We start from the raw sequence: 144,179 nt of genomic DNA, 5'->3' as shown, positions 1-144,179 counted from the left end.
CTGAAATTCGTGAGCATAACGCTTGCTTTGCCTCCCCGCAGCTCTGCAATTCCTCTTGCGACGCAAATATTTCGGGTGACCAACAGACGCTGACTGCCTTCAACGAGGCCTTCCAAGTCAGGTGATTTAGGAGCGCCGACTGAAATAATGACGCTTGAGCGAGGCGGAATGGTGACTCTCGCTCTGCAGATTCCTGCAGGCGTTACGAGATGACCTCCGGCTGTGCGGATTTCAGGGCCTTTCCAAGCTGTCCTAACTTTCTTCAACTTCGCGGGGAACGACCCACTGATGACAGAATAGTCGGCTCCAGTATCGACGAGAGCGGTCACACTGTGGCCGTCGATAAGAACGTCGAGGTCGCTAGTTCGCCGTCTCGCATTACAGTTAGGGCGTGGCGTCGGGTCACGGCTGCGTCGGCTTGTTCCGCTGCTTCCATGTTGCGTCGTCAGGCCACCTTCGGTAAGTGAGCTTTCGCCGTCAGGGCTTTGCCTGGTTGGCGTTGTGTTCGGAAAGCTCCGTCGCGGCGTCGTCGTCGTCGGAAGATCTTCGGTAGTTCGTCGCACAGCAACCGCACCTCCATCGGTTGCTGCCCTTAGTTTCCCGGATACGGGCTAAGAGACCGGCCCCGCGTTGGGCCAGAGTACTGCCGGTGGTGCGGTGACGTGGGGCGGCTGGGCGACGGTGAACGCGAAGGGCTTCGTGGTGTCCACTGAGTTCCTGTCAGGTAGTCGGCGATGTCACGTGGTCGTTCTCCTGGCTGTGGACGTGGTGCATTGACGGCGAAGCCACGCAGTCCCATCTGTCGGTACTGGCAACGGCGGTATGTGTGTCCGGCCTCGCCGCAGGGGTAGCAGAGCGGGCGTTGGTCAGGGGTGCGCCAGACGTCAGTCTTCCTCGGTGCACTGCGCTGGGCCGCTGGCGAACGGTATGACGTCGGTGGGGGTGGTGGCGGCGGCGTCTGTCGACGGAAGTGCGATGGGGCGGCGTTTTGGTGTGCCCGGGGAGGAGCGTTGCGGCGCAGTGCAGCGGCGTAGCTCATAGCTTTCGGCTCGGGCAGCGGTGCTTGGAGAATTCGAAGCCATTGTCGAACTTCTCGCACAATGTCGGCGATCGAATCCACTTGAGGCTGCGCCGAAGGCAACAGCTTGCGCAGCTCTTCCCGCACGATCGCTCGGATCGTTTCACGCAGGTCTCCGAAGTTACTGGCTTGAGCAGCAGCACAGTCTGCAGTCAGGCGACGATTATACTGTCTGGTGCGCATGTCCCGAATTTTTTCAATAGTGGTCGCTTCGGCTACAAATTCTTGGACGGTGTTTGGTGGGATTCTCATCAGTCCCGCGAAGAGCTCCTGTTTGACCCCTCGCATGAGTAAATGAACTTTTTTTTCCTCAGGCATGTCTGGGTCAGCGTGACGGAATAGTCGGGTTATTTCTTCTGTGAAAATGGCGACATTTTCATTTGGTAGCTGAACCCGGGTCTCTAATAAAGCAGCGGCCTTCTCTTTGCGAGCGACGCTCGCGAACGTTTGCAGGAATGCGCCGCAGAAAACATCCCTCGTTCGGAGCGTGGACTCCCGATTTTCGAGCCAGGTCCTTGCGGTGTCTTCCAAATCGAAGAACACACGACGCAGCTTTTCGTCATGGTCCCAGTGGTTGAGGGCGGCCACACGGTCGTATGTTTCTAGCCAGGATTCCGGGTCTTCAAATGATGACCCATAGAAAATTGGTGGTTCCCTGGGTTGATGCATGACCATCGTGGGCTGGGACGCTGCGGTTGTCATTGTCGCTGCAGTCGCGGTCATGGCCTTGGTCTTCCGCGCCTTGTCTTGTAGAAGCCCGTACTCCGGTGGTAGCCCTTGCTGTCGGTGGCTTGTTCGCTGCTCCTGGTTGGCGCCGGTGTCTTTTCCGCGACGTGGGCTGGGTTCACGGCTTGACGGGGGCGTCCGGTACATGAACGAAGCAGCACCTGCACCAGATGTCACGGGGTCGTGACGTGGCCGAAGACAGGAGACTTCGTGTTGGGATTTAACTGTTTATTTGAGCGAACCTGTGCCCGGTAAAGGGAAAGTCCAATTACAGCAGCAGTCTTGCACAGAGAGCAGTCTCGGACTGACAGCGGCGAACGCAGCGTCGGCCTTCGATCAACAACTGACAAGCAGCGAAGCGCGTCGGCATTTATACTCTTGGCGTCGAATGTTCTAGCGTTATCGCTGGCGGTGGCGTAGGTTCCAGAACAATCTGTACCGTTCGCGCAATGGGCGTGATCTTATAGAAATGATCTACTACAGTCCGGAACCTTCTCGAAAACTGCAGGCGCGGTTTGCGCTGAGAATCGTGTGGAGTTTTGGGACGATAACAAAAACTTGGGAAATGGAACGTGGCAATATGCTGGCCCACCACTATATTGTCCTACCCAAACAGTCAGGCAAGTTTGACACGTGTACTGGCAGCCGGTTTTTTGAACCTCGCCCAGCTGCAAGAAGAATCTTGAAAGCCAATATCATCGGACGTGCGCGAAACTTGGTGACGTGTAAAAAAACGTCGGTGCAGTGCGTTTGTGACCATATTTGGGCATCGTGTAGACTGTGCCCTCTCTGCATGCATTGTGTGGTGTCTTTCCTCTCCTTCGTGGGTGGAGCACATAGACCATGGAGCACCCTATTGGCGGAAGCCGCGGACAATGCGCCCAGGGGTGGCAACGAGGCGCTATATAAGCCGAAGACTTTCGCGTATTTCAAGTTACACAGTTCAACAGCTCTCCTGTACAGTTCTGATCACTTGATCACCTCTTTTTGGATTCTGAGTTACTAGCCATGTAAATAAATTGTTGTCGTTTTTGCAAGCGCCTCATCTGACTTGTTCGGCGATGGGTCCTAGGACGGGGGCCCGCTACCAAACTGAGACCCGCAGGACCCGGAGTCGCAACAGCGGCGAAGATCAAGCGTCCTCAAAGTTGTGTAATTGTTGTGTTTCTGACTTTTGTGTAATTCTTGTCATACAATATACGTGATTCTCCACAGCGCAACCTCTTCCATATAATAATTTTAATATAATAAGAATAAAAATTATTATTATTGTAGAGAAGCCGCCGAACACTGAAATGGTTCGAACTCTCAAGTGCTTTCTAGTGGGGCTACCCAAAAAGGACACCGCTCGCGCTGAGAGTCCGTGCTTGGCCGTTAATGTCGCCATTGTGTATGCTCGCTGTGTGCCGGCGAATAAACGCTCTAACAAATTGGTGGAGAGTGCTACGACCCCTTTCGATGCCATTGGAACTAAGATCACGTACCCTGCCATCTACCATGTCCCACGACGCTTCTCAGCAAACGCCTCCTCCCATGCCACCCATTCTCCCGGCGTCCCCAGGATCCGCGATCCACCCATCTTCACGGGCGCTGATGGCACTGATGTGGAAGACTGGCTCGCCACTTACGAGCGCGTGAGCGTACCCAACAAATGGAACGAGGACGGCAAGTTGACAAACTTGGTGTTCTTCCTTGCGGGCGTTGTAAGTTTGTGGTACAACAACCACGCGTCTGATTTCGCAACCTGGTCCAATTTTAAGACCGCTATCACCAACGTCTTTTGCCGCCCTGAAGTTCATAAGCTTCAAGCTGAGCAGCGCTTACGCGAACGCGCTCAGCAAGCCGGTGAATCATTCACCAGTTGCATCGAAGATGTCCTGGACTTGTGCAAGAAATCCAACAACAGCATGTCCGAATCTGACAAGATTCGGAATGTCATGAAAGGCATTGACGATGATGCCTTCACGATGCTGCTTGCCAAAAACCCAGTCACAGTGGCTGAGGTCATCACGCTGCGCCAGAGCTATGAGGAGCTCCGCCGGCAGCGTTCGATGACCCGTCATTCCGCACCACGAGATGCAGGGCTTGCTGGCTTGGAGGCGAGATGTGATCAGGTGGCGCTGCTGGCAGACCTCAAGTCCTTCATACGTGAGGAAATCGCGCGCCAGTTCTATCTCCTTCCCTTTGCCCACCTACCAGCTGCTCAACAATCGGCCACTACCATTCTTCCACCCATCCGCCGAGCAATTGAGCAGGAAATAGCGGAGGTCATGCCTGCGTACCACCCACAACAACTTCCGGCCCCTTCGCGCCCAAGTTACGCCCAAGTGGTCGCCAAGCCGCCTCCAGTCGTTCAAGCGCCCGCCCCACTGACTTACGCCGAAGCTGCCACGCGACCTCAGTCCTTTGCAGCGGGTATGCCGGCTGCGTATGTTGACACGACCCCTCAAACTCAGCTCCAGCCCACCCTGCAGCCTTTCCAGCCGCCGTTCTGTTCGTCGGCTCTTGCGACATGGACAAGACCTACCCTGGCGAACCGATGGTGCACACCCGACAACCGGCCCATCTGCTTTGCCTGTGGTTACGCCGGCCACGTAGCACGTTATTGCTCTCGCGTACAGCCGACTTTCATGTCTACGCATGTTGCTGGCCAGCTCAGCCGTCTCTATCACGACCAACCATTGTCTATGCCACCGCCGTCTCGCCCAGGTCCATCTCCTCGAAGGTCGCCGTCTCCACGACGTCGTTAATTGTCCCCCATGCGGCCAAGTTTGGCTGCTCATTAGCGGGAAAACTAGTCGTCGCAGTCCCCGAGGCAAGGGCTGCGACGCTATCGCATTGTGAAAGCCCTCAGAGCCGCCCATCTAATGTCATTGACGTGCTTGTGGACGGAGTTTGTGCATCTGCTCCTATTGACACTGGAGCTGCCGTATCAGTTATGGACGAAAACCTTGGCCGCTTGCTTCGAAAAGTGACGACGTAAATTTCTGGGTTGTACCTTCGTACCGCTAGTTCACATCGTATTCATCCTGCAGCAGGGTGCACAGCTCGCGTTGTCGTCCAGGACGTTCTGTATGTCACCCAATTTATCATTCTTCCTGCATGTTCTTATGACGTTATCCTGGGATGAGATTTTCTCTTTCGCAACGACGCCGCCATTCATTGTGCCGCCGCCGAAATTGAACTCTCACCCTTCTCGCATTCGACGCCAGAAGACAGTCCCTCAACACTTAGCAAGATTCTCGAGAAAGACGATACCATAGTGCCTCCAAGCTCGACGATGGGTGTATCGGTCTACTGCACCGGTCTCTCCGACACAATTGCACTCGTTTCGCCATCCGAACGTGCTTCCAGAAGGAAAGTGTTGCTAGTACCTTTCGCGACTGTGCAAATTACCCAGGGCAACGCCGCTATTTTTGTCACCAACCCATCCCCGTACACTGTTACTTTGGTTCGAGGGGAATGTCTCGGCAAAGTGGAACCAGTCGACGACACACAAGTCCTGGACGTACCCGATGACTCGCGTTGTCCCAATTCGCGTACCATCAGTGCTGTTTCTACTTCTGATCCATGATCTCATGATGTATTTGGCCCCTGCATTGATGACAAACTTACGTCGGTACAGCGTTTCCAGCTTCTGGACCTGTTGCAAGAATACCGTTCTTCTTTCGATATCGGGAGGGGCGAAGTTCTCCTTGTCGCGCGTCCACTGTTACGCATCGTATCGACACTGGTGTCCATCCACCATTACGGCAACATCCATACCGCGTGTCGCCTGCTGAACGTCGGGAAATTAACGAGCAGGTTGACGATATGCTCCGACGCGACGTTATTCGGCCGTCGGACAGTCCATGGGCGTCTCCTGTTGTTCTTGTTGCGAAGAAAGGTGGTTCCGTGCGGTTTTGTGTGGCCTACAGACGGTTCAATAAGAACATTCGCAAGGATGTTTACCCCCTGACGCGCATCGATGACGCAGTTGACAGCCTTCACGGAGCCGAATTTTTTTCTTCTCTAGATCTGCAGTCGGGGTACTGGCAAGTACCCATGGCTGATGACGCTCGACCGAAGACTGCCTTCACCACACCCGACGGCTTGTACGAATTCAACGTCATGCCCTTAGGTCTGTGTAATGCACCAGCGACCTTTGAGTGAATGATGGACACCGTTCTGCGCAACTTGAAATGGCACACGTGCTTGTGTTACCTCAATGACGTTGTTGTCTTCGCTTCAGCTTTCTCCACGCATCTCCAACGTCTAAAAGAAGTTTTCGCACGTGTGAGCAATGCCGGCTTGCAACTAAATCTGAAGAAGTGCCGCTTTGCCACACGGCAACTCACCATCCTAGGTACGTCGTGTCCAAGGATGGCATTCTCCCTGACCCAGCCAAGCTTCGATCCCTGGTCGAATTCCCCAAACCAGTTAACGTGGAGCGCCTGAAGGCTTACTATGACCCGCTCATAGTGACAAGCTGTTAGGTCGCCAGGCGGCTCCCTCTTCGACCCCGGGGTAATTGTAGAGACGCCGCCGAACACTGAAATGGGTAGAACTCTCAAGTGCTTTCTAGTGGGCCTACACAAAAAGGACACCACTCGCGCTGAGAGTCCGTGCTTGGCCGTTACTGTTGCCATTGTGTATGCTCGCTGTGGGCCGGCGAATAAACGCCCTAACATTATTATTATTATTATTATTATTATTATTATTATTATTATTAGTATTATTATTATTATTTGCAATATATTATGAATTCTCCCATGTAACGTGCAAAACTGGACCGCAAATTTACTCACGATCGTTCGTCTGCTAGCCCGTCACCGCTGGACGAAAGAGTTCGGAGGCTACATACATGAGGTTCTCAAGCTGCTTATAGAATCTTTTATGTTGGCCCACGTCAATGTGTAACCGTGTTTACGCGCAAAACTGTTTATTGAATAAACAAATAAACGAACGAACAAGTTGTGCGCGGTCGCCACAGTTGGAGCCTGGCGTACCTCAATGTAGATAAATCTCCTCGCTACGCCTCATACATAATAAACGCGTTTTCGTACAAGAAACTACGCGGTGCAGTCCTATCTCGACACAAGAGAGCCATCAATCTCGCTTGCCTTTCCTTCCATTATCGCGGGGCGCATGGTACCAGCAAGTCGTAAATTGCATGCATGCTTGAAAAATACATTTTGGGAAGGAAAGTGGTGAGTGCGGAGTTATCACGAAAGGAAATTCCATCTGGCCTTCATGAGGAGCAAATAGGACTCCACGAGGTTCACTGTTTTATATGCTGACGATACTGCGATATGCTGATACACTCTTTTGCTGATAGTTATCTTACTAGTGTCACTAATAAATTGAATGCTACACTTTGTAATGTGTCCATGTGGTGTAAAGAAAATAATCTAGTTATTGATTCAAATAAATCTAAATTTGTGGTTTTTAGATCACCTTAACGCAAGTTAACTTCATCACCAGGGATCACCATTGACTCTCCTTTTATTAACATCAATGATAGCATATTGTGTCTTGGTGTTCTATTAGATGCTAACCTTAAGTTCGACCTCCATATTGCTCACACTAGAAAAATGACAGCATTCGGCATTCGTGCATTACTTAAAGCTTGTTGATATTTTTTTCAAAAAGCACTCCTTTCTCTTAACTTCGCTTTCGTACATTCTCATATCACTTACGGTATTGCTTCATAAGGTAATACTTATCAGTGTCACCTTTCATCTGTACAGCCTTTACAAAATAGAGCCCTTCGCGTTATTTTTAGCTGTGCTCGCGACAGTAACAAAACTCACCTCCTGCATTGTGACAACATCTTGACTGTTAGCAACTTATTTAGATTTGATTTAAGTATGTTTCTGCATAAATAAATAACACATTAACTTTCTACCAATTTCATGGAATGTGAACTTTTAGTTAATACTAACACTACCAGGTTTGCGGCTAACAACAACTTCCTTCTTCCTAAGGTTCATACTAACCATGGTAAATCATCTTCACACTTCTGTGTCATCTCATTATGGTACTCCCTATCCTCGTCACTAAAATGTAAAATTTCTGATTTCGTTTAAAAAGTCATTAAAGCCTTATTTGTTAATTTTATGAAGTTCTTCTATTTAGGAGTACCAGATTACTGCGAATGATGTGTGTTTTAGTAACATGTCACTTTGCTTTTTTTTCTAGTTTAGACATCCCTTGTTTGTTCAGTTGTTCTAGTGTTGTGGTGCTTCTAAGTTTACTCACTATATATGCTGTGTTTTTGTTTTTCGTTAAAACTTAGTTTATTCTATTTAACGTTGGTGTTGGATGCATTCCTCCTTGGCTGGATGTACAGTGTACTAGAATGGGGCGGTGTGTTCACTGAAGGGCGGAGAGTGACGCACTTCGTGTTGTCACCGACAGGCGGTGCAGCTCACAGCGTCACCTTAGGGTTCCTAAAGTCCCTTGATCTTGAGAAAGTGCCGCAATCCACTGTACTCGCCGCCACGCGCTCGATATCCTCTCTCCCTCCACGCCCCCCTTCGAATCCTCCCGGCCTCCGACACTGTTTCTGCACGATGATTGGTCTCGTTCACGGTTGCTCTTAGCGACGCGTGCATCTTGCACTTTGCTAATATTTTTTTTTCGCTCGCGCCATTTTTCACCGACGCTCTGCGTAACAACCGTAGCGCGCGCTTTGTTATCTGTGCTTTGGGCAGGCGCTATGCCGTGCTGTTGCACCTATGACTGCAACAACCACAGTGAAAAAGGTTACGCACTTTTGATGGCCATGTGGGTTGATTTGATGGCCATGTGGTGTTGACTAAATAAATGAATAAAGGTACATAAAAATATTCAGCTCATACTTCATCACCTTGCTCACACCTGGGCAATCGTCAAAAATACACAACTGCAGTCTGCTTTCGCAGCGAACAATTATGTGGAATGACACAGCTTCTCACTCGCGCTTTTTGTGACTGTTAGGATTTGTTTACGAGAAAGTTTGTTGGAGAAAACAAATGAATGGATCAATAGAGATAACTCTAATCGGTGCTCGTTTCTATAACAGCTTTTATTTTGTTTTGTTTTAGGTGGTCAACACACAAAAACCATCAAATAGATGCGGTTCATTAAAAAAAGGAAAGAAATACAGATGTACAACGGAAAAAAAGCTATAGCAAAGTGATACAGAAAGTTAGCCATTTTCTAGGAGACCGTGGCAGCAATTGCTTTGGTCGCACCTGCATTAGCATGTCTTGCCTTCAACAAAAAGAAACTATATTATATTTTATACCAGTGTCGCGTGGGTACTTTTCACCGTGATCAGTCAGTTCGGATAGGATTGTTTGGTCGCTATCGCCGCGCAGTTATGATGACCTTGATCCCAATCAGGTGTGATCGCTATTATAAGCAACCACGTAGCAGCACCTCATCCGAATCGAGCGTGATCCGGAATGGTTCTTATCGCGACAAGAGGTGTGATGCCGATGTTAATTACAGCCTTGTCTGCTACATGACGATTTAGCTTAATGATCACTTTTTTTCCGCTCAGTGATTGTGTTTTCCTGTTTGGCTTGCACAGATTCGTGTTTATGACACGACTAATATGCGTAGTTTTGCCAATAAACCTAATGAGAAATTCAGCACCTAAATGACGTGTCGTACACGCCACAAACGAACATGCCACAAGCGGAACTACATCAGATGCAAACGTACAGTATGTTGCCATGCGGCAGAAAAACATCCTCATCGTAGAACTCCCCAAAAAAGCTTTTATTTAATTAGCATGCCCCACTTATACGACCTTTGGAAGAAGCTAATCCTTCAATAAACGGTTGCTTCAGTGTTACTAATTTTATTATTACCAATAAAAAAATTCAGCAGTACTGTGGCACGGAAGCTGCTGGAAATAACCTGCTCCCATTGAATTCTGCGGCGCACTAGCGGGAGCGTCGGCAAAAAATGGCGCCGCGGCTACCACGAGCGGGAAAGGAGAATAGAAGAGGAAACGTGCGCGTAGAGGAGAGTGTTACAACTTACCCTTACAACAAGGATTTGTAAGGGTTCCTAGATGTGCGCGCCCCCTTGGTACAAGGTGGGTCCGTTCTATTCGCCTGCACCACGTGAACCAGTTCACGAGGTGCTGCACCTTGCCATTCGTTTCAGCAGTGTAGCAATGACGGCCTCTGAACCCTGCCATTCGTTTCGAAAGGTGCAGAAGAGGTGTAGCACTGGTTCACGATTTTTTTGCACCTTCTACGCTGACGGTGCCGGCTTGGTGCAGCCGCGCGTGCAGCTGAGCAGACGACGCAGCACTTAGGCGTAGGCGCCATACCCGCCTCTACTAACGCGGTGTGCTTTGCCAACATGTGTGTGCCGCATAAACTGTCCACATGTGCGGTTTACCATCGTTCAGTGTTAGCTGAACGATGTAAATTAAGCGAAAAGAAATAATGCCTGCACCTTGTCGGCACATCGTCATTCGTTTCGGGTGTCGCGCTGTGCCTGCACCGCTGAACTCACGCTGCACAATTTCTGAACTTCACGCGCACAGCCATGAACCGGTTCTGGCTGGTGCAGGTGAATCGAACGGACCTTGTATTAGAAGGTGGCAGTGGAGTGAACTAAGGTCCCTAGATGAAACAAGTTTCCAAGATAGCGACACCCTCCCTTTTCCTCCTCGCTTATTTGCCTGAAGCGCCCCCTAGAAGGTTTAAAACTTTCATCCAAAAGCGAATGTTTGGGTTCTGTTGCTACGGTGAATAGATGTAAATGAAACAAAATGGAACGAAATAAGACGTAGAATAAACAGTTACCTTTATGAACATAAACGGCACAACACAAGAGCAAGCGGGATGTGCGTTACTCAACCGGCAACGTTGTGCAGTTCTATACTTTACACCACTAGCCATGGCGTCTCGCGTAGTACATTTTAGTTCCACGGCCGCGGTATTTCGTCCAGTTCTAACTAGTCCACTTCTCCGATTGTGTTTTGTTCGTGCTGTGACACAGTGAACGTGCTTCTTGCTGGATCCTGTAAGTGGCCACAGGGCGTGACGTTGTGACGATTGATTACAACTGGCTTGTGCACACGCAAGAAAAAAAACTACGACCAGACTGGTACGAACACTCGTCTAGCAGCACTGCGATGACGTTTTTTTTTTAATGTGCCCATTTGGACAATCGTGATGCCAAGTGATTCTGATGCGGTGCTTGGAACTTCCTGAAAAGTGAGAGTTCTACTGGGGAGGTGTTTCGAAGCAGCGCGTTTCGGCTCAAGCGGGAACTGGTCAAGAGTGAAGTGTTTCTGAAGGTGCGTTGATTACAACCTACAGCTGCTCTGTATACGTGCATACCCACATGTATTTGTACCAACTGACATGCACTAGACACGCATTAGACGCACGCCTGGCGTTTCAATAAAAACCGACAAGTGAACTCGCTTCGCAGATCCGCGTCGACATACGTTGACGGAGTTGCACGAAAGCATTCGCGTGAAATGGTTCATAGTTGCACTTCATGGTGCGCTTCATCTCGGAAAGCACGAGGTAAGTTGAAGAGAGTGAAACCATTTTCTGTTGTTTACGGCAACGCAGCATTGCTGAAAAACGCAGATGTTGCATTGAACGAACATGGCGAAACAATCTTGGTCGACTTAGCGCACACCGAAACGCTCCTCCTCTTCAGTTTATGTTCTGGCTACGATTTTGTCTTTGGTCACGGCGAGAATCCGGCTGGAGCCATATGCGCATGCGTACTCGTTTTGAACCTTTTGCATAATAATAAATAACACCACCAGCCATTTGCAAGATCACGTGCAAGTAATGCACCAATTACAGACGCGGATGGCAGAGAAAAAGAGGAGTAATCGAGAGAGTGAGGAGGATGGCTCGAGAACAATGAGTGACGCTACCTTGTTTCATCTAGGGACCTTAGAGTGAACAAGGCACTGCGCCGTGTCGCCTGTAGGCAGACAGAAATTAGGTGCCTTCTTCCTTTTCCACATGAACCACTACCACCATTACCTTAGAGTGAACGAGGCGGCCGCGCCGCATCTCGGCTGATTCTCTGGCGGGTGACAATAGCAGCGGCGCTGCAGACACATGGTACTGAAGATCTCAGAAGCGTCTGCATTGGGAGCGCGCGCGAGTAGCCCGCGAAAGCGTGTATTTGTTTGTTTTTAGCGTGTTTAATGCGTTTCAGAGCCTTAAATTTATCAGTGTATTCACACCTGCTGAGTGCAATAGTGCACGAGTAAATATGCAGACACGCAGAAATTGCGTCGGGAACTTCACTGTTTCAAAAGCCTGCCGACAAAAAAAGAAAACTTGTAGTACAATCAGAATTTGCACGAATCCGCCTAGCTTCAGATTTGGGTGCACGTTAAAGAACCCCAGGTGGTCAAAATTTCCGGAGCCCTTTACTACGGCGTCTCTCATAATCAAATAGTGGTTTTGGGACGTTAAACCCCACAAATCAATCAATCAATCCACCTAGCTTCTCACTCAAGCAGCGCTTTGAGCGGTGCTACATCATAAGTGGCTACTGGGGAGCTACGAAGAGGGAACTATCAAAACCGCGAATAAATCATACGCTCGTTTTGTCGGCAGTTTCTATATCCAAAGCACTCTTCCTCATATAAGTCCACACGCGCTTGATTGTTTCATGAGAAACCCGATTATAAGTTATGTTGTCGCCACATTTTTATCGGTGACGACTTAGTTTTATCATCCCAGTTTTGCGGAAGTTAATAATATTGCTTTCTGAAAGGCTTTCTTGTTTTACTCGCGTGCTTTCGCGTTCACTTTGCTTCTTTTATGCAAGCTCCAGGAGGCCGAGCCAGGGAGCCGAGCTGAAAGAACGCCTGCAGCTCCTTGTCAAAAACTCTATGCGAAAGGGGTTATCTTAAACATATTAAAGAGTGCCAGTTGTATAGTATAGATAGCCCATCTGTTACTCTGCGTAAATTCACTGTAACCCGTTCTCATTTTGTATTGACAGCTTAAATTGTACTGCTTTCCTAATATTATATTGGCGTAACGCCGTTGCAAGCCAGCAAATTTATAACCATGTTTAGTAATATAGGTGCAGTTCTTATTAAGTGTCAAAAGTGTAGGCAGGCGTTAGTGCATTTTGTTTTGAGAAATATATCTTGTATATGTACACAGTAAACACACACACACACACACACACACACACACACACACATATATATATATATATATATGGCTGTGTGACCAGTTGATTTTTTTTTCGCTGGTCAGCTTTGACTACTTATCGCTTGCTTATCTGACGTAAGTATTGTGGGTGCCAAATCTGCCGACACAAAGCTGATTCACTAATACCAACGCCATGGCACAGAGCACATTCATGAATTATCGCGCAGATAGCAGCATGACAGTTTCTATAAGTAGTATCTATTACTCAGCCACTCTTTTCCCCTTTGACACAATCAACAAACACAGAAGCACGAGTTCAATTGCTCAACGGCCAACTAAAGCTTATCCAGTTTCGGCTTACACGCACAAGTATACGCATTCAAGTCACACGTCACCGCCCCCTTAACAATATTCATGCAATGCCCCTTAGAACAGCCGCTATTTTTACGCCGTGCATTTTTTTGTCCAACTACGTTAGACTGGAACTAGTTTTGAGACCTCATACTGTCGAAAAAGTGAAATTTACAGTGCGCATTAGTACAGAGGCAAGCTATATTCAGCTTCGCCAACTGTTAACGTTCGGCGCAGAGCTACCCCGGATTTTTTTTTTTTTTTTTTGGCGGGGGGGGGGGGGGTGCAGCAGGACGCCTAACTTTGGCAAGTGGTGGTGGCTGTGAATACGTGTAAATATTTTAGTATACCCTGAAAAGTTAAATTACGAAAACATTTCGTGGTGTATAGGGGGTTCAGATTCCCTTCCTCGCCCCTCTACTTACGGCCTCCTGGTTCTGCGTGCGTTTCACACACTATTTTTTTTTTTCATCTCACAGCTTTCTGAGCGCAGCTAACTTCCAATAAATTGACTCAGTTATTTTTATTATTGTAGACACCTGCTCAACCACGGAGGAAGGAAAGGTAAGGAGAGGCCCTGACGTCACTCGTTGTGAAGCCGCGATGAAGCCGGAAGTCGGCCATATTGACTAGGCAAATTCTCCTCTCTTGTTTACATATGAATGCGAAGCAGAAGGCGCGACTCCCTCTCCGGCTCGGAAAGCACGTGGGCTGCGCAGCGCGTGTGTCGTGACGATCCGAAACTAATGGAACTGGGCTCATCACTCTGAGCCAGCTGGACACCAACGAAGCAACTACGAGAGAATGCGCGCTAGATGCACTGACAACGGCAAGTGCTTTCACGTAATTAATTCGGCAACTGTACAGACAACACGATCGGTCGTGCGCCTTCTACGGTTGCATTCCGCCACGTGGCCGACGCAGCGTCCTGCCACTGTGTCCGTGTTCCGCGTGAAAATCACCGGCGTCAGCATTCTGCGACCGTGGTGACTGAGCACGGTGCTAGTGACTGTTGAACGTGGTTGCTGTTACGTTGAGACATGCAATGCTGGTGGAGAGTGTACCAAGCGGAACAGAAAAGGTGTTTTAATACGCACATGCAAGTTGTTACTGTACACACACAACACGAAACTACGTATGTGCACATGGTCCTCACGGCGTCTTGCTGGGCTCAACAGCGCCGTCCGTTGTCACAAGCAGGAGCACTGCTCAACCGTCACTGACCTGCAAGGCGTTCGTCGTCATTCAGCTTCGTCATGGTGCCCAACGCAATTTCGCTGAACACTAACTGCTTCATCCGCGTCATCCGCCGCACGACACATGGATACGCACTTGTTCTACGCACTGTTGAAACCCCGTGATGGACAAATAGATTTGTAAACGTTGCTAAGAGTAATGTAACAGCGAGGAAAACACTGCGTAACCAATAACGCGGCGCAGAGCACAGATATTATCCGCCACGGCTCAGCACGAGACCTGGGGAGGCACACATTTTGCCGCCAGCCGCGGCCGCTCACTGCTAGATCCACTGCGCAACACGTAACCATAGCAACGCCGCCATTGTGCCTAGTGAATATGGCCGTCATGATGTCATATCCGCCACACTTTTTACGCCCTGCGCCTGCTGGGCATGCCCTCTCCTTACCTTTTTCCTTCCTCCGTGTGTTCAACGAAGAAAGAATTGAGAAGCTAAATCAGAATAAGACACGCCTTTTCTAAATGATTTTCGATCTCTCACAAGGACCTTTATCGAACTCAAATTCAGTAGATTGGCGTGTTATAGCTCAAGGGTTATGACATCATGTGCTAGACATGAATGATGAGCAGGTACGAAAAAATCTGCATTAAAGAAGCGCACCGGAGAAGCCGGAGCGCATAGCAGTTTCTGCGCGCGGCACTGCGGCGCCGCCGCTACGGGCACCGCGGAAGGCATCAGCCGGCGAGGCGCGGTCACGCCACTCAACACTTCTAGTACACTCTACCCTAGGAAGGTGGAACTAATGTTTCAAGGGGCGAGTGCCAACTTCCGATCAGCGGCCGCCATGCGGCTTCCCCCGTCTCGTCGTGGCTGGCTGAGTGAGACACGTGCGCGGCGTTTTCTCGGCCAAAATGCCTGGGTGTTGCGTGGCACAGTGCACAAACCATTCGCGAAATGGCTGCAAAATTTTCAGATTCCCGAAAGATCCGAAAAGGTGACTCTTGTGGCTGGTAAAGATCAAGCGCGAGAAGTGGCAGCCCACGGACCATTCGTGTTTGTGCAGCGTAATTTATGCCAGTTCAGCATTTCGAGAGTTATAACTTAAAGCGCTGTCACACGGGCACTTTTAATCGCGATAAAGCTTGATGTCAGATTGACTCTTCTACCCCAGCTGCAGAAGGGTGGCAATCACACTTGAGAAATAGATTCCGACCGGGCTTAATTGCGATCACTAGTGCACCGGGTGCAATACACGTTCATTTGCATGCTGTGTACATGCGTTTTTAACTCGTTCATTTTGGATCGCACAAAATGCGTTGTTCCCAGTCGCTTCTTGTACACAAGCTGCAATTGCACGAATATGTGCGCCTATATTGTTCACTTGTTGCTGCCGGCGCCTTCAACTATTTCTTTCAGGGGCAAAGCCCTTTACGCCGTGGGTCGCGTGCAGTCGTAGTCATAGTAGCCAGTTGCACTGCGTGTCAATTAAAACGGTGTCCCAGCATATCCACGGAGTGAATGATGAGTGGGGCGAAGCGTCCGTCCATGCTTTTGTCCGTTCGCGCGACAATCCGAGCGTCCATCCATATATCCGTGCGTCCGTTTGTGAGTCCGTCAATTCGTCTGTTCGTGCGTCCACGCGTCCGTCCATCTGTTCGTCCACCCGTGTGTCCATCTAGTGAACACTTCAAGTACCACGATCTCGCATCTCCTGTGGCACATAACACTCCGCGCGTCCATCCGTCCGTCTGCTAGTCTGTCTCCGTGCATCTATCTAGTGAATACTCCAAGTACCGCCATCTCACATCCCCAGTGGCACATACCCGCTCTAGAGCGGGTATGTGCCACCTGGTGCACACACATGACAACGGAGGAAGTACACACCCACACCCTAAGGAGCTTCGCCCACAAAACAATCTATAAAAATATGGTACACAATCACAGTTCTAGGGGTGAAGCTTCTAAAGCCGTGGGTTTGTCCATGCATGTATGTGACGGTTCGTAACCACCTAGCTGTATAACTCACTCAGCATGTGGCGCTAGTGTGAGTGACAGACAGCCGGACCGATGGAAGCAAGGACACGCTTCGCTCCACACATCATCATTCATGATGAATGGGTCAAAGAATATGTTCATCCGTGCTATGCTGTGCTCCGTGGATATGCTGGACAGACGGACGTATGAATGGATGGACGGACGGACGCATGAACGAACGCACGGACAGAAGGATAAACGCTTCACCCCACACATAATCATTCACTCCGTGGACATGCTGCGATTTTTTTTCTCTTCTCTCCACAGCACGTTTTTTTTTTTCTTTTTTCTCAGCCAGCTGGCAAATGGCTAACTGTTTTTACACTTTTGTGGAATGCACAGAACACACAGACACATTGAAAGGTAATGTGACTTAGGTGCAGGTGTTTCAATTTTTAACCTGTATAAATAGTTAGCGACTCACCCAAAAAGACGCTAATGGAAGGTGTTAACGCAGCTTGCGTCGATATTTTTCTGCTGCGAGCAACTCCAGCTGCTAATGTCACTTTAAAAATGAAGACTGAGACTAGATATCCAAGACCTTCACACTCCCGGTGAAAAAGCTTCGCATTTCTCTCATGTATACAGCCGCACAACACTCGTAGCAGACGATGCGGTTGTCTCCACCCTCCTAAGCAGCAGAGGGGGCGCACGCATCGAGGAACCCTAAAGCTTTCCGACTGGTTGCTGTTTTGTGCAATACGACGTTTGTGCAGCTTTTTTGTGTGTTGCGAAACAAATTACTGCTATTGCGACTGATTTGACTGATTTACAGAGGGTGGGTTATGCTTTGAGTGGCTATTGTATGGATGAATGCTCCTCCACACAGCAACTGCAGTAACAGGGCGTGCAATTGAAAGCATTCAAGTTTTTTTTTAATATTTACCTGTTAATCGATACAGTATATAATCAATACAGGTATATTTACCTGTTAATTGATGCTAAATGCTATTTTACCTCTGTAGCGATAACAGCGACTTCACACTCACCATTTGAGCACCACTGTGCAAATACAAACAACTCCTCATTTTGCAATTTTTTTTTCGAATATGAGCGGGTACAATTGTAACTAATCTACTTGATGCTTTTTTTTGCGTATCATTGATGGGTGGAATTACTTGGATTTTTTATAAATTTATCTGCATCATAACTCTAACAAACTTTTAATTACAGACGTATATCAAGTAAGGTTATCAAGGCCGGTTGGCTCGAAGGCGAATGTGGTATTAAGGAATCTAATGAAAAAAATATATATGCTTGGTTATTTAAATGATATGTAAGGTTTAATGTCTCAAAACCATTATATGATTATGAGAGACATCGCAGTGGAGGGCTTTGGAAATTTTGATCACTTGGGGTTATTTGACGAGCACCCAAATCTAAGCACGCGGTCCTACAGCATTTTCATATATGACATGTACATGAATGAGTACATAACAAGTAACATCACATGTGTACACATATTTTTACTGCACCGTAGAATTAAATTTGACCAGTTCTTCAGCAGCATGAATAACACAGGACACGGAGAAACACTCGATAGCATCACGTGCTGACAAATTTATTTTATTTGCACAACACCGTGCCTATGTATGTGGGACTATGCGAAAATGATTGCTATATCACAATATAGATTAAAAATGCAGAAACTTTCAGTCTTGGTCACAGAATAAACAGATGGAACAAACGTGAATAAATATCTGCTAGTCGACAAAAAAAAGAAAAAAAAGGAGATATGCAAGAAATATTGAATGTAATTCAAAAGCCTATCAGTAGGCACCGTAAGGCCGAGGACAGAAACGTCGTTACTTTGAAACTCCAATGAAAAATCTATCAATATATGCTCTCAATACAATAATCTACACATATATGGATAAACGCTAGCATCAAATGTGAAAAAAATAAAGAAAACAAAAATAGGGTAATACAATGAAACACACCACACAAAACCACCCAGAAATGCAAATTTTTTGTCATGACTGCCTGGCACAGTTGTCCTCAACCAGAAGTTGAAAAATACAAAGACCGATCTCGTAATGTTCCACTGATCGATTTCTCTGGCTTCATCAAAGCTTTGCTGTTTTAAATTTTTCATCACACTTGACGTTGCGGTCACTCCTAGATGGCCCCAGCTCTTTTTGTCGTCAAACACGGCCAAAAATTTCTCTTTGCGCGTGCGGTATGCTTTGCATGTGTAACCGCCGGAGGCTTGAAAAAGCGTGTCCTTCCCGTCTATATGCAGCGGCAGGTCGTTTTTGAAACAGCTGCAATTTGCCGCTAGACACAGATGCCGAACCTTCAAAAAAACCAGCATTCACAATTGGCACACACGAATAGAAACAGCAGCTTCAACTACTTGGGCCAGTTTAATAATAAAAACAAATAAAGTCCAAGACCTCTGGCCCTTTCTATATGTGTATACATATATTTATCTGTTACGTCAATGTGAAGGCCTTCTCCCTGCATCCAACCCCATGTTTAATACCCCCTGAACTGCAGTGTAACCAGCGAAATGCCGGGGACGCATGTACACGCTTCACACACAGCAAGAGAAAGTTTTCAGGATGGATGTATCCGGCTGTGCCCTTTAGATCGGGTTGTGGCTCACGCCACCTAACCATAAAGTTAAGTACTATCACTGTGTGTTTAAGGGTTGAATTCCACTTGCGCCTCGATTGTAGCCACCAATCAGTTAGCCTCCTCCTGCTTATTTCTAACAGTTTAAAGTCTACTTTGCCTGCACTGTTCCTAAACCTCAATGCTTTGAAAAATTCGGCGCCATTATCTTCCGACTATAGGGCGGAGCCCTTTACAGAACATTATCAAATGTTCAGCCCTTTCCTCCTCCTCTCCACACGCACTACATACAGTGTCCCTACCTTCGTATTTTGCTCGGTACATCTTGGTCCGCCATACTTCCGTTCTGGCCTCGAAGAGCAGAGAACTACACCGAGAATTATCGTAGATCTTCTCCCTTGCAATTTCCTGCTTAAAAGTTTGGTAGGTCTCCAGTGATGATTTCGTAAGCATTCCCATCTTCCACATTTCTCTCCCCATTTCCCTCACCATCGTTTTAACCGATGTTTCGTTTTGGCTTGGTATTCTGCTGTTGTCTTAATACTTGCTTGACAATTTTCGAGTTCGCTTTCTCCATTTAGTAGCAACAGTGTTATTTGCGGCCAAAGCATGTCAGTAAGCAAGTACCATCAAGGCCAACAATCAGTATTGTTGCAATATATTTGATGTACAAGTAGCTGAAAACTGATGATGATGATATATGGTATTTCTTGGCGCAAGGGCCATTCGATGGCCAAAGAGCGCCAGTTCATGGGACAAGGAATGTGGACAATGATTGTGATTAGCGGCTGTATAAGGGCCATAAAATTCCTCGCGGTAAGGCGGGTAAGAACATACAAGTAATAAAATCATGACCATGCCGTGAAAGGTGTGTGTGGTGTGAATAGATGACAAAAGTTGGTGATAATAAAAGACGATGGTGGATATGTATGGCATTAGCACAAGTGCCTCACTCGTTCATACCCTTGCGTCCAAGGGCCGTGAGGCACGTGCTTTCTTGTGCAGCCACCGCAGCGAAAACCTCTCTGTAGAGGTCGTGCTACGGAATGCCCGGGTATATGATATGAAAACTATGAATTTCGTTTAAAAACGCTAACATTGATTTATGACTAAAAAGCGGTTCCATACCGACGAACATTGCAGGGTGTAAAGGTATATGTTGTCGGTAGGGTAATGGAAAGCGTTGTTTTTTTATAGTGTCCAATTGTTTGCACTGAATTAAAATGTGAAGAACTGTTAGTGCTTCACCACATCTGTCACAATATGGTTGATCGCCACCGGACAAAAGATATGAGTGTGTCCTATCCAGAGTCTCGTTAATGTTACTTGTGTATGACGCGATTTTGATACTGGTGGCCAAGGCCAAGGTGTGGCTTGATAACGTGTAGTTTGTTTTGTATGTGTCTATCCCACTTGCTCTGCCAGTAGTCCCTGAGCTTTCGTTTGAGAGACGGCTTAAGATCAAAGGCCGGGATTGATATGGGTGTAGTGGCGGTGCTTTTGTGGACGGATGCAGCGAGCTGATCCGCCCTCACGTTGCCTTGAATCTCACGGTGCCCTGGCACCCAGCACACTACAACATGTTGTTTGAGTGTGTAGAGTGTGCACAAAATGGAGTAAAGTGAGACGAGGACTGGGTTTTTGTGTTTTTAAAGAGTGTGCAGAGCCGTTACCACACTGAGGGAGTCCGTATAAATTTCAGATTTTTGTATTTGTAATTGCTTAATGTGTTTAGCCGCCACAAGTATCGCGTAAGCTTCCGCTGTGAAGATACTTGTGCCTGGATGTAGAGGGCCAGCATCCGAAAAGGATGGGCCGACAGCAGCGAAGGACACAGAGGAGTTAGATTTGGAGGCATCTGTAAAGAACTCAGGACGTGTGTATTTGTGTTGAATTTCCAGGAAGTATGTTCGGATATGGGCAATAGGCGCATGTTTTGTAACTTCTAGAAAAGGCACATCGCAGTCTATAGTCTGCCATTGCCACGGTGGCGGGTATGCTACAGGAGCCATTAAACTGTGTTCAAGTGAGACTCCAGTTTCCTCAGCTAGACTCTTCAGGCGAACTGAGAAGGGCTGCCTCATCGAAGGCCTGTTTTGAAACAGAATTGAGCTCGATAAATCATTAATAGTAAAGTATGAGGGGTGCATCTTGTCTGCTTTCACCTTAAGGAAATAAACAAAGGACATGTAAGTTCTCTGCAGATGAAGTGACCACTCATTTGACTCAACATAAAGGCTTTCTACGGGGCTGGTGCGAAAAGCACCCGTAGAGAGGCGGATGCCCAAATGGTGCACGGGGTCCAGCATCTTCAAAGCACTTTGAGTCGCAGACTGATAAACAACGGCGCCATAATCTAAGCGGGTGCGAATGAGGCTTCTATATATGTTCATGAGACATTGCCTGTCACTACCCCACCTAGTACGTGACAACACTTTTAAAACATTCATGGCTTTTAAACATTTTGTTTTTAGATACTTGATGAAACTGAAACAAAGGTCAACTTGTTGTCCAAGATTAATCCTAAGAATTTATGCTCCGTATTAACAGACAGACGTTGACCGTTTAGTTCAATGTCGGGTTCTGAGTGCATGCCTCTCTTTCGGGAGAACAAGACACACGTGCTTTTTTGTGGGTTCCGTCGGAATCCATTTTCCTCTGCCCATTTGGAGACCTTGTTTAAACCTAACTGAACCTGCCGCTCACACATTGCCAGATTGCAAGATCTAAAGCTAAGCTGGACGTCATCGACATATGTACAATAAAACATATTACAAGGAATGGACAAGCGCAAGGAATTAATTTTGATGAGAAAAAGTGTGCAGCTAAGTACACCACCTTTTGGCACGCCTGTTTCCTGGACAAATAATTGGGAAAGAACCGTGTCCACTCGGACACGGAATGTCCGGTTTGACAGGTAATTTTCGATTATGTGAAACATTCTTCCGCGCACGCCAAGGTGGGTCAGGTCTCTTAGAATTCCAAAACGCCATGTTGTATCATAAGCCTTTTCGATATCGAGGAATACAGAGAGAAAATATTGTTTATGGACGAAGGCGTTCCTGATCTGTGCCTCGATACAAACAAGGTGGTCTGTGGTAGATCTACTTTCTCGAAACCCGCACTGAAGTGGGTCGAGCAAATTGTTTGTTTCAAGGATATGTACAAGTCGACAGTTTATCATTTTTTCGAAGACTTTGCACAAGCAGCTTGTAAGTGCAATAGGCCTATAACTCGAAGGTAAAGAAGGGTCCTTGCCCTCTTTCAAAATGGGAATAATAATAGCCTCTTCCCAGGAGGTAGGGATATTGCCAGAAAACCAGATAGCATTGTACAAACAAAGTAAGGTTTTTCGTGTTTCGATTGGTAGGTTTTTTAACATTTCAGACACCACACGGTCAGAACCTGGGGCAGAAGTACTGCAGGAGTTTAGAGACGTTCGCAGCTCAGCCAGACTGAAAGCTTGGTTATATGCCTCGTATTTAGTGCATTTGTGTTCGAGTTTCTGCTTTTCTATTCTTGTTCTGTATTTTTGGAAAGTGTCAGTATAGTGGGATGAGCTGGACATCTGTTCGAAGTGTGCACCGAGGAAGTTTGCCTGATCTTCCAAGGTATCACCCTGAGTGTTTACGAGTGGAAGTGTATGTACTTGTTTTCCTGCTATCCTACCGACGATGTTCCAGACTTTAGCCTCCTGTGTGTATGAATTGATCCCTGACAAAAACTTCTGCCAGCTTTCTCTTCTGGCCTGCCGACGCGTTCTCCTGCCTTGAGACTTTGTTTTCTTGAAGGTGTCAAGATTTTCGGCTGTCGGTGAGTTCCGAAGCAGCCTCCAAGCTCTGTTTTGCTGTTTGCGCGCGTTTCGGCATTCAGAGTTCCACCGTGGCACACGCCGTTTTCCAGGGTGTCCATTTGTTTGTGGGATGCATTTTGTTGCAGCATCAATAAAAAACGCTGTGAAGTAGTTGACAGCAACATCAATGTTGAAAGTACATATGTCATTCCAACCTAGACGAGCGATGGTATAAAACTGTTCCCAGTCAGCTCTATTTATGAGCCACTTGGGAACACGTGGTGGGCACTCAGTTACTGTAGTTGTGCTCAAAACTACGGGGAAGTGGTCACTTCCGTACAGATTACTGACGACTTTCCACTGGAGTAGAGGCACAAGAGATGGGGATACTATGCTTAGGTCTATGGAGGAGTAGGTGTTATTAGCGAGATTATAATAGGTTGGATCTTTTCGATTTAGGAGACACACGCTCGACGAGAGAAGGAACTGTTCAATCAGTCGACCTCGCGCGTCATACCGAGAGTCACCCCATAGCCTGCTATGCGCATTAAAGTCTCCAAGGATAACATAAGGCTCCGGAAGTTCATTAATTAGAGAGTGTAAATCATGTTTTTGCAGCTGATAGCTAGGAGGAATGTAAATAGTGCAGATTGTGATCAGTTTATCAAAAAGAACTGCTCGAACAGCCACTGCCTCAAGGGATGTATGGAGTTGTAAGTGTGTGCATGCAATTCCTTGATTCACTATGATGGCAACACCTCCGGATGATGTCATGGCATCAACACGGTCCTTTCGGAAAATAACGTATTTACGAAGAAAATTTGTGTGTTTTGAATTAAGGTGTGTTTCTTGTACACACAGCACTTTTGGTGAGTGTTCGTGTAAGAGTTCTTGGATGTCGTCAAGGTTTCTGAGAAGGCCCTTGACGTTACATTGTATAATTTCAGTGTTCATGATGAATGTAAAATAGTGCGGTGTGTACGAAAAGCGAGTGACTGTTTAGACAGGGAGTTTGAGTTCACTTAACAGGGCCGTCACCAGGCCCTGTTATCTGCTTTTTTGTTTTCTTGGCGCGCTCCAAGGAGCCACGCCGCTCTTTCGGCACCAAGGGTACCGACGTATCCATTGCCTCCTCGGAGGCACTGGATGCCCGCACGTGCGGACTGTTAGTTCGAATTTCGGGCCTCGCCTGGTGAGGTGAGGCCTTGAGACCGGAGGACTCTGGAGTCTCCGGTCTCTGTTTGAGAGTAGGCGGTGTAGCCTGGGCTACAGCCGCCTTGGGGGCAGGTGCCACATCCACCAGCTCGGTATGCGCGGGACGAAGGAGTGGCAAGGGCTGGTGCGGCGGTGCCCCCTGACGCGCCGCATCAGCGTATGTAGGTCCATAGAATGGAGCGACTCTTCGCCGTGCTTCCTTAAATGTAATGTTCTCCTTCACCTTCAACGTAATTATTTCTTTGTCTTTTTTCCAGTATGTGCAGGAGCGTGAATATGCGGCATGCTTTCCTTCGCAGTTTACACAGTGTGGCGGTTGTTTGCAGTTCTCAGACACGTGGCCTAGGACTCCACATTGTGCACAAATCTGGCGACCATGACAGGTTTTAGTGCCATGGCCATACCTCTGGCATTGGAAGCAACGACGAGGGTTTGGTATGTACGGCCTGATAGATGTCTTCGTGTACCCTGTTTGAATAGATTCCGGTAGTTTACTGGATGCAAACGTGAGTATTAAGTGTTTTGTCGGTGTTTCCTTATTATCTCTTCTGATAATGATTCTCTATACATTAGTGACATTTTGGCTCTTCCACCCCTCCAAAAGTTCAGTCTCAGTCAAGTCAAGTAAGTCCATGTCAGATACCACTCCGCGAGTTGTGTTCAATGATCTATGTGGTGTTATGGTTATTGGTATGCCACCGAAATCTGAAAGACGGTCTAGCTTTTTAAATTGTTCTTTGTCACGGATTTCGAGGAGAAGGTCTTTACTAGCCATTTTGGTTACCTTGTATCCTGTGCCAAGAGTTTCGGTAAGACATCTAGAAACTAGGAAAGGAAAAACGGTCCTGGCTTGCTTTTCAGTTTTTTCACAGTGGATAACATGAAAGTGAGGATACGTTTCTTTTGGCTGGTTGAAAAAATTTATATCATCGGTGCGTACCCGCTTTAAGCCGGTACGATCAGACAGTAGGGGGAATGCTGTATGCATGCCCGTCTTATTTTTGTTCAGCAGCGGTGGCGTCCAGCCACCACGGAGCCCAACGAGGGGACGCTACAAGTTTGCGAATGCTGAAACCTGCAGACGCCAGCCGTACAACGCCACTATAACCCAATGCGCCTAGACCAAGGTAGGCTATTTGCACAGGGTTAACCCTAGCCACCAGGAAGTTTGGAAGTAAACGGAAGAGAGTAGAAGACAGGACAGATAAATAGTAAGAGATAAAGACGAAGATGTGGGGAGAGAGAGATAGGAAAAGGCGACTGCCGATTTCCCCTGGGTGGGTAAGCCCAGGGGGTGCCGTCTACGTGAAGCCGGGGCCAAAGTGGTGTGTTGCCTCTGCCAGAGGGCCTTAAAGGTCCAATCACTCAGCATTGGCTCAACCCCCCGGATCCCCTTTTCCCCGGACACGGCAAAGCTACGCACGGCTAGGCGTGGGAGGGAGCCGAAACTCCCCCGTTAGCTTGGGTCCGTGGTGTCGCTACACACCAAACGCCTACTTGCGCAGGCGCCCCTGCGGGGAAGTAGCTGAAAACTTTCCTAACCCAACGCTCCTCTCCCATTTTTCTCAATCGCTCCTCAAACTATCTTGCTGCTAGCTTCCCTGCACTCGAGCGATGTCCTTCCCATGTCGCCCTGTAGCCCTTGATTTAGGGTATTCCAGTGTGCTCCCAAAGCAAGTCTACCTATGCCACGGTACAGTCGCCAATAATGCGTCGAGAGCACCAAAACACAAATATGGTAAATGAAATCCGTGTAAAGCCAGATGGACTTGCACACTAACAAGTGCAACAAACCTTCCCATTGCTGTTTCTTCACTTGTTATTAAATTTATTTGCAGAAACAAGCTACAAAACAATTCTTTAATTTGTATATTGAGATACACTGTTTTATTTTCATCGCTTCTCTTTTAACTGCTCGCGCCACACTTTCAGTAGTGTATTAAAAAAAAATGTCTCTTCCTTAAAGGATTCAAAATCGTAAAATAACGCTTATGTAACAGACATTTTGTGTGGCCGTGTGACACAGGTATCTGCGTATGCAGCTATGGTACGCCAGCAACCTATGGTGGAAGCGATCTCTCCACTCAAAATTTTAGAAACTTTCAGAAATAATTCAAACTTTCCTGTTTCAGCATTTCTTTTTGACAGACCTTTGCACAAACCAATGTGCACGTGTGGAGAAAATGCACTTGGCTAGCGAACTAAGCAGAAGTGCGTGCCTCTCGTGGTTATGCTACAGTAATATTGCAGTTCTGTAATCAAAATAACCTTTGAAGTTAAACATCAAACTAATGTGTGAGATTTGCACTTAAGCAGTGTTGAGCAGTAATAATTACCAGAAATTCATCCCAGCTATTCGATAAAGAGCTGTTGCTAAGAGTCTGGGAAAAATGTTTCTACAAAAATATATTTCTGAAGGTCTGTCGCATATACAAAGTGTGGAAGTAGCCGCCTTAGCAAGTTACGAGCAGCTTTGCTTTCACTTGTATCGTTATACCAGACACAGAGCCACATCTAGTGTCACTCGTCGCTCCTACGGCCTCATAATATTATATAGGGTTTGACATCGCAAAACCACCCTATGATTATGAGAGATGCCATAGTGGAGGGCTCCTGAAGCTTCCACCACCTAAGGTTCCTCAACGTGCACCCGAATTTAAGCACACAGGCCTACACCATTTTCGCCTCCATCAAAAATGCAGCTGCCACAGCCAGGATTCGATCCCTCAATCTGCAGGTCAGCAGCCAAGTGCCTTAGCCCCTAGACCACCACAGCGGGGCCTCCTATGGGGTTGTTGTAATATGCATATGGGTGCTCAGCTACGCCCAGCCAAGTGCCTTAGCCCCTAGACCACCACAGCGGGGCCTCCTATGGGGTTGTTGTAATATGCATATGGGTGCTCAGCTACGCTGCAAAAAGCATATGCCGCTCAAAACTGTTCTGCAACCGCACCTGAATTGAATGAGAACGAGCATAGAGCCCGAACACTGCAGCACTTCAGCTTACGTTTTGTGGTGACGATGTTTTGCGTCAGCCTAAGACATCCGCAGCAGTTCAATCATATCCTCTTTACCACAAGAGCAAAACTGCTGACCTTTCCACACAATCTTACAGCTACTCTGGTTACGTGTGAGGTCCACACGTCGTTCAGGCATGGTGTGCTGGCGCCGGCTGCAGATCTTTCTCCTCGCATCAATAAGGCTATCAGAGCTCATCTTGGCCCCACTAAGGAGCATTGCAAAACGTTTTATAATAGCGCGCGATATTGTTTTTTTTTTTAACATGATGTGCAAAAATGCAATGAAGTATGCATGGATGCATATATTGGAATGCCAAGCTATGCACAGTAAACTGGCTCATGAAAAAAAGCGATGCTAGACAAAATAGCCAAGTTCATAGGGCATCCGATGTTAAAGTATTATTCACATCACTGACATCCATCAGAAGTCGTACAGGCTCTTATTGCAAAAAAGCCACATTTTACTAGGAGAAGTGTGAGAGTTCACTTGTGTTGCATGAAAAAAAAAATCAAGCAATGCTTCAACGTATGGCATGAGCGATAAAGCATCACATCGGTTCAGACTTTACATGTCTATGCAAATAGAAATACTTTGTACAACATTTACTATTTTTTATACAGTTCCCAAGTTTTTTTATCTTCAAGAAGTGTATTATGAATTTTGTTTTTTAATATTTTTGCCTATATAGTGAATTTTATTACACTGTTTAGCAGCTTGCAACCGAAAGTTACACACTTATAATATTTTTATTGATTACAAAACATTTTTTGCTCTACAACAAAATTTTTGAAAAGAGCATCATCATCATCATCAGCCTGACTACGTCCTCTGCAGGACAAAGGCCTCTCCCATGTTCCGCCAGTTAACCCGGTCCTGTGCTTGCTGCTGCCAATTTATACCCGCAAACTTTTTAATCTCATCTGCCCACCTAACCTTCTGTCTCCCTCTAACCCGCTTCCCTTCTCTGGGAATCCAGTTAGTTACCCTTAATGACCAGCGGTTATCCTGTCTACGCGCTACATGCCCGGCCCATGTCCATTTCCTCTTCTTTATTTCAACTATGATAGCCTTAACCCCCCCGTTTGTCCCCTAATCCACTCTGCTCTCTTCTTGTCTCTTAAGGTTACACCTACCATTTTTTTTTCCATTGCTCGCTGCGTCGTCCTCAATTTAAGCTGAACCCTCTTTGCAAGTCTCCAGGTTTCTGCTCCGTAGCTAAGTACCGGCAAGATACAGCTGTTATATACCTTCCTCTTGAGGGATAGTGGCAATCTACCTGCCATAATTTGAGAGTGCTTGACAAATGTGCTCCACCCCATTCTTATTCTTCTAGTTACTTCAATCTCGTGGTTCGGCTCTGCGGTTATTACCTGCCCTAAGTAGACAGTCTTTTACAACTTCAAGTGCACTATAACCTATCTCGAAGTGCTGCTCCTTTCCGAGGTTGCTGTACATTACTTTCATTTTCTGCAGATTAATTTTAAGACCCACCTTTCTGCTCTCCTTGTCTAACTCCGTAATCATGAGTTGCAATTTGTCCCCCGAGTTACTCCGCAATGCAATGTCATCGGCGAAGCGCAGGTTACTAAGGTATTCTCCATTAACTCTTATCTCTAACTGTTCCCATTCTAGGCTTCTGAAAACCTCCTGTAAGCACGCGGTAAATAGCATTGGGGAGATTGTGTCCCCCTGCCTTACACCCTTCTTGATTGGTATTCTATTGCTTTCTTTATGAAGCACTATGGTAGCAGCTGATCTCCTGTAGATTTCTTCCAGAATGTTTATATATACTTCATACATGCTCCGATTCCGCAGTGTCTGCATGACGCCTGATATTTCTACTGAATCAAAAGCCTTCTTGAATCTATGAAGGCTATGTATAATGGTTGGTTATACTCTCAGCATTTTTCTATTACCTGATTGAATAGTATGAATGTGGTCAATTGTTGAGTAGCCTGTTCGAAATCCTGCTTGTTCCTTTGGTTGATTGAATTCTAATGTTTTCTTTACTCTGTTAGCAATAACCTTTGTAAATAGCTTGTATACTACAGAGAGCAAGCTGATCGGCCTGTATTCTTCAAGTGCTTGTCATCTCCTTTCTTACGTATTAAGATGATGTAAGCGTTCTTCCAAGACTATGGTACTCTTCCCGTCAGGAGACGCCTCGTAAACAGGGTGGATAGTTTTTCTAACACAATCTGTCCTCCGTCTTTCAGCAGATCTGATGTTACCTGATCCTCACCAGCAGCTTTGCCTCTTTGCATGCTCTCCAAAGCTTTTTTTTACTTCTTCTATCATTACTGGTGGGGTGTCATCTGGGTTACTGCTATTTCTTATAGTATTAAGGTCGTGGTTGCCTCGGCTACTGTACAGATCTCTGTAAAACTCCTCCGCTATTTTAGCTATCCTATCCATATTGGTAGTTATTTTGCCTTCTTTGTCCCTTAGTGCCTACATCCGACTTTTGCCTATCCCAAGTTTCCTCTTCACTGCTTTGACGCTTCCTCCGTTTTACAGAGCGTGTTCAATTCTCTCCATGTTATACCTTCTTACGTCGGATACCTTACGCCTATTAATCAACTTCGAAAGCTCTGCCAGTTCTATTTTGTCTGTTGTACTTGTCACTTTCATGATTTGACGCATCTTATTTGGGTTCGTTTCCTGGGAAAGCTTGCCAGTGTCCTGTCAAACTACCCTGCCTCCAACTTCCACTGCACACTCCGTAATGATACTCGTCAGATTATCATTCATTGTATCTACGCTAAGGTTGGTTTCCTCACTAAGAGCCGAGTACCTGTTCTGCAGCGACACTCGGAATTCCCCTACTTTCCCTCTCAGTGCTAGCTCATTGATTGGCTTCTTGCGTATCAGTTTCTGTCGTTCCTTCTTCAAGTCTAGGCGAATTCGAGACCGTACCATTCTATGGTCACTGCATCGTACCTTGCCAACAACTTCCACATCCTGCACGATTCCTGGGTGTGCACTCATTATAAAGTCTATTTCGTTCTTATTTTCGCCATTAGGGCTCCTGCATGTCCACTTGCGGTTTTCTCGTTTTCGGTAGAAGGTATTCAAAATCCGTAAATTATAGCGTTCTGCGAATTCTACTAGTAGCTCTCCTCTGGCGTTTCTAGTGCCGATGCCATAATCTCCTACTGCTTGGTCTCCAGCCTGCTTCTTCCCTAGTTTTGCATTAAAGTCGCCCATCACTATAGTATACCGTGTTTTTACCTTACTCATTGCCGATTCCACGGCTTCATAGAAGCTTTCAACTGAAGCGTCATGAAAAGAGCATATCATTGTTTAAAATTTGGTATACTACAATGAGTGCTGAGGGTACTTTTCAAACTGACAAAAATAACCATTTTCACGTGGTAACAAAAGAGTTAAAACTGCTTGTTACAGCACTTATTCACGAAATTATTGTGGCAGCATGTTGACACCGTACAAATGTGTAGCAATTTCTCTATCAGAAATTTCTACTACCGCCCTAATTTAAATGTGCCAATTTAGAACTTCGAAAACCTCGTCATTAAACAAGGGAAACCTAACTTCCAGCAACATATTTTACCATCCATGTTAACCGACAACCCAGGAAAGTTTTGGCACGTCATTAATCTTAACCATAACAGCATGTTGCATCTAATCGATAATAATGGCATGCCTATTGTCGAATCTGATTGCGCCGAAATATTAAACGTCTTCTGCAACAACTTCACAAGGTATACTGATGTGACACCTATATCAACCTGGTTACAACAACTCCACCATGAATCCTATTATCATTTCCCCCTCTAGTATCACTAAGCTTATTGATTCACTAAAGACATCATCAAGTCCTGGCTCACTCAGTTACTCCTAAATTTTTAAAAAGCACCAGGGCCATTTCGTCATTGTTTCTTGCACAGATTTTTGAGCAATCCATTGATAGCAGAGCTCTTCCGCAGGACTGGCAGATCGGGAAGGTAGTTTCGATACACAAGTCAGGTAGTAAAAGTTCACCCTTAAACTACCGCCCCAATATCATTAACCAGTATTCAATGTAAAATATTAGAGTACATTATTTACACTAACGTCACCTCATTTTCGGAAACATTCTGTTTGGACACGCAACATGGTTTCCTCAAAAATCGATCTTGCAAAACACAACTGCCATCCTTCATTCACCAACTTCATGTTTCTTTAGATCGTAGGTCACTAACAGATTCCATTTTCTTCGACTTCTTTAAGGCTTTCGACAAAGTGAGTCATAAATTACTGCTCCAAAAGCTAAAGCAACTAAACCTTGATAATAACGTCATCAGATGGATAGAACATTTCCTACTTAACCGCAAGCAGTTTGTAACTGCTAACGGGTGTTATTCTTCATCTCGCGACGTTCACTTTGGAGTACCACAGGGTTCCTCCATCTTAGGACCCCTTATATTTCTAGTTTACATTAATGATTTGCCTTTGTGCGTTTCTTCTAACATAAAACTGTTTCCAGACAACTGTGTTGTTCCGTAAAATTAACAGCATAAATGACATCACTACCCTTCAAAATGAAGTTGACTCCATCTTTAACTGGTGCACGACTTGGCAAATAAAACTAAATACTTCTAAATGCAAGATATTGTGCATTTCCCGAATATCATCTTTTCCTGCTACTTGCTCACTTAACAGCATCCCACTCGAATCGGTCACCTCTTACAGTCATATAGGGACACACATCACCCCTTGTTTAAGCTGGTCACTCCATATCTGCTCCATTATTAATAATAATGCAAACCGCATGCTTCGGTACATTCGTCGCAACTTCTCCTCTGCACCTGCTTCACTTAAACTACTAATGTACAAGATGCCAATTCGTAGAAGATAGAATACGCCGCTGCAGTATGGGATCAGAGTCTAATTAATCTAATCAGTGCTCTTGAATTAATCCAAAACAATTCTGTTCACTTCATTCTTCACAACTACAGTCGTCACGCTAGCATTTCTGCCATAAAAAATTCATTCTAACTGCCGTCTCTTGCCTCTTGTCGTATGCTCTTCCGCCTCTGTCTATTTCATAAAATTTATTATCATATTCCAACTCTTCGCGAGGCACTTATTTTTCAGCCTTCTTACGTATCATGTAGAATTGATCATCTCAATAAAGTTGGTGCTATGTCATGTCTAACCAAAATATGCAGAGATTTATTTATTCCCAGAACATCAGTAGACTGGAACCACCTTCCCAGATCTGTGGCCATCTTGAGTGAGCGTCACTTGTTTCGCTCTGCGCTAACTAGCATTGTATAAACGCCCACACTTACTTGTTCTGTTTGTACACAATGCATATATTTGGTTATTTTTATTATTATTTTTATTAACTAACATTGTATGAGTAAAAAATCGTGTTTCACCCCCCTCTCTAATGCCTTTGGCCCGGAGGGTATTACGAAATAAACAAATGAACTGCTCAAAAAGTTTCGGCGAGGTGCTGTTTGCTTTTTGTTAAATATATTTTCAAGTACATTTCACAAGTTCGAAAAATAATGACTAGGTATTCTTGCCTCCTCCTTAGAATAACTGTATCTGTCTATTCTCGCGCATCTGTAAACAGCTGCGCTCGTGTCATATCCAACGCCCCAAAATCACAATATGATTATGAGGGATGCCGTAATGGAGGGCAAAGAAATTTCGACATTAAATTCTTCAACGTGCACCTAAACTGAAGTACACGGGCCTCAAGCATTTTCACCTCTATCCATCTATCCAAAATGCGGCCTCAGCGGCCAGTATGTGATGCCGCGACATTCGGCTCAGCAGTCGAGTACCACAATCACTAGACCACCGTGACGGGTAAGGAACATCACACAGACTAAGTTTTAAAGATGAACTAGAATTTATTCAGACAGAATTTCAAAAAAACATTAGTCCTAGTAAAAAATTGAGGTATAAGCCAGATGGAAAGAGAAGTAGCCTGCCTTGGCAACCAGAAGATCCCAGTCCGAATTGATTGGAAAGAAGAACAACGCTGAAGAAGAACAAGAGTACATTACAATGCACCAACATGGTGCCCCAAAAAGTGCCTTGTGCCACTGCAAGGACTGCTTTGTTGAGACTTCAAAGCTAGACAAAATGAAAATGAGAAGAAGAAAGAAAACGAGAAAAAGAAAAGCTGCATGGTCACAATGGCCCACTAAATCCGAAAGGTTTGGCTGCATCTCCGGTCCACCAGTCAATACTTCTTTTGAGGCAAAGAAGCCTTATGATGATAAGTAATCTGCAAGTGTGCAGCTGTCTGGGGGAGAGCTGTGTGCTAACAGCTTCTCTGCTGGTAAATCGATTTTCCAGCCAGGAAGCCATGGGCCTACATAAAAAAATCAAAAGCAGTGGCATGCTTGTGCCGATACAAGAAAAAAGCTCGAGAAGAAAAGGTTTGCACTTGGCCCGCTGTTTCTTCGGAGCGGGCATTGTTGTAGATGTCTACTTGCTGCCAGTTACGAGGAACTAAATCTTGGGCAACTTGGCTGCCTTGACCACCGGATTGTTACGCTGCAGAATGTGGCGCCCCTCTGCCTTGTAGTCGTGAGAGCAAGCATGCGCCTCTGCGTAACGGTGAACAGTGCAGAAAGTGTTTCCGCACCTGCACCAGAGCAAAAGCAACAAGATGTCAAGGAAAAACGCTCTGCAAGAGGTACATACCTTGTAAGTGAGCAGCTGCACAAACAGTGCTTCTAGTACCACAATCTCAGCAAGCCTCTTGTAGCATCAAATCTTGCCCTACAATGTGCAAGCTCACCTGCAGACATAGGTTGATGCCAGTCCAGTTTTCCTCTTGCACCAAGAGCACCGCTTGCCCTTCTTCTTGGCCTTTCCTAAGGGGTGCAGTGGATCCATGGGCATATCATCAGTCTTTGACTCTGAAGTACTGTTCGAGTCCTCGTCCACTGGAACTGGCATCAGCTCGGCTCCATTCCCAGTGCTCAGCTCGCCAGAGGACGCAGCGCCCACATCCACGGACAGTGCTACATTGCTACCACTGGCAGACCCAGCCATGCCAGCAGAGTCTGCAGACATTGAGCCTGCTGAAGCACTTGATTCAGCAGGCAGTGTACCCACACTGGAAGCCTGCAAACGGGTGCACAAGCCGGTGCTTGCTACAGTAAAACCTCACTATAATGAAGAGAGATATAACAAACTAATGAATATGATAAAGCAATTGTAATTCCCCTTGAAATTCCCATAGACATTTATGTATTTGAAACCTCGTTTTAACAAAGTGAAAATTTCCTCAATGGGTTTAATGAAGCATTCTTCGTCTACTATGAGCATTTACAGATTATTTTGGTATACGTCAATACGCGTTCTAATAACGTGTTCGATGCTCTACCAACTGAGCTCCCTTGGCGGCTATCCCTCCCACCATCATTCAAAGGTCGCAGGTTCGGTTCCTGCCCACGGCAAGTTATCTTTGCACCCACTTTTCTTTCTTCACATTAACATTACTATTCAGTCGAACAACTTCCCCTATACTTTCTTTGGCATTATTGTGTGTGTATGCGTGTGTCTGTGTGTGTGGCTGTGTGTGTGTGTAAATGGCAGGTGTTCACCACAGAAGACTGTCCTTGCATGTATTTCCTCAATAGATATAACGAAGCATTGTTCATCTACTATGAGACGTGTTTGAATAACTCGTTCGATGCTCTACCAACTGAGCTACCACGGCGGCTATCCCTCCCAGCGTCATTCAAAGGTGTGTGTTACAGGCCTCGCTTCATTGTCACGAACATGACAGCTGCTGTAACATGGAAGAACCTACTGTTCTCCACAAAGCTGGCAGTGACACGTCCAAACATACAAAAGTTTGGTTTTTCCACTGTATACACCATACAGAGAAGCATACCGTGTATGACATTTACAAAGCCAAAATTAGGGCAAAGGCATACTAGAAGCTTTAGCTGGACAACAAGTAGGTGCAGCTTTTCATGAGGACATTATGTTGAATATATCGACACAAAACATCTTAATTTAAAAGTTAAGTGCTTTTGAGATCCATATCACATTTTCTCGCACATAGCCTTCTCTGCACTGCTGTGAAGCCACTTTTCTTGCGTTATGGTGATGCAAGAAACAAGTCGAAAGTTAAACTTCGACGGATTTCTTAAGAGTTCAGACATAATGTGCTTCTCAAGTGAACTGCCTACTTCCTTTCTAGTGACTCGTTATCACGTGACAGCATTCTAACACAATAGCACTGATAAAATCTAGCGATAATACAACTCTCCTTCCCCCTTATTAATACATTACAAAATCTGCCCTTTGAAATCCTAATCTACCCTAAAAAGGAATTTCAAAGAGCACTCACAGTGACAGTTGAGTCAGAAGCATCTGCTGAAGATCCTGAAGACCTCTCAGGGTTCCCACTTGGAGGGCCATTAGATGTCGGCACTGTGTTATCTGCACAAAATCGAGGGTAGTCAAAAGACAGAAAAGGATGTTTTCCAGCAGTATAGCTGCAAGTTAATAAGATCACAGAAGGTTATGGGTTGTCAAACTCATTCGCGAGTCGACTTGCTTAGGCTAACTCGCAAATGGATAATATACCCCTGAATAATAGCTAGGGTGGTCAGCTGAATACAAAGGCCAAGTATTTTATCCGAACAACAAGCCCAAGTTAACCCGAATGAGCGGACTGAATCTGAGAAAGGCGAGTGGTGAAGAAAGAAAATATTAAGTCCCGATAGATGGTAGGGTGGGCTACAAGCCTCGCTTCATTGACTATCAGCAGTACTTGGGTTCCGACGGTCTTGTCTGCGGACTGGATGGCCCGGAGCTGATCATCGGGGGTGGGACTACGCAGTGCGGCCTCCCAGCAAATGCTAGAGAAAGAATTCCCATTATTGTCACTTATCCCTTGGCATTCCCATAATATATGCTCTAGAAGTGCCCTGGATTCACTTGCTTTTGTTGCATTTGTCCATTCAAAATTAAACCGTATACATTAATTGGAAGAGCAGAGGATTTCAATGCATCCTGCTTTATAACCACTGCCATTTGACAGACGAAATTATTTTGTCAATGTTGGATGAGCAGGCAAGAATATGCCCCTGAGCCCTGTGGTTTGTTTTGCAAGCCTTTGAGCCGCGACGTGTACTCCCCAATGGCTCCAGGATGGTGTAAGCGGATGTCCATGTTACTTTTTTTTTGCACACTTGACCTCCTGGGCTTTTCTTCAAACATGCACAGTAACAATATTGCGTTAAAGCATACTGCTGCCGTAACCATGACCCTAGCATTTTTTTGACAAGGTTGCATGCCAAGTTTATGCACGAAACGAACTTAACGGTCAATAGTGCTTTTACACCCCAAATATTGCTACAGGTGTTGGTGGTTAAAATGTGCTCACGAGAACACTGTAGTTACTTTCTGTATTTTAAGGTTTCTACAACAGATGGCACCAATCGTTTCCTTGCAACCTTTTGCTATGCCTGCTTACACTAACGCAACAACCATTCTCCTCGACTTAGCATATCCGTGGCTTGTCAAAACTTCACGTGACCCTCTACCTTGCCTGAACAAAGGAGACTCCATGTCCGTTGTCCTTGCAGACTTTCACGCTTGCCGGCTTGTGTTAGTGGCAAGTAAAATGCACGGTCCTTTCATATGTCACTATGCTACCATTTTGCATTTGGAAGGCACCAGAATATTTCTCAATTCTACGAACCTCCCAGCTTGACAAAATAATTTGACTGCACTCATGAGGTCACTCAACCTTTTTTATAGTTCCTTCTTTCATATCTCTTGGGATGTGTATTTTACACTGCGCCGCACGCGGTAATGTACACCTAGTCTCACTAGAATATGTCTGCCAGCTGTGGTCCCAGGTTGAGCTTCAATGAGCTCGTCTATCATGTTGTGTAGGCGTAATTGCAGCAACTGGTCTGTGCTGGCACTAATTGGTAGCCTTTTTTGCGAGATTGCATATATATTTTTGCACCTATGTTCACCTTTTATTTACACCTCTGTTCAAATCCAAGCCGAAAAACAAAGGCAGTTTAAATGCACCTTTCATCGATCAGCGTCCAGCTGGCCAAATAATGTGGGTGTTGCACAGTGCTTTCAATCATCATCAAGATCCAACCAGTTGGCATGTGCACTATGTGATCTTGGTACAAGTTGGAAGTTGTGCTGTTTGCACCCCAGCAGCAACTACCAGCAGATTAAAGTAAACATTTTTATTGAAGCTATAATGGCACACAGATAGCCATCACTAAGGTACAAGTGCTTGCACATTCTTTACTTGTGCAGTGTTGCAAACCGCTGAAATATTATCATCAAGCATTTAGGGTGCATCCACCTTTACGGAATTATCTCATATATTGAATTTTTTTGCCATCCTGTTAACTTTTTTCATAACAAAGGTTTACTGTCGCTCAAGGTATATATTTCAATAGATTGCTTTATTTATAATATAATACTTTTCAGAACCAGAAAAGGGCCTTGCCATTACACGTACAGCCACTGGCCGGTTTCCTTAATTTGTACAAGACAGAAAAACAGTACAAAAATAAAACAGTAAAAATATATTAGTTTCACTTGGCTCAAGCGGCTTTAACAGATCAATATCCCCTGCCTTATGCTAATGTAGTAGGAGAGTAGGTTTTCTCTCATTTAGGTTACAGCGAAAACTACATATTGCAATGTGCCAGAGCATGGAGATGAAGACAAAGTAGATAGACTGGCGCGAGCTAATTTCTATGGCTGGCGCTGATCGCTTAGACGGCTGTAAATAAATCTGACTACTTCTCCGAGTCCGTCTCCTTCTCGTAACATATTTGGTGGAGTTGTGCGATCCCTGTCCTCGTCACAGAACTCGGAAGCGGACGCTTCCTCACGGCTTTCAACATGACCACGCAAGACTCGGCTATATCCTTTCCGGTCGCTGGCTCTTCTGCCCGGCCTACCAACCCAGCGCCTGCAACAACTTTCGTGACACTTCCTGCCCTCAAAGACCCTGGCGTATTCTCAGGCCGCAAGGGTTCTGACGTCGACCAATGGCTACGCCTCTATGAACGCATCAGCGCCGCTTACAAGTAAGACCCCACACTTATGCTCGTGAACGACGGAACCCCTCGTGTTTGGTTTGACAACCACGAGCACGACATTACAAGCTGGGACAGCTTCAAGGAAAAGATCCGTGAGCTTTTTGGCAAACCCTTTGGTCGCTGTGGAGATGTGAAGAATCAGTTGTCGACTCGCGCACAGTCTTCCACGGAGTCCTACATCAGTTACATTCAGGCTGTCCTCACAGTATGCCGCCAAGCTGACGAAAACATGTCCGAACTTGACAAAGTTGCGCATATTCTAAAGGGTATCGCCGACGATGCGTTCAACTTGTTGGTATTCAACAATGTGTCATCTGTTGATGCCATTATTGAAGAATGCCGCCGGTTCAACAAGCTAAAAGCAGGCGCATCTCTTATCAGTTCCAGCGCCTTCCGAACACCGCTGCGACGTCCTCGTGTCTTGACACATATCATCCACCAGACACCTGTGACAACTTGACGCGAATCGTCAGGCGGAAGCTTGAAGCGACTGCTCCAGCTAAGGTGGGACCAACGTCCCCTGACCCCTCTCCGCCAATTACGTTGCCCCTCATCCAAGCAGTCGCCCGGCAGGAAATCACCATCTTGGGAATTTACTCTATTTCACCGCCTCCCCGCACCGACTTCCAGCCCCAATACACGCCTGCACCTCCCTTCCCAACCGGCTCTCCCTCAACGTTCCGTAATCTGTCCGCATGGCGAACACATGATGACGAGCTGAGCTACTTCTCTTGTCAACGAATCAAGCACATTTCTCGCCATTGCAGAAGTCGCTGGGGTCCTCCTGCACAAGTTTCCTCTCGTACCTTCCATGCACGTCCCGCCTATCGCCATGAGACCAGCCGCGACCATTTTGGCCAGGACCCTGCTATTGAACACCACTACTCCCGCTATCCATCCCCTCAACGTTGCCAGTCTCGTTCTCCACTGCACCGCCAACCACCTTGCCCCGCCTTCCCATGATGTTCCCTTACGGAAAACCAAGTGTTGCAGCCCCTGGAGGCAGCGCTGCATCGCTCGGACTGACAGAAAATCCTCTCTTGACGATACATACAAAACGGAACCTTATAGACGTACAAGCAGACGCCGTACATGTCACTGCTCTTGTCGACACCAGCACTCAACTTTCCGTGATGACGAGTGATTTTCGCCGCAAGCTCAAGAAGGTTCTCACACCTCCGACCACTCAGTTCGTCCGTGTTACGGACGGCGGAATAGCATCTATCGTTGGAATGTGCTCCGCTTGTGTCAGCATTGCAGATCTACACACAGTTGTTCTCTTCACCGTCCTTGATAAATCGAGGTTTTTCCTTGACGTCGAGGTTTTTGACCTCAGCGGCCATCCGTTGGGGAACGCTACTGGTATGACCCACCGCATAAACACTGGTAATGAGCATGCTGTTAATAGGCGTCCATATTGGGTGTCGGCAGCCGAGCGTCATATTATCCAAAGTGAGGTCGACAAAATGCTCGCCAAGGACATCATTGAGCCATCCTGCAGTCTTTGGGCTTCTCCTGTAGTGCTAGTCTGCAAGAAAGACGGTGCATGGCGTTTCTGCATTGATTACCAACACCTAAACAAAATTACCAAAAAAGACGTGTACCCTCTGCCACGAATAGATGATGCCCTTGATTGCCTCTATAGGTCCCACTATTTTTCCCCCATAGACCTTCGTTCCGGCTACTGGTAGATAGAGGTAGATGAAATGGACCGTGAAAAGACGGCATTCATCACCCCCGATGGCCTATATCAGTTCAAGGTCATCCCTTCGGCCTTTGTAACACTCCAGCCACCTTCGAACTAATGATGCACTCCCTGCTCAGAGGATTCAAATGGTCCACCTGTTAGTGCTACTTGGACGACGTCGTCTTTTCACCAACATTTGAAACTCCTATAGAGCGTCTATCAGCCATCTTGTCGCGCTGGCCTGCAGCTCAACTCGTCCAATCAAATCACAGTACTTGATCATTTAGAAGACGCCAATGGTGTACAACCAGGCGGGGCAAAAAATCAGTACCGTCAAAAACTTTCCTGTACCACGATCTGCGAAAGATGTACGCAGCTTTATCAAACCATGTTCCTACTTCCGACGCTTTGTGAAAAACTTTCCACACATAGCGAGGCCCCTAACGCAGCTCCTCAAGAAAGACGTCCCGTTTTCATGCGGCTACAAAAAGGCTTCTGCATTCTCGACTCTCATCGTTCTTCTCACTACTCCTTCGATTCTGGCACACTTCAACCCTGCTGCCCCTACAGAAATCCCTACAGATGCAAGTGGACATGGCATCGATGCAGTGCTGGCTCAGAAACAACGTGGCCATGATTGCGTTATTGCATATGCCAGCCGCCTCCTATCCGCCCCTGAATCTAACTATTCAATCACAGAGCGTGAGTGCTTAGCTCTCGAATGGGAGGTGGCGAAAAATCAACCTTATCTATGCGGACGCCCATTTTCGGTAGTTACTGACCACTATGCGCTATGCTGGCTCAACTCTCTGAAAGATTCATCAGGCCGCCTTGGTCGCTGGGCTTTGCGGCTGCAAGAGTTTTCCTATTCGGTGGTCTACAAAGCTGGCCGCCTACACCATGATGCCGATTGCCTCTCCCGGTACCCTGTCGACGATCCTGAGGACACTGACGAGCCCACGGAGCACTCTATCTTGACAGTGTCCGACTTCCTTAACATTGGAAAGAACAGAAGCGCGATCCAGTGCTGCTTGACATCATCAGCCGTACGGAAACCTCCCCAAATGATGCTTCCATCCGCAACTTTGTCATTCAAAAGGGTGTGCTATACCGCCGCAATTTCCGGCCTGACGGGCCTGATCTTCTCATTGTTGTGCCTAAGCATTTGCGGCACTGTGTTCTCACCGAACTTCACCACGCTCCCACATCTGGACACCTTGGCGTATCCCGCACGTACGAGCGCGTCCGGCGCCGTTTCTTCTGGCCAGGCCTTGTTCGCTCGATACACCGATACACCGCCACGTGTGACCTATGCCAACGTCGCAAAACACCGTCACTGCTACCCACTGGCCATCTTCAACCAATTGACATACCCGCGAAACCATTTTACCGTGTTGGGTTAGACCTGCTTGGTCCTTTTCCCACATCAACATTGGGAAACAAATGGATAGCCATTATTACCGACTACGCTACACGCTACGCTATTACACAAGCTCTACCGACCAGCTGTGCAACCGACGTCGCTGACTTCTTGTTACGGGACGTTATATTGATTCACGGTGCTCCGAGACAGCTTCTCACAGACCGTGGCCATACATTTCTATCTCAAGTCATCGCCGACATTTTGCGTTGTTCTACGCAACACAAACTGACAACCGCTCACCACCCTCAAACTAACAACCTCACGGAACGATTTAACCGTACTCTAACAAATATGCTCGCGATGTACATGTCACCCAACCACCAAAACTGGGACCTTGCCTTACCCTACGCAACTTTCGCATATAATTCATCCCGTCATGACACAGCGGGCTTTTCGCCGTTCTACTTATTGTACGGAAGAGAGCCGACTTTACCACTGGACACAATCATCTCAACTCATACCTCATCCACCAGCGAGTATGCCCGCGGCGCGATTGCACGAGCCAATCATGCCTGTCAGCTCGCCCATGCTCGGCTGATGGCGTCGCAAACCAACCAATGCCGTCGGTACAATGCGGAACATAGAGACGTGCATTTCCCTCCCGGTACCCTCGTTTTACTCTGGTCCCCTCATAGTCAGCTGGGCATATCAGAAAATCTTGTTTCATTACACGGGACCTTACCGTGTACAGTGCAGTCCACTTATAACGATACCACATATAACGATATATCGGTTATAACGATGGGTCGACTTAAAAGTCTCATTTTATGCACTGGATCTATGGGGAAAAAAACATATATAACGATATGTTATCCACCGCATATCGGATACAACGATGAAAAGTTTGCCGTGGACGGCATGTTTCATTCACAATAATCGTAACATTTAGATTGATAAGTTCCTCTGAAACGAACTATGCCGAGACAAGACGAAAAGTTAGCGTAGGCGAGTACGTATCTGCCGCCACTGCAGCACAGCGCCGGCAGCGCGTCCCGGCCGTTCAAAAAGCCGAGGAGAGCATCGCGAGTTGGCGCGACGTGCTACAGATGGTGCGAACTGTGTCACGTTTTGCGCCTCGCCGCGCGTCGACTGCGGAAAGGCTGAGAGAATTAAAAAAAAAAAAAGCGAAAAGCAAAGCGCCGCGCTCCGCGGCTCCCCGCCTTCTACAACGGCAAGCCGGCAAGCTACTCGTAGCTTGCCGAACGAAAGCGGGAAAGAGAGAAAAATAAAAAAAGCGAAAAGCAAAGCGGCGCGGCGGCATCGGGGCGGGGCCTCGTTGGCATTCCGGCTGTGTACCTCTGGCTGTGCTTTCTTCCTCCCACTGCTCCCACCCCGCCGTCGGTCAGTCTCTCTTTCTCAGCGAACCCGTGATGCGTTCTTCGGAGTAAGAAATAAAGTCTAGTTTTTGACATCCTACTATCTACAATATTTATTAATTGGTGAAAATAGCGAAATGATGCCTGGAGCTACAAAATGTACGTCCGGCGACGATTTTTTTGGCGGCAGTCCAGATATAACGATCACCGGTTATAACGATCGTATTTTTAGGTTTTCTCGATATCGTTATAAGTGGACTGCACTGTATTGCATCAAGTAACACCTGTCACCTATGAGATCAGCCCCATCTATCCGCCCCATCTATCCATCATCACCTGCTGTGCGGTACAGTGATATTGTACACGTCCCGCGCATCAAGTCCTACAAGAATGCATCGGATACCGACCTTTAAAGCACCGGGACGGTGCCTCCGCCGCAGGGGGTCATGCTAGGTGCCAGTGCATGGACATAAAGAAGACAAAGCAGATAGACTGGTGCGAGCTAATCTGCTCGCTTAACCGGCTGTAAATACATCTGCGACTACTCCTCCGAGTCGATCTCTTTCTCGTAACAATATACATTCGACCAGAGGCAATCAATGCTGATAGTAGTTGTGGACAGTACAAAAGGCGGCACCACAAAGCGAAGCGCACAAAATTTAAAGCCACACACATAAACGTGCATACCACCAAAGGGCAACACCATAGCGCAGGGCTCCAGATATCTTCGACCACATGGGTTCGTTACAATGAGCATTGAATTGCACAGGACATGGTCCTCTAGCATTTCACTTCCATCAAAATATGACCACAAGGGCTGGGATTACCGTATTTACGCAGTTCTATCGCGCCCTTGATTGTAACGCTCGCCCGATTTCCACGACGAAAAAAAAAAAAACGTAAGACATCGATTGCAAAGCGCACCCATTTTTCTCGCTGGCCCGCACGATCACACCACTCGAAAAACTAACTCTTTTCGGGAGCGTCTTCTACTTAAATAAAAGGTACGAGGGAAGCTTGTGCCCATCTGACGTGTAATAGAGCATTGCTGTCACTGTAGTTTTATCGTGGACCGATGTCAGCAGGCGAACTTGCTTTGCCCCCTTCTTCTCGACGGTTGTGGTGCCAGGCATGTCGAAGTAAAGAGGCGTCTGATCGGCATTCCCGATTTGCCCAAGCAGGTAGCCGTTGTTGTGCCGCAAGTTTAGGACGAGCCGCTGAAAACTGAAGCTTTTCATCGTACTCCTCCGCAAAACTTTTCGCGTATGCCCGTTCAACCTTTGGAGGGAAAAGCCTTTCCTCTTCATAAAGTGAGTTAGCCAGCACCTGCTCGCTTTAAACTGGCTCCGCATTAGCCCTTTTTCTAAGGCTAACTGCATAACCCGCCCTTGGAGCAGTTCTGTCGTCACGGGCCACTGTGCCGTTCGCTGCTCAAGCACATACTCGCCGAGCAGCTCTTCAATTTGCGAAAACCGACCCTGCTGCGGTCCACTGAAGTCTTTGCGTGAAGCTTTGCTGTCGACAATCTTCTGCTTTTTTTCCACCAGTCCTGCACGCACAATTCAGGAACTCCAACGACCGCGATGCGGCCCGATTTCCGTCCGTTTCTGCACACACGAGGACTTTTCTTTTAAAAGCGGCATAGTGGTACACTCGAGTTTTTGGAGTCGGCGCTTCCATGCCGTCGATGCAAATGCACAAAACTCTACAGCACACGTACGAAATGCCGCACATGGGAAACACATAGGCAGAAATGGCCAACGCGCCATGTCGACGTACATAGGGAGCGGCCATTTTGAAAATGCCGATGGCAATAGAATGATCGCATTAATTTTTTTTTTCGTACTCGATTCTAACGCGCATGCGATTTATGAACTCGCTTAACCGTAAAAAAGGTGCGCGTTAGATTCGAGTAATTATGGTACACCACACATTTCGGGTCACCTTCTAAGCACCATAACCATTCAACGATCGTAGTGGTCCAACACAACACACACAATGTCTTGAAGACACACTTGCCATCTCACTACATCCAAAATTATTACAAAAAAAAAACTGAGCGAAACAAGAAAGTTACGTGCTATACTACCCACACTAAGTTGCGATGATGATAAGGCTGACAGAAATAAAGCTGGAAAAGGCAAAACCAAAAAAGCATACAAAAACTAAGAAAAAATCAGCCGTGAAGGTAGTGTTATTTGAACCACACTTTGAATTGTTATTTGAATCGTGCCCTGGTGAATTAGTACCTGAAGGTTAGAATATCAATGCAGCTTTCTTTGTAAAGGTCCTGGGCGACGAATTGATCGAATGTTTTATATCAATTATGTGCAGAGAAAGAGGCATAGGGTTCTGCATCACAGCATTACTCTTGCACGCTTGGGAGCTTTTGGTATGCGACTGCTTTTTTCTCGAATTTCACACTATAGGAGGAATCATTAAAAAGTGATTGCAACTGAAATGGCAACAATACTGCAGATGGTGCTTTTAACAAAAAAAGGCTTCCAACTGTGCCAACAGCCATAGAAAAGGAAGTGGAAATTGCACTGCGTCCCAAAGGAAGTTTTGAGCATGACTACAATTATGCCAAAGGAAGTTTTGAGCATGACTACAATTATGAATCTATGAAGTTTGTGAAATGATGCTGAAATTAAAAAGTCAGCCCAGACTCCCGTGGCATCGACATACCATGTAGTACGTATGCCTTCCAACGTGCACAGAGCACCACCAATCCAGGCTGTGTAATGATGAAAAGCATTAATCGAGCTACTTTCAAACTTAAACAAGCACAACCGTTCTAAAGAAATTTCTCAGTGTATCTGGTTAATGCGTGTAACGAGGAAATTTAGTTGGCCTAGTGCACTCACTCGGTGGAGGAGTCTTGCGGTTGTCCCCATCGTTATCAGCGGCGAGACGTGCAAAGTGCGACTGATCGGTGATCAGCTCCTGTTCTAGATTCCACAGCTCATGCGGATCAACACACTTCAGCACCGGGAGCTCTCGCATTTGCGATGGTGTCAACATAGCAGCATGGCGTGCAGCATTTCCCAGGGCCTGGCAAATGCCTTCAGCAATTCCAGCTGAGAAAGACAAAAGATATGCTGCCAAGTTTACTGCTAGGTGCGTTGATGGCCATGCTCAAAAGAAAACACCTCACGCAGCTTGACATATTACACTTCTGATAATCAAACAAGTAGCATTTAGAAAGGATAGACGCTGCTATGGTGCAAAATCAAATGACAAAAAGACACCTTGCATGGTCACTTATGCGTTTGCCCAAGATGATTCGAAGGCAAAAGCCATCCTGGGTGGCTGGTTTGCTGGCCACTTTGTATCACGCTAACACAATTCATTCTCAGTCACACAAATTACGCAAGACGAAGCAAAGCCACAGCTCACATAGTCTTGTGACATATGCGCTTTATTTATCTCTTTTTTTACTCATGTGAACATTTTTCAGCACCGGGAATGGCCCTTGCTATTACAAGTACAGCTGCTGGCCGGTTTCCTGAATTTGGACAAGACAGAAAAACAGTCCAAAAATAAAACAGCAAAAATATATTAGTTTCACTTGGCTCAAGCAGATTTAACAGATCAATATCACCCTGCCTTAAGCTAATCTAGGAGGAGAGCAGGTTTTCTCTCATTTAGGTTATAGTGACATCTACATGTACTTTCGACCAGAGGCAATCTACTATATTGGCAATCAATGCTGATAGTAGTTGTAGAAAGTACAGAAGACCCAGTTTTTTCTGGCACGACTTAAATCTTACTCGTCGCAGTGTTCGCAGCTGCAGTGATTGATATGTAAGGTTTAACATTAGCTTTTCACAACCAAAGGGGCATTTATCTGATCAGAGTGCGAGGTCTGCTGATCAAATAGCATCTAGCACATTCTGTAGGTAGTGTGGATGTTGTTCGAACTTTTCAGAGAAGACGACTACATCATGGATTGATTGATTTGTGGAGTTTAACGTCCCAAAGCCACGATATGATTATGAGAGACGCCGTAGTGGAGGGCTCTGGAAATTTCGACCACCTGGGGTTCTTTAACGTGCACCCAAATCTGAGCACACGAACCTACACCATTTCCGCCTCCATCGGAAATGCAGCCGCCGCAGCCGGGATTCGATACCGCGACCTGCAGGTCAGCAGCCGAGTACCTTAGCCACTAGACGACCGCGGCGGGGCTCGTCATGAGTCGGAAGTCTTCAGCGAATAATTCACCAGCCTCCAAACTTTCAGGTAAGCTACATCGCAAAAAAAAGCATGGTTCTCAGTTTTACATGTTTGGTTGTTGCAGCTTGGCATGAAAGATTGGTTCTTGGGAAGTTCCAAGATAAAACAAGCTTCGGAAAAGAGCAGACACACAAGAAAAATGCTTTTTCTGTTGTTTCTTTTATCATATTTATTTATTTAATATCTTTAATGTGAGAAGCTCTCCCTGTATGACGTTTTTTATTACCGCATATTGTATGCTATGCTTCCACAAATATTACTTCTACCCTCACATGCGAAGGTGAAAAAGTGAAAGCAAACCTTGACAGCTTTGCGAAACTATCGATGTATGGTCTCTCTCCCAAGGCAATCTGGATAGCTTAGCGAAAACTCATCGTGCAAGCAGACGACTCTTCTCGCGTCTGCTGCTCCGGCTCGGCAGTTCGGCTGTGGTTCAGCAGGTGGCGCTGTCATGACGTTCGCCGCCTCTCCGGGGAGTGACACAATAGCGGCGCGGAAAGGAGCAGAGTTTCTCCTCCTGTCTATTCTTCCTCCGTGTGTCAGGTCAGCTGATCTTGCATATAGCCTCGATCGCAGGCACGTACTGCTTGACCGTGGCTGTTCTCTGGTGTTGCCATTAGCCGTTTTATTGCCAGTCTTTGCGTTCATCAGTCGCATGGGCACCTGTTTGCACCGCTGCTTGAACAACCGATCTCGATTTTAACGCCACTTCTGACCGATGGCACCGACACCGTTATCTCCGCGTGCCTCGTCATCAGCTTCAAAGCAAGGTAAATACAGCCGATTGAGAATGGAGAAGAAGACCGCCATTGTCAGACAAGTGCGAAGTGGCCGTTAACAAGCGGACGTCGCAGAGAAGTTAGAAATCTCTAAGCAGACGATCTCGGACTACCTTGAAGACAAGGTGAGAATCCTAGAAGCTGCCGAGAAGTCGGCTAGAGTGGGACTAAAGAATGTAAGCCAAGGTGCCCACCCAAAACTGGAGGAAGCTCTCCTCATATGGTTGAAAGGCATGATTGCCAGGCAGGTGCCGATGTACGGCGATCTTAAGAGAAAGGCAGAAACTCAAGTGTTTCAAATGAATTTTAAGGGGTGCGAATTCAGCGACGGCTGGGTTCCAAATTAAAAAAAAAAAATGACTTAAGCTTCAAGAAAATATGTGGCGGGAGTGCGACGATCGACCAGTCAGCCATTGAACTGCCAGAGCAGTCTTTTCTCTGGCAGTTCCCGTCCGAAGATACATTTAATTGAGACGAAACCGGGTAGTTTTATAAGTTGCTGCCTGAAAAAACCCTTGCTTTCGCCGGGGACCATTGTCACAGAGGCAAGCATAGCAAGGAGCGCCTGACAGTTCTTGTTGGCAGCAACATGCTGGGTACAGAGAATCTTCCGATGCAGGTTATTGGAAAATCAAAGAATCCCAGATGTTTCAAGGGAGCGTGCATTCCTGTGTTGTACGAAGCCAAGAAGAAGGCTTAGATTACACAGAAGCTTTTCGAAGAGTACATTCACATGCTGGACAAAAATTTTGAGTGGCAGGGACACAAAGCTTTAATGATGGTGGACAATTGCGCTGCACACGGCCATGTGAAGGACCTCAAAGCCATGCAAATGGAATTCTTGCTACGACCAATCCTACAGCCCATGGATCAAGGCATTATCCCCAAGCTCAAATAGCTCTACCGATCATGTGTGCTTAGTCGCATGGCACTATGCATGGACAAACACAAAACCTACTCAGTTGACTTGCTCTCCGATTCTTTCGGATGCATAAAAAGCCATAACTGAAAGCACAATTTGTAATAGTTTCCACGACGCGGGTTTCGAGGGTCGGGGATGAAGTGCCGTTGTTATCTGGTAACAGTAGTGAATCTGATCTACAGTGTTCATCAGCTGATCTCATGGAACATTTGCGCCCCGCAGGCACTGTTTTCATGGAAGCGACGCTGGAGAAGTTTGCTAATGCTGACAACGAAATTGAGCACTCTGTGCCGAGCTGACCGACGATGAAATAGTTCACCAGGTGCCGGAAAACGATGACTCGGGCTCCGACACGAAGGAAAGTGACGACACTATCTACGTGTGAACTGTGAGCGTTCATGGTGCTTTCCGCTGTTTACAGCGAGAACACCACCCTCGCCGATATGCAAATTGACCTGCTGGTACGGCGACGCAACGCCCCTCAGAAACGTATTGAGCATTTTTTCAAGCCGCCCGGTCAATAAAGCGACTTTTTGTTTTTTTGTTTGTGAATTCTTTTGCTCGAACAGCCCGATTTTTCAGACGCTTTTTTGGCCCCTTGAGGGTACGAAAAATAGGTCGGCAACCCTATTGGGGTTCAAGTGCGTACTAACCATAACGCCGCAGAGCTATGTCTAAAGCTGACACTGCCACTGCTATTACACACACCTGATGGAGGAGGAGGAGGCTTGAGTGCATCGACGAGGTCCTTGCGGCAGGCGTCCAAAGCAGCTGGAGGCATCTCGAGAAGTGTGGCTGGCGAGACTGGACGCAATGGCTTCGAGAAGGCTGGCCGTGGACTTGGCGGGCCAGAGGCCAATGGCACGGGCTTGACAGGCACAGAGCTAGGCGGGGCGGATCCTCCAGTTACCTTGAGTACTGCACCTGTCGGAGCCTTGGCATTGCAGGCACGGCCTTTGTCAGGAGTGTATGGTGGGGACACAATGGGACGGGTTGTCTTGCTGCGTTGGACCACAGACACGCGCACGAGACTGCAAAATACCCAAATTTCAGTTTAGCATCACACTTGGTCTATAGCACACATTCAGTCCACGTCACAGTATTTCCAACAAGTGAAAATTAATTTAACAGCAAAGGGTGTCGTAGTGGCTACAGCATACCGTATTTACTCGCGTAATGAATCCACTTGCATACTGAACCCATCCCCCACTTTGGTTCTTGAAAAAAAAAAAAACTTTTTTCAATGTATCTGTTCATTTTATTTTGATATGATAGCCAGTGCCATTGACTTATCAAAACAATATTAAATCAAGCCATAATATCACAACATAACAATGTAATAAAAGTCAAAACATAGTTTAGCAACCATTCTAAACAGTTGTGTGAAGCGCGAGTGCGGACGACGCCAATCGATATTTGAAAGTCGTGTTTTTTGCGGTAAAGTGCCATCTGTCACACAAAAACAAATGGCAAAGTGACATCTGGCACAAAAACAAAGAATGTGGCCTCCAAAATGGTGGGCGCGCGGCATAGAAACACGCCCGCTCCCCCACCACCTTGGAGGTTATGCAAAGTGCGACCGCTATGACGGCGCTTCGTGCACTCGTAACGTCTACCACAACATTTGTGTGCCATCCGATGCTGCGTTTTAGTTCTCGAGCTTGTCCTCGTGAGCTTCTTTGGGAGACCTGCTGCGCAGAATGCGTTTGGCCGGTACACTAGCTAAATGGTAGGTTACGAACAGCATGCGCTGTAGCATGAGAACCGAGCGAAAGGACGGCCCTTCGGCGTCAATTCGTGCGCTTTCGTTACGGGAGGAAACAAAAAGAGCTTCTGGCTACAAAAAAGATCTGTTGCGCATTTCTCGGGCCAAAACAAGCAAAGCTGTCACGCGAAATTTTCGCTGTTATAAGTACCGTGCCTTTTTTTCTTTTGCGTAATGAACCTTTCCCTCAAATCGGCATCAACTTTTCTGAAGAAAAGATGGGTTCATTTAGCGAGTAAATACGGTAGTTTCAATATCGTCTGCAGAACAGCAAACTGCAGGCAAATTTTTGAAAGAAATATACTTTCTTGGTGCACAGGAAACGTTTCATAAAGAAGGCAGAAAGAACAAAGTGCACCTTTTCAGCACTGTCTTATCAGTCTTCTTTCTGAAACGTTTTCTGCTCACTAAGCGAGCATATTTCTTTTATCAATGCAATACCAACCAACCAAGTAGCCACTCTTTTGCTGGCAAAGTTTTCTCAGTTCAGTTACACCACTAAAAAAGCAAAAAAAAAGTTTAATGTGAAAGTGAAGAATGGCCACGAGTATTGCTTGTTTCCATGAACTGCCTGCATAATCGAACGGTGCATCCACATCCCCCCTCACTGGCTGTACAACTGTTGGCAGAAAGTTGAGCGAAGCGATTACTCGGCAATTCTGTTTGGTTTTATGCTTAGTCAAACCTGCTAAGCAGTTGTTTTTTTTTTTCATTTCAAGCATCATAACTATGAATATTACATTTGCAAAACAAAACTGACAAAACCATTCTTGCACAATCCAAGTTTCACACACTGTTTAAAACTGGTCCTAACGAAACACTGATGTGTTGCTTCCCGACAAACCTAGAAGTCATGTACACCAAAATTCCATGGTACTGCATTACTGTACTGACATGTGGAGAGACCTACATGAGAATTCTAACAATGGAAATATCCACCTCAATAAACCAAAAAACTAACCGTGGTGAAGCCCGAGGCTGAAAGTCACTCCAGTCAAGGTCGAGTGGCTCAAAAATTGAAGCCACAGCAGCAGCCAGATCTTGACCAAGCTCTCTTTCACAGTCGGGAGACAAGCGGGGCAGGAAAGCCTGCTCCTGAAGGCCCAAAGGGGGCCGCACCTGCAACCAGCAGTCCACATCCCCATATATCTTTGGCAGACGATAGCCATGAAACAAGGACCATCAGCACAACAGGCAGTAAATATTGTAACCAGATCGCACAAAAAAATTGAATAGGGATGTGGGAAGGGTAGTCTACTTTTACTGATGGCAATGTGGCAACTGAATTTCGACCCAGTGGTCGCAATTCAGTTGTAGTTGGGAAGTTGTGCACAAGTGTAAAACGACCATGGAGCCCTGAGAATTTTTCGAAGCAGTGCCGCAACAGCGGAGTCAGACGTGTTTGAATATCAAAGCGCGGCAATCCCTCCTTTTATCTTTATTCCTTCACTACCCTTCGTTGGTATTCTCTACATTAGCCATTTTGCTCTCTTGCCGATGCCCCTCCCAATCTCGTGCAGCATACGTCATCGCCAACGCACTGCTCAAAACACCGTCTATTTGCAGTCGCCCCGACTCCGTCTCTCCGTCGGCTCAGTCAACTGTTTGCTTGTAGGCGAACCGCTGCTGCCAAACCAGCCCAAGCTTATACGAATCATGCCGGTATGAATCCCGTGTTGCGGAAGTGCGCACACTCATGCGGGCAACACGCTGACGAACAAGCAGCGCGGACAGCTATTTGCAGACAAACCAGAATCACAGCATATTTGTGCTGCACATTAGAGATTCAACTTCTCAACGACATGCTGAGGCCCAAAAGGCCGGTGAGGAGGAGGAATTGCTGCTTGGAATTTCTGGCAGGCCGGCATCTTGTAGCGCTACCACGTGTGAAATCGTTAATCGTGACAGCATTCTGCACATGATGTGCGTTTACATGAAATGTTTGAAAAAATATCAGAGGTGGTTTTTAAAACCCTTTAAGCCCCAAAAAAGTGAGTCAGATGCACAACATGTCTATTATGCTTTATTAGCAACAGGCGGAGGCAGTGTTTTCAAAATCCCTTGCTACCTCGCTTGCCCCAGCAGCCTTTGAATGCTTTAAAGATAAAAGTTAGCATGTGATGAGTCACCCCATCTAATTAATCCTTCTATGGCATCCTCACCTTTACTTAGCTGTCAGCTTTAGCATACATGGTTCTGAGAATGCAAGAGTGAGTCAGGAAGGCTCAACCTCGCATGATTCCCTTTGCACCCACAGCGAACGGCTCACAAGATGCAATAACACGTCATGCTGGAGGTGGATGCAGCATTCCGTTATTGTTCCAAGAGTTTAAAGCAAGTCAAGTTCGGGGTGCAGAGCCGGCATGAAAATAGATTTTTTCTATGCATACACCATGGGGCACATGGTACTCAAACAAGTGCACCAGCTCACATCTGTTTTTCTTTTCCATCATTTTGGGCCTTTTTTCTTTCCTACGGAGACACTGAAGAGTTACATTTAATTGTTAATAACTAACAAAGCAATGAAGGAACATTGTCACTGACGGTTTACTTCACCAGAAAATGCATACAAAAATTTCAAGGTGCAGCAGCTGCTCATTGATACAACAAATGTATTACAGTCCAGCCCCCCTATAACGGCCCCACTTAAAACTTTTTCTTAAGACTAACAAAGCCCATGTGACAGTAGAATTATACATTGTTTCAATGGCACAAAATCACACTTACGACAAACGTCTCAATCGTTTGCAGCAAACTGAGCTGGTGCAACTTCCTGGGAAACCACTTTTGACCACCGATAAGCCATTGGCGAGGCGCCCATAGATTCTTATTACTAAAATGCCGACCTTGCCTCCACAGTCCTCTAGTTGACGCTCTCCCTGGCCATTTTTTCGTTACGCGCTCCCTCCATCCTTTCTCAACCTGCCACTCTGAGCACCCCACATCACTAGATCAGGCCTGTGTTTTCACACTGCCACCGATCTTTCGCAAGACCGGTCGGCTGACTAGTCTCCCCTCAGTTTTTGATCACTAGTTTTGTTACACTATAGTTGGAGTTGCCAACTCGCCGGCCTGGAGTGATCAGACCATTTGCTAACATTGTCGGTCACCGACTGTACCCAATCGTCAGCGTCTGAATTGGTGTCACATTTTTCCTGTGAATGCGTTTGTGCTACCCCACCGAATGTGCTAATTTGAGATTTGTTCCATGTTTAGGATCTGTTCGCTCACTTCGCATTCTGCTGCGCATGCCCTAGGCACGCATGCGGAAGCGTAAAAATGGCTGTAACACGAATGAATAGCAAATTATCTAAGTCAGCGGGCACCACAATGCGATACTTTGACCTCTGTCCGCGTAAGCCACTCTTCCAAGTTTTCCTATGCGCGAGTTGCGAGTTTCGTAGACCTTGCAAGCAAGTTACCTGACAGGCCAGTACCATAGACATGGTTAAGCACCTTGTGGGCAGGGGAAGTGGGCTTAAAAGGGATAGAGAGGTTTTAGTTTCCAAGGTCACCTTCCCTCTCCGCTCTATCCCAAATCCTTCGCTCTGCTCTCCTCTCTTTATTGCAACTGGTTAGCCTGTCTCCACCCCTCAGCTACTGCCTCTTTAAATAAACTCCAAGACCATCCTTAAGGCTTCTGGTCTTTAAAACTTTTTTGGGAAAAAGAAATGGTGTTTTCACCCGCAATTATTTTTTTAAAGCTGCGTTTCATTTACTACGAACTTCAAGATACAGCGAACGGATGCGGCGTCCCGGTCAGGTTCACTATAAGCGGGCTCAACTGTACTTAACCAAGTATCGTAAGTAGATTTTACTGCATATCAAACTCAAAAAGCATTGCCAAAGAGTAATCTTGGCCATGGTTTTCTGGACCAATGAACTGCGATTCGAAATCCCATGCAAGGAAGTAAGTGTGACCAGAGGGACTGTTTCATTTACTACGAACTTCAAGATACAGCGAACGGATGCGGCGTCCCGCTCAGGTTCATTATAAGCGGGCTCAACTGTATTTAACCAAGTATCGTAAGTAGATTTTACTGCATATCAAACTCAAAAAGCATTGCCAAAAAAGTAATCTTGGCTATGGTTTTCTAGACCAATGAACTGCGATTCGAAATGCCATGCAAGGAAGTAAGTGTGACCAGAGGGACACCCATAACATAAAAGGCGCTAGCTAGTGTATTCTGTCTCATGCATCTCGTCTGTTTTGCGCTCTTAAATACCAACATGAATCAGTACGAACTCACCCAAATATCTGTGCTTCTGGATACCTAAATCTAAGTACACTGGTTTCACACATCTATCCCGCAACCTGCGGGTCAGCTAGAGGGATGCCAAAGTGTTGTAGCTAAGCAAAAATTCAGCCAGTTTCACGTCATAAATGCTGTCTGACAAAAGCTGTAAGCGCGGGAGTGTATTTTATTGGCAGGTAAGATCATGTGGTGTTGCAAATCTGCCGCTAGATTGAAAATATACATACTCCTACTCGACTGGTCAAAGTAGGGTCATATGAGCAGTCAGCTCGGGCAATGGTGACAAAATTTCTTTGAAGGTCATGTGGTGCCTCAAATCTACGGCTAGATCTAAAGTGTGCCCAATTATAGTGAAACCTAGATATATTTACATGGACGAATTCCTGAAAAATTCTTTACAAACACGTGTTCATTACATGCAGTTTCAGCGCAAGAACTCTGAAAAAAAATTAATGGGGGACGTAGCATCGGCGTTCCGAAAAATGGCAAAAAAAATTATTTTTTAAAAATCAAGCTTTCAGTTTCTAGAACCCTTTTCCTATACGATTCCAAAATATCTACCCTGAAAACCGCGCAGAAATGCTTCGAAAAATTCGTTTCAGCCTCCTAGCTGGCAAAAGTTTTTCTGGAAATGGCAAGAAAACAACGATTTTCAAAAAATTATAGCTTCGCGAGGGCGCGGCCGGGAGCAGTCTTCTTGGGCTCATCAGAAAGAGCGTTTCTCCATGTTCATATTTCCTGCCTCATCCCGCTCCTTTTAAAAACAACTGCACAAAAAGCAAATATTTGAACGTAGTTTCGAGGCTCCTGATTGGCTGTGGCCGCCATGTTGCCACAGCTCGCCTCGCCATTGGTCCGATGCTTGCTCCAGGAGATCATCGTCTGCTGCTTGTGCGTCGCGAGGACATGGCTATCAAAAATTGCTACTTGATGACGTGTTCACAGCTCGACGATCACTTAGGATATAATTAAGCTTTAGTTAGGAGCTGCAAGCGGATGCACGATCAGAATACTAGGAGCGGGCACGCGGTCTATGAGCGCGATGCGTCATCGCGAACGGGCGCGCAGTCTACGAGTGCGGTGCTTTATCGGAGCCCCGGCGGGCCGGTGCCACTCCGAACCTGGGAGGACTGGGAGACATCGTTACACTTTTGGGACCTGGCGAGGCAGAAGATCGCCACCAACTGGACTGCCAGCGTCATGAACTTATTAAACACGAACGTTTGAGTGTGGTGTGGTCGACGCGGGGACCCAGGAGGCCAGGGAGGTCCTGAATTCCTCTGCAATAAAGTTTTTTCGACTCGACTCTTCTTTAGGCCAAACTTTGCTGACGACGAGACTGCGGACAAGAACAACGTGCTAGCGCACTCCTGGCGATGCGCTTCTTCCCAAGCAACGAAGCTGTAAGCGGATTCACAATCAGATTACTACGAGCGGGCGCGTGGTCTACGAGCGGGCGCGTGCGGCGGGTGATTGGAGTTGTCTTTAGGCCTAACTCTCGCTTACGGCGAGACGAACTTTGCGGACAAGAACGTTGCACTAGAGCACCTGTGGCAACGTGTTTCTTCGTAAGCAACGAAGCACATCAGTCACTAGCTCCTCGGAATAGCGGCTAGTAGTTTTACACATCGGCATTCCAAAATGCAATAACAAGCGCAGTGCGCGCCAGTTTTTTCTCATCGTAGGTACACATTTTACACATCGTCACCGAACAACGCCGGCAACTGTACCACACGCCGGCTGCGCTGTCCACGCGACTGCGCACTTCACAATCATATGAAGGGCTGTCATTAAGCTTTTGTGATGCAATTTAGACATGCTTGGAGACTTGCTTGGTATCACCGCGAGCGTCTATGAATGTTCTGAGACAATGAAAGCCTCGTAGATTAGCGTTTTTGTGGCTGGCCGTATGATGATGCGTTTCACGGCTGGAGTGGCAAAAGAGCATGTATGAAGCAGGGGCCCAAGTTTTTATATGCCCCACTCGCGTCATTAAATAAACTGCTAAAAAATTTCTGTGCCATCAGTTTTCTCTTCATAACTGTTAGTCATTTGGAAAGAAGGCACAGGCTATCATGATGTGAGCCATTTTTATGCAATAAACTTCTCTCTACAAAAAATTTTCAGTGATTATTTGTAATCAACAAGTACCTAATTATGCTAATGACAGCTTGAACACAAAAAAAAATGTCTAATCATTTCAGTATTTAGCCTTATTCAATAACAATCTATTCTGTCATGCCTACTATCACACCACTCCTTCATACAGAGTATACTTGGTTTGAAATCCATACTTGTTCTTTGTAAATAAAAAGAAAGGTTATGAAGAAAAAATATATGCAACAAAGGCACACTGGGCAGAGGCCAGATGCCTGAGGTCAAATATCACAAGAAAAACCTCATGATTACAATTTTTAGGTGTTTTAGAGACGTAAAGAGAAGGTGAAACTTCAAATGCAGTTCTCTCAATACTGGTTTTTTTTTTTTTTTTTTTTTTTGCATTACGCTCAGCTCGTGGAGCAGATATCTCGGCAGGAACTGCACACAATTTGATTCCGTTTGTTTTGTAACTCTCCTTGAACTGTGCTTCAGGGGGCTGTGATCTTAGTTTTACTGCGATAGCAATCATATAGACACTCTTGGCTGGATTTTGTCGTTGGCGTCAACGCCGACGCGGGGCACGTTTGGATCTGCTTGTCATTCTGTGCGTGACTTTACTATTTGTTGCTATTGCGTTCATTGCTTCGCCTTTGCGACAAAGCTGTGCCTTTTTTCATTTTACTCCCTAAAAAACTTTCTAGTAGGGTTCCTTGTTTGTAGTGCAGGTGTGCTCATTGCAGTTTCGCTGGGGAAAAATGTTAACTACAAAATTTCGTGATGCAAAAATATGTTGGAAAACGTAGCCCCCTTCAGCATTCATTTGGCTGTGCGTACAGTAATCACCAACTATTTCTGTCATTTTAAAAACATGCCAGCCCCTCCACAAGGTTCAATAAAGAAATAATTTGTATCTCATTAGGTTTTTGTGTTATCGCCTCGAAATTTTCATGGAAGCACTGTGAGGCCATTTTTAGTGTCTGCCGATTTTCATCAACATCTAACAAAAAACAAGCAAGTTCGTTTTAAAAGGCACATCCCCCCTTAAACAAAAATGAAACTGAAGGCAGAGCTCACTTGAAGGTTCATTTAGAAGCAAAAAACTACATTTTGCTCCATTGCATGTTAATGAAAGATTGCAATATGGAACATTCAAGGGACATCAATACAACTTGGCTCTGTTATTGCCCAGCCGTGGCCTACAGCATCAGCTCTGCCAACGTGACAGCTAATCGCGGAGGCCACTGTCTACTGAAACCACAACGTAGTGCACTATGGCAGAGCGCCTGGCAAGTCGACTTCCAAAGATTAGCTGTCACCATGGTCTGCAATTGTTTCCACCATACCAGTGCCCACGTGCCCGGTGCGCACTGATGAAAGCACCATACGTGGCAAACTTATTCATGACTCTAAAAAAAGTAAGCAGACGGCACTGCATTTACAAACGTCGTATGTGTTTTTGCATTTCTCACCTTGCTTCAGTGAAATAAGCACCGTTCGTCTTTATGTGTTGTGCCCGAAACTTCAAGAAAAGTCTATTAACAATTGCTTGGGGTGAGGTACTCAAACACGAAAAATCACCTGCAACACGGTTTTCCTCGTTTATCACAAGGCCTCATGAGCAAGAGTGGTGGAAGCACTAAATTGCCGCTGTTCACTGGGAAAGGCAAGCAGCTTCGTCAATGTGCGAGCTAATGAGCCACTTATTGTTCTCGTGTTTTTGTCCTGCCATACTGATCATTGAATGAACTCCACCATGTTGACACTGGTAAGCAAAGAAAGTTATCGCAGCTTGTGCATGTCCTCGTTCTGTTCGACCGCGGTGCGAGGACACTTCGCTCATTCTGTGTTTATTCTTTACAAAAACAGCATTTCAGGAATACGGTCAAGTTCAGGAAAAAAAGGAAGTGACCGATGTCGCATTTGTAAAGAAGACAAGTGTATTTTCACCATCGACACCTCATAGCTGGGCCTTGTACCACTGGTCTGCGCGACACACCTTTCATATTCACCGGCTTGACTATTCACTCCATGCAGACAGCAGCGCCGGCAATTCATTCCCATAGCAGTCGGCCATCACGCCCCCTCGATAACCTGCATACCTGTTTACTGAATGACTACTCACTGACTGACCCTCTGTTGCCACACGGTTGGGTTTGGGAAGCTTCTACATGATTTGTTTGTACGCATGCTTCAAAAGCTAGGGAAAGGGCTAGATACTTCTCACAGATTTTTGTGCGGAATCAGATGGTGTCCCTTCGATTTCTCGAATTCTTCCAATCTTGCACGGGCGTTAGGCCGTCTTGGTCGCGTGTTCTGCAGAGAGAGTAAAGGGCGTGCTTCGGTGCCTTTACCGTATTTACTCGATTCCACCGCGCCCTCGATTGTAACGCACACCCGGTTCCGACGACGAAATAAAAAAAAAAAAGAGTAGGACATTGATTGCAACGCGCACCCATTTTTCTCGTTGGCCCGCACGATCACACCCCACTCGAAAAAACGACTCCTTTCTGGACAGACTTCCATTTAATTAAGAGGTATGGGGGAAGCTTGTGCCCATCTGACGTGTAACAGAGCATTGCCGTAACTGTAGTTTTACCGTGGACCGATGTCAGCACGCGAACTTGCTTCGCCCCCGTTTTCTCGACAGTTGTGGTACTAGGCATGTCGAAGTAAAGAGGCGTCTGATCGGCATTCCCGATTTGCCCAAGCAGGTAGCCGTTGTCGTGCCGCAAGTTTAGGACAAACCTCTGAAAACTGTGAAGCTTTTCATCGTACTCTTCCGGAAACTTTTCGCATATGCCCGTTCCCCTTCGAAGGGAAAAGCCTTCATCTTCATAAAGTTAGTTAGCCAGCACCTGCTCGCTTTAAGCTGGCTCCGCATTAGCCCTTTTTTTTAAGGCTAACTGCATAGCCCGCACTTGGAGCAGTTCTGTCGTCACAGACCGCTGTGCCGCTCGCTGCTCAAGCACATACTCGCCGAGCAGCTCTTCGATTTGCGGAAACCGACCCTGCTGTGGTCCACTGAAGCCTTTGCGTGAAGCTTTGCTGTCGACAATCTTCTGCTTTTGTTTCCGCTAGTCCCGCACGCACGTTTCGGGAACTACGAACGACCGCGATGCGGCCCGATTTCCGTCCGTTTCTGCACACGCGATGACTTTTCTTTTAAAAGCGGCATCGTTGTGCACTCGAGTGTTTGGAGTCGGCCCTTCCATGCCGTCGATACTAATGCACAAGATGACGAACTCCTCAGCACACGTACGAAGTGCCGCATATGGGAAACACATAGGCAGAAATGGCAGACGTGTCATGCCGACACACGTAGGGGGCGGCCATTTTGGAAATGCTGATGGCAATAGAATGACCGTATTCATTTTCTTTTTCGTACTCTATTCTAAAGCGCATGCGATTTATGAACTTGCTTAACCGGAAAAAAGGTGCGTGTCAGATTCAAGTAATTACGGTATATGCTTTTTTCGATGGGTGCACTCTGTCGCCACCCTTGATTCGTCTGCAATGGGTTTTCGTGCAGTCATTCGAAACCGCTGACGCATGCTTGGTTAAGCGCTCACTTGTGACAAATACGGGGCACCAGTGCACTTTCAAAGAGCCCCGCATTTTCCCTGTAGCTGCCAGGTTAGAATTAGTTGTCCGGCACCCTTACAACGGGGAAATCGCAGCCGCAAACTTTATCCATCCCTTCACAGCAAAGCATTCTCGTCTGCTTGGCTTCCCAATACATACCGTCACCAGCACCAGCTAAGTGGCTACTGGTGGTATACAGGCAGCGAACTAGAGATATTCTGCATCTCCTCGGTAGTGGCGGCATTTTAGGGCACTTTTTTTGCGATTTCCGCAATAATGTGTGCCACCTCGGCAGGCACAAAACATTTTTTTGAAGCATTTTTACATAGTTTTCACTGACTATATTTTGAATATATTTTGGAATCGGAGAGAAAAAGAGGTATAGAAACTGCAAATATATTTTATATATAAATAAAAATTGATTTTTTTATACTTCGTCATTCTTTCACAGTGTTTGTAGCTTGCAATTAACTTCAGTTGTAACATACCGATTCAGTGTTTACATTAAAGTCTCTGGTAACAGTATCTGAATTTCATATAATCCCCATAGAACAGACCAAAATCATCTTTCTATAAAGGTTTACTGCCTTGTAATGAGGTTATACTGCACTTGTATAAGTTAATGCCTTGTGGTGAGCATACCTCATAGCGTGTAGGCTCTGCAGCGCAGGCGGCGCCCCCTTCTTCAGGCAGTGAGGCACAAGGGGATGATGATGAATCCGCTGGTCCAAGAGTCGCCAGCAACAGATACTTAATAAGAAGTGACAAAAAAAAATCAATTTTGTTGTTACATAGGCATGATTTATTCATATTAACATAAAACAAAATCCTTTAAAAAACACCAATACTACTTTTCATAAATAAAAATTATGCATTGTATTCAACTTACCTCACAGACAGTCAAATAAGCATACCCGAGTACTTTTCCGGTAACAAAATGTTTTGCTTCTAACAAAAATCTGGGGAATAGTTACTTTAATCTGGTCTTAATTGTTTCACTGTGCACACTTTCGAGGAGTCGCTCCATTATTGTCAGTCTGAACTCGTTAAAGGGACCCTGAAATGAATTTTTGAAGTTCTGTCAGCGCTTAGGCTAGAGCCTCACTAAACCATTCACACTACAAATTTAGTGACACGCCTTATACCAAGGCCGCTACAGACAATTATATCATACCCTCCTTCTCACCTCTACCTAGCCTCCTTATCTCATGAGGCACGCTGGCATCGCTGGCGATCACAGAGATCTCATGAGAGTGCTCGACAATTTGAGCTTTTACCAGTCTAGACCTCAGAGATGGCACGCGGACAGGTTGCGCGCAGTCTCGGAGGCCATCACGTAGTGCACCCAGCAGCACGCACGCCGTCTGGCAACAAGGACGAAGACTGCGGAGTGGTTAATATCTGCTACAACAGGTGCCGCCACCCTAGCAGCTGATCTTACTTTTGCGTATTCTACCATCTATGACAGCCAATCAGATCAGCAGCCACCGTGAAGTGGCCAGAGCATGTTGCTCTGTGAATGGGCGGTTGTAATCGCGTTTGGCAGAGTCGCAATGATCTGCACTGATCTGCAGCGATTCACAGCTTTAAAGCATAGTAATGAATTCCACAGTTCATGCAGGAGATCAAATCAATTTCTAAATAACCTATGAGACTTGGTCTACCAGCCCAATGTGTTTGTAAAAAATCACCAAAATCATTTCAGGGTCTCTAAGTAAATCCTTGTGTGACGAACTGAAATCCAATGAACCAGATCCAGCACATGAGAAAATAGTCCACATCGAAAGAATCGCCGCTCGAGTCCTTAGCGCCACAGCAGCTTGTGCGCACCTCTATAACGTAAGCGAACTGCGCGAGTGAGTGCACAAAAAAAAACGGTTGTGTGCCCGTTCAGAAAGCAAATCACCAATGAAACGGAGTCAGTTTTTCAGTGCCCCCAACACAGAAAATGCAACCACAACATCGTCATATGTCTAACTTAGACCTGCATGGAAAGAGATGTATCATGCCCTGAAAAGCAATAAACAAGAGTCACAAGCGGTCACATTTTGAGACATTAGAAACCAAACAGCCATCAACTTCGCAGGCGCGAGAAACAATAACCACTTGAAGAAGAAAACCGAAACCAGCCGCACCGCCTACACACGTTCGGATGAGCAAGCAAAATCAGCCAAGCTGCTCTGAAAAGGAATGGAAAAAAAAAAACAGACAACGGCTCATGAAAGAAACTACACACATACCCAAGCGCGGCATAGCAAGTCACATTGATATCAAGACATATCAAGCAAGGGAACTGATGGAAAAAGACACGAGTCTTAAACCAGCCACACCGCAAACGTGCTCAGACGCGCGAGCGATAGCCAGCACACTACTTTGGGAAGCAAAAAGAAAATACAACAGAGAGACATCATCACATGAAAAAAATTCTACATATTCTCAAAGTATGGCAGCACATGCTGAGAAAGAGAAATGATCAAAAAAAGCACGCATTTAAACACATAGTCAAAGCGTACATGTAAAGTGAAAACCGACAAAGGTTAAGCAGTGCTGTGCTGACTGCGAGCGCAAGATGATGTACGTACAGTCTTTGCTCGTTATAATGGACCCACGTACAACAGACTTTCGGATACTACGGACCATTATTCAGCCTAACTCTGGTCTGTGTATAAAATTAATAGATTGAAGTTCTCCTTTAACGAACTGAAGTTCTCTTTATTCGCAAGAATATAGGCTACAGTGGACAAAAGTAGAGGCATTGCTCTTCGAAATTGGGTACATAAAGTGTACTTTTGCCGCATTAATGTAGGCTGACAGTAGACTTAGCCCCCAGCTCTCTGTGCGCTAATGGTGCAGTGATTGTAAATCGCGGCTGGCAACGTTGGTGGCCTCCAACTAAGTCGAGCCTTTAGCCAAACCAGTCTGAGAGCGCACTGATTACACCAATGGTTGAAGCATTGCAGTTGAATGTAATGAGGTGCAAAGTGATTGCATCATTGCTCAAGAGTGCTCACCAATCTCTTACCCCAACTTTATTTTCCAGCTTAACAAGAATAAGTTTTTTTTTTTGTTTTGGTTTCGCGTTAGACATCCGTCACTCATGCAGTAACCTTGTTAGGCATCGTGACCACGCGACCAAAGTTTTCAAAGTAAGACCAATAAATAGTGCCTTGGTGCTGCTCAGTTCAGAACTCTCAGACCAACTTTGGACTGTCCAGTGTGCCACTGAAGCAGCGTGGGAGCAACAGCTTCCTTTGGCCGATAGGCCGCCCAATTAAAGCAAAAATATGCCTTCCCGTCCACAAAAATAAAAAAAAATTAAGAGAAATGGCTGCAAAAGCCTGCTAGAAACTCTTTACTATCGGGCTGAGCTTTGCTGCAGTGCAGGGGCTGCGTAGCGTCCCTCCACCTACTGTAATGGCACTTGCTCATTTTGAACTTGTGCTGCAATTTTGTAAATAACCTCTGCTGGTGATTGAAGTCTTCTATAACCATGCTGTTGAACACATTTAGCATGTATCAGCGGTACTAGCCTGCCCTATCCTGCCGAGTGAAATCGAAATGATCACACGCATCCATGACGACGTGCATCCCCCCCTCTTGCATAGAGTTTGAACATTACGGACTTCGGATAATACGGACCCATTTTGCTGGACTATGACAGTCTGTTTTAACGAGAGTAGCAGTATAACCTTGTTACAACGAATCTGCTTACAACATTCTATTACAACATACTAATTTGCGGCGTTAAGCCGACCTCCCTATTTGTTCCGAGCATCATTTACAACGGATTCTGGTACAATGACCATTCGGATATAACGTATAAACGCGTGTAAGGGCCGCACTTTTTTTTCAGGAAGTGAGGGCTAATTTTCAGGTTGCGGCCCATACACGGAACTTTTTTTGTGGTGAACTAAAAACAACGTACCAGTTAGTGAACGAAGAGCGTTTATTGCAGTATGCCGCGTGTGCGCTTAATCGTCGTCACTCGACGAGCCCTCTAACTTGGAGTCCGAGATGGTGTGTTGCGGAGAACCATCATTCCACAAACAGTCATCTTCGGTGCCATCCAGGCTGTTGGATATCCCAGTGACCTTAAAACTTCGGGACATAATGTCCGTCGACACCGAGCTCCACGCCGACAATATCCAACCGAGAACAGTAGCAAGCGGTGCCCTCTTCAGCCGCCCGGTCGGCGTGTGCTCATGGTTGCCGGTTGCCATCCATTCCGTGTAGAGTCTTCGGAATTCAACTCTGAATGGTCGATTCACGCTCACATCCAATGGTTGCAACATTCCTGTGAGGCCGCCTGGAATCACGGCCATGTCTGTGCCGACACGGCGCAGCTGCTCCTTCACCTTATCGGTAAGGTGGCCGCGGAAACTATCCAATACTAAAAGTGAATGTTTGGCCAACAAAGCTCCCGGTCTGTTCTGCCAAACACTTTTCACCCAGTCTAGCACCAAATCATCGTTCATCCATCCCTTCTCTTGGGCTCTAACTATGATGCCCTTGGGGAAAACTTCGTTGGGAATTCTTTTCCTTTTCAAAACAACGTACGGGGGTAGCTTCCGCCCGTCCGCGGTCACACAAAGCATCACGGTGCAGCGTTGGCGCTCAGCGCCGGTGGTCCGCACGGCAACACTCTTCTTTCCTTTTACTTCAACAGTGTAGTTCTCGGGAGAGTCAAACCACACAGGAGTTTGATCAGCGTTCGCTATTTGCGACAACAAATAACTGTGCTGATGGCGCAGGCCGATGACATGCTTGTGAAAACTAAGCACCTTGTCGGTATAGTCTTCTGGCAGCCGCTGGCACAGCGTGGTCCTTCGCCGAAAAGAGAGTCCCTTTCTTTTCATAAACCTTCGCACCCAGCCAGCACTAGCCTTGAAATCCCCGGCCGGTATATTTTTCGCACGTGCCAAGGTTAGTGCCTTCATGCGCAGCATGTCTGTAGTGAGCGCAAAATTATCGTTCCGCACCTCAGTCACATAGCGGAGCAACTCCTCTTCCAAATCGGAATACTTGCACTGTTTTCCTCGGAAAGCGCGCTTTTTGATATTGGTGTTCTGCAAGGCTTTCTTCTGGGCGCACCAACGTCGAACACACTTCTCGTCAACGTCGAATTTTCTGCCGGCGGCCCGTTTCCCGTGCTCGAGGGCAAACTCGATCACCTTCAACTTAAAGCCAGCTGTATAGCTATTCAGCTGCTTGCCCATCGTGCGAAAACGTAAACGTCCCGCAGAAAACTAGCTGGAGTTCCCAGAGTCATTCAACGGTGCGCAAAACTCGAGCACATGGCAGGCTAAACAGCACAATGACCGAACAACGCACAAATACCAAAGCTGGTGATGCTAATGCCGATATGGATAGCGCGTTTGTATAGAAGTGTCAGAAGTTAAAGATAAAATTCTGCTTTAACCTTTAGTTGGCGGGTGTATGAACACTACTGAAAAAACTAAAAAATTTTAGCCAACTTCATGAACATATTAGCATGAAGAAAACCAACAAATTATTCTAATGATGTACTATATGGTGATGATGAGAATTGCGTTCCCTAACGCCATCTACTGACAACGCCTAATAGCTCACACACGCGCGCACATTTTGAATACGCATGGGTCAAGGAAAGTGCGGATGCGGCCCTTACACACAACTTTTTTTTGAATATGTGCTTCTTAAAAACGGGATGCGGCCCTTACACGGGTGCGGCCCTTACACGCGTGTATACGGTAATTGACTAAAATGTGAGGCCAGCAAGGTGGTCAGAACACCTTTACAGCAGATTTTTCCACCGTAGAGGTCTAAACTTCTGACCTCAAACATTGCTTGGCATACTTTCAGGACTGGAATAGGGCCGCGGATATCAACATATACCGATTTAGAAACGACGGCCGCATATCTCTGGTTTGTTAATGATGAGTTATGCCTAGCTACAGCGGTGTAAAATCGGCATGCCGCGAGCTTGATTTGGCTTGCTGGGGCGCTGACGAGCAAAATTGCTAGCCACTGCCACCACTGTTCGAAGCAGTCTGTGGGCGGCGAGCATGGCTGGGGTCCATGACCGATGCACCAAGACTCGCGGTTCTAGAGAGCCAGCGGCCGATGTGATTTGTTACTTGTGACAAAAAACATTACGGCTTTTTCGCTTTCGCATATCCACTAGCGCGATGGTCTTTCCCGCCAAGTTTGGGTCGGAATTAGGCCTAGCGGTGACTTCGAGCAGAAAGGGCGGCTTCAATGTGCATGGCTGCGGTGCCCTATGTTTTTTAGGTACCATCAAATACGGTTATATCGAACCCACATATATCAAATTTTCGGGTATATCAAACTCGCAAGTTATCCCTTTGAAATTCCTTTGTAGAAGTATAGAAATTGGCACGTTTACATCTAACAGTATTTTTACCCGCCTTCGAATATATCGAACGCCGCAAGAGCTGGAAGGTGCGCTTCGGCACTTCCAGCAGTGTCGGCGGGCGATTTCGTGGAAGCGGACTGCTATGTCCAAGCCGACAGCTCATGTGATAAGGAGGATTGTCCAGACGAGGCACTGGCTATGCGCGCGTACTCCCCCGCTGAAGTGGCCGCAGCATTCGCTGTTGTATCGGCCACATGAAGGGAACCGGGCTGTCACACCTGGACAGCCTTGATAAAATCAGGAATAGAGTCTTCAACATTTCATAAAAAAGAAGCAGGCCAAGATTAGCGATTAGCGAATTTTCGCCGTGCAAATAAATCATTTTGTTGCGTCGAATGTGCGGAATTAGTTGTCATTCTTGAATGCGCCTATTGTAGGTGATCGGCTACAGGTAAGCTCTCGGGGCCTGTATTTTTTATATCGAATTTTTCATACACCGAACTAATTCGTGATCCCCTTCGAGTTAAATATATTCGTGTTCGACTGTACAACATGCTCGATCGTGAATACAAAGATCTGTCACGCGGTGGTCTTCGTCGCAAGGTCCGAAGCACTGAGAAGCAGAGCCTTCTAGCCAACGAGTCAACGCTATGACAATCTGTTCGAGTCATGCGCGTGCGATGTTCGCGACGAGCACGGTGCACATTTGTAATCTGAAGACTGAACTTTCACTTGCAGCTGCCTTGATAACCCATGAACACAGAACTAGCGCGAAAATGTCATCAAGTAGTGCAATTCTGCACATTTACGACCTCGCGACGCACACGAAGCAGACGACGTTATCCCGGAGGCATATCCAGAATGAGCATTAGACTAGCGAGGTGTACTGGAGCAATGCGGCAGAACAAGTTAATCGAAATCCTCCAAATGAATTTCAAACATCTACTTTTTGAACACGGAATGCTCTTTAAAAAATAAATACTTTTACAATGAGCTGAAAATGATGGTGGGCAGTTGTGCCGTTGCGAAGCCGTAAATTTTTAAAAAACGTCGTCTTTATTTATTTTTATAAATTTTATTCCCACCTAGTTCTTCGGCATCTTCAACTCCTCCAGACCACAGACAGACAACTGCAATTCTGGGGCTTTCAACACAAAACCCATATGACTACAGGTAAGCTCTCGGGGCCTCTACTTTTTATATCGAATTTTTCAAATACTGAACTAATTCGTGATCCCCTTCGAGTTCGATATATTAGTGTCCGACTGTACGACATGCTCTTTAAAAAATAAATCAAATAAATCAATTAAATATGGTCCGGAAAATTAAACACCCCAAAAAATGGTCAAGCTGTGAAAATCAAGTTTAGCATTTAGATTAGAAAAGCCTAAAAAAACCCTAAGAAGCCATGCTTCATGCTGCTCTTCAGGACAAGCTAATTTGGCCTTATTTGGGCTACGATAACATCGTTGGTAAGCGCGCTGCATATCGCTGCCACCGACCATTGCAGGCGGAATGTTGGTGGCTCTATGGAACTAGGCACTCAAGCCTTGATGCCGGTCGCAAAAAGATGCATGCAACATTTTGCCTGTTTGGCGGGATTTAACAACACGGTCTAGGCTTCTTTCGCCTGCACTGACATTACACAGTATGCGAGCCCCCAGCACTTCGCGACCATCAAAATGCTACCGTTGCGGCTGCAATCGAACCCGCGTGTTCCAGATCAGTAGCCGAGCACCGTGACCACGAAGTGCTACTGAGCAATCCCGAACACCAGCGAGCTTGTGACGCGCACGACGGCTGAAACACGCTTGGAACACCACTAACAATCATTGATTGATATGTGGGGTTTAACGTCCCAAAACCACCATATCATTATGAGAGACGCCGTAGTGGAGGGCTCCGGAAATTTCGACCACCTGGGGTTCTTTAACGTGCACCCAAATCTGAGCACACAGGCCTACAACATTTCCGCCTCCATCGGAAATGCAGCCGCCGCTGCCGGGATTCGAACCCGCGACCTGCGGGTCAGTAGCCGAGTACCTTAGCCACTAGACCACCGCGGCGGGGCGGAACACTGCTAACAAAACCAAGTGCGCAATGACGACTAGAAAAACAGATGTCCAGAAAATAAAAACCCACCAGAGTATTATTGATGAAAAGGCTGGCTGAAAAAGAAATGTTTTTCTGTTTTGGTAGCCAAGAAAGATCACACATGGCCTCCAAAACTGGAAGACTGTGCGCGTTTCCAATCTTGAAGGCCACACAACTAGCCACTGCAAGCCAAATTTGACCAAGCCAACAATAATTCAACACTGCGGTTTTGAAAATCGAGTGGCATAGCTCAAAACAAATGATTTAGTCTATAAAATAGAACTTTGGAACTTGAATTTGTCCGAATAATCAGTCCCGCAAATGCATTAGTGTAATGAGAACCTTGGCAGTACGTTTGTTAAGTTTGAAATATCCTGTAAGTCCGAATTTTCGTTGTCTGAAAAATTTATTAGCATCGGCGACTATGACGCTAGCCATAAAAAGGGACAATAGATAAATTTGGGCTACCTGTAGTTCTTTAACATGCACCAAGATCCATGAAAATGGGCATCCTTGATCGAAATGCAAACGCTATGGCCAAGAATCGAACCTGTCTCCTCAAGCGCTGCGTGACCAGTTTAGACACTTGGGTAGCTCCCATGATAGTTTTTGAGACAACTTTAGGCCTTAATTTTTAAGACACATATTCATTCAAAGCACCCTTTGTCCTATATTTTATTGTCAGCTCATCTAAACTGACACAGGCACCGAAGTGTGAAAAGGCTGGCATGTGCACTCACTTTGCGGCAGCGTGCCTGAAAGCCAGCACTGGCCCGACCATGCAGAGCTCCAGTGTTTCGTTCAGTGCGTTTGGGCACTGCTCCAGTTGAATTGGCTCTGGCAACAGGCGGTGGCAGATTATGAGATGCATGGCTGCCGCTGTGTGCAGAACAGACGTCTTTCAAAAACCAATACTCACACAATGGACAACAATACAAAATCAATAGTAGGCTGCAAGTTGACCCAACAAGGACAAGCTACAACTAGTGAAATCGATTACTAATGCTTCAGTCATTATCATAACAGAATGCCATGTTTAGATTTGACTTCCCATTACAGCAAGCCTTCACAAGAGAACAAGATGCTTTAAAGATGTCGTGAAACAAAGCTCTCGCCAGTGCTGTTCATGTTGCTAATGTTGTCCGTGCTTTGTTTCTAAAAAAAACCTACACCTACCATAAAGTATCATTAAAAATGTAATGTTACAAGCGAAGTACTATGTTAGCAGCATGAACATCAGTTTATATGTATTAATGGTCTCTGGGCAGGACCTACATAAACCTTGTCTCTTAAGACGTAAAAAAATCCATGCATCTCCACGAAGTGAATCCTGATGAGTGGACGAAGCCCTGGGTGCCGTATCAGCGAGTAAATATATGCTGGCAGATCATTTATATCTATATATATATTTCTTGATGTGACCAAGAAGGGGGTTGAGGCTGTCACCTAGGCTGAAGTGAAGGAGAACTCTCGCGAGGCTTCTTGGCCACAGAAATCACACATATTTACATGTTTACAAGAGTTAAACTCGGCGCGGAGATGCACCTTTACATGAGACACGAGAGAGCCAGCGAAGGCCAGAGGGAGCTCTTAGCTCACACACGCGCTATTTAGACCTCCGGTTCGTGCATGTGCTTCTCGTCGAGCGTATTTCGCAGGACGTGGACTGCATGTAGCAGCAACGCCAATGCGCGTTCATTTCGAGCGAAGGTGAGCGAGCTTTCCTGTTGCGGCACGTGGGAGTGGAGTGAGCGCCGCAGAGCCATCTAGTGAGTGCTCGAGTACTAGTGGCTGGCTACGATGCGACAACAGACAAGCCTCGACCTTAAGAGGCTTCGCCCCTAAAAGCAAACATACAATTCTGGTGTACATTCTAGTTTTCTTGCTGCTCCAGAATATAGATACAATAAAAAAATCGTCCATTCAAAGTCACTGACACTGTGAAAAATCTTCGAACTAAGTGGGCTTTTGAATTAATGAAACATACAAAAATGAACCAGGATGCAAAGAACTTTAGATAACTGAAAGTAATCAGAAGTGGTCGTATGCTGTGCCTGTTAGTTTGCAGGCTCCAATAGTACCGGGTCCCAATATCGCCGCAAAGCCAGAGAACGGCAAGACTGCTTCATTTTTTATATTCCAAAAAAAAATGTGTAACACTCGATGCGCTGACATTGCGAGAAGCCTGGGACATGCTGCTTGTGTGTCACCACTGTGTTGCAGAGGAGCATGCTTTATTTTCTGCAGACGCACATTTCAACTCGTCACGACACTTTTTTTAGCAGGCACAAGCAAGGCTGAGGCGCTTCACACGTCACTCATTAATATCACTACTCGAATTGCCTTATGACTCCTATGCACCTTCGTTTAAATGTATTTGTGGTGAAATCATCGTCAGGAATAGGCACATGGTACCTTAAGTTTTCTAACTGGCGTGGTGTTGACCGCCACTTCAAATCATCCGCTCCAACTTACATTAAAAAATATAGGTATGCAGAAATCCTTCGAATTGAGCAGCATTGCGAAATAACAGAGTTCAAATTAATCAAGTTTTACTGCACATATATGTATCATGACTGTAATGAAAACTACAGAGACCTATTACTAAATGCGATATGATTATCCAGCACAACAGCAATGTCAAACATTTCAATAGAGCTGCCACGTTGAAGCAATGCCTCAAGCAATGCTATTCTTTTTTAGACACTTTGTATTTCATAGGTGGTCAGCATTAATTAGAACTGTATGACAAGAAAGCCAAGGAAATATCCTTGGCTTTCTTGTGTGTTCTAATTAATGTTCAGTCTAGCAAATGAAAACAAGCCCTTAAAATCGCCTTTATGAGTGGTCCACACAACCCTCCACTCACATCATTGACAGCATCAGGCAACCATGATTGGTGAATGCATAGTGGATGAATAGTGGTCAAGAGTGACTTAAACCAGAATAAACTGCTACAATGTGCAGCCTGCAACATAGTATTGAGTTAAGGAGCCAGATACACACATGCAGGCGCCACTGCATGTGTGCCGTCCGACTATGCACAGATGCTCTAATGTAGTCAGACTATGCACAGATGCACTAATGTAGTTAACTCTGCGCAATAGTCAGCTTTCATGCGACCACAAGAACGCTGACTCTAGATCATCTTAGACAATCACTTTCCCGTAGAGCTCAGCCTTTTGGAGGCACGGCTGGAGGCGTTAAGATGAGCAAAAAGGAGAATATTGAACTTGCATTGCACATGCTACACTTACAAATATTAATATGACGGCAAAAAGTGCCCTCTTAAGCTGGTAGAACAAGAGAAAGGAAGAACAAAAAAGCTCACGTTATATTCTCACAAACGCCACATTAAGAATTCATCAAAAAGTTTACAAATGAATGACCATACCCTAAGCAAAAACAGTGAAGTTTACAGGCCACGGAATGTTTGGCTAGACGTATTTGGGGGTCTTTTAGCCCTACCGCTCCTATGCTTGTAGTGCCAGATATAATAGGGATGGGCTGCAGATTCTGTCAGCCACGCAAACTTCAATGCCTCAGAAATTCGACGGCAGATCCACTACTCAGCTCCTCTCCCGTCACCAGTTTCCTTTACCAAAACAAAAATTTATCGAAAGGAAAAAGAGCGGAAGGCAGTGAAGTGCGGAAAGGCCAGGAAGTAGTCTATTAAAACGGATTTTTTCTTCGCACCTAGGGCCGGCACCCCGCAGTCGTCATTGAAGCTCCCTGGCACAAAGCCAGCAAAGCCAGAAAATACGAATGCATGCGAAACGGCAGCAGTTCACTTTTTTTTTTTTCATCTCTGCCCTCTCCTCTCAAAGTGGGAAACACACATTCCCCATACGTTCCCACCATCCAACGCAGCAGACGCTCTCCACACAAGCGGCAACAAAGAGCGCAGTGCAAAAAAAAAAGGAGTTCATAGTCGTTAGCATCCTTTTTCGAAGGAGCTTCTCTCATCATTTCTATTCGTACATCACAAAACAACTGCTATGTAGTTGTTTTTCTTTTTCAAGTCGGCAAACGTATTTCCAAGATGCATCAACAGCACATTGTCTATCTTCATTCTCTGCTCAAACAGCATGTGAAATGCTATCCTTCATTTATAGAACACTTTCTGAAATATCACTGCACAAATTAAACACTAACAGCACTGGTAGTCTTCGCATATGTGCCAGTCTTGCCATGTAACTTATGGCACATATAACTGAAGTTTTGTGTTCCGTGTCTACAAATTCAGATATAATACAGTAGTTCTTTCATGAATGCGCCTTTCACAACCCGTTTCATTTCTTATGAATGTTGTTAGAACAGTTTTTCAGAAATATCCCCAGCCATTATCATAAATATTTTGAGAACTGTGAAAGCAGAAAGAGACGGCATCAGACCCTCGAATACACAGATGAATTTTTCAGACTTGACAAGATATTTCATGCTTCACAAATGCACCCTCAAGGCTCCCATGAAACTAATACTACACTTTGGTGACCACTCTTCACAAGCTGGCAACACGCTCCAGGGCACCGCCTTTTTCTTTTTCAATCAGCCTTCTTGCCATCATTGCCAAGTGTGCACATGTGTGTGTGCACGCTTTCCAGATAGCCGTTTTGCACATGGTTTGGTCATGCTAGCGGTGTGTTAAGTGTGTTATTAAGAACGTTGTGCACGTAGATATCCTCTGCCGTTACAGCTGCTCAGTGGTAGTTGAGTTCAGCTGCAGACCTTAAAACGCGAGGATTGGATAACAGCTGCCACAGTCACGTTTTAACAGAAGTGCTGGATGCCCGCATACTGTGCGATGTCTGTGCAGATGAAATAACCTCAGCCCTCCATTAACCTGTTAAATCGCACAAACCAACCAAACAAGATGTGTGCTCCTTGTTGTGTGCAGCTTAATTTTTTTTTTTGCTTCGTGCTATGAGGCCATTTCCTACGCTGTCTGCAACAGTCGCTGGCAGTGATCATCAACACACTGTCAACCCTACCATAGCCCTACTACACCAAAATGTTTATATAATGAACCCTGATACAACTAATCATGGGTTATAACAAAGTAAATGAAGAGAAGTCTTACCATAGACACAGTGGTACAAAACTAGTTTACAACAAAATGTTGGTCTAATCTCACAAAGAGAAAAAGACATTACACCTTTAGGTCGAAATTGAAGGCTATAAATAACAGAGTAATGTACTAGGACACTGCAGTTCCATTTGAACTGAACAATTAGAGCCCATTTATGTTTCGACATTTGCTACAAATGACATTAGGTGTGCTGGGTAAAATGGTGTTTTTTTTTTTTTTTCACTTAAGCACGATTTAATGTGTTGCTGCACTATTATGAAAAATAAGGCCAACATGGAAAGTTGAGCACGTTTGTAAGACTTTCAGACACAGAACAAATGCAGGAAAGCAACATGTATTGTTCAGAAACACTGCTGCTAAGTTCCTCTGATCTAAGAACCTCTCTGATTGTCAAAGCAAACAGCTAGAGGCTTGCCAGCATTTTCTGAAACGCTTTAAAAATATTTGCATGTATTTTTTGCTAAGCATTAGGCAGACTTGACAGCATGTGGAATAAATCGTTGCAACAGGATGGAGCGCTCGTGCTGTGTGCCTCCTATTTGCTTCATGTGTGTGTTCCCCCTGCGCTTCCAGTTCGCTGAACAATAATGAATAAATCGTTCTATAGCCACCACCTAGCCAGTAAACATAGCGTGCTTGAGGTGGCTCAGAATTTCTGTTGAGAACAGCAAATAACCGAAGCCCACAACACAAGCGAAAGTACTCATAAAATTGCCACAGAATGCAGTAGGTCTTAACAACAGGCAATAGTGCAAACAGAGCTATGCAGCAACTCTTGTAATGCTATTGTGCTTTGTTGATGGGTCTCGCGTGGCATTCACGAGCACATTAAACACAAGCAGTTTGCTATCCAAGAGATGAGAACTCGCAACTGTACAATTAGAAGGTCAGTTGCAAATATGCCGCTGCAAATGAGAATGAATTTGCTCAACTCGAGAAGATATTTAGGAAAGAGCATGGCATCCGATGCCTAGCCTCATCAGGGCAGCTATGTCGAATTCCACTCCTTAATTTAAGGGCCTGCCTCTGCAATGGCTCCTACCACCGGGGCTCTCAAGGCGTTCTTTGGTTCGTGGCAGCTCTTTGGGATGAAGGCACCACTAATCGGCCCTTATCACTGCATAATTTTCACAAAACATATGACACTCTCTCCTGCATTTTTTCCCCTTCCATCACAGCCTGACTACTAATTCTCCTGTGTTCAATGTAGGTTTTTTGAGAACGACAGTTTGTTTGGCTAGTTGGTCTACCAATGCAGCTTTGTCACATCGCACAGGCCAAAAGTTGTAGTGGTAGTAACTCACCTTGGAATCAATGATGGATAGCGCCAGTGACGAGGAGCAGTACGGCTGCAGCCAGACGTAGTTGGTAGCCGGGGAAGAACCATGCCACTGCCCAGAGCCCTACCAGCTGCACCGTGCATGCAGAGAGCTCCCAGTGAAACACGAATCCCAGATCAGGCAAAGATAATTTTCAGCTAGACTGCTTTCACGCCATTTAGCACTAATTGCTCTGCAAACTTTCCTTTGCCTCATTTGGTCTGTCCGAGGAATCACTTTTCATGCGGCAGTGCGACAGGTAATATATTTTTTTTTAAGGGCCAGTAAACAACCCCAAGGTCCTAAAATTGTTTTAAAGAGAAATATGTGCACTTTTACTTCGTGAACATTTTTAAAGAGAAATATGTGCACTTTTACTTCGTGAACATGCTGCCGCAAGAATTTCGCGAATACGTGACATATTAAGGAAGTTACAGGGGCTAGAACATCACTTTTCAAATTTTTGTGCGGCCTTGCCAACCTGCTTCTTTAGAGGAAGAGGAAGGTGTAGCCCACTTCAGCAATGTGACAAAGGCATCAGCAATTGACATCGCCGGTGTGACAAAGGCATCAGCAATTGACATCGCCGGTGTGACAAAGGCATCAGCAATTGACATCGCCAGTGTGACAAATCAGTCACAATGCACTTTCGCTTGATGCGATGCCTGGTTGTTTACTGTTTACCCAGCGCCGACACTTCTCTGCAGCCCAGTCGGTTGATTTGCAGCTAACAACGATTTGCAGCAAAACTGCTCTCCAAAACTCTGACATGAAGTTGGCCCGATTTTTTGGCAATGCGATTTTTTGCGAGCACACTGTCGCGCCATCTGGGAGCTGCAACACAAAGCACAATGCGTTTATTAGTGGGTGTGCTGATGAACAGATGGAGGGAAAATTTGCTCACTCTAAAAAACTGGAGCAGTGACGTGTCTGGATTTCGATACATGGAGCCTATGGAAAGTTTCGCAACTCGTATGATTGAATAGCTCTGTTGTAGCTGTGGGTGAGAACAGGAACTGTCGTTGACTTTACTACTGTTTGTTTAAACCTGCTTTAGACCAATCGACGAGCTGCGTGCTGCGTCACATCACCGATCGCCAAGTTGGCGTCACGGCGCATGGAAGGTGCATTGTTCAGGTGTAGAAAAGCAGCGCGAGAACCGTTTTTCGAAATGGAGGTGCGCAAAGCGCAGCTCTGTAATATTCAGAAAACGTGATGGCTACTGTCTACTATACGAATTGCAGAGCTTGTTTCGGTGTTGTAAAAATATGTCCGAGCCTCTTGACTGGCCCTTTAAAAAAAAGATAACATGCATAGTCACCTACCTTTTTTCTTTCCGAAAACTGGCACATCTGGAAGAGTAAGGAAGGCTTGAAAACATATGTGAAAACTTTGCCCTGAGAATATAACACACATCAGTAAAAAGCTCCCACCCGCTTTTTTTTTATTCCACTGGATGCCGTATCAATGCAAGAGAGAGAAACATCTTGTCACTTGGCTATGCCCACTACTATTTACAAAATATGGCACCGCATCAACCACTGGCTACAAGCAAAATTTTAACAATAACGACACTAAACTGTCCCTATTAATAACAACATGATTCACACTGGTTACATGCAAATCAGGAGAAGAAAAAAAATACTATGGCTAGACTGCAGTAATATTACTTCAGTGCTTCTTCTGAAAAAGTAGGGAAAGAAAACTATTTCACAAGTATGCTTCAAGATGCCTAAAGGTCTAATGCACACGATCAATAAATTTATATAAGGGGCTAAAATAGATTTCTTTTGTAGCTTAAGGCCGTCTAATCAATCCTCCATGACCGATCCTAGCAAGCACGTGAATTCTGTACCCTATAATGCAAAATGGTCATGAATTTTGGAGACATTTCTGGGTTCACAAACAGTTCGCCCCCGTCCCCCAAAACTCCCTGGCTCTGTTAAAGAACGAAATAATAAAAGCATAATACAACTACTACCGCCGATAGAGGTGATAAAGATGCTTATTTTATCCTGCTCCTTCAAAAGCTAGAACATGGTCTCAACTAGAAACCACTCCTGTCAGCTACTTTAACCCCCGAATGCAGAGATGTTACTTGACTCGTACTTGACTCGTTCTTAACTCAAGTCAGTCTTGCCGGTCGCCATAAACCGTTCTCGAACTTGCGGACGACTTGAAGGCGACTTGGCTCGGTCAAAGTCAGGACAAGTTTTAAGTCAGCTGCGGGGCTAGCTTGAAAGCGACTTCATGCGTTATTCCAACATGGCCACCTCTCGAATGAACGTCACGCGGATGGTGGCCGCTTTTGAGTTTGCTTGCCTCGCCCTAAGCGTAGCATTTTTGAGGCGCACTGCCTGCCGAAGATTCTTGGACCCACTTTACATGACCGAGGAAATCCGATGGAGCTGTACGATGAGCAACAATTCCACGCTCGTTACAGATCCACGAAGAACGCCGTGCAGCAGCTGCTGGCTATGTTGCTGCTCCGTGAAAGTGCGGACAACCAAAGACAGCCTGCGCTTCCAGTGTTACAGCTACTGATGGGTCTCAGGTTTTACGGCACTGGCACATTCCAAACCTGGAATCTCGTCCGCATTCCGTAGTCGACAGTGTGCCGTGCAGTCGGAAAAGTTACACTACTATCGCAAAGCACCTGTACACGATGCTGGTGCACTTTCTGCAGCCGGCGGCAGTTTCTATAGTTATTCAGGACTTTTATGAAGTGGCTGAGTTCTCTGGCCTGACAGGTTATGTCGACTACACACACATGCATAATAATAGGCCCGGTGGTGACCCGAAGTCTTGGAAACCACAAAGGCAGTTTCTGCTTTTTTAAAACACGACATTTTCCATCTCTTTCGGTACAAAATGGACTCGGCGGTGTGTCTGTGTGTCTCGTCTATCCTTTCGTCCCGTCTAGGGCGCTGTTTCTCGCTGAGAAAGGCATCGCTTGCAGCACAATGTGACAAGAAATTCCACACACACACACACACAAAAAAAAGGTGCCCCTATCACAGGTTTCCTGATCATGTGCCTCCCCCTTCACCACCATGCAGCGAGACATTGCTGCACCTTGCGACACAAAATTCTGCTGAGGGCAAAAAATATTTTTCATATATAACCGCGACTTAGCCCGCTACAAGCATGTCCACAGGCGAACAGAAAGGCGAATACCGTGAAAATCGCGTTACTTCGTGAGCCAGGTCAGCACAAATACACGCTAGGGCGCTCGATTGAACAAAAATAACGACAAAAGAACCCAATGCGATGCTTGTTTTGCCTCCAAACAAGCTAGCATGGAGAAAAGCGCAGCATTTGGGTAGCCACTAAAACCAGCGCGCAATGAACGCTTTGCAGAAGCAACACTGCGCATCACTGCGGCGGCGAGCACCACCTGCCACTCGTTAGCCGTAAATGGCAAAAATACGCTTGTGGCACTTCGCTTTTATAGTTATTTTAGAACATATGGTCTTTTTTTGCTGTAACACGTGCCTTACGCAAACAACTTCATTATTAACCTCGTTAGCAGGCGAGCAGCGTATTTCTACTTTGAAGCTCGTTCTTGACTTGACCAAGCAAGACAGCCCGAGCATCTATGAAACACGAAGGCTGACTTGGGCGTTTTGAAGTTCGCTGCTTGCTTCACGCCGACTTGCTCAAGTCAAGTCGAAGGTGCGAGCCAAGTAACATCTCTGCCTTCGGGGGTAAGGTCATGTCTGTGAGTCAAGCAACACAATAGTAGAAGCAGTCTTGCAAGAAACACAAAACTGGTTTCAAGGCACCTTCGTGGGCTAGTCACGAGCTGGGAAGAACTTTTTACAAGCACTAAAGCCAATGCCATGAAGTGTACTTTTATTCACACATTTCTGAGTTTTCATTTCTTACAGAAGAACCAAAAGGATCGGGGCTAAAGGCAGTCAAACACACTTATATCAAACCCATATATTGAATTTTCAAGTATATCGAACTCATAAGTTATTCCCTTGAAATTCCTTTGTAATAGTATAGAAATTCGCACCGTTATATCGAACGGTATTTTTACCCGCCTTCGGATATATCGAAAGCTGCGCGAGCTGGAAGGTGCACTTTGGCACTCATAGTGCCCGGCGACCTCAGTGCGGCATCACTCCTCCACCAATACCCAAAACGCTCGAAAAAAGGCAAGGGCGAGAAGGCTCGGACTGCACAATCTCTAACTTGCGTATCGGCTTTTGTTTTTTCCTCATTTCCCTCTTTCCCATGCTTTCTCCGCATACCGGTCGGCTCGGAGAGCAGGAAAAAAAGAGCTAACGTCCTCCTCCTTTTGCCTTTTCTTTTATTTGTTGGTGCTGTTTTGCGAGTTTTGATCAGCCAACTCTGTGGTTGGCTGATCCACCTCGCACCTTTTGCTGTTGCCCTCACATGTGGCCATCGCCTTGCGAGCTTTTTGTCGCTTCCGTTGTCGCATCGCGTATGTACCACTGCACGTGCAGCATCTCTTTTACGTGCGTGGTGTGCAAAGCCACTGCGGACTCCTTGAATTGTCGGCTTCTCGTGTAGCTATGGCCAGCATCAAGAAGTGCAAGACCCTTGACTTTGCGACGAAGTTGAACGCTATTCAGCGTGTTGAGGCGGGCGAGAAATGTTCGACCGTCGGGGACGACTTCAGGATACTACGGAGCACTCGAGTACCTTGTTAAAAAACAAAGCAGATATCGAACAGCAAATATCGGGAGCCTGTCATATGCGTGCTTCTGCCCATGGGAAGTAGAAAAAGCACACTATGCCTGGTTTTTAGAAGTGTGCGCGAAGAACATTCTGGTGGATGGCCTGATGCTGATCGCGAAAGCCAAATGGTTTGCCGCTGCACTCAGTGAAACAACTTCGCCGACAACAGCGGGTGGCTTCACCGATTTAAGCAGCGCTATAACATCGTTGGCAAAACCAATTCTGGCAAAAGTGAAGCTGTCAGCAGCCAGGACACCCAGCAGTGGATGACGAAGGAGTGGCCGGAAATCTCCGCGAAGTTTTCTCCCTCAGAGATTTTCAATGCCTGGCGAGATGTGAAGACGGACACAGAGGTGAACTGCTTCCATGAGGCAGGCTTCGAGACGGCGGAACTTGCGGAAACCAGTGAAGACGACGACGACCGCATAGATGACGTGTTTTGCGAGTTGTCATCCCGTTTTCCGACAGCAGTTCCACACAAAGTGTCTGCTAACGACTTCGTGGAAGCAGACTGCAATGTTTAGGCCGTTGCGAGCCTCGCTGACAATGACATAGTAGCTGCAGTCTCGGGGACCCAGGATGCCAAGGCAAACAGCTTGTGTGACGAGGAGGATCGTCTGGACGAGGCGCTGGCTACACGCGCGTACTCCGCCACTGAAGTGACTGCAGCATTTGGCATCATTCGCCGTTGTATAGGTCACATGGAGGAAACCGGGCTGTTGCACCTGGACAGCCTTCATAAGATTGAGACTAACGTCTTCAACATTTCAAAAACAAAGTAGCCGGCCAAGATGAGCGACTTTTTTTTTTTTTCATGCAAATAAATAATTATGTTGCAGCGTGTGTGCGGAATTAGTTGTCATTCTTGACTACGCCTATTGTAAGTGATGATTTGCTATAGGTAGGCTCAAGGGGCCTCTATTTTTTTATATGGAATCGTTCATATATTGAACTAATCCCCGATCCCCTACGAGTTTGATATATCCGTGTTCGACTGTATCATGTGCCTGAATAAGGCCCTGATCAGAGTATAATCAGTGATCGGCAAAGCGACATAACTAAAAAAGAAGAGCATAAGCACAAATCTACCCTAAAACCGTACTGCTGTGGGAGATACTAAAATAAACATATTAATCCATTTTCTGGGTAACCTATGTAACAAAACAATGCAAAGAGCAACATAAAGAACAGATGCAATGTAATATCAGAAGCATTAGTAACGTGACTTGACAAAAGTACATATAATTCAGCCCACAAGCATTTTTCATTAACAACACGACAATATGAAAAACAATGAACTATATTTACACATTTATCCGTTATACATATCAACACGTTTCCTGCAAATACTACTACTCAGCACTGTTTTTCAATACGCTTCACTGATGCAACACAACACAGAATCTAGGCAACATTCCTCACCTACAGCCACATGCTCAATAATTTTCTCCACAACCATTAATCTTTAAAATTATGACTCGCAAATTCACTGATCTAAGTTTCTATCCTTTAGTTCTCATATCAGAACTGCTTCAAGTGCTCACAATAGCCATGCACACATGATTTCTGGAGCGCTTAAAAACAGATTTGCACAATGAACAAGATGTGAATTGCCGAACGAAACCAAATGTTTGTATAAGCACTTCACGATGCTTCAATCGCATCTACACATCTAACACCTCATCAAACCTGCATTTTCACCATCAAACATAGAATTACAATGACTGCAATGCCGGGCTGTAAAGTAGAGGACATTAAATAATTCTAACCAGATTGTACAAATACAATTCCTTGGTACGACATAGATACGATTCCTTGGCACATGAACGCTTTTGTTTTTCGCGACCACTGATATGCAACTATTGTGACAAGACAGAAGATTGCAAGGCTGTAGCCTTCTACAACATCTGCGTAATAGATTTCGCACAATTTTTTTTTTGCCTTTTGCGGGTTTCAAAAAAGATTCAGCATATAAGTATGCTGATCATCATTAAATAAGATTTCTGCAAATCCCAACATTAAATCATTCACACGATCAAGTCAAGCTGCCCCTGCCCCATAATTCTTCTTTCCTGGCATTAAAGGAACACTAAAGGCAAAATAATTTTCCGCATATTAGTGAAGTACATTTTCACAATTCTAAATATGTCACCATGACACTATACTTGGTAAGCAAGAAAACACGTGAAACGAGATGCAGGTGGAGACACCATCTTGAGATTCCTGCACCAGACACTGTGAAGGCATAAATTTTGAAGGAGTCTACATGATTCTACGTAGCTTCCAATTGATAAAAATAAAGTAGTACAATGCCATCTGTGGGTGTCATAGACCTAGCATGTGAAGTTTTAGAATATTTTAATCGAGCCAATGCCATGGAGATAACGAAAACACATTTAGAAATTTCCGACATCCTGCGCGGAGATTTTAACAGGAAATTTCAAAATGAAACTTCAAGCTTTTCTCTGCTAATAATGAACTTATTATAGTGAAACATGTGGCATTAAGGTTCTCAGAGTGCAGTTTGTCTATCTAAACCAAGTCAGTTTCCCTTTACTGTCCCTTTAGGCAGTACGACACTAGATAGGGGTGAGTGCCAAAAGAAAACATGGGCACAGAAAAGGAAGAAAAGACTGTGCAGCATCCGTCTGCCGACTTACTAGATGAGCGAAGCAAGTTCCGTGGCACAACTGCTGGAGCTCTTGCATTACCAGCAGTAGCGGCGTTGCGGTCCTGCTTTACTGGAGCCTGAGGCTTTGGTGCCTCAATCGGTGGCAAGAGTGCCTTCGGTGGAGGAGCAATAGCCTTGGCCCTTTCTGGTGCAGGTGTACGCTGATCCTCCTAAAAGCACCAATTACATTTATGGTACATTTATGCAAGGCCCCCCTTCACGACACACTGATAACTATCCTTTTTACAAAGTGATGTTTTAAGACACCACCACCATCTTTAATGATTTTTATGCCTCTGCACAGCTTCAAAAAATAACAGGTCTAACCAAAGTGTGGTCAAGACAAATTAGGCCCCACTAATTCCCATAAAGTTCTCTAATGACCAAAAGTAGGTCAAATTGCCTTCTTTGCAGCCAGAAACTCAATAGGAGCAAACAAATTTGATGAGCAATTTGGCAAAAAGCAACTGGGTCCCAATGGCTTTTAGTTACGCGATCTAGTTCCATCGACTTACCTGATAAACTGAACTGTTTTCTCTTTTTTGTTTGCATTTATGTGTCCACACACTGTTAAAAAGATGCAGGAAACCTAGAACAGAAACTGACAACCAGCACATTGCTTTCAGATCTTTGATTCTTCAGCTCTCCTATACAGATTCACCTCATTAAAGCACTAATATCCCGAATTATTAATAACAATAACTGAGGTTTTACACCCCATAACCACGTTAGGATTACGAGAGACGTCGTAGTAGAAAGCTCCGGAAATTTTGACTATCTGGTGGTGTTTAATGTGCACTGACATCACACAGTACACGAGCCTCTCACGTTTCACCTCCATCGAAATGGCGTGGCCGGGATCCAACCCACAACCTTCAGCTCCGCAGCCGAGCTATCGCAGATAATTGGTTATAATGTGCTTAGGTTAGTCATGCTTAATTTCGGTGACATTCTCTTTATAAAATGCGAGAATGGTCACGATATTGGCTGTAACAAAGAGATATTTGTTTTGTGTGAGGCTCAAAACTCAAAAGGTAGCAAAAGAACAAAAAACAAATAAACTTATGGTTTTGTTTATTATTACATTTTGGTTTTGCCTCGAATAAGAGAACAGAGCGTTCTGAACTTCGAGACCAGATTTGAATTGGGGAGCCTGAAAGGTCAAGGTGATAACACTTGCTGATTGTCGTCTCGTGACAAAGCAGCTCCAAGCCACACGAAGCTAAGTGGAGCTGAAAACATGCGGTGAAGAACCATGGGTTGCAGTTCCCATACACACTTAGCCCCATATTTCCCTCTAGCGTATTTATAAGAAACTCTGACGCACACGGTGCCGCCGTGTATCCAAGCTAATCTGCGCAGGCGCACAGGCACTGCTTAATATTTTGTGATGCGCTGGTGTGCAGAGCTTACTTTGCTGTGAAGTACACCTATCGGCATGCCAGTAGCTATGAAGCACGCTGTAAAGACGTTGAAAAAAAGCAAGCATTGCAGTAGTGCACCATGTTGTGCAAGTTTCCTTTAAAAAAATGATAACTCAGAGAAGTGGCTCATGGGTCGCATGCGGCCCGCAGATTCACCAGGAATAGAATGTTCATAGAATTGCAAAGTGACACATTATTTACTCGTTTATTGCTATTTATTAATGCCATCTTCCAACACACAACCAATCTGGCACAACCGAAACTGAACTGGCCTGGCCGAATTTTCGTGGACACAAGATTCACACATGTTTATATGCCGCATAAGACCAACTCACACTAAAGAAGCACCGGTGGTCAAAATTATCCACAGCAATGTTCTACATCTTTCATATATACACAGTCGCTTCACGGTCCTAAATTTAGTTTTAAGTAAGCGATACCTAGCAATTTCCAAATATGCATGCAAATAAGAGGGATTGATAAGGGGAAATAAAAATAAATAAATAAAATAAAATTGTGGCACTGGAAGTTGGAACTACTCGCATCTTAAGCAGAAAACTTCACAAAAGGCAGGCTTTCCTGCAATGCCGCTGCAATGCGCCTAATTGCTAATGGCATGCTTTTAGATAGGCGTGCCTCACAGCAAAGCAAGCAAGGCGCTCGAGCCCTACAGAAGAGGAAACGCAGTGCCTGAGCATCTGCGCAGATTAGTTTCGACGCGTGGCCACAATGCGCGCACTGGAAATGCTGTGCCGTGTTTGTACCAAAAGTGCAAAAGTGAATGACCCTGTATATTAGTAACATTACATTTAAGTACATTACATTAAAAACATTAAATGACCTTCTTGTACAACTAAACCCCTTTATAAAAGACACGTACCAAAGAGCCCGTCATGTCCCTTATATAAGGCACTCATCTCTTATATCAGCGCTTCTTATAAAGAGGTTGAACATTAATTCTATCTTACATATCAGGTACAGTGGAATGAGTTGCAACATGATGGCCATGGTTGAATGGGCCCCAATCCTAACTGATTTGAAAAATAGCAGAATTCGAAACAGTGCTAACGTCACAGATTGTTTTTTATATACAGTGTTGGTGCCACTTTTCCCATGGGCACTATATTGCAACCCATACTCATGGGAGCGACAATGCTAGAAAAATGCCATTAGAAGTTTTCACATTTTGCCTAGAGAAATGTCGGACTGGCCAGAACACTGACACAAAATGTTTTTTTAAATACATATACTCTATTTGCCTATCGTTTTAAGCAATCGCAGCTCTTCAAGTAATCTATGTGCTTGTATGTACATTTATCGAAAATCTTTCTGAGGGTTCAGGGCTTTGCAGACATGTAAAATAATCAACGAAAGCATCGTTATTGCAACGTTTCAGCTGGGGTCCGGCCTTAATCAGGGAAACGAGTTGAAATGTTCAAATAGCACACTTGCTGCTGTTCCACCCAGTGTGAAATCTGCAAAAAGAGCAGACCAAGATTCTCCTAAGTTTCTTTTGTCATTTTCTGTGATTTTCCTGGATGCTTCGCCATTTTGTATGGGTGTGCGTGACTGCATTATTTGTTAAGAACAGAGACACAAGAGAGGACGTGTCTGCCCCTGCCATAGCAACCTGAAGTCCTATTCATGCTCGAGCTGCTCTTCTCCATTCAGGGATGCAACAGCCAAAATAGAATTCGGAGAAATTTTCGGAGCAGCAAAATATTACTTTTGAAGCACTAAAACCCAAGTTTGTAGCAGATCACAAAAAAAGGACATAAGTTTTTAATCATGCAAGACCAAATTCGGAGCAATATAAAATAGAAGGCTTAAATTTTGAAGAAAAAAAACTATATGTACAAGCCATTCTACCTCACCTAAATCATGCAGAGTGAACATGAGCACCGCTTTTTCAAAGAAAGTAGTGTATTAAACCAACCTGCGAGCAAACAATTATGAAGTACACATTAGCATTTACCCCACCCCTCAAGTTCTTTGACAGACTGCGGTCGCGCGGGTAACACCGATGAGACGCGAGCCAAGGAAGCCAAGTGCAAGCGTCTTCAACGTGCCCGCCACTCTGCTTCGTCCATGCCCCACCAACGATCCGCCACGTACGGCAACTATTCAGGAGATTGAGGCACTCGTTCTCCGCGTGCCCAGGCCCAGCCCGCGCAGCAGCCAATCTGACAGTAGTGGTACAGCTCCATCTAGAACATCCTCACTCAACTGCAGTTTGTATGTACATCTATACAGCGCCATCTAGAATATTCTCACTCAAGTGCAGTTTCTATGTACTTCTATAACACAGCGCCATCTATTCTGTTCGGGAGATACTGCCTTCTTTTTTTCCTCTTCTTTGGTTATGCGTGACGCATGACAAGGTTAGAGTAAGAGGCGCTTCGCCTCTAAAATGAATTGATGTGAACCTAATACCTTCATATAACCTTGAAGTGGGGCCTCGTGGCAATGCAGGAATTTTATCTATATTTTCACGGCTTAGCACCACTTCACATCAGTGAAGCCACTTTTACAAAAGAGTTACATGTGAACCGATATATACTTCTCTAGGTGTTTTCACTGCTTAGCAACACTCCACTACAGTGGAACAACCTTTACTAGATGTTACATGTGGATTAATATGCATTTATTCGCTCGTCTCGAATAATTCAAAATTTTCAATAATTCAAGTTATATGAGAAGCAAATTTGAATACTGCATCATTCGTTTGAATATATGAAGCATTAGAATATTCGCCCAAGCCTACTAATTTGATATGGACGCGGTTGCGTTCTTCGTGTAGCCCACGTGTGTGGCTCTGTCCATGATAAAACTCTACTAAACTTGGCGTTGCACACGCAAATTGCCATTTAGGTGCAGCAGGTGAGATTGGTGCAGAATGACACAATTGGTGCAGCACTTCTACCCCTGTGTGTGCATCTTCCAAACAACCGCAGCAACCATGTCTTGCAGATATGCCAGCAATTGTGTGTTAGAACATGCCGCTGTATCGAACTAGACTGATAATAGTGATTGACAGTAAAGTTGATCTGTAGTCTTGAACACGCCTCACTTGTAACTGGCAACATGGCAGCCAGACCTACACGCAACTCTGCTATCTAAACATAGCATATAGTACAGTAACTCTGCTGCAACATGCAGTCCATACACTCAGCTCTAAAACAACTCCCCTCTTCACAAGTTTTCAGTGATCACACACACATCAAACACACATACACACACAAAGGGGGGGGGGGGGCAATGACAAATGTAACAACCAGCAACAAAGCCTAGAAACAAGAGTTCTTGTCTTCATCCGAGGCCAGGAGGAAAACAAGCTCCATGTGTTTCAGTCTTAAACCCCGAGAAGAGCCAAATGGCTGGCACACTATGATAGGCTAACATCAGGAAGCCAAGCACAAAGGACTTCCATTCCATAACAACAGTCTTACCTCATTACGAAGTTGCATATGACAAGAATGTTTTCCCCCTATTTACTATGCTATGAACGCATTCATTGAACATGAATATCAGTGAGAGATAATGATTTTCTCCTTTGAGTTCTCAACATCGACTTTTGTTATTCTGAAAGTCGACAGATCATAAAACATGGAGACAATAATCTTGGCAATTAGTCAGAACAGCGACATCATTCCATCACAGAAAACTGCCCCAACAAAGGCTCCACGAGAGATATGTTCACCTTTTGCAGCCGCAAGTTGCGCATCTTCTTCTGCAGCTGCTGCACCTTTCGGCGGGTGATCTGGTTTTCTAGATGGCGGCGACTTTCGGATGCGCTGTCTTCATCACTCAGCTCTGGGGCGGTGTGATCCTCACTGCATCTTGCAAGTCACGCATGCACTTAGGGTGCGCACCAGTTCTCGCAGCCAGTGAGCAAAGTGGGAGCAGAGGCAATGCTCAAATCGCCTTCGCCAGAAACGCATGGGTAGTAGTATGCAGGCTGAATCAAGCTTCCCATGCGTCTCTTTCTACCTGCCCAAGACAATGCCAATGCTGCCTTAGAGGCTCAATTTGCCTTTTGCCAACCAAGCATTTTTTCATCATAGCCAGCTTTCAAGTCATTTGCAAGCTCTGTGGACTGTTTATCTGTGAAAGCAAAGCAACACTTTTAATAACCTATCGTGCAGCCAAAAAAAAACTTTTTTTACAGCTGTGAATGATTCTTCATAATTAACCACATAAGAAGAATATATACACTTTATGCGAGGCACTGATGATTGATATGAGGGGTTTGACGTCCCGAAACCGATATATTATGAGTGATGCCGTGGTGGAGGGCTCCGGAAATTTCGACCACCTGGGGTTCTTTAACGTACGCTCAAATCTGAGCACACGGGCCTACAGCATTTTCGCCTCCATCGAAAATGCAACTGCCGCAGCCAGGATTCAATCCCGCGACCTGCGGATCAGCAGCAGAGTACCTTAGCCACTAGACCATTGCGGCAGGGAGAGGCACTGATGTTACACACAATTGAGTATACAAGACATCGAGTGAGTACATATAAATGGGGGTTCACAAAGCAAATTAGAACCTGGAACCTTGCTTATTGATTGATTTGATTGATTTGTGGGGTTTAACGTCCCAAAACCACTATATGATTATGAGAGACGCCGTAGTGGAGGGCTCCGGAAATGTAGGCCACCTGGGGTTCTTTAACGTGCACCCAAATCTGAGTACACGGGCCTACAACATTTCCGCCTCCATCGGAAATCCAGCCGCCACAGCCGGGATTCGATTCCGCGACCTGTAGGCCAACAGCCGAGTACCTTAGCCACTAGACCACTGTGGCGAGGCATGGAACCTTGCTTTTAAGAGATGCCTCATACAGTCGCCACTCGTTATAACGGACCCACGTACAACAGGCTTTCGGATACAGAGGGCCATTATTAAGCCTAAGTTTGGTCTGCATATTAAGTTGATGGAGCGAAGTTCACTTTAAACGAACCATGATGCGACGCACTTTACAGTGTACAAAATTAGTGGAATTTCTCTTCAAACTTGGGCGCATAAAGTCAAGAGAGCACTTAGACCTAACTTGCCTCAACACCAGCCAACACAAGCCTCGCAGGCACATATACAGTCATTCCCAGCGCTCCAACCCCTTAAGAAATTCACATAGACGGTGGCGCCATTTTATCCTTTAGCTAGGTATTTTAGTGGAAAACTCAAAGCAGTCAGAGACCAGTTTTCTAGACTCCTCAGAAACTGCAAAATCCCCCCAAAAACTAATTTCGCTCAAGTAAGCAAACTGTTGCACCTACATCTAAAACAGCTTCAATGCCTTTCAGTATCGAGAATTTGCTGCGTGACCAGGCTCTAGCTAATACACTCGGTACCTGCCCAAAACCTCGCTTCGGGAGACGCTCCTCGAAAAAGTTTTTTTTTATTTCTAGTAATAGAGACTTGAAAAGTTTGTTATTAGTATAGTTTTTCATGCAGATTTCAAATATGCAATCATTTTTTGTGTAGCTGCTATAATTATTGAGTTATGCCATAAACAATAGCAAAAAGTTACATTTTTTGCGGGCACTCTTTTATGTACTAAACTTTCAGTAAAAGCACTGTGTCTGATCTTATTTGACTCTTGGTAGATTGAAAAGTGCAAATATCTATATAGATATGTCACAGAAATATTGGAACCAAGAAAAAAAAAATTGTATTGAATGACTTATTATTTTCAATCTCCCTTGAAACAATAAGCTAATATTTTCACAACTAATGCTGGTAGGCATTGCAATTTAGAGTAGATATTTGCATTCTGCATGTGTTGAAGAATATGTGTGCCAAGTTTCGTTACTATACAATGAATATAAGTTTCTAAAAGGCTGCCCGGAAAACGTGAAACTGTCAGAAAAAATGAGAATGAGAAAAACAAGTTTGAAAGTTCGCAAAGTTGGCATTTATTAGGAAATCATTCTTTTTGCATCAAATTGGGGCACAATGAAAAGTACCTTGCCTTGAATGCACTGCAAGTGTCTAGAAGTCCCCTGCACCATAGCTTGGTTGGTCCTTCACGGCTCTTGCGGTCAGTGTCCTCAACACGAGCTCTCTTCGCTGTGTTGCGACGGTGTGCCCTCGCTTCTGCAGTTTGCTTCAGGTTCATCTTCCTGATGCGCATGACGTCACAGTGGTCACCATGTGTGGCCAGATCTTGTGAGGGGAGAATTCCAATGCCTTCGAGCACTTCTTCAAAGCCCCTGTGGCCTTTGTTGTACCAGAGTACAGCAAGAGCGGTGGCTGTCTCCACAGTTGTTCTGGAGGCGAACTTTGTTTTTGGACACAGCAGCCATATCTTGCTGTTCAGCGATTCGGCTGCATTCTGCGTCTTGCCATGAAGGCACCGAATAAGGAGTTTCTCCTCTGTAAGGCGCTTGTAGATAGGCATAATTGCCAATCCTTGAGCCTTTGTCAACAGTGGGGTGTGGCGTGGTGCAGGCTCCCCCAGTGCTTCCGCACGCTTGTGCTAGCACCACGAATTTGGTCCCGCGGGCAAAAGTTGTGGCTACTGGCACCATCACTGGAGCAGCAATGAAAATACGATGCCCATATGGCAGTGTACATATTTCGGACACTGTCCTTGTTGCTCGTGATGGCGATCTTGTAATATGTTTGTAGTTTTATTATTGTCGCATCTTTCAGTTTTTCGCCTCGTGGCAGTGGCGTTGCCAATTTCTGTAGGGCAGTTCCCAAGCGCTTTGCAACGTGGTTCGTGCACTCTTCTTTGTCAATGGGGGTGTCACAGTATACATTTGCCTCGCAGACTGCAGTGTAGGCCTTGCTGTCACCATCACTTAGGAAGCTGGTGAATCGCAGTGGAGTTTCATAAGACAAGGTCCTCTGCCATATATTGACAGCTGCCGCAGGTTCCATTGCATGGGATGAGCAGTCAGTGTTTTTTTGGCAAACTGGAAGATGAAAAGCTCGCCATATCTCTTCATCCTCCCCAAGGTCCCTGTGTATACTGCAAGCATGGCAGTAGTTCGAAAGAACTTCAAAATCGAGGCAGAGCCCCGTGTCCAGGGACACGACCGTGCCCACTCCATTGTGGCTTTTATGACCTCTTTTCTGCCAGGTGCCATCAAACATGACTGGCACATCTCTGCCGCCGACTGCGTCCTTCGTGATTTTTCGTGCCTGGTGCAAGTTTTTGCTCACTGCCGTCATCGCCGCACCATGGAGCTTCTTGCAAATGCCGTTGAATGTCTTGTGATGCATCGGGCTCGGAAGACCGAGAATCGCACAAAATCGTGAAAGTTGGTCGTGGCCTGCGCCTATAGCGCGTGCTGCCAGAACTGCCTTCACGTTTACAGCAAAGCTGTCACGCGAGCTGCCGCTGTCAAAACGAGCGCTCGTTCCTTGGTCCCCGGCCGAAGCAGTACGTCTCGACGTGTGCGTGAACGAAAGTGCAGATTCAGGGCAATCAGAATTTTGACAGCACAGTTCGAGGAATGCCGAAAGTCCTTTGCACTTTCCAGCTGCCTCTCGCACGCCGAGCTTCCGTTCGCGGCAGGTTGGGCATTGCGCACCCGCCACAAGTGCCGTCAGCGCATCGATTTCGCAAAGCAGCATGTTCGCAGTAGCAGCATCTACCGGTATACGTTCACTCTCGAAGAATCCAATCTTCCTTTGGGATGCACTGACGAATTCCACGGCAGCGGCTATTTCACAACCACTGTCGCAGGGTTCGGTGACGGTGTTAGGCCTATCTGAAGTCTGAGCGTCGGGGCGTTGGTCGGGAGCGACATCGTCGTTCGCTGTCGCTTTGGGAAGCGTCGCTTTGCGATACTTGTGGCGAGTTCTGAACTTTCGATTATCTGAACTGCACTTCTTCGGGCTTGCCATGACGCAAAAATGCAGAGAAACACAGAAAAACTCGATCGCGACGTCCGAGGCTTCGCTCTTTTGCCGGAGAGATAGGAGGGGGAGGAGCGTGGAGCGCACCGCCGTCCAATGGCGGCCTCGCGCTGTGTGCCGCGATATTCAAAACGCGTGACGTACGCGTTGTTTTTCTTGTTTTTGTTTATTCTGCGTGAAGGCACGAGACTGGCTACTAGTGGATTATGAAGGATACGACCTTCGCAGCATGCGTGCACGATTGCAAATGGCGGCCAACGCGTCGTTTTCGCGACTTTCGCGCATTTCTCGCGTCACCGCTGCCCACTTGGAAGCATTTTTTGATAATTTCTCGTGCGAATTTCAGCTTGATATTTTCAGAAGTAATACATTATAGTCCAAGGATGCCAATACAGCCGGAAAAAAAAAAAAGCGAAAATTTTCCGGAAAACCGCGACTTTTCGACCCGCGTCTCCCCTTAATCAAACCTTGCGAAAAAAACCTCCGTAGACATGTTGTAAGAGGATACCACATTCTCAACAAATTTGCAAATTCAAAAACTCTTCAGTGTTCCTTTAAGTACATCACCAAGGGAACATTACAGACAAAACCCGAAATAATGGCGTCTTTACTGTAAAGATTCAACACTCAAAGCCATTCTACCTTGCTTTTCCAAAGTACAACTTTCAAAGCCAAACACTGCTATGGTCACAAGCAAACACACTCGCGAAAGACTATAGATGCGGAGAGGGGGGGGGGGGGGGCTTTAATCATGCAGTGGTCAAGAGATTTGACCAGACAGCCAGAAAATCAGAAGTTGAAGAGTATTCATGTCCAAATTTTCAGAAGTTCTTGTATGCAAATTTTGAAGCATGTCCAAAAAATCGGAAGTTGACAAAACATAAATTCGATGTGCCAGCTAGCAATGCTTACGATATTCTGTATCAACAGCATCGGCACATGATGACACGCATGCCACTTAATAGGTACATTTGATATAAATCTGTTCGGCGGTGCCTACATATTCGCTGTGTCACTACTATCCCACCTCATGCCTAGAGATAAATACAGGTTCATTCAGATATAAGTAGTACATACTTACAATTTATAAATAGGGAAAAAGGGGGTAACACGTTCTATTATTTCTATTCTTTCACAACGCCAACGAACAGCGGGCAACCAAATAGCCGGCTAGCATGAAATACACATTTTTCCCATGGTGCTTCACATGCCTGTGGGGGGGCCTTCCAAGATTGCTTGATTTGATTGATATGTGGAGTTTAACGTCCCAACACCACCATATGATTATGAAAGATGCCGTAGTGTAGGGCTCTGGAAATTTCGACCACCTGGTGTCTAAGATTGCTTGAAAAGGGTCTTTGGACTCTGCAGCACAGGCTGTTGGTAAGTACCATAACAGAAGCCACTGCTGGATCATGGCAGGGTCTCTCATTATTACACGGTTTATAAATTATCTATACAAATGTAGAAGTAAAGTTGCCAGCTCAAAATCTGAGCATCATGGTTCATTCTCTGAGGCGACCCACAGGTGTGAATTTTTGCAAAGCCAATAATTCACACGATGAAAGAGCACCGCGCATGCTGCTGATTGCACCCGTGCAAAGCTCACACCAGCCGCTTGCTGATGGTGGCAGCGAGAATCTGCCACGCATACCCGTGTTTCCCTCAACAATGGACCATCCCGTATGTTGTCACTCACTGCAAACACTACACTTGACTTCCATAAATGACAATTACAATACAGGTATCTCTCATTGCATCATCACTTGCAGAAAGTTCACCAGACACCCACAAGGTACACACAAAGATTCATTAAAGAGAAACTTGAAATCTAGCCATTAGGCTTATAATCAAGTTCTTAGAGCTGATTAAATTGCCCTCCAACCGCAAATTACTACAAATCTTTTGGTAGGCTCAACAAAGTGTGCCTGACAAAGATTTTTTTTTTTTTCTCAGCCATGCAGCTTCACACTTTTGCATCTTTTTTATCTATGAAAATGCAGTATCTTTTTTGTTCTCAACAGGGTGAACAGCTCCAAGACAACACCTGGCAGCACTTCATTGACTTCCTAGCAGGCTCATAAATATGCAATACAATGCACCCTAAAGAATAGTTAAGCTTTAAATACCAGGAAAACGCTCACAACTCGAAGCACTGGTAAGAGCAGGCATTATTGGCCGAGTCATCAAGAGTAGCAGCATGCAGTATTCACCTGAGCAGCCCCGAAGGAGTCTTGACTGTTGTGTCCAGTACCGTGTACAGGTGGACCCTCTCTCCATCGCGCATCACCACAAGCCGCACCGCTCGAAGGCGAGGGGCACACAGGCTCACTTCCTCCCTAACATGGTCACAAATGTAGTGTGAGACAAAGCCCCACTAAAGTGTAACACTTCCTGCAAAATTCAACGTTTTACCAACGCTGTTTATATTCCCAATGCTGAGAATGATCATCACTGCTGCTACCACAAGCGAACCAGTTCTCCACATATTCTCTACAAACCATGTAGCCAGCTTTAGAATAGTACATATAACAATCGGCCAAATCCGCTCACTGACAAATAATGTAAAATGACAAATAATGGAAAAGACAACCTTATTCTGACACTGCCACAAAGTGTAGCTACAATCTTTCTAGCACAATTATGTCAGTGTTAGCATGCAATACCGTATGTACTCACACAATAGGCGCACTCGCATAATAGGCGCACCCCAATTTGGTCTTGAGAAACCAGGTTTCTTTTTTTTTTCCCCGCATAATAGGCGTACTCCGAACTTGGCCGTGATCAGTAGTTCTGTACCGTATTTGCACAGTTGCTATTCGACACCCTCTTGCTTAACAGGAACGACGAAATTTTTTTTAAATCCGCCCGCATCTTCCCACGGGGGGAATTCGAGTAAATGCATTGCAGAGTGGTGGGGGTATCTCATGAATGTTGCGTAATTGGGTATGGTTTGGGAATGCTTAATTGTTATTTCGTCTTTATTATTCTTATTTATTGAATGAAGGAGAAGCAAAGGCAAGGAGTGTAAAGCTAAAGTGTGTATTGCCGTTGTCCTATTTGACGGAGAGCATGACTGCTTAGTGGTCGCTAAAGAGCACTGTCAAGGAGTCTTTGAGGAGTGGTCGCGCGTTTGCGTAACTGGTGAAGACGAGGCCGATGCAATTGCCGTGGATGGTGGTAGACTGGTTGCCGTTGTTGACGTTGTTGGACACGCAGTACAGCCTGTGTTGAGCGCACATGTAGTCGACTAACCGATCGTTTTTACGTATGTCGATTTTTGCAAACGCACGTACACGCTGTTCACTGCACGGTCGACGTAAGCGTGATCATACGCGACGTCGATCCAGCCACCCTTCAAGTCAACATTGCCACACTTATTCCAAAGAGCGAATTGGTCTGCTTCGCTTTGTTCTTGATGCTTCCAACCAGCGTAAGGTCATTGTCGAACCACAGTTGGTCACACACCTTACAGCTGTGTTCGAAGCTGTGGTCTTCGAAGTCGTGTTTGCAACGAGCGGCCGGCTGTGCAAACTGCTTGGCTCGCCCCGCCCCTTTCGCAGCACGCTCGGGTTCACGAGCAACTTCCAGAGCCGCCTCTCGTTGACGACTGCTTCTCGTGCACGAAGTTTGGAATCCGCAGCACGACGTTGCCGTCGCAGCTGCTTCTCGTTCCCCGAGTGAAGGATCCACAGCTCGTTTAAAACGCTTGCGTTCAGCGTCATATGCTCGTCTCTTCGCAGCCTTGTCTTCTGCGTTGCTTGCTGTTGTTGATGCTGAAGACGGTAAGGGTGAGGTAACGTTGCGTTGAATGAGTGGTGGGACGATGATCTTGGTTTGTGCCCCAGTACTGGTTCAAGGTACTGTTACCATCTGTTGCTTCCATCGCATCTACTCGAGTCAAGCAAAGCGTAAAGTCATGCGATTGAGGGGGAGGAAGAAGGGATGAAAGGGGTGAGAGGGAGGGGAGACAAGCATGCGCAGTGGGGGTGTGGACGTCGATAACGAGTTACATGGTGCGACTAGGAAATGCTCTGCATTTAAAAGCCCGCGGCAGTGCTGCGCTGGCTCGTTGAGTAAGGAAGAAGAGATTTGCCTGAGCATCAGAATGACCTTTGCACCGGCACCGGCGTGGCTCCGGCAACATGCGCTCCGCTTGCAACATGCTATCGCGTTCTCATAACTGCACTGGAGTTTCCCATCAGGAAAAGAGTCGACGTTATCACATTTGCTACCTCATCCAGCTTTCCTTACGCGAGCTTTCGCCTTAGATGCCACTACGCACGCTTGCACAAGCTCAGCGGACTTTTGTTACCGTTGATTTCTCGACCTCGAGCTTCAACATTGCATCACGCGCTGCTCTTAGATCAGTGCTTCTCCACAATCTTCATATTGTCTTATACAAACTTCCCGCGACAAAATGCCGAACAGTAGAGTAATCAGCATTTGTTGCTTTTCGGTAGAGGTCTGAGGCGATTTTATACAGAATCAACGTTACTCTTTGCAGTGGCTTTACTTGAAGAAAAGAAGGCATAGGTGGCGCTTGTAACACTCAATGACGGTCCATGCTTCAATTGCAATGTCTTTGGACATGGGTTGCAAGGCCGTGAAATGAACACTCGCTACCGTTCAGTGCACAAAATTTCGGTCATGATAATGCACATAATCTAGGTGGCCCGAAGCATAATTGGCGAATTTACGCAATGGTATTCCTTCCGAGTCTCCTCTCCCCCCCCCCCTGCGTTGATTTTGTCGAGAAAGTGGGTCTTTCGATGTTAATATTGTAGAAATTGAATGCTTGTAAGCACACCGCATCGAAGAAAACTGCATGCTCAACAGGTTTTGTGGTAGCGTAGCTTATGAAGAAGGTTGTTTCAACAATTCGGGGCGAGATCGGGCTATAGGTGGCAGCACTGTCCCCCATGAAAGTGTAGATAGGCGGTCAGCGGCGTGTATACAAATACACGCAGCGGCGCTTCGTTGCGTGTGGTCCGAGCCGATTGCCAGTAGATAAAATGCATTTACAGTTTACTGGTAATATATACGCTCTTATCTACTTAATCGATGCACCAAGCCTATGCAACATTGCCATTACCCACGAGTAAAGGGCATTGTGCCTTTCATAATGATGCTCGCCCTGAGTGACTCTCCATGCTTTTGCACTAAATCTTGCCTTTGCTGTGTTGTTTGTACGTAGTTAGCTTGTGTTTCACCTGCTACCCACTGCTGTAGAGTGACTGAACTACTTATTTATATCTTTGTCACCTGCATACTACAAAAAAAGGGGAAGATCGTACAAAACCCACTGTCCGATTGGTTCAGTACCAGTGGCGTACCAACTTCTTCGGGAGTAGGGGGGGCTACATTTCATCACTACATCAGCCGTATATAGACCAGCCCTCACTCCTTCATACAAGCAGAGCAATATTTATAGTTGATAAGTTGTTTATGAATAAAATCATTCAAAAGAGTTGAGCACTAGCTTTCTATAACTGGGTTGTCGGAACAATTATGAAACTGTAGCTTGAATTGATGCTTTGTCCAGTGTGCTGCCAGGTTTGATAATCAGTCATTACGTTCGTATTTTCTGTCACACCTTTATAATTTCCCATTGGCGCACCTTCCACTTCGTCTAATAAATATGTGGCCATATATCGGAGGGATATACATAACCGGATCGCATATGCGTCCACCTTATTATTGTGCTCAATAAACCCCAGAGTTGAGAGTCTCCGCTGTATGCGCATTTGCCATCCAAGTTATATTTAGCCCTATACAAGTCGATTCAAGACAAAACAATACCACCTAAGTTTTGGCACGGCATTTGAGGTGGTTTTATTTCACACAAATTATACCAATTTGGTTCACATTAGCTGTAGTTGCCAAGTTTCTGTTTAATATTTTGACAAAAAGTAAGCTGTTATTATCTAAATGAATTGTAAATGTAGTGGTGTTATCAGTGTTTCGATCCCCCAATGCAAATTAGAAAAGCTGCCAAAATGCTTCCTCAAGGCCTTCCATATTTAAGCTCTTTTTAGACTGACCATTTTTTGTGCAAACTGGAGTCTCATTTCAGCATTGTAAATAGGATGCCTACGGCGAATGTTTTACTTCTCCATCACCTTGTATTTCGCTGTCTACACAAATCATGTAGTTCACAAAGCTGACTATTTCGGAGGACTTTTAATAATAAGCAGTGTACTAATTTTTAACTGTAAGAGTTCGCTAATATAGTAAAAGCTTGTTCATTGGACACTTGTTACTTCGGAAAATTGGAGAGTCCGAACGTATATTCTCTGGCCCGGCCAGCGTATTTATGGCACGAAAACTCTCATTGATTTAGTGAAATTTGGCCACAATCCGGTTAATACATTCCTCGGAGGGTTCTGAGCGTGACGCACTCTAAATGTATGACGCAAAGGTGGGAAAATGTAATTCGGGGAGAGCCAAAAATAGTACGCACTTTCAGAGAGCCGCGGTCACCACCCACAATAGTCTTGTCAGTACGTAACAAGGTATTGGATCAGATGACACTTCGGATTGGCACACAGGGGTGTTGAGCCATATTCATATTGTGAACGAAGCCACAAATGGCGAAAATTGGGGCTTTTGCGATGTTCTTATGCAAAAAAAAAAAAAGGACAAGGTATACAACCTCAAGCCTGAAAAAAGTGTGGATTATAACCTTCGTTTCTTTTGTCCTCCATTTCTTTTTTTTCTCCTTTCCATTTTTTCTCTCTAGTTATTTATCTATTTCTGTTATTTCTTCCGCTCTCTATTTCTCTTGCTTTTATTTTTCTTCCTACTTATTGCCTACCTCTTCTTGTTTCGCGCTTGCTTCCTCATTTTCGATGTTTTTATATATTTCTTTGTGCCTACGTTACTTAGCAATGAAGACGATCGAAGAACATGAGCAAGGCAAAAGTGAGCAAGGCGTGCAAGACAAACGTAAAGTGCAACTCCAAAATCTTTGCGTATACGAGAAATCCCAGAGGCCATGCTTAACGTTTTGATTGAAGGCCGTGCCGTGGCACTTCAAATCATCATCATTTATTGTCCCTTAAGGGCCCTGGATTGGGCATTACATATAAGTTAAATGTCAAAGTTCTGAAATTTTACTTCATATTTCAAGTTTGTTTTTGTAGCTCCATGTACTAACTGAAAGTAATTTTAAGAAACAAAGAAAACAAATATGAAAAAAATAAGAAGTTTCACTAAAAATTTCGAACTCAACATCTACAGTTGCAATTCGAACCCAGGTCTTAGCAGGCAGTCTCCCTCTCCACTACTTTGATGGAGCTGCGCACAACTCTTAAAACCATTACACATTGCAGACTACCAGTCAAGGCACCTCAAGCAGCTTTTTGTACAATGGTGCTGTGGCCGTTCCGAGCATTAATCTCCTGTTAAAGTATTCAAGTACACCCTAGCTTCTCTAAATGAATAGCCATGTCCCAAGTTCTGCACTGTGGAGAATACGGCTGTGCATCCTTGTCTGCTGACACAGCATTGCAATCTACGATGAAGGGTTAAAGTAGTGTGTGAAATTGAAGTCAAGTCAAGTCAAGTCAAGTTTATTAAATAGTTCAGCTGTTACATGGTTAGCGTTATTACAGCAGGAGGTCCCAAAGTTTCAGAGAAACTGACAGGGGGACCTCCTATGGCTACATGGATGGGGTAATTACAAAAAAAAAGCGTATCGCATTTACAAAGCAGTTGATTCTTTCATCGCAAAATCCGCGGTCACACTACTTGCCATAAATTTGGACTTCTCAGAAGCGTGCCATTCAAATCATCTTTGTTTGCTCATGGCTTTTTGCATTCATCTTACCAGACATATCTATTTTAGTTTTCTTTAAATTCTGAGCTGATAGTTTGTGCCAATTTTGCGTTAGTTTCTGCTTTCTTGTTCTTTTGCCACCAACTCACTTAGATGTTTCTTCCTTAATGACAAAGTTTGCGTTCCGTAAAATTGCCTGCGTACTACGCGACGTCACAAATCTGTGAAAGCTTGTTGCGTTAAAATTACGTGTGCACAATAAGCAGTGCATTACTGTGGTGATCTTTTTCAGCACTGACGAACAGTATCTCCTGTGAAGTGTAATTAAAAAAAAAAGATGCCCATCTATCAGTTTGGCGGCAGCTTCTATAGCAGTTGGCAACATGGATTCCAGTGCATTTAATAAATATATTCAGTAATACAACAATGTTGAGCCATTTATGCCCTTGGACAGCTCTCTGAACTATTTCCAGATAGGGAGAAGTAAACATTACCAGAAACAGATGAGAGCATTCACAGGTGGGCAGTCTTCTTGGTCCCGAAAAGTGTGTACTCTAACCATCTTCCTGCTCAGACCGATTGATCAAATTGCGGGGCAAGCCTCTAAGCTGAGCTTCCTTCTGTGCTCCAGTCGAATGCCTTATGTACCACATTGTTGCAAGCCATCGTGATTTTTTCAAGCTAACATCATTTAAGTTATACAGGCGAGACTGGTAAAGTGGAGACGACAATGCGAACTATTTTTAATTCTTCTGACTCGGCCCCCTCAAACACACTTCTATACGCCCTCGTCGACTCACGGCAACTGGGATATAAGCAGCAGCGATTGAATTTGTTTGCTAAGAAATACATAATTTTTTTTTTAGGCAGGAAGAAGTCAATTCAGCGTTTCCTACATCTACTGCTCTGTAAACTTCAGGTCCGGCAAACCACAATAAAGGCACGACAGAGTGGTTCAACGTGCTAGAGCCCCAGCTGAGTGGTAGCTTTCTCTGCAACGTTCAAGCGCAAGGCGCGAAAGCATTGCATAAGCAGCCTGCAACGTAGAAAGCTTACAGTGCACAATCGCAAGAGACACGAAAAAAAATCCTATCTGCAAAAGTCTAGGAAAAGCATCTTACAAAACGTCATTATATATAATGTGACAGCTGCGCTGTATGAAAATTTCTCAGGGGGCAGCCTACAATGGCCACTGCCGAAAGTGGGGGACTCAGCCCCCCTTACTTTTCTTAGTGGGGGGATAGCAGTGCCCCCTTACCCCCCCTTCACCAGGAGATATGCCTATGTTCAGTACCACCATTTGCACCTTATACGCACAATTTTTTTTTTTCTCTCATTCCGCTCACCACGAAATGTGGGTAAGTCGATAAGTCTAGTCAGGAAAGCTTAGGGGCTGATGTGCTTTGCGCTACACTGCATTTACTATGTGTACGCTCATGCTCTTGCACCAGTAATCTTATATTAAAATCTTATAATATAAATATGAATTCAGCAGAAAGCTTTCATCGATGGATTATTACGTGCATGGCAGTGTCACAACAAAGGCCTGGTTAATGGGATAAGCATGTTTTTTTTTGCTTTTTTTTTTCAGACAAAAAAATGACCACTGCCTTCCTTCGGTCACTCAGAATGCCCCACAAACGCTGAAGACAATGTAAAAAAGATGAAAGTGAAATCATACGACATTATATATAAGGCATGCCAACTTAACTTTGAACATATGGGCTGTTTAACGCGTTCTTAAATCTTAGCACATAGTTGCGCACGGTAACTCTGTTCCAAGTAGAGTTCAAGTACCAAAGTGTCACAGATTATGGGATAGTAATACTTCTATAAAGTGGTACCACGGCCAGATAAACACAACTAAGGCTCCTCGCATGATCAAGAAACTACAGTGCCGTAGTTATGCGATAGTAATATTTCTATGTAGTGGTACCACGGTTACATAAACACAACTAAGGCTCCTCACATGATTGATAAACAACAGTGCCGTAGTTGTACACTTACCAATAGCGCGCAAGTGCATGACCTAGAGCTTTTTTTTTTAAAACAGAGTCGCTATAAAACGCTGCATTCACACACCATTTATTAGTCCACATGTTTGGGAGGATGTCAAGGGCATTTTGCAATGTGCTTGAAACAGAAAAGGACCCCCACTCTGAAAGTATTCTGGGGAATGGAGGATACGACGACAATAAACAGCACTCTGGATAGTTGGACTCGCCAATCGTATTACAATGCATTAACAGCCGAGCAAGACCAAACGCTTTCGCACGTGATTTCAGGCATACGTAAAAACAGTTGCACTCGCGCTGACATGATCGGACAAACCACACTTTGAGAACGTGCGTGACATATGTGCACATAGAAAAGGAACGTGGCTAGCAGACGACGCACGGAGCGATCCACACTTCGCCCCTTCAATTTGCCGCCAGGCGGTGACTCTGCACGATCTCGCAGCCAATAGTGCAGATATCCTGACTTCGGTGACTTAAGTTATTAACGATCTATGCTGTAGTCTGGAATGATAATTTCGGAAATTTTACCCCGCATACTAGGCACAATCCAAACTTGGCACCAGATTTTCGAACATAAATGCACCTGTTATGCGAGTAAAAAGGTATATTTCTCAGGTTTGAGTCACTCGTGTTGCCCGTTTCTTCCTTGGCCCTTTCTATGAGCCGCACTCCACGTTTGTTTCAACATGTTAACTCGCCCAACTAGCTCTGCTTATCGGGGCAAAAAGAAGCAGAAGCTCTCATTTCATATGCTGGTGTTCAAAATGAGAAGCATACACCTACCCTGTGGTATCCAGATATTTGGCCACATCCTGTAGAGTTGACCGCTCCTCCAGGTACGCTGTGTGCACAGGACAATAAAATGAAACTATTTTATACCCCAAGCCACCCCAAGTCGCTGGCCGAACTGAATGACACCTACAGAGCTAGGATAAATAAAAAACAAAACATCCTGCCCCAGCACTGCACACGGTAACAACTTAGGAAAAAATATGGCGGTCGCCACAATACACACTTGTCACAGAACACTCCACAAAAATGAAACGAGCTGCAAAAGAGATTGCAGCAAAGAGTATTTGGTTAGTCCGAAGGAGCATACAGACACGTCAAACAACACACACACTCTGCCCGTACAAAGCAGCAGATTGACATCAAACGACTGATCTGCCCCCCACGCAAACAAGGGGAGCAACAACTTTTGTAGAGAAAGGTTATGCTTCACCTTCTCTCAAACATTGTTACAATGAACTGATGAAAGTTTCTTTAAAAGATTTTTCCACATGTTTCACTCCAACAAGCATATTATAACTGATCATTTGATGACAACACAGTCGAAATCTGCTGGCACGCAACTGCCAGTAATTGTCTGGTGAAATAACTTTATGCTGCTGTAGACTGAAGCCTACACAACCAGGCCCATGTACACATTTACTTTTCACTTTGGGTGGTATTGGCTAGTAATAGTGAACTGCCATTATAATACAGTAGTGAGTAATATGAAAAATTCAGCACCCCGTACTGCTGCAGTGTGGTGACCTTTTATCGCAAGCAGCAGAGTGGTGGCCTCCCCCAGTTAGGACAGCTACGAGATGTTACAACATAACAATTCAGCACCTACAACCCAAAAAAACGTAGCAAGCATGCAAATTCTGCTACATTGTTACACTGAAAAAGCAATGTATAGTAATAAAGACAAAAAATGTAAATGAACAAATCGGCGCATTTATGTGCTTACGTTTGCTCCTGACAATCACTATAACCAAACTGAAAGGCAAAAGGTAACACAGGTGCCACTTGACAACCACAACTCTAACTAAAGGCAAAAGCAATGTCATCACAGTTTTGTTTTTAACTTCGTACTGCTGCTCTCAATTTCGGAGTAGCAACAGTTATTGATCACAAGCTCAGTGATGTGCCATTGCAATGCCAGTGCTCATAAAGATGCATTAGCTTAAGCTGGCCTCCACTTTTTATTCTCAGTCAAGCTTGCAAAAATATACCAGGAGTGCTCAATCAAAACAATACAGTATCAAATTATTATTATTTAATAAAACACTACATACAACAAACTCAAAATAAACTCAACACGTGGGTTAAGTTGCAGAAAGGGTACGAGACTGGGCTAGGTCTTCTATTAACATCCCCCAACAAGACAAGGGGCAGAAAAAGAAGCAAAAGCGTTGACTTGCACCTAGCCAGCCTGCAGGTGGCACACAAGGCATGTCACGTTTCCCTCTAGTCAGGCCGTGGTTTTTAATAACTTACACGCCCCGGGCTCGCAACATAAGCCCAATTTCTGCATTCAATCAATGTTGCTTTTCTGGCTGTCACACCGCTTTTTGTGATTGCGCTCTTATCCTTGATAAAGAGTACTTAACAGCGCAAACGACAGGAAAGGATAGAGAAGACGAGACAGAGCGCTATATATGTTATACCAACATGCCCTATCCTACTGTCTCTCATCCTTGACTGCTAGAGCCACTACAATGGTTGAGATTTAAACACTGATCAGGGACGTCAGTCGTCGAGATAAAAATGTAGTACCTCCAAGCGTCAACATGAGCATATATCCAATAAACAGTGCTATAGCTCCCAACCACAAATACACATTGTGCAAGCTTGCTTATTTCAATGTACGGCAGACATACAGCTACTTTTGTAAGATCACGTTTTACTTTCGTGACATAAAGATTCCTATGAGTGAGAAATTAACCAAGTCCTTGTGCATTGCTTCTGCACTCCTCTCTTCCGCTTAGCTACATTTTAGCAGATGAAGTAACTTCACCTAAAAAAGGCAACAAACCTTTACGGATATTGACAGGCCCTCCTCGCATAGCCAGCACCAGCTTGATGGTGGCTCCATCAGTGATGTTGCACTCCTGGAGAGAGCAGTCATCGGGTAGCTCTTGGCTCTTCCAAATCAGGTGCTGCTGAGACACCGGAATGCCTGCAGAGAACACAGTAAGGTGCGATTCTGATTAACCTGCCATGGCACCACTTTAGAGAGATACTTAACGAGAAGATCAAACGGGCACGAGAAACTTGCCCCTTTTACAATGTCAAGAAAACTACTACTATTACGAGAGCAAGCTTAAAGGAGCACCGACGGGAATTCTCAATGATTTGGGATTGTTGCTTTACATAGGAGCACTGGGGTCGAGAACGTTGGAAAGAGTATTGCGCGCCTTCAACTTGCATATTTTACAGCGAAAGCTGTTATGAAATCACAATAAGGGCCATTTTTGGCACCGCTGCCACCGGTTCCCGTAACCACTATCGCATGAAATAAGAAAAAACCAAGTAAACAAGAAAGACCAAACACTACGATGAGATTCAAACCTGGGATCCCTGTGTGCCAACCTAGTATTCAAACACACCACCACCTCAGTGCTTCAAACTCCCCTGCAAACTGACCCTAGGCATAATTCATGTCGGGAAAGGAATCGCGTTATTATTAGTAATAAAGCATTATAGAAGAAAAAAAGAACAGCCAGGCTTTACACAATATGAAATGCGTAAGGAGTAGGCCGTCGAATGCACAAACCCATAACAAAAGCCTCAGGCATAATTCTTCGTCGTCATCAGCCACAGCATAAAAAAATTATGCAAAACTTGTTGCCACACTTCTCCAAAAAAAATAACGAACAGCGGTGCAACAGGCCAAATAGAATATGGAGCAATTTTTGGAGCAGTGAAAGTTTACTGTTCGAGCACTAAAATGCAAATTTGGAGCAGGTTAGCGTTCCGGAAAAACACATCCATTTTTTATCATGAAAGACCAAATTCGGAGCAGTGTAAAAAGAGAAGGCTTACATTTAGAAAAAAAAAAACAAGTATGTACAAACCATTCAACATCACATGAATCGTGCAAAGTAAACATGAGCACTGCTACTTCAATGAAAGTGGTATTTTCAACCACCTCACTGAGCAAAAAATGATAAATCCCCATTAGCATTCTCCGCATCTTTAAAATACTTTGACAGACAGACTCCGATTTTAAATGTGAATTCGCCAAGGTGGCGACATTGAAAATCAGGGGATTAGTGAAACTGAAGAGTAGCGGGTGGGGGGGGGGGGGGGGGGAGAGAAAAAGCACACATTTTTTCCAAGGTGCCAGCAATGTCTCACACTGCTCCAAATGCTTGCTTGTAGCATTTTCAGATGTCAGCACTTATACCAGTACTGATAGTTATGCGCCATATACGCACAAGAGTAAATGAACAAAACGAACTAAAAGCCCCTTCTAAATCACAATACGCTTTTTTGTACGACACTGGCGTACTGTGGCGAAGGTGACTTACGCAGCATTCTGCACGGGTTGGAGCAAGGCCATGGAATATCTCCCTCTTCTTTTTTTTTTTTTTTTTTGGAGTTAAGGCCGCAACTTCTCAGCTCACATGCAAGATGAGTTCTATCAGATAAAGTAACAACGGCACACGCTTGTCGATCCGGCGAACGCACCAAACATGTATCGCCGGGACGATCCAGCTAACACAACAACATAAAAAGTTTTGTGTGTCTCAGCTATGGCGACCAAATGTGGTCGCCGGCAACGCCACTGTTTGCCGCACGTCGACACTGCTCGCGCGCAGAAAACGCGGTATGCGCTTTCAGCTCCAACTGATAACATGTGATGGCCACCTTTGCCAACTAGGAAGTTCATATTTCCCGCGAAGCATTGGTGGTGATGGTAACATATTTTTGCCTAGAAGTTGCATCGTCCCACCAGTAGGTATCCACTGTGGTCAGCAGACTAATGGGGGTGCGGCTTTGTTACTTTAGCTGGTCGATAGCGTCGCGTGAGTGCCCTGACCTATGGAGATATCTGACACTGCGGTTTAGGGTTAGGGTTTGCGCACTTGGATTGATTGATGATGCAAACGGAAGGTGACCTACGTGGCCTCTATTTCTCGCTGAAATTCGCACAGTCGAGAAAATTTTGAGGCTAGTCAGGCATTTTGACACAGCATGGCACAATTTCAGCAAATTTCATGGTTTTGGCGCAGCTCGGCGCAAAAATGGGGATTTGAATCAAGTTGGCGCAATTGTCAGAGCTGTTCCACCCCTGACAAAGAATGGCACAGTGAATGCCTTCCTACTACACAACAATATGACTTACACCATAGTAGGTACCATGCAAGTGGGCTTTGTAGCAGTTACCTAAAGAGTGTTTAAAACTGGTTCCAGAAAGGCCCCTCTTCGAGCTTTCGCTGCAACTGTGCTGCGTACTTCACGCAGGCCTGGTAATTCTTTAAAACCGCTACTTTAAAAAAAACTGCCGGTTTCAATAATGAGGAGGCAGCTTCTCAGCGACGTGCCATGGCATCATGATGTCAAAGGGAGACAGCTATTCGCGAGTACAAGTGGCAGATTTGCCATCTGCTCATGGTGCACATAAACTATAAGTAAATAGTCTCCAGCGACTCTGACAGCAATTTTTGCTATTTAACTGCAGGCAGAGTTCACAAATTTAGTGAAACTGTGTTAACTTATCACGATAATGTCCACTGTGGTGCGACTGGCTTTCAAATGCTCAGAGCTGAAAACATTAAAACCGAAGCGAAATATTTTCTATATGTAGCCAGACTCTGGAGTGGGGAGAATGTAAACACTGCATAAACGGTGAACGTCCCTCTCGTGACTTCTCACAATCGTGTCAGTACTCCTTTAAGTAAAAATATAAGAGAAAGCAAAATACGGATGATGAGGCTGCCCAGAAATTCTTGCACCAGTTTTATCTACTTCTAGGCTTGCTAGATAGAGTTTTCCCACTAGCCTAGTTAAAATTCCAAAATCACAAAAGCTGTATAACACTACAGCAAGGAGAGCCCCGCTACAGTGGTCTACTGGCTAAGGCACTCTGGTATTGACCCACGAATCCCGGCAGCGGCGGCTGCATTTTTGGACGCGAAAATGCTGTAGGCCCATGTGTTCAAATTTCTGTGCACGTTAAAGCACCCTAGGTGGTCAAAATTGCTAGAGCCCTCCACTACGGCGTCTTTCATAATCATATGATGGTTTTAGGACATTAACTCTTTCGTTACCATGACCATTCAAATCTATGAGCGTTGATCAAAGCTTCTAAATCATAAATTTTGGCATGTTATGAAACTTGTTTCTCATGCATCGAGCACTTTCTAGTATTTAGTCTAGCCACTCGAATTTCAGAATTAATTTGAATTCGCCACTTTTGGCAACATAGTGATTTTTGACACAACTTTGCACGAACCAATGTGCGTGTATTGTTGAAAAAGTGCTGGCAAACTTGACAGAAGTGTGTGCCCCTCGTGATTCTGCTGCAGGAACATCAAAGTTCTGTAACGATAAGAACCTTTGAAAGCCACATATCGAATTAAAGTGTCAGCTTCGCAATTTGACTATGCTGAGCAGTATCAATTGCCAGAAATTTATTCTAGATATTCATCAGAGAGCTGTTCATCGGAGTCGGGAAAAATTTGTTTTACAAAAAATGTTTGAGAAGGTCCGCCAAGTGTTTAAAGTCTCTAGATGGCCTTCTCTAGTAGTTTTCAGCAGATTTGGTTTTGCTTGCATTGTTATAACAGACAAAGGGTCGCATCTGGTGTCACTATTAGCTCCTATCACCTCATCGTCACGCGCACATGTGCGCACCAGCGCTACTCGATACTGTCTTGCAACCACACCTGAATTGAGTGAGGACAAGCTTAGAGTTCGGGCATGACAGCACCTCCACTTCAAGTTTTATGGCGACGATCTTTTGTGTCAGCCTGAAACACCCACAGCCGTTCATGGTTTTTTTTTTTTTTTACATCCTCAAGTTGTCTCCTCCGCCACAAGTGCGTACAGCTTCTGACCTTTGTGCACAATCTTACAACTACTCTGGTTACATGCGAGGTCCACACTACGCTGGGGCACGGTGTGCTGGCGCTGGCTGCAGAGCTTCTCTAACGACAAGAAGGCCCCTGGAGCAGATCTTAGCCCTGACTACGAAGCAGTGCAAAACGTTTTCGAACTGCGCACGATGGTACTTTTTAATACGATATTCGCAAAAATGCTAAGAAATATGCTTGAACGCATATATTGAAATGCCAACCTATGCGGAGTGAGGTGGCTTATGGAAAGAGGTGACGCCATATGAAATAGTGAAGTTCATTAACCTCATATATAGAGGAATCATTGAAATCATGGGTATCCTTTTATATTGCATAGCCTGGAGACTATTATCGCAAGACAAAAAAAATTACTGAGAAAAGTGTACGAGTACACTTGGGTCTCACGACAAACTATGCAATGCTTCATCGCATGGCACAAGCAACGAAGCAGAACCATGGTTCTGATTTTTTTTTTTTTTGTCTACGTGAAGAGATACAATTTGTATAACATTCATTATTTTTACACTGTTTTTGTGTCATTTATTTACAAAATTTTTATTCTAAATTTCCTGTTTGGAATATTTTTTGCGTATACATAGTTTTTTTATTCCACTGTTCACCAGCTGGCAACCTAAAATTCCACATTTTTCACATTTTTATTAATATTTAAATATTTTTTGCAGTTCGACAACATATATTTTTTTGGAAAAAGCGTTTCATTGTGCAAAGTTGGTATGCTGCAATGCGCACAGGAGTATACGTTTCAAACAGGCAAAAACAATCCTCCCGAGACATATGAAAAACAACCATTTTTACGTGGTAACTAAAAAGTTAAACCCCACTCATACATTAAGATGAAAAACCAAACTTGGACGAAAACGAACTCTTACCAGAACTGAATCTCTGCTGAAACTAATATTCCTAAAACAAGCCTGAAGTCAATGGTTTGACAAATCGTCTGGTCGAAAAGTGGCATGATGACAAGCTTTAAAAATCCTGACTAAAATAAAAGGTTTTAAACATTGAAACATGAAAAATGTTTTGGCTCCCATACGTGTTCACATAACAATGGTCTGGCAGCTCAGCCTTATGTCCGTTTTAATACGTGGCCTAGACACCTGCGGTCTGTACGCTGGTGGAAAACTACAATCATTCCTATTGAAAGCAGGTTTTTTTGTAATCTGGATAAGAATAGATTTCCGATATTGATGTGATCACCAGATTCTTTATTAGGGATCAATAAATTAAACGTAGCCTTGTGTTTAGTAAGTGTGTTGGACACAGTGTTTTTCTATGAGATGTCATTCACGCAGTCTTTTGACATTTCTGCTCTCCCCGATCTAGTAAACAGTCAGTCTCCAGTGGAAAATCTATGAACCCCTGAGAACTTCGCTTTCTTAAGCTGGTCCTTCATGTGCACCAGTCTTAATATAGAGGCAGGAGCACGCCAGCTTGTGTACATCGAATGTCTACAGAACCCCCGCCAGCACTTCAACACCATTTGGCACACAGGGAACGGCTGTGTGATCCTGAGGCTGCACACATGCAATGCAGCGTTGTGCAGGCCCACGCTCGTGCACTCCCCGAATGTCATTCGAAGACTGGTGCATCACAGCGCAGAAAATAACGCAACGGACGAAAAACCAAACAATGATGACAACTATATCGGCGCTCGGAGTCATTTGTGTTTCCATCTGCTGCGTGTTTTCCGTGCTGCAGTGTACCATAATAATGTACCAACAAGACCAACTTGCCACTCAAACCATTCGAAGGCACAGTCATGTATGCCCTGAACCTAGTCCCGAAATATACCATCAAGTCACAGATTAGGCATTGCGTGTGCACTAACTGAATGCCATACATTAAAGGGCCACTCATAGGCCCCATACCAAATTTTAGTTAGACAGTGGAAGTTGTTGGGTGTCCGATGAGGAACATTTTGCCACAAAAACGTTTTAAATCGGTTCAACACGAGCAGAAAAAACGGGTTTTTTTAAGTGGTGCAAAACGAGGATGAGAGGAGGCAAGCTTGAAACCCTTGCCGCTCCTCCACGTAGCCTCCGCAAGCCGAACCTCTTCCCTAACCTCTCAGGCATCCGACCAAGAGGTCAAGTGCGCATGATGTGCCCAAACAAGTCTAACCCCCGAGCACGCGAGCGACGTTTATTTGTTGACCAGCGTTATTTGGTTGTCTTCTGCCTGTTTCTGCGGGATGGTTTGGAAACGCTGGCTTAGACGTGGTAGAATAGATGAGCACATTGAGTGCGCAAACGCATAGGAGCGTTCCACGGCGGTCGTCTGCTCATTGCGCTGATTGTGGATACACGAACGCATGCGAAACGCCAACACATTTGCCCCGCATCTCGTTGCAATTCACGGGAGAAAATGGAAAAAAAGATGTTCACATTCCCTTATTGCATATCATTATTTATCTAAAACTTTATTAATCTCTTCAAGCAACAAATTACATAAACTAAGCACGCAGCTTTAAATAATTTTCGCAATGTTACGTGCCACTGTTTGCAACGTCAGAGCAGAGTCGTCTACGAAGAGGACCAACGTCACTGCATTGCCGTGTACGTAGGGCGATTCATACGCGCACGTCATGCCCTCATTCTCTGGGTGCGCGCCGGCAGAAGGGAGGGGGAGCAGCATTCATCTTTTAAATTTGACCCATTTCCACTGCGCGTACCGTTGCAAATTTTGGCAGACGTGATCATGAATGCCTCGTCTACGCATTAAGCTTGTCAGCTCAAAATTGTCAGACCTGATGAGTGGCCCTTTAAAAGCAATAAGCATGTCATAGTTTCATGCAACTTTGTACTTATTTCCAAGTACTCTCTTAATTTACATCACTAAGTAAAACAAACTGGGAGAAATCTCAAACTTTGCTTTTAAGAGTGGAATGCACTACCTTATAATTCACTAGCTATGCTTTGTTTCCAGGTGGACAGCTCAGCCACGCTGCATAAAAATGAATGTCTGCGCATGTGACTTTGGCTACAGTACACTCTCTTAGTGCACCTACTTCAAGTATGTTGCAAACTACCCCCTACAAACCCTTAAGGCCATACACACACCTTCATAGCTACACATTTTGTTGATGCTGAGACTCATGACTTATGGCTGAGCCCTTTGTTACAGGTGGGCAGCATTAAACCCAGTCGTTATGCAATTCTTATGATGCTTCTGGTAATGCAAATTTTACACTTCTGCCATTAAATGTTATATCTGTTCAGATCACTCCTCACCAACATGATGCTTTCATAGAGCCTTCTAAAGCAGTCTGAAGCACTAGCATCGCTCTGTGGTAGAATATGTGACTACTACCTAGAATGCGCCAATTCTGTCCCAAATAGCAATTTTTACTGTTTGCATCCACCAGCCTTTTTTTCGCTCACAGATAACAATGTCCCAAATGCTAACCCCAGATTCTCTTACAAGCTCCTTAACGCTACCATGTTAGCTAGGTTAGACCAAAGTTGCTGAAACTGCAATGACTGCTGTGGATTAATGTGGACTGAAACCATAATGGAATGCCAGTTCACTTATCAATTGACCAGGCCCCCAAAGGGCACCATTAAAATTTATCGCATCAAAGCGAGGTAGTGTGGGAGCTTTAAAAACAGTGCTACCCCCAACATTTCAGTTTGGAGTTTTTCTTTTTATGGCTTGTCAAGTAGCAGGCTCTCATTTTACAAATGACTGTTTTGTAGCAGTTCAATTCACTAATACAGCTAGTTTCGAATTTGCTTTTCTACTTTCAAAGGAAGTCATGCCAGATAAGCTCCTTATTTATTCAAGATGGATGTACGAGCACTCAAGAATCATCGATTAACGAATACTTCTCGGCCAAAAGTAGCGCAAATGCAGAGCCAGCAAGCTTTGGAGCAAGCATGCAAAACATTTTGGAGAAGCGGCAAAATTTACCACAGGAATGTGCCGAATTTCAGTAACCATTATTTATTATATGGAAAACGAAAAAGCTGACAGAAACCCAAAACTTGGATTGACGACTATTTGAATCTACCCAAGGCTACCAAATGCTGGTGAAATGCACCCTTTGGCACGAAGTCAGTTTTAGTGTAGAGAGAACACAAGAAATTGAACAACTATACTGCTATTTTGACTCGCATTAATCTTTTACTAATCCAGTCACGAAAGTTGGCTGCGTGAATGCAACCAAAAATTTCAGTTGAGCCTTTAAGTCAAGGTCATCTTTTCGAAGCTTTTTCGTGGGTTTCCAGCTCTCTAAGAGATTCACATGTAAAGCACCAAGATGATGCATTCTGCTTAAATTAAAACCCTGCCCTCGCAAAGTAGCTACAAGGTCAACCTTCAAATGCATGAAGATCAGAAACTTGCACTGAAAAAAAAAAAAAAAAAGTGCTGCAGCTCAAGTAAAAAAAAATGCGCTAGGAGCACACACACTTAATGAAGAGAACCAATCGATTTAAGGAAAAACCCCACCAACAGGTACAATAACAGACTGCATACTGGAAGGCAAGACCGGAACTTCTAGAATTCTAGTTCCCAAAATCGACAGGAATGCACTGTTGCTCATACGAAATGCAGTTTAATAGCTATGACCTGGAACAAATTTTTTTCTTTCCGAACAAGCAGCTGGCTCCCATATAAAACTAAGCTTCCGTATAAAACTGATTAAAATTACTCTGGCAAAGCAATGTGTTGCTGTCACCTAGTATAATGCGAAACAGTGGTACGAGGTGCGGGAGAAAAGAGACCAGTGCAATTGCACGTACACACGTCAATTACCCAAGTTCATCACAAGATAAGACTGAGAATGGCTGCCAAGTGCTGACAAGTCCCCTATTATCTCAGAGGAACACTACCACTGTCTGCTGCTTTCTCATATCGAAGAAATTAAAAACAGACCTTCAGTAAACAAGAAAAACAAATTAAACAAGAAAGACATTTTGTTTCAGAAATGGTGGCATCCTTTGAACCGTGACTCTCAAACAGGAAGCCATGCATCATGTTTGCCAAGCACAGGGTCAAAACAAGTTGACATGCACTGAAATAAAGCGCTGAGCAAAGGAGTCGGCAAGAAAAACCCTCATCCAGACAGAAGCAACACTCTAAAAGAAGTGCGAATTACCAAGAATATGAAATGGATTACAAGCATCACAATGAAGAATATACACCAAGCTTCGTGAAATTTATATTTTCTTTTCTCAAATAGTAAAAGCTTTGCAGCCATCGCAACAAAACCTCCGTATTGCGTAGAAATTGACAAACACATTCCTACTCGTACTTCAATTCAGTGAAAAGAGAAAAACAAAAATGGGCAAAGCAGAAGAAATGCCAGTTTCCCTGCTTCAGGTGTTTCAATGCTTAAATCGCATGCAGCCTAATGTCATAAGCCCTAAAAAGATTTCATATATATTAGAAGTCCAGGTTTTCAATATTGCCAAAAAAATATGACTAAATTACAGGCCATTCTAAATTGCTATGGTAGCTTTTCCTTTTACTACAGCTTTTACGTTTATTTCCCGCGAAGTTACAGCGCATCAGGAATCGCATAGTAGCCCAATAGTAAGGCACTCACTTCGTTAGGCTCGCTCGGTTGCCTCTAATGCTGCTAGACCAGTCCTCACACCAAACAGCAGCATCAGAGGCAATCATGCAAGGCTGGACAACTATTACAACATGTTGGGTTCAATCACCACGACGTTATGTAGCACAACGACCACCTCCTGGGCTTTGGTGCCAAGGTACACTAATATCTCCAAGTAAACAAAACCAAAAGCTGTGGTAAGAAAACCGAACTATTAAAAAAATGAAAACGAAAGATATTTGAAAGTTCAGAGGTGGTAAAATGCGACAGGTCATAACCATAGTAAAGTGTCACAAATAAAACTGACATTACGAGGACAATTTGAATGAACATTTGCACAGGTTCCATTAAAAAACAATCAGCCCTAAGGCAGCACCAACTACAGCCTACATTTGCTTCTTTCTGGGCATAGAATGAGCCTCTTCTTTAAGCTTACAAATATGGATCGCAGGAATGGCCCCTTTCCTTGGTGTTCCTCCATAGTAGACAAAGAAAGTGCTTAACAGCGCAAACAACGGGAGGGGATAGAAAAGACGAGAACAGAGCGCAAAGACGGGTGCTGTCTGAGAAGGTGCAGTGAACTTGTAAAGGTTCGTGCCCTTTCTTGTTTGTGTGCATGGTTAAAAGTGAGATATGTGTGAGACTGTAAATCGTAGGCGACGACGGCAAGTCAATTGCCGTGTTATGGGTGCACTGGGTTGCTCAACGTTGACTGATCATGAATGTATTGTAACCAGCCAACCGCAGCGAGTTGTTCTTCGAAGCAGACAAGAAAACCAGCCGATCAAGGTGCACTGTGCTTCGAAGCAGCACAATTCAAGGTGAAGGAATAGACTTTACTGTCTGACACATGGCCCAACCTTGGGCAAGTCAAATCAATGCCTAGGTCCAGTGTTTTGGTATGCTGTCAGAACGGAACCTCTAACACTAGTGAGTGGATTGGGCACGATACACGTGGTGACGAGGACACTGTGTCCAACTTTTGAGGAACATTATAAACATGGTTGACTGAGCTGTGTTGACTGCTTTGACTATACGCGGACTGGAATGCCAGACGAAGCTGTCAGTTGCGACTAATTACTGTTAAATAAATAAAGTTCAGTTAAAAAGCTTTGTTTGTTTTACTGCAATAGTCCAGCACTGTTACCTCTCTGTTGCTTGATACAGTATACATACACTAGACCTTGCAGGCGTTCTTCTTTTGATCTATGAAAATAAGTAAATCCAAAGTAGTATCACAGCCTATAGCCAGCCGCGCAATCGTTGTTCTGAAAAAGATACTGAAAAAGTCCTGAAGTGTTTTGAGGATGTGCTCAGCTTGTTATGTGTATGGACAAGAGGGCCGGATAAGTGCCATTATAGTACCTTACAAGGACATTCTGAGGATGTCATATTGTCCTCATGGAGGCATACTGAGGACGTCCTGAGGTATTTGTGTTGTCTGGGTAGAACCACTGTTGGCTTTGTCAAGTCGCTGTCCACGCTGCGAACGCATGGACCCGAGTCGCGCGTCTGAAAAATCCGACAGCGCGACCTCACACAAGCCGCTTTTAGAGCAAAGCGACAAACGCGCGACCACTGCGACCCACCGGCGTGAATGGGCCTGCACTACACGTTCCAAGCAAAAGAAACATAAAACCAGACAACCACCATTCACTGCGCGTGTTCTTTTGGCCACGAGGAAAACGAGAAGAAACGCAACCGAAATAACACGGACAGTACAGAAGCTTCGAGGTGGACGATCGTGACGCGCGTGGCACCCATCCGATGTCAGGAACGGGTCTAAAGCCTGCGATTTTTCCGAATAAGGGGCACTGGCGACACGCATAAACATGCCACTGACGCAGCAGTGGACAATAATTCTTTTCGACATCACGCAGTCGCCGACCCACGGCGACGTTACCTTGCAGCTGCTTACGTGGCACGGACTAAACACTGCTCTACCCTGTCCATATCCATATTTATAAACTAACTACTACATGTTTTATGCCACAGTACCATGCAAAGTAGTTCGCTAACGCAATTTGCCGATGATTCCGCCCAAGGCCTCAACCTCCTTTCATGGGAAACCGCTTCACAAGCTTTCAGTGGTTTCATTTACGATCGCGCACCAGCTTCTGCTTTTCCGGCGCGCGAGCGCACGAGAATGAAAGGTATCACGAAACAAAAACATCCCGCTTTCAATGCAGGCTGTTCCGCCATCTCTAGAGCCCTTTCCTGGTTCCGACGCCCCAATGCCGGCTCGGGTTTCCCCCCGTCACCCGCTTCAAGACGCTGTGTCGCGCTACTGACAAGACACTAAGGAACCCAACACTGCTTACGCGAAATTACGCATGACTTCAATGAATATGAGAAGAAGAAAAACAACAAAGTTGAGAAATTTTGGCCAATCGGCCGCAGCTCGCGTTGTCAATCGCACATACTGGCTGGGCGTGTTCGAGAACGGCGCCGCATCGAGGCACACTGAATGCGACGCAGTTCGAACACCAAATTCAGGGAGAAAAAAGAAAGGCGATATCGCTGGTTGTCGGCTCACCTTCTAACCTCGATATCCGGCACTTGATCGAGACCACGGTGTCTGCAGGCGAGACAAGCAGCTCAAAGGCAGTACCCTGCAGCGTCTCGATGCACACCTCGATCACGTCACTGGTCACCATGGTCGTATTCCAAGTGACGGCTGAAGCACCTGCCAAGAGCTGCGTGCACCACGCGCCTGTTTCGAACCGGGGCTCGCGTTCGGCACACGTGAGAAGGGCTTCGAACAGCGCCACCCACTGAAAAGAACACCAGGGGGAGGACAAAGACGCCACCACCTAAACGAATATCCCTTCCGTAGCGCGAGTCTCACGTAAGCTTTCGCGGCCGACCACTCCCGAAACGCATTAAAGCACGAGATGCCTGGCCATAGAGGCTTTACGTGATCTTTGCCATAAGCGGTAAAAAATGAAACGAGAGTCTCATCAGCACTAGCGGGGCCCTTGCAACCTTGAACTTCGGTCTTTTCTTTCACCGGCACTGCCAAAAATCATGAAACGCTGGCCACGACAAAAAAAAAATAGATAAACGACAACGATGTTTGAAGAAATCGGTAGGAACTTGCACGAAGGAGTTGATTCGTAGAGTATTAGACCCGCCGATGCGCATACCGTAGCTAGGATGGGTTCACTGTCATCCGATGAAACACTGCCGCCAGCAGCAAGTAGTGAAGGAAGACTGTTGCTACCTCCATCGGGTTGGAGGGCAGCTAGCTCGCGCCCACTAAAACAATCGCACGCGCCCCACTTCAACTGCGATCAGTCGCAGTAGCGACGGGTCGTAGGCACATTGATTCGCCGCTGTTAGCTGTTGCTTAGCCGAAAATTAAAAGAGGCCAGCCGCATTCGCTAATCCACCCGAAAACGAGTCACCACCCAAAACCCGGTTGCCCTAGGTGTTCTGTGGTTGCTCACGGCAACGGAATTTTAGTCCAAATTATCTCGCAGTTCTTTATAAAAGAAAATGAAACCAATATGAAGATCAACAATTGCTTTACAAAAGTTTACCTCCTCTTATCTTGCCACTACTGATAAGAAATGGCAGCGTCTTCTGCACCGCGCGGCGCAGCAGTTATCTCCACGCAGAAGTGACTTCTGCACGCACAAAAGTGACGTACTTTAAAAAAAAGTTAACGTAAAGCTATTCAAATGTGCAAATTATTACTTTAAAACGCAATAAACTCACAAAAATGTTAATAAACAAATGTGTAACGTGTTTTTATTAAGCATAAGCTAAGTTTAACGCATTGTACAAAAATGTTTGTTTTGTATAATATTTTTGTAATACTAGTATATATTGCTCAATTTAACAACCAAATTAATTATTTTTGGTCTATAAGTATTATTAAAAAAATAGGTTGATAGTTTGTTATGTGCTCGAGGGTGCAGCGGGTTAGCCCTTCGGTTTGGAGAGTATTTTGATCCCACAACTATCCAAATTATTGTACAGTACATGTGAGCACATGTGTACGTCCTACATCGCATTGTGCCATGTTAAGAGCATTCGCCGAACACCGTGTGGTAAATCTGCTAAAGCGAGAGCATCGCAACGTCAACAGAGTGTTTCATTGGTAGACCGAGAGGAAATCGGTGGTCTGGTGTAAAATTAATGTGCATCCTTGCCTGTCGACAGAGTGTTTCTTTGGTAGACCGAGAGGAAATCGATGGTCTGGTGTCAAATTAATGGGCATCCTTGCCTTTAGTTCGCGAAATCTATGCGTCCAGTGACGCTATTCTGGTACCACGTCTACTGCGGCACGTTTTTCTGTCATCAGAGCCTCTATAAATAGCGCGAACAGCATTGCTTACCCAGTGGCGGAGGAAACGATGCGGTCAGCTGCATCGTTTTCGCTTACGGGAGTTTTGTGTGTCCTTGTACGTCTCGGCAAGAAAGTGCATCAATTGTTGAACAAGCGTATAAATGTCCAATTCTGCGAGGATAATCAAACATTCGAAATCAAAGGAGGTGGCATTCAGGAAGATCAGTCCAATATGTACTTAGGAGAAACTTGTTAACTTGTGTCGCAGACAGCACATTATTGTTATTGATTTCAGCAGCGCTCTGGGGGACGAGGATCTTTCAGTGCGCTGCTACAATCAAGAATCCGTTCCAACTTGTGTATGCAAGTTTCAGTTTTCATGCAGCACATTATTTATCGCCTTATATGAAAAAGTTAACAAAAAAGTCATTTATGTACGTGCTATGCGTGCTACGTTAAGCTTCTGTGCTAACTATACCCTTGCACTGGATATTAAAATGCTTACACTCTGAGGAAGAGATGGTCCGCTTATTTCTTTTAAACAAATCTGGAATGTTGGCCATGTTGTCGCTTGTGCCTCTAGACCAGGTAGTCGTGTCTGGACCACCAAGCAAACCAGCTTGACCTCCCTCGTGCCCGGGGTCACACATCTTAATTCGTGTGGCTAGATGTGCTGCTGCACTTCCACTAAGTATGAGTTGAATATGTTCGCAAGTAGACTGCCATATAAAACACTTGCAGGTGCTCTTACGTTTTTGTTTTCTTCTTTTTTAGCGCATTATAGTGCAGCAATTGGTTCGCAGGTAGGACTTGCAAACCTTGTACGGCTATAGACAGGGCTGACTATTCTAGCTTCGTATGCATGTAGAAACCTGTTCCAAGTAGAAAGGTTATTATCATCAACATAAGAAAAAGGTATACAAGCTGTTTTCATCCAACCTTTCTTCACAAATGCGATAAAAATGACTAACCCATTACTACTTGAATTAATAGCCATACTATACAGGTTGCCATCAATTTAATCAATGCAACACCCAATATTAAAACCACACTAATTCATTAATTTCACCTGTGACGGCAATGTTACTACAGTCGAATTAGGCTGGCAATCCTGGCACTGCACGAGAGCCTCTTTCAATGTTGCCTATAGCAGCTAGATTACAAAAGCACTACAATTTTGTCAAAAAACACATGATTTACGAAGTCTTCACGTCATGCTATTGAGGTGACCAGGGCATGGTTGGAAGGGCTGCGATCATATCTTTGACAAAGGAGCTGAAGTGCTTGCTTCATGTGTGATGCCTGTATTGCGTTGATTTTCTTGCTTCGGATCCATGCAGTCATTGTGCACGATGACCTAAACTGATACGACACATGCACCTTAATCTCTCATAACATAGACAGATTAAGAGATGCCCTTCTTGGCTACTTAGTCCATAACTGAAGCTTAACAGTGGCAGGACAAAAACATGTGGGTCTAAAGGACCGGGCGAAATCCTCCTGACCTTATATGATGGTCTACTGACAAATTTTGCAGCCTCCTCGCCTACGCCAAATTTAGTGTTAGTTATAAACATTCGGCGATTTTAAACTTCCAGGTATCAGTTTTGTCACTTTATCTATCTCAGCTAGTGATAAGGTAGCACATGCCCTACTATAAAAGCTTGTTCAGACTTTCGTCTAACTCAGTTTATTACAAAGCCTATACAAAATGTAGGTTCTGATTTTGATAAGATAAATCTTGAAACTTATTTTTCTGAGAGCCTCTTATCTGTATGTTCCCCCCATTTTATGGAACAAAAGTAGATGCCACTCAAAACTACCCAAACTCATTATACGACACATACCTGTTACAACAGTACGGTGTGGTAAATGTGCATTTTTGCCTCAAAGAGCTAATAAAAAAAGAAACAAAAATGTCAGTGTAGGTCTGCACTGTACCCTATTAATCCTTGGGGATTCAACAGCAAGTGATATGGATTACAGAAAAATGCTGAAAGCCTCAAGTCGTCAGTTGAGGTGCTGTCATCATCATCATCAGCCTGACCACGCCCACTGCAGGACAAAGGCCTCTCCCATGTTCCGCCAGTTAACCCGGTCCTGTGCTTGCTGCTGCCACTTTACACCCACAAACTTCTTAATCTCATCTGCCCACCAAACCTGTCTCCCCCTAACTCTCATGTCTTCTCTGCGAATCCAGTTAGTTACCTTAACGACGAGCAGTTGTCCTGTCTACTCACTACATGCCCAGCCCATGTCCATTTTCTCTTCTTGATTTCAACTATGATATCCTTAACCCCCGCTTGTTCCCTAATCCACTCTGCTCTCTTCTTGTCTCTTAAAGTTACACCTACCATTTTTTTTTCCGTTGCTCGCTGCATCATCCTCTATTTAAGCTGAACCCTCTTTTTAAGTCTCCAGGTTTCTGCTCCGTAGCTAAGTACCGGCAACATACAGCTGATATATGCCTTCCTCTTGAGGGATAGTGGCACTCTACTTGTCATAATTTGAGAGTGCTTGCCAAATGTGCTCCACCCCAGTCTGATTCTTCTAGTTACTTCGATCTCTTGGTTCGGCTCCACGGTTATTACCTGCACTAAGTAGACATAGTCTTTTACAACTTGAAGTGCACTATTACCTATCTCGAAGTGCTGCTCTCTTCTGAGGTTGTTGTACATTACTTTCGTTTTCTGCAGATTAATTTTAAGACCCACCTCTCTGCTCTCCTTGTCTAATTCTTTAATCATGAGTTGTAATTAGTCCCCTGAGTTACTCAGCGATGAAATGTCATCGGCGAATCGCATGTAACTAAGGTACTCTCCATTAGCTCTAATGCCTAGCTGTTCCCATTCTGGGCTTCCGAAAACCTCCTGTAAGCACGCATTAAATAGCATTGGGGAGATTGTATCCCCCTGCCTTACACCCTTCTTAATTGGTATTCTGTTGCTTTCTTTATGAAGCATTATGGCAGCAGTTGATCCCCTGTAGATGTATTCCAGGATGTTTGTATATACTTCATCGACACCCTGATTCCGCAGTGTCTGCATGACTGCTGATATTTCTACTGAATAAATAGCCTTCTCATAATCTATGAAGGCTATGTATAGTGTTTGGCTATATTCTGAGCATTTCTCTGTTATCTGATAGATAGTATAAATTTGGTCGATTGTTGAGTAGCCTGTTCGAAATCCTGCTTGTTCTTTTGGTTGATCAAATTCTTATGTTTTATTAACTTTGTTAGCAATTACCTTTGTAAATAGCTTGTATACTACAGAGAGCAAGCTGATCGGCCTGTAATTCTTCAAGTCCTTGTCATCTCCTTTCTTATGTATTAAGATGATGTTAGCGTTCTTTCAAGACTCTGGTACTCTTCCCGTCAGGAGACACCTCGTAAACAGGGTGGCTAGTTTTTCTAACACAATCTGTCCTCCATCTTTCAGCAGATATGATGTTACCTTATCCTCACCAGCAGCTTTGCCTCTTTGCATGCTCTCCAAAGCTTTTCTGACTTCTTCTATCATTACTGGTGGGGTGTCATCTGGGTTACTGCAAGTTCTTATAGTATTAAGGTCATGGTTGTCCTGGCTACTGTACAGATCTCTGTAAAACTCCTCCGTTATTTTAACTATCCTATCCATATTGGTAGTTATTTTGCCTTCTTTGTCCCTTAGTGCATATATCCGATTTTTTCCTATTCCAAGTTTCCTCTTCACTGCTTTGACACTTCCTCTATTTTCAGGGCGTGTTCAATTATCTCCATGTTATACCTTCTTACATCAGATACCTTACGCTTATTAATCAACTTTGAAAGCTCTGACAGTTCTATTTTGTCTGTTGTACTGGAGACTTTCATGCTTTGACGCTTCTTAATGAGATTCTTCGTTTCCTGAGAAAGCTTGCCAGTGTCCTGTCTAACTACCCTGCCTCCAACTTCCACTGCACACTCCGTAATGATATTCGTCAGATTATCATTCATTGTATGTACGCTAAGGTTAATTTCCTCAATAAGAGTCGAGTACCTGTTCTAAAGCGAGACTCTGAATTCCTGTACTTTCCGTCTCAGTGCTAGTTTATTGATTGGCTTCTTGCGTATCAGTTTCTGTCATTCTTTCTTCAAGTCTAGGTGAATTCGAGACCGTACCATTCTATGGTCACTGCATCATACCCTGCCAACCACTTCCACATCCTGCACGATGCCTGGGTGTGCATCAGTTCAACTGATGCGTCATCATGGCTGGATGTAGGCGCGTAAGGTTGTATCACCTTCATCTTGTATCTCTTATTGAGTTTAATTATAATACCTACCACCCTCTCATTAATGCTATAGTATTCCTATATGTTGCCAGCTATGTTTCTGTAAATTAAGAACCCCACTCCCAGTTCTCTTCTGTCAGCCAAGCCTTGATAGCAAAGGATGTGCCCATTCTGTAGCACCGTATAGGCCTCATCTGTCCTCCTAACCTCACTGAGCCCTATTATATCCCATTTAACACCCTCTAGCTCCTCGAATAGTACAGCTAGACTTGCCTCACTGGATAACGATCTACCATTAAACGTTGCCAAGTTCAGGTTCCAATGGCAGCCTGCCCGGAACCAGAGATTCTTAGCACCCTCTGCTGCATTGCAGATCTGACCGCCGCTGTGGTCAGTTGCTTTGCAGCTGCTGGGGACTGAGCGTCGTGAGATAATTGACGTATGCATGTGGGAGCTAGTGGCCAGATACTGCTCCAGGGTGGCCAATCCTTCTCTGGTGAGACCCCCCCCTCCCCGTTTGGTGTGTCGCTACACACCAAACGTTTGCTTACGCAGACGCCCCTGCGTGTCCACTATGCTATGTAATAAACCCTGGAGATTTTGGAATGTAATGTAAGCCACATTTACGTCCTGATGCATCTGAACGTTGACTTGCTGGATGGCGTCCATTTTGCCTATCTTATTGTAAAAGCGTTCTCATCAGTTTTCACTCGTGAAATGGTTACTCCTTTTCGAGTCTTTAGTTCACTTCATGATTTCTCTATTCTATGCAATCAATTTGTAGTCATCAGTAAAGATGGTATTTTTTCTTTATTTACAAACAATAAAAATGCTGCAAGTATGGATATCCTTGTTTTTAGCAACGATATATTAAAAAATATATTTGGGAGTATTTTTGAAGCCTTCACTGTACTTTTTTATTGATCATTATCCTTTTGCGTCATTTCTCATGACTGGTGTGAAACCAAGTTATGCAATGTTCTAATCAGGCACCTGCCCTGATTCTCTAAACTACAAACCCATTCCTTTAACTAACACCTTTTCCAAGCTCCTTGAAGGCATCATTCAAACTCAAATAAATAATTATTTCAAAAATTACATCATGTTTAAATAGCACAGTTTCTGTGAGGAATTTTTTTGTGACCATCAGCTGACATAATTTACTCATGACTTATTAATAGACACTGGCTTTCAAGTTGAAACCTTCTTTCCCAGTTTTTTCGATGCACTGATTGGGTCTCCGACCATACGCCCGTATTCACTAACTATCCTCAGTGTTACCTCAAGTTTTTGTTATCGGTTGTAGTAAGCCTTTATTGCACTTGATGTACAAAGTTGGCCAGTATTCGTGAACCAGTCTTGCTGTAGTTTTTTACCTCCTTACCATTTTTGTGCTTTTATAACACATGTAGAGGGTACAGAAGCTTGAGGAGAACTCTAGGAAAGGCCAAGGTTGGTTATTTAATACGGGCCATAGACTCTGTAGTTAACACAACTCAACATTCACACACACATCTTAGTATACAAGGATTCCTCTGATATCGCAGCCAATTCACCTGTGTTAATGGCTCTAAATTTTCGACGGTTTAAGTAACATCTGGCACTCTGCAGGGATGTTTCCTTGGTCCCCTGTTCTTTTCTAATATTTGTTAATGATTTGCCTAAATGTATTTTTTCTCAAATTAGACTTTTTCACTGATGACCACATTTGTAGTGTACTGAGCCATGAGAAGTAACTCTGGCTATCAGTTATTATAAAGCAACCTCTGTTCAATTACGACTTGGTGCTCATCATGGCTACATTTCTAAATAACTGTAAGGCTAAACTTGTTACGTTTACAAAAATTTTCATGCTGGTTTCTGTACTTCATATACTCCTAATGACATAAATGTTGATTCAGCTTCCACTGACAACTATTTAAATGTTCATTCTATGTTTGACCTGACACGAAACCGTCATACTTATTTTGCTTTGTAGTTGCCACTACCTCTTTGCCTCTTAAATTGTGATCTACAACATGCTTCTGCACAGGTGCATAAACTCACCCACTTTACTTCAATTCATCCTAAAATAAAGAGTATACTTCATAGATGGGGCACCTGGATTAGGCCTACATCATAGGTAACATCGATCTCTCCAGAAAAATGGAACAGATTTAGTTTTTTTTTTCTTATTACTACCACTTCATTGGTGTGTCAGTCCTAAAGGCTTGCGCTGGTCTTGATAACCTTTACCATCATTGTACACTAGCTTGTTTACCTCTTTTTATAAAATATACTGCCACTCATTACTGCATTTTTTTTTTTTCAATCATATTTCCACATCACCATCGTCCTTTCAAAATTAAACACATAGCTTGCCGTACTTCCAACTTTGCTAAATCATTCATCCCTAAAACCATTATCGAGTTAAACCGATATTGCAACTGAAATGAATACACTTAAATTTAATAAACTTATTAATAATATTACCCAAATGTAGTCTCTCTCACTAGAGCCTTTTTATTTTCAGAATGGCATGTTTTGTATATATTGTTTATCATGTCACACTTTCTTTAGGTGCTTGTTTGATGAGTATTGTTGTTCTGCTTTTTATTGATGCTACAGCTTATCTGTTTTTCCCTCCTCCTTATGTAATATACCCCTACAAGTAAGGGCCTTGAGGCGTTTCTTGCAATAAAATTAGTAAATGACAATTCTAATGCACCAAAGTCCCCTTCCCTTTGAAATGAATCCCCTCTATCAATTTTTAGGCTGGTTAGTCGTTGTCCATAAAGTTTGTGAATGTTTTTTATGCCATTTTTAAGCCTGAAGAAAAAAATAGGAAGAAAATACTTTAGCCACAAAAAAATCATTTTTTATTCAAGAGAAGCGCTTGCATGTATAGGCTGGTGCACATGTATGCGCTTATATTTTTAGAGGTGGTGCCGCTTCAGTGGCTCATACAGTACTCGCCAAATAGATGCAGCTTTGATTGATCCAGGCACCACAGTTGCATTTCTGCAGAAGTGAAATCCTATAGAACCACGTCAGGTAGAATACTAGGGCACAATAAAGAACCCAATGGGGTTCAAATTGTCTGGAGCCCCACAATACACTGTCTCGAAAAGATCGTACTACTTTGTTAAAGTCTGTAAACCTAAACTTTGAGGCAAAACTCTAAAGTAAATCATAATAGTACACTGATGAAGTTATGCAATAAAAGTTTGGACACAGCATGGTAGAGTTGACGTGTCAGAATTAATGGTGTGAAAGTATTTGAAAAGTGCAAGTAATATCGTGCAGTACCATTCATTTTCGTTTTTTGTTTGAATAACTCTAGGGAAATGTTTTTTGATTGTTTAAAATTACAGCAAAATCTCAATAGTATCAAACAAACACGAGATAAAGGTATGATAAATATAATCCAAAATGCCAGGATTTGTTAGATATAGACAGCAATCACTTATACTTTATAAGGAGAGTCACCAGATATTTTAGGCCCATGGAAAAGTAGCTCCAGTGCGTTACATGCCACAAAAGTGCTAATGACATTCTTTTGGGCCTCAAATCTGAACGAAACATCGTAAATGGTGTAGTGCACGTGTGTGAGTGTATGTGTTATGTTTTTATCACTGCATATATCATAGTTATCACCCAGTATCTGGAGCAACATGTCAGGCGAAAAGCCGGACAAACATCTCCATCTCTCCACTAAAATGATTCTCACTCTCCAACAGCTTTTTGTAAAATCTGGCTTAAAAATCACCACATTTTTCTTTGTCTTTAAAACTTGCTCTGCTTGCTAATTCCTGTAGACGAACATTTTCCTGCTTGTTTGTACTAGTTTGTAGCTTTCGCCGACTCAGCTAGAGAGTATCAAACAACAATTTTCATTCGAAGGACGTCTATAGGATGGACTCAATAAAATGGTGTTTATGGCAAGCTAATGAGATAATGTAACTATAAATAAATTACTTATTTATGTATATAATCTCATTAAGAGATTTTGGCACGTGCCAAATTGAATACATTTGTGAAATTTGATATTCACTGTGGAAGCATGTCAGAATAAAACGGCACAAATAATATGTCATAGCAGCCTGTTCAACATGCTATGAAGTAAAACGATTAAGGTGCTCTAGATATATTATCTAAAAAAGAAATTCCAATTTCGCTTTTTTTTTAGAAAAAAAGCTCAGTGTTCATTGAAAACCAACTTTGCTGGTCACTTAGTGAACTAAAAGTATTCATAAAGTTATATATATTACCTAAAGATATGTGAAGTTACAGGGAAGTATTGTTTTTTGAACTCGAGAAATAGTTTATTTTTTCAATTTTGTAACACTGTAAGCTTTTTGACGATGTAATGCAAGTGGCAACACGCGTTCGCAACAGCAGCCTTCAGCCCAAGTCCACTGACCTGGGATGTAGACAGTAAACTTGGCACTGTCTATACTATGAATGAAATGGGGTTATCATTGGCGTTTTAGTGCCAACAGAGGCAATACAAGCAATGTGGTCAGAGAGTGACAACGTCCTAATGGGCCATCCAGCCATTACAGATTTATGATCATAACATCCTACTTTATTCTGAGGATTCTGCGAATGAAATAGGTGTGTTTTGTATATTTATATAACAATAAACTAAATAATATGCATTATTAAGCCAGTTAGAGCACTGGTACCATTCACGCAATATACTAATAAAAGCTGACCTTTTACAATTGTTTAACTTCAAATGCAATGCATTTCTTAGTGAACATCTGTGACTTTGAATCAATCAGTCATACAATCAAACAATCTCTCTCTCTCTCTGTCTACATATATAAATATATATATATATATATATATTTATACCTATCTATCTATCTAGCCGCCTACGACCTTGTGCACTCCTTAGCATATCATTAAAGGGTATACATACCGTTATACATTGATTGGTACACTCGCAGCCATTTTGTTATATAGATATATGCCAAATATAATATGATGAGATATTTTTGTACAAATAACATAAATTAAGGGTGTGGTAATGGGAAAACCATGACATGCTTGTCACAAATGGGCTCACATACATGTCACGCTCATGGTGTGCTTGCGGTTATTTTGCTATAGCTTGGTTTATACCAAAATTAACATGACATGACCATAGGTCAACAAAACTTATGCAGCTCATTCAGACTGAGGCTCATGGCTCGATCTGAGTCGACTCGTGGGTGAGTACGTCAGCCTATGCCCGTGACTGCGTGATGAACATAAAGAGCAAATGTTAACATGGAAATTATGACATACAATCATGCACCACGTGATTTACATTCCGGGTTCTTGGTGTGCTTGCGGCAATTTCACTAGCTTAATATACAACGACATTTGCATTGCATATCGCTGTATGATGAACATAAATGACATTTCCTAACATGCAAATCATAATATCCACGTTTTAATTGTACAGCATGGTTTCCTACTTCCTGGCTGCTTCGCATTATGCATCGATTCCTGTATACTGTGCATGGGATCTGCCTTTTCTTTTTCTTTTCAAGAAGAGCACTTTATGGCAATGTATATACCCACACCTATGTAGCAATATTTTGTACTTTGAATGTAGCAAAAGTTTTATATCCTGTATACCAACCCCTTATGTGGCAAATGTTTTTTATATCCTGTACATCCACCCCTTATGTAATACCCCCTTGAGGGGTCTTTAAGGAAATAAAATATGATGATGATGATGATGATGATGATGAGTATCCTGCTCCTTGAGAGCCATAGAATGTCATAAAACTAAAATATAGTCTAGCCTTATGACACTGTTGTTTATGTTACAGTAAAATGATGCACTGCGAGTGTCAACAAAAGCTACTGTGCATGCTCCTCACAGCAGCCAACCCATGAGTGGGGTCATGTGTATGTGTCAGGTTGTTAGGATGGCGTGTATGAATTGCTGTGTGAATATATATATAACAAATATATATATGCACCTGCAGCAATGTTTTTCAGTGTTCTGCTGTAACAATGCTTCAGAAACCGGCGGGAACTCTGGATTAGTGTCCATCGTCTAAATTTACTAGTAATTTTGCGGGCACATTTATAAAGTACATCTAGCTATAGTTCGTAGTATTGTCCATGCAAATTAACTGATATTTTTAATGTGCTGAACCAAATGGCAGCCGGTAATGTGATCTAGAGTCTGCAGTCTACTTTTCTTTGGCAGAAAATCTGCGACTGCAGATCCAGCAATTTCCTCTCGTACACTGTGCCATTTTAGATGCCAAGCGTGTTATCGTCGAGTTCAATGCTGTGTGTGGCGTGACCACCCTTGCTGCGCATGCGCGTCCCCTCCCCATCTCTCTTCTCTCCTACACTCCCCCCTCTCTCGACTCGCATCACCGACGCAAGCAGCATCTGATAGCAAGTTCCTTGATAAAAAAAAAAAAAGACTGCTAGCACTGCACAACCGTTCACGGGCCACCCCGTATTAGGCACTGGATATTGACCTCCAATTAAGGTAGTGCTGGTGATAGATTTCTCTTGTGCGTTGTTGAACAATGAAAATGAGCAGAGTGCGTGTTCTACTTAGTTTAGAGTGTACTGAGGGTCTCTGCGTTTCATAAGAGTATTGTGTCTCTCACCAATTAGCAGTGATTAACCTGTTACAGTAAGAAACGCCAGTCCATCACTGCGTGCTTAGCGCCTCGTCCCCAGGTTGATCTCCTGCGCCACGCCGCGATGAGAGCCTGCGCCAACGGCGCCGCCTGTGTAAGCGTTAACGCCCGCTGCTATGCATGATTCCCTTTAGTGGGAGAGAGTAATTTTTCTTCCACCATCAGTTCGTCTGTCGGCGCAGATCCCAGACTGCGCAGCTCGTAAGCAGGAACCGTACATTAGGAATAAGCCCTGCATACCTGACCAAATGCATCGCGTACCACGAGATTTTAAATATTTATTCCCCATCTGCAGCAGTTAACCTAAACAGCACTGCGCGCGCAATCAAAGCCACACCACTTTATTCTATCTGTAGAACTCTGTGACAGCTAAGACGTCATGTGCAAAGCTGGCACGTGGATAAGTTACTCAAGGACTCATGCAAATTCAACTTGCGATCAACCAGCTATAGTTCCCAAAGTGAGCAATTAAAGCAATATAACAGCTATTATCACATCAGGTATTGCCTCTCACTCACATATTAGCCTGACAAACGTGAGCAGCTTTAATACACCAACAGGTGGGTACGATGAATAAGGCATGTACCCTTTGATTGCTGCACATCATTTATTCATGGGCTTTACCGCAATGCTTTTGAAATGCAGTGAAGTTTGACCTTATTTTAGTGATTGTTCCTTTGTCTGTTTGAAAAGGACGCGCCAAGATGCATATTTGACCTGAGCAGTCACAAATGCTTATATTTGTTTGATGCACAAGTGGCCTGTGCATGCGTTCATTTCGTATCATGTTCGTATCATGTAATGCTCTTCTGCTCACGCTGGCTTTACCGCAGTGCTTTTTCGATGCAGTGAAGCTTGATCATATTTTAGTATTTGTCCTTTTGTCTGCCTGAAACGGACGTGTCAAGATGCATATTTGGCTTGAGCAGTCGCAAATTCTTATATTTGTCTGATGCACAAGTGGCCTGTGCATGTGTTCATTTCGTATCATGTAATGCTCTTCTGCTCACGTTGGCTTTACCACAGTGCTTTCTCGATGCAGTGAAGCTTAATCATCTTTTTGTCTCCCTGAAACGGACATGCCAAGATGCATATTTGGCCTGAGCAGTCGCAAATGCTTATATTTGTTTGATGCACAAGTGGCCTGTGCATGTGTTCATTTCGTATCATGTAATGCTCTTCTGCTCACGCTGGCTTTACCGCAGTGCTTTCGCGATGCAGTGAAGCTTAATCATGTTTTTGTCTCCCTGAAACGGACGTGCCAAGATGCATATTTGGCCTGAGCAGACGCAAATGATTATATTTGTTTGATGCGCAAGTGGCCTGTGCATGCATTCATTTCGTATCATGTAATGCTCTTTTGCTCACGCTGGCTTTACCGCAGTGCTTTCGCGATGCAGTGAAGCTTAATCATCTATTTGTCTCCCTGAAACGGACGTGCCAAGATGTATATTTAGCATGAGCAGTCGCAAATGCTTATATTTGTTTGATGCACAAGTGGCCTGTGCATGCATTCATTTCATATCATGTAATGCTCTTCTGCCAACGTTGGCTTTACCGCAGTGCTTTCACAAGGCAGTGAAGCTTGACCATACTTGCTTTTATGTGTATTGCGACTCAAAGTATGCGACTCAAAGTTTTATGAGAACTGCGACTTTTATGGGTATTGCGATCAAATTTTTGTAATAGCTCAACTACTGACGCTAGAAGTGATGCATTCTATGTGAAAGTTTGATGCTCAACTTCGGGGATTCATGTTTTTATAAAGTTTTCACAATATATCAGTAAGGTAGAGTTGGAAACTATGCATTCTTGGAAAACGGCCACGAACACGATGGAGACAGGAGATGAGAAAGACTCAGTACTTCGCCTTTGTCTTGTGCCTCCATCGTTTTCACGTTCATTTTCAAAGTATCTATCAAAATGCTGATAACGCTGTTTCACTGCCAGCAACCTTTGGTGTGCAAGAAAGGGAGCTAAATTTTATCTCAGCCTGTAAACCAAGCATTCACAGTTACTTGATGTGAGATAAATAAAAGACCAAAATTAAAAATGACCAGCTGATATTCATAACAGGTGCTCACAGCAGCACTTTTTTTGCTGTGCACTTGAATTCCTGTCTTATGTGATGTTATGGTCTGTGAACAAAAACAATGACACTACTACAACCAAGAAAAATTTTACTAACATTTATTTGTAAAATAACTGCTACAAAATAGAATTTTAATCCCCTTCTTAGTAGTGCATAATTTAGCTGGAAGAAGACAGCATCATCCAACGTCTTGACGACTTTGCAACAGGGTGAGTCCGCAATGTACTGGACCTGTACGAGATGAGGAAAACAGACGAAAAAACAACAGGTAAATCAAAGAGTATAAAAAAATGGCACCTGAAACTTTCAACTTGCCCACCACAACAGTGAAAAGACTCCTGTTGTCATATGTATTTTCTGCCTGTTGGTCCGCGGGCACAAGTGCCAGTCTTGTTTATTGAAGCTGCTTAGCATCACTTCATTGCAAGACTTTTCTCTATCCGCCACCCGAGAACGCGCTCTGTAGCGGTCAGGCTCCGCCTTGAGACTTGTGGCAGTGTGATGTTAATGTGGGCAATATATACACATATTTTCGTTGCTTAATTTGTAACAAACTCATTGTGAGCAAATTTCATAATTGAATTCATAAAATATTTGAATGTAATATAACACCAAAATGCTGAGGCTTTAGAACATTACAAACTCAACCTGCCCACATTAAAATCCCTGTGTCACAGGCATGCAAGAACTGCTTGCATAATCATGAATCAACTAAACAATTTTGATATATTGACAGGTTTTTAAAAATGACTATTTTTGAAAATTTAATATTTATATCTTTCTTCTAAAGGGCAAGTTACTGTTGCTAAAAAGAAAAAAAAGCAAATCATATACATTATCTGATACTTTTTTTTTGCAGTTTACAGCTGCACATTGTAAAAGGCTGCATGCATGAGTGTTTGTTGCGGCTTATTCATGATATTATTTCCGAAATCCTTATTGAGTTGACATTTAGCAATCGGCCTATGAATTTTCTTGTTTTTTTATTTTTCATTCTTGGAATCAGATATGAATATATCTAATTCCAAGATATCTAATTCAGGAAAATTTCCTCAACAAAGGAAAGTTTTTCTACTTTTGGCAAAAAAAAACAGAACAAAGCAAGAACTAGTCCTAGAACTTTTATGGAAGAGACAGGTTTGACGTGATGAGAAGTCAATAAATAAGGAATGCCACAAAAAGGATTGCCTCAACGAAGGAATTCGGTTCATCGGGGTAACATACATTTGGCAATGTTTTTATGTACTCCTAGTTAACGCTCCACCACTTACAACAAGGGAAAAAAATAAGGTGGTGCATGCAGAAAGTTAACTCATCACATAACGTGAAAGTTTGACCCAGGAGAAGAGTAGGAACAAAGACGAGTGCTCACTTCCAACAAGATTTATCTTGAAGAGTAAACACATATATACTCTTGAAATGCAAAAAACAGACAAATCATTCAAAAAGCCCACAACTGCCATGCACGAAAACCTTACATCCTCAGGAAAGACAATTCGTTTTGACAAATCCTTAGAGAGAGAGTGAGAGAAAGTGCTGACGCAGTTCAACTCTAGTCTACAAATCCTTTTCGCCACGACGATTTCTCTTGTAGTTTTTTTTTTCCAATGATAATGGTGTCACACAAAAGTGGTTTCGAGCCACACCTGCGTCAATGCAAGGCCAAGAAACGATTGCGACCATTCTTGAGGTTACCAGCGTGTTCATTGCAGCACGTGTGGCTGCAAACTGCTTTTGCACGACAGCACTATCGCTGGAAGAAAAAAACAACAAATAAAATGGCAAGAGAAATTATCGAGCCAAAGAGGATTTGTAGACTAGAGCTGAACTGCGTCAGCACTCCATCTCGGGCTTTGTCAAAACGAATTGTCTTTCTTGAAAATGTAAGATATTTGTGTATGGCAGTTGTGGGCTTCTTGAATGATTTGCCTGATTTTCACATTTCAGGAGTATATATGTGTTCGCTCTTCAAGATGAATCTTCTTGGAAGTGAGCACTCGTGTTTGTTCCTTCTTTTGTCCTGGGTCAAATTTTTGTGCTGTGTGATCAGTTATGCATTACCAACATGCCTAACTTCATACTTTCGATCCCTAAAGTCAGTTCTTAAAGGGCCACTCACCAGGTCCCGTAACAAATTTTAGTTAGACTGTGGAAGTTGTGTGTCCGACGGAGAGCATTATACCTCAAAAAGTTTTTCAATCGGTTCATTACGAGCTGAGAAAACAGTTTCTTTTTTTTTTAGCAGCAGGAAACAAGGATAAATGGAGGCAAGTTCAAAACCCTTGCCACTCCCTCGTGTAGCCTTCACAAGCCAAATATCTTTCCTACCCTCTCCAGCATCCAACCAAGAGGTCACGTGCACATGACGTGCTCGAACAAGCCCAACCCTCGAGCGCGCGAGCGGTGTTGTTTTGTTAACCAGCGTTATTTTGTGTCTACTGCCTGTTTCTGCGAGGTCGTTTGGAAACGCTGGCTTTAATGCGGTTGAAAAGATGAGCATAATGAGTGCTCAAATGCGCAGGACCATTAATTCTATTCCAGGACAGGCGTCTGCTTGATGCAGTAACCGCGGAGACACGAACGCATGCGAAACGCCTGCACATTAGCTCCGCATCTCGTTGCAATTCACGGTGAAAAAAAATGAAAAAGACAAACACTTCTCCTATTGCGTCTCAATATGTATACCAAGTTTTATTAATCTCTTCAAGCAACAAAGTACATTAACTCTGCATGTCGCGTTACAAAATTTTTGCCATGTCACGTGCCACTGTTGGCAGCGTCAGAGCACAGTCGTCTACAAAGAGGACCAATGTCACTGTACTTCTGTGTATGTAGGGCGATTCATACGTGCACATCATACCCTACTTTTCAGGGCGCGCACCTGCAAAAGAAAGGGGAAGAAGCGTTCGTCTTGAAATTTGACCCATTTCCGCGGCGCATAGAGTTGCAATGTTTGGCAGACGTGACCATAAACTCCCGATGTATGCGTTGCGCTTGTCAGCTCAAAATCGTCAAACCCTGTGAGTGGCCCTTTAAAGAAAAGCAAAAATTAGAGGAGGAGGAGACATGAAGAATGGTTAAAAATTTTGCCATATGTCTACACGAAAATGGAATGCTATTATTAATTAGGAGAACGTATCTTTTCCTTGCCAACCAGCAAACATGATTTAGAACGCACGAATACTTTTTTGTCCAAGTTAGCTGCTAAAAAGCCGAGACAAGCTCCGTGAAATCCTCTTGAACAACCTGCACAAGTAATGTCCAATACTACCCCACAATATAGCGGTTGCCAGCAGACACAATGTAACTTGTAAATCTCATCTTCTCATCTCGCAATCATAACTCATCTTCATTTTTATATCGGCGTTCTCTTACATTTACAGCTATTACTGTGTGCGTTATTTTCACATTTCTTACCCATGCACATTGGAGTTCTTTTATTAGCTGTATATCATTAATTAACGTCATTTCATTCCCGATTCTACTGCCATTTTTATTGTATGTTTCGTTGTTTTCATAGTTATGCACAATTACTGAACATTGTTTTTTTATTGCATGTTTGCGTTGTTTTTGTTACTATCAATAATTACTTAATCACTTTTTTGTTGCCATTTTGTTGTACTTATCAACATGTCATTTTCTAACAGGAGGTCCCCTTTCAGCCTTGTGCTATGGGACCTCCTTCTGTATATACTGCCCCAATGCGTGTATATTTTTTGCGACAAATAAAGACAAGATTCAGAAATACTATCTATTGGCTGTACGCCAGCAGCCATGAAGTTTATGAGGGGAAAGTCTTCGATCATACCATTCTTTATGCATTGCAGCAAATGTTTGCGTAGCATAACTTGGTTAAGGTTCAAAGTTTCTGGTTTTCTGCCTGATGCTATATAATACATGTTAGCAATTGCAAACAAGCCACAGTCAAGTGTGTTGCACTGGTTTTGTGCCTTCATTGTTTGAATGGTTAATGTTGGCGATTGTAATTTTAGAATATGACAGATTTGCCTGACAGCGTAAGGAGGGGTATCTTGATCAATTGAATCATATATGAAGGCTGTGTTTTTGTCGGCACCAACATTTGTTACTGTAAGCCAATGATTGGGGTTCTGAACATGCAAAATTTGAACGAAAGGGCCTTTGATTTGAGTGAATTGCAAACATTGGCCCAGTAAGACATCTTGAAAGCCGACACAAGTAGGATATTTTTTCTGAATTAAATACTGTGCGACATTAATTATGCTATCTGATATGGAGGTACCCTGTACCAGAACATTTAAATCTGCATCTGAAAGAGAATACCGTTTGTAGACATTCAGCATGTCTACCTTACTCGTCGCAAGGCCTACCTTTTTTACTTGATTTGGAAAAAAATTCCGCTTGACAGCTCTCACTTTTTTTGGCCGCCCCCTTCTTGCTTTAACCAAAGGTATCACAAGTTTTGTACTGTTAGAATGCCCAAGGTAACTTGTGGCAGTAGTTTGTGCTAACTGAGCTGGTGGAGCCTTTATGGCTGCTGAAGTTTGGTTACGAGGAAATGTGTTTAATTTCTGAAGAAAGCCTCGCAGGACGAAAGTTTTTCTATTAACTCCTTCTCACCACAATTAGATAATACGTTAGCCATGGTTTTTGATATTTTGCAAAGACTTCTATAAGCATAAGTATACTTCTCTTGTGCAATGTCAAGCTTCACACAGGGTGGTGACTGAATGCTGCTTGTTACCACTGGTGTGGCAGTAGTGGTTGTGCAGCTGTCACTCAGGAAATGATCCTTGCACCACCTGTCCGGTATGCAAGCCTTGTCGAAAAGATCTTGCTTGGTAAAGTCACGCACTGCTAAAATATGTGCGCAAGGCAGAGTGTACTGGTTATAAAAAGCACATGTGCAAGAAGTCAAGCACAATGAAACACTGTACTGTGATCTTGGTGAAGCTACAACATAAGAATTAGGAGTGGAAGTGACTTGATAACTTACATTTTTAAACTTCTCATACTGCTCTCGTACTTTACTTGTAGCCTCAGAAGTGCAATTACGGGACAATTCTAGCTGAAATGAGTCATTGAAATCATTTATGTTTAGGTTCAGCTTCATTTCTTTAAGCTTAGAGAACTGTAGAGATAAAGAATCATTATCAATGTAACCTACCAATACTTCTATTGCTTGAACCAAATGCATGCTTGAAGAGAGATAATTTTTAATCTTTTGATTGGTGCACTCAATGCGATTATTAGTATTTTTACCAAATGTAGGAAGGGCTTGCCGATATGCATGTACCCACATTTCCTTACACAAGTGCCAGTTATGCATATTGTAAGAAATGAAATCTGTGCAAGTCATAGCTTGGAGGTCAGCAAGCTTATCGAAGTAGTCTTGCTCAGTGGGGGAATAAACTAAGCTTTTTAAGAGAGGAAGCAACTGATCACGTTGCTGTTTAGCCTTTTCATTAACCTTTTGCTGGAAACAATGCAACACATGCTACGTACACAAAAGTATGTTAGAATTAGGAAGAATACTGGTTAAAACGTGCAGTTTATTGAGATCTTTATGAATCATCACTACTTTGCACGCAGACACAACAAATGGGTTGAAATCTACAAACTTTGTGAACAAGGGCTCAACAATTTCAGTCATCTCGTTTCGTAAGAAGGCATAACACACAGGTCTCCCACGACGACGACCATCTTGAACTAATATAGAGTAAAGAATATCACCTTTAATATTCACTTTATACGACCCATCAATAAATAGAATCTCTGGATACTTTTTGAAAATCTCATGCATGTGTGTTGTTTGAAGAAGTATGAATTGCAGGTTATTATTTTGATTCATTTCATAGTGAATAACCCAGTTTGTATTATTTTTTAGCAAGGTCTCTATCTTCTCTAAAACCATTTCACCATGAGCCTGCTCATTGCGGATAGGAATAGAAAATCGTTGCTTGTAATTATTAATGTCCTTTGTAGTTAACTTCTTACCAGTTTTCTGCTCGACCAAGTTTTTAAAATCCTTTGCGCCAATATTACATTAGGCTAAGTAAAAAAATTCTTCTTTTTCTCCATAATTCAGGAGCCTCTTCTGAGAATACAAATCATAATATTCTGTGGGATGGTTATGCTTAGCTTGTAGTTTAGTTATCTTGTAGTGTAGAGTAGGCGATTTACATAGGCTTACCAATACTGTCATTTCACAGCCAGTACCATTGTAAGCTTGCTTTGGTCGCTTTCCTACTCCCCTGTGCTTTATTGTGCGACCGTGAATGCAGCTATATTTAATCCTAATATACTCGTAATCCTTATCTTCTGATGTGAATGGACTTTTATTACTCTTATTTATCATGACTACATGCCTGCCGTCCCTGCACCACTCATCAAAGCTTTTCTTAAAAGAAGGAAAGTTATCAAATGTTGCATTTAAATAAACTTTGTTACCCCCCCCCCTCATGTAGTGTATTTACTGGGTTATTGAGGACAGTTGGGTTGGCACCAGTGCTTACACAAATAGCCTGGGCACCAGGGCTGGCAGGCCTGCTTCTGGATGTCAAAGCAGCCTCACAATACTTGTACTGCACAGCTGCAGTGCACCCAGCTTCCATAGGGTCACCAGCCTCTGTGCCAGGATCGCACTCAATTCGCATCCAATCCCGAGTCAGTGCTGGTAGATGGCTTTTGCAGACAGAAACCTCGCACACAGCGTCATTCCTGACAGATTCACAGTGAGTCGCGGAACTAACTGAGCAGTCTTTCAACTGCTTGCTAGGAACACACTGCACCTTTTTAAAACTATCACGAATGACGTTGTGCGAGACACTGGCTCGTCCTTCAGGCTTTCTACCACAGACAGCGGAAGAAGCAGACTGAATCTGTTTCTGGCTCACAACTGCTGACATAGGTGAAGTGGACCTGATAGAATTGGCAGCTGTCACAGCAAGAACTTTGCCTTCACTGTCTGCACACACTTTAGAGCTCTGTTCTTGCTTGTGCAGTGCCTCAGGCCTCTGCGGGCTCTTCTTTGACTGCACCAGTTTCCACTCACTGTCGCCACACTGGCCGACAGCCTGTGGCACAGCTGCTTTTCCAGCAATAGCCTCCTCTTCCCCCACAGAAGAGCGCACAACAAGAGCATTCTCATGCTCCTGTGAGGCTCTCCTTATTTTCCTGTCACAAGTGGTGCTTGCACCTCGACTAGAAATCATTGGCTGAACAGGCCTCTCCTCAGTGTTTCCCTTACATGGAACACTTGTGCCATAAAAAATGGGGGAAGGCAGGCTGTCCCAGGTCCACCAAGCCTTGCTTCCCTTGCAGCGAATGCGGACACCGCCAACGAGCATAAAGCCAATACTATGAATGGTACTGGCCAGTTTGTCAGTGTCGTGTCTCTGCATGAGAGCACTGCTGGTTTTCCAGACAGGAGCTGGTGCAGCGGAAGGTCCACCTACTGCTGAAGAATGTTGAACTGCATGCATACCAAGTGCAGGAAAATCGGCTTCCAAGTTGATGGCAAAGTGCTCCTGCCGAGCCCACCCACTCCATGCAGATGCCTTGGACTCCTTGTAGGACTGCTGGATGCGTCTCCTCTCTAGATGAGTGGACAAGACACAGGCCTCCCGGTACAGGAAGTCTGCCAGCACCTTGTTGCCAAGCCGGCTGGGGTGGACACCATCCCTGCTCAGGAATCCAGGCCAGCTGTCCACAAGACTATCCAGGAAAGTGAAGCCCCTCTCCAGGCAAAGCTGTGCGGGTGCGGCATTCACATTCCTGTAGTGGCCATTCAAATGACAAACATCAGACAACTGTTCTTCCCCTTGGCGGCACCGATTCTGCCCCCGAGGAAGAATGGCAGAAAAAGCTACATGCAACGTGGGATTGCTTTCGATGATTCCCTGAGCGAGCTGGCGATATTTGTCCATGAACATGTTGACACTGTCAACAGTGTTGTTCGTGCCAACGTGTACAATGACAACATCAAAACTGGCCAGCTTGTCAGCAATCATTGAGAGCAAGTGCTCAATTCTTATTCCTCTGTGTGCGGCAACGCTAACAGACAAGCCACGGTGCGATGAGAAATACTGGTCCACGTATTTCACCATCGAATCGCCAGCGACTAACACATGCGTCATGTTGCCCACACTTTCAATTCAGAATTAGACCATAAAAAAAAAGAAACAAGAAAGTGAATATTTAATCTAAAACACGGCTGTCAATTACGCAAATGCACTACGCCACAGATACGAAGCACGTTAACACGGATGACCAAAGAAAGGACCACGTACAAATACTGCTAAATCAGCCTATACGCGAAAAATCACAAAAATACATATTGGGATGGATATAAACAACGTTAGTAAATATAAAATAGCAGTGAAAATGAGCGGTTGAGCTTAGATGAAGATGATGTTCGAGGCTTGCGAATATGTAGCAGAACAAGGCCTGTCGACAGCTCGCAGAAGCAGCAACCAGCCATACTCCAGCAGCAGCAGCAGCGGCAGCGGCAGCAGCGGCGGCGGCGGCGGCAGCGGCGGCAGCGGCAGCGGCAGCAGCAGCGGCAGCAGCAGCAGCAGCAGCAGCAAGTGAGCGTCTGCTGAGCAGCTGAGTCACGTTCCGATTCAGTAAATTCAAACAACGCGCTAAATCAGAAACGACGTATTTTGTGACAATTTTTCTGACGTCAATTCTGTGCGGCGCAGGAGTCATTTCTGTGTAGGTATGGCTACAGTGCTGCGACACGCGGCGCAGCAACCACTGCTGCGGAACAAAATATGAGGAACCACGGAGGAAGGAAGGAGGAAGGAAAGAATTCCTTCCTCCGTGTGCGGAACAAATGGGAAGCAGTAATTTACGCGTTAGACAAGTAATGATAATGTCATGTTTTCTAGTTCAATATTTACAACTAAAGGAACGGTCAGCAATCGCTTGGTTATTTATAACAACCGAAATATACCGGCTTTTGTCTTTGATATTATATTTCTTGCTGGGCACTCGGTGCAGCGCACGACCTACTGTATTTTACTGACCTGCCCTGCGAGCGAAGCGCTAGCACGCCTCTTCTGGTATTGGCGCCTGCCGCTATGCGCCATGTGGAACTGCAACTTACCTCATCCGCATCGGTTCCTGACGGCCAAAACATGGGTCGCCGCGCTTTTTTTGTCGTTTGCTCGCGCGACACTGGGAAAAAATTATGAGCAGCAATGTTTACGCGTGCATACACTCTGGACGATTAAAATGCATAAAAGCTTCATTTTGAATAAACTTAAAAGCATAATGACGATCTTTTGCAACCGTCTGATCGTGCCGAGCTGCGACAGAAGCGTGCAGGTCGGTGCAGTTTGTACACCAGCGAAGCGACGTTTCTTGGTGCAAGTTAACCATCACGACGGTGGTGTGCTGCGTGCCTTTCTGTGAATCAAGACAAGGGAAGACTCATGATATGGTTTTTCATGAGTTTCCAGTCACCGAGGTCCGTGAAAAATGGATCAAGGTGATTTCTGTGTTATAAAAGACTATGTGTTTCTGAAAGAGTGATTTGCTGGACTGATTGGTGGTGCATGACAGACTGAAACGCATATTAGCGCAAAAAATAATAATAAACCTACAAACTCAAGAAAGTAAACGACCAGAAAGATGACAAGAGTGCACATATGGAAACCATGTCACTACATGTGGTTATGCAACTAGGTTTTAAAACACACCCATTGTGCGAAGAATTAGTGTTGAATAAGTTATTTTAAGTGCTGTTTCGTTTCAAAACAGTTGAAGAGTGGCTTTCATTGATTATTCATGTACCTGCGATCTACATTTGCCATTTGAGACGAAGTTATTTATGCGCAAAATTATCTGTATTTGGTTGTTTTCTATGCGCGCCGGATGCCGCGGACACTGTCAAATGTCATAGTTCTTGCCCTTTCTTGCCCTGACAGTAAATGGAAGCCAGCTGAGTGTACTCAAACGGCAACAAGTCTATTATTGTTTACACATATAGCTGGTATCATGAGTTAAATAAACATTTGGTGGCCAGCGCTTCTTAGAACCTGTCTCCGTCGTCATTCTTTCTTGTTTTGCACGCTGATACATGTGTTTGTACCCCATTTGCGATTCTATTTGAAAAACAATGCACTAAAATGCTAACTAAAGTGCAAAAAAAGATTCTCAAAGTCACATAAAATAAAATTATTCAAAATAGCCGCCACATTTACTCAATGCGTGTTGAAACTCTTCTCTAACCGGCGGCAACCCACGCATTTTCATGCATCCACCAGCGCTCAGCTGGGGTAACTCGGGCGCTCTCTAGGTGGCGAAGTTCGGAATCTGGGCCGGCGGGCGGGCCGGCGCAGGCAGCTCCGTAGACCGCCGCCAGCTGGGCAGGTGAGGAGTACAGTAGGTCGTGGTGCAGTGTCGCGAATCTTGCAAAAATAGAAGTTTCGCTTGCGCGTGTCTGGCAACAATGTACAAAATTAAGCGCGAAGTTCAAACGCAAGTTTTTGATGCGAAAACGTTCATGCGGTGGATAAGATTCTTCGGTCGTCTTCTGCCTGCCTGTCTACTTGCGAAGAACGAGATAGCGTGCGAAATTCATGTTTGCGAAGGCTGCATACGCTCCGCGGTTTAGTTGATGCGTACAACCTATCACCCGCTTTCTCCGCAGAAGTGTAGGCAAACTGTTGCCGGCGCACAAATCATGACATAATAATTCCATGCTGGAAACAGTATCGAGTACTTAACAAGCAATGCTATCGTATGACATCGACAGCCAATTCCCAATGTATCACACACGCTATTTCGTTTTTCATACCTACAAATTTAGATTTATTCGTTATGCGAAGTGCGCCTATACGGCCTTTTCAACAAGCTGGAGACAAGTTTAATTTGTAGACAGCTCGGCAAACCAACGAGGCTTTGAGTATTAGGTGTCATAAGAAGTTAAAAATAATAATGTTTTGTAGTCACGGTTCTCATTGAAATATATATCTTATAGAAATAGATTTTAAAAATTAACATTGCATTTTAAATGTTCTTGATGTGGAACTGTGGACATTATAGGGCCAGAAAAAATTATCATTATCATAGTCATGATCAGTAGTAGTAGTAGTAGTAGTAGTAGTAGTAGTAGTAGTAGTATTTGGAAGGAGGGTTTGATGACCACTAGTTAAAACCGAGTTGGGGAAACATGCAGCCGAAAGATGGCAAACCTGAATTTCAGCTGGACACCATTTTCAAAAATAGAAGCGTGGAACGGAGCCCCGCCGCGGTGATCTAGTGGCTAAAGGACTCGGCTGCTGACCCGCATGTCGCGGTATTGAATCCCGCCTGCGGCACCTACATTTTCGATGGAGGTGAAAATGCTGTAAGCCCGTGTGCTCAGATTTGGGTGCACGTTAAAAAACACCTGGTGGTCTGAATTTCTGGAGCCCTCCACTACGGCGTCTCTCATAATCATATCATGGTTTTGGGACGTTAAACTCCACATATCAATCAAGCGTGGAATGGAACGTAAAACGGAACGTACAAGGAGCACCGGATGCCCTTGGGCCCTAGGTTGTGCCATACATTGACAAGCTTCCCTACAATCTGAAGGAGGTGGCAAGTAGGCAGGGGTTCCAGTTAATTTTTCTGCCCCATTAAGGTGGGGTATCTGTGCCACGTAATTCCAACACCAGTAAACGTGGATGCCAGAAGATTCATAAAGCCCCATTCTTTAAGTGTTCCACTAGAGTGGTGCATTCCATTCCCATGTCATGTGGCATTTTTAACTTTGGAGAAACTGGACACTGTGTCAATGACCATTTAAGGGAACACGCACGAAAACTGGAAAATAAAGACGATATGTGTGCACATTTAGTTGCGCAGGCAATTGCACAAGTTGTGTGACCCGGTTTGAGAAACGACGATTCTACGTAGGAGTGATGACAAGCCTGCACGTATCATTTTAGAAGCTTAATTATTGTGTCAAGAAACTTCCTAACGAGTGCATTGGTGCCCCATCTTTGTCCTGTTTGATGCCAAGTTTTATCTGTTGGATGCTGGAGGATCTAAAGGAAAATAAAAGATAACGTGTTGCTGTGACATTCCTTGGCTGGCGTTTGGTATCGTTGGCGCTGTGTGCTGAAAAACTTTGTAGCCCATCTCCCCCCCCCCCCCTTTTTTTTCGTGGATGTGTTTTCACACTGTCACTCCCTTGCTCTACATTGGACCAACTGTGTCTGCGTGCGTGTGTGTGGGGGGGGGGGGGGGGAGATACTTGGAAGTCTGCTGGCTGTGCCTTATAAATCCCATAGGATTTATAAGGCACACAGGAAACGTACCAAGAGAAAATGTCAGTCTGTTTCTAAGAACATCAGTCGCTGTGTCGTGCTATTGCTGGACAAGTCAATGTGGCTTCATTTGCACCAATTAGAGCCTGTCTCCCTAGCCCACTATGCCAAAAAATGTAATGGCCCGTACCAGACTGTTCAATGTGTGGTGCCCCCGTGTCATTGAGCTGGTGGCACTTCGCGTCGACAAAAACTGCCACTGGGGTCACTGTGGTGCGGAAGAGAGGCATGATCTAGTACACTTGAACCCCTTTACAAGAAACACTTGTGTAACCGACAAATCACTATAACAGACACCAGTGCGCCTACATTGAAATAGGTGTTGACAAGAAAATGCATAAGTGGTAGCCTGCCTATAAGAGACCTCATGTAAAGGATAAGTATTGCTTTCTGCTGCTGGCTCTTATGAAAGGGTTAAACTGTAGAGATGAACAGGAAGATGGAAACAAGCAGCTTGGCGAGCATGCGATCATAAGACAGTGACTGACATCCTTGGCTGTTTGTGCATAATCTAGCTAACTGTTTTCGGAATAATTCTGGGTACCTAAAAGAACGGTAA

The 144,179-nt window shown here is 44.6% G+C and overlaps 2 protein-coding genes across 10 annotated transcripts; both read right to left on the bottom strand.

The window, feature by feature from the left end:
* Positions 1–32,975: 32,975 nt before the first annotated feature.
* LOC119160918 (AN1-type zinc finger protein 4) lies at positions 32,976–117,664 on the bottom strand. 5 transcript variants are annotated; one of them, XM_075880445.1, is made up of 17 exons: positions 117,574–117,664; positions 116,568–116,805; positions 104,406–104,549; positions 102,386–102,443; positions 94,018–94,143; positions 87,632–87,770; positions 82,497–82,677; positions 76,452–76,523; positions 75,112–75,217; positions 69,459–69,597; positions 60,912–61,019; positions 51,293–51,450; positions 49,275–49,597; positions 45,494–45,706; positions 35,461–35,552; positions 33,895–34,223; positions 32,976–33,738 (listed from the first exon to the last, which is right to left on the bottom strand). In XM_075880445.1, exons 2-17 carry the CDS (start codon positions 116,686–116,688, stop codon positions 33,603–33,605), a joined length of 2,445 nt encoding a protein of 814 aa, XP_075736560.1. In that variant the 5' UTR covers positions 116,689–116,805; positions 117,574–117,664; the 3' UTR covers positions 32,976–33,602. The 5 variants fall into 5 exon arrangements, with proteins under 5 accessions (XP_075736560.1, XP_075736559.1, XP_037269087.1 ...); XM_075880444.1 differs by lacking the exon at positions 117,574–117,664 and having other exon boundaries at positions 116,568–117,006; XM_037413190.2 differs by lacking the exon at positions 117,574–117,664 and having other exon boundaries at positions 76,452–76,478; positions 116,568–117,006.
* Positions 117,665–131,396: 13,732 nt separating this feature from the next.
* On the bottom strand, positions 131,397–140,445 carry LOC119160919 (uncharacterized). Of its 5 annotated transcripts, none has more exons than XM_075880441.1 (3): positions 138,781–139,788; positions 135,983–136,151; positions 131,397–131,546 (listed from the first exon to the last, which is right to left on the bottom strand). In XM_075880441.1, exons 1-3 carry the CDS (start codon positions 139,430–139,432, stop codon positions 131,474–131,476), a joined length of 894 nt encoding a protein of 297 aa, XP_075736556.1. In that variant the 5' UTR covers positions 139,433–139,788; the 3' UTR covers positions 131,397–131,473. The 5 variants fall into 5 exon arrangements, with proteins under 5 accessions (XP_075736556.1, XP_075736557.1, XP_075736558.1 ...); XM_075880443.1 differs by lacking the exon at positions 131,397–131,546 and adding an exon at positions 140,407–140,445 and having other exon boundaries at positions 133,981–136,151; positions 138,781–139,070; XM_075880442.1 differs by lacking the exon at positions 135,983–136,151 and having other exon boundaries at positions 138,781–139,787.
* Between the last annotated feature and the right edge of the window lie 3,734 nt (positions 140,446–144,179).

The sequence above is a fragment of the Rhipicephalus microplus genome, chromosome X (assembly GCF_043290135.1).
Source record: "Rhipicephalus microplus isolate Deutch F79 chromosome X, USDA_Rmic, whole genome shotgun sequence".
Taxonomy (NCBI): domain Eukaryota; kingdom Metazoa; phylum Arthropoda; class Arachnida; order Ixodida; family Ixodidae; genus Rhipicephalus; species Rhipicephalus microplus.
This window is presented reverse-complemented; position numbering and strand designations above follow the sequence as displayed.

Coding starts and splice junctions, on each gene's coding strand:
- LOC119160919 (XM_075880439.1), bottom strand. CDS start 138,697: ATGCAGAGACACGACACTGACAAACTGGCCAGTACCATTCATAGTATT. Junction 136,152..137,809: donor CTGGTGCCCAGGCTATTTGT/GTAAGCACTGGT, acceptor CACATATTTTAG/CAGTGCGTGACTTTACCAAG.
- LOC119160918 (XM_075880445.1), bottom strand. CDS start 116,688: ATGGTGACCAGTGACGTGATCGAGGTGTGCATCGAGACGCTGCAGGGT. Junction 94,144..102,385: donor AAATATCTGGATACCACAGG/GTAGGTGTATGC, acceptor TGACCATGTTAG/GGAGGAAGTGAGCCTGTGTG. Junction 76,524..82,496: donor GAACTTGCTTCGCTCATCTA/GTAAGTCGGCAG, acceptor TTATATTCTCAG/GGCAAAGTTTTCACATATGT.